The 144179-nt window shown below is 40.3% G+C and overlaps 3 protein-coding genes and 1 pseudogene across 6 annotated transcripts; 2 read left to right on the top strand and 2 right to left on the bottom strand.

Moving 5' to 3' along the window:
• Positions 1–50220: 50220 nt before the first annotated feature.
• LOC137956290 (pentatricopeptide repeat-containing protein At1g33350-like) lies at positions 50221–114245 on the top strand. Of its 3 annotated transcripts, none has more exons than XR_011113236.1 (4): positions 50221–50837; positions 112530–112587; positions 113009–113096; positions 113459–114245. XR_011113236.1 is itself a non-coding variant. In XM_068803722.1 (4 exons), exons 1-2 carry the CDS (start codon positions 104729–104731, stop codon positions 112538–112540), a joined length of 603 nt encoding a protein of 200 aa, XP_068659823.1. In that variant the 5' UTR covers positions 104428–104728; the 3' UTR covers positions 112541–112587; positions 113009–113096; positions 113459–114245. The 3 variants fall into 3 exon arrangements, 1 of the variants encoding a protein (XP_068659823.1); XR_011113235.1 differs by lacking the exon at positions 50221–50837 and adding an exon at positions 102700–102810; XM_068803722.1 differs by lacking the exon at positions 50221–50837 and adding an exon at positions 104428–105320.
• A 232-nt stretch (positions 114246–114477) lies between these two features.
• LOC137956939 (uncharacterized) lies at positions 114478–116292 on the bottom strand. Of its 2 annotated transcripts, XM_068804611.1 has the most exons (2): positions 115957–116030; positions 114478–115886 (listed from the first exon to the last, which is right to left on the bottom strand). In XM_068804611.1, exon 2 carries the CDS (start codon positions 115811–115813, stop codon positions 114800–114802), a length of 1014 nt encoding a protein of 337 aa, XP_068660712.1. In that variant the 5' UTR covers positions 115814–115886; positions 115957–116030; the 3' UTR covers positions 114478–114799. The 2 variants fall into 2 exon arrangements, with proteins under 2 accessions (XP_068660712.1, XP_068660711.1); XM_068804610.1 differs by having other exon boundaries at positions 114478–116292.
• An 11566-nt stretch (positions 116293–127858) lies between these two features.
• On the bottom strand, positions 127859–128711 carry LOC137954908 (high mobility group B protein 9-like; annotated as a pseudogene).
• Positions 128712–140857: 12146 nt separating this feature from the next.
• LOC137954906 (uncharacterized) lies at positions 140858–141307 on the top strand. The gene has a single exon (XM_068801797.1). The coding sequence runs from the start codon at positions 140858–140860 to the stop codon at positions 141305–141307; it is 450 nt and encodes a 149-aa protein (XP_068657898.1).
• Positions 141308–144179: the final 2872 nt, after the last annotated feature.

Raw genomic sequence — 144179 nt, 5'->3', positions numbered from 1 at the left:
GAACAAGAACCAATTTCTTTCACAAGGGCAAGCACCAAATTATCAACAAATTTGTGCCTTTAAAAAGTGATAATAACATCCAGCCATAACTCAACTTCTCTTGTATTCATAAGAACAAAGAAAAGAAAGTAGATGCAACCGATTAGGCCTTAATCCAAACTCCAACACAAACAAGCAATAGACAAAAATTTAGAGAAGATTTAACAACAAACCAAGACAGTTGGAAGGGATTTATCTTTAGCTCATGGGAGACTTCAATGTAAGAAAAAATTCAATTGTTGAAGTTAAAAAAAATGGAACTACAAAGGGTAAAATGGCTGTTGGCATTTCATCAAACATGTTATAGGCATCCAACAACACAATACAAACCCATGAGCAACCTAAAGTAGGAGAAGATACAACAACATGTGTTGGAATTCTACCTCAAATGAGATGGATCCAATTTACATAAAGGTAATTGAATTTCATGCATCAATGTTAATAAGATGCAAATAACAAATGATCTTGATCACTCTTGTAATTGATTTACAAGGAGTCAAGATTAAAACATCAATTTAGTCATAGAAATAAATCATTACAACATATAAAGATTTATCTTGACTTGATGTGACTCAAAATTCAAAAAGTAAAGAAAAACAGTAAAAAGGAGTATGTAAATAAGAAAAGGAAACAAAAAAAATGTAAATAAGTAGATGTTGAACTTATCTCTTTATGACTGAACTCCTTTTACAACTTCTTGAATAGATTTCATAATAACTCCATGAAGAGATCCTAAACTCCTTGCTCTGATACCATGAAGTATTTAGGATCTCATAAAAGGAACTTTAGATCAACAAGAAAGAAGAAGAAGAAGAAGAGAGAAGGAGAAGAGAAGAAGAAGAACGTGGAAGAAGAGAATTTGGATTAAGGGAGAAGAGGGTTGTGTCAAAAAGAAAAATGAGGGCTGGACGAATTTGTGGAAAGTGAGGAGAGTGCTTCAATGCCCTACCTCTTAGCCAATGCCTTTTTTTATAGTTTTACAATACCCTGAGGGCTACAACTTGATAAAACAAAAGACATAAAAGGAACACATATTTACACTTCTATGCCATCTTTATGGAAAGTGCCATATTTTACACATATGCCACTCCTTTGACGTGTGGGCTTCTTGTCTTGAACTCGTGGGCTTGAGCCCATCTTCCAACAAAAACAACAACAAGATTTACAAAGGTTTGCTTCTAGGTGAGACTATGTCCTACCTTCCGCCGATGCAGTAATCCACTATGAAGATTAAATAGTTTACAAGAGAGATCGTACACACTTACAAGTGTTGTTTTTCTATAATCTCTATCGACCGCAACAGATGCTCCTCGGATGATGATAAAACCCTAATAGTGGAGACCCAACTATAAAGAGGAAATTAGGGCAACCACGATACAAGAATAAAATTTCCTAATTGCCCTTAATGAAACAGTAGTTAATATATCGTGGACCTGGTGGGGGGCTTCCCGCACCCCTTCCAATCCCCACATAAATCTTACTCCAAAGGTCGATCTGCATGCCGACTCAGCATAGGGCATTGATTATGATCCACAACTTAACATATAGATGCTATGATGTTACTTTTCATCATATTTATGTTTTGAGACGCATTATTTTGAACGAGTCCAGAATTTTTCATCTATCAACCACCAACACTCCTATTGATTTGTTGTCCTCTTTTTTTTTAAAATTTTTTTTATTTCCATCTTTGGTTGTCAAAACAAAATATTTCTTTAGATCCAATTTTATTGAGTCCATCTATTTCTTGTGTTTGTTTCTCCACCAGCATGTCGACTCTCTCCATCCACTTCACCTATTCACCCATGAATTCAACTCAACTGAATATCCATTAGGAAAGTTCGAGATTCATTCTTTTCTTCGACTTGACTCTAATTTCATGTCTATCAACCATTTCTTCAGTATCTTGTTAGGTCTAGTAAGGAAGAAACCTGGGGTGTGGGGGTGTGAATAGGTTTGTTCATTTTACTTACAATTTAAACTCCCTTATATCTAATCTTATGTATGTATTTATACTTTCAATTAGGTCATGAAATACAGTTTTGAAAATAAATTTCATGCGAAGAACATGTTGAAGCAATTAAATATACAATGAAAACACAAAGTTTCTATAGTAGTGGTTCATAATCATATTTCAGATTGCTAATCCACTCCCAAAGGCCTTTCTCTTTGGAATTAATATATTTACTAAGCTTGGGTTGCTAAAGTCTATTCCAATGCTTCCATCCCACTCAACTAACCAAATCAGCCAATCTCACCCTCACTTAGGAATACAATAGCAAAATAGGTTATCCAATCTAGACCCACAATGGGATTTTCTAATATAAAACTAGGAAATCTGACCTAGATCCCAATAAAGATTTATTGTAGCAACCCATTACGCATACCGGGCCTAGACCCAATATTGGGATTTCCAGCACTACCCACGTAAGGACTTATGACTTAACCAGTAATTGTAGCATGACTTAACCAAATTTCCCTTAGGAAGCAACAACTTCCATCCACTTAAGGGCTTTACAATAACCTCTTAATAGCCACACATGCTACTGTCTATCACATAGAGATGAAGTTATTCTTGCCTTGAGAAGGCTTGATCCAACTTGCAAGTGTTCCTCACATGTAAATGACTCTCTAATAGGTAGATTTCACAATTTAAACACAACAAAAACACAAATCCAAAATACCTTTGCAATGAAATAGCAGCATAATGGTAATTAAAAGGACCAAAATTTTAACATATAAGCTCATATAAGCTCAATGTAAATCAGATTGTTTTTTGAAATAGACTTATAAAAAAAAACTCCACTTAAAATTGATTTCACAATACAAGTATACACTATCAAGGATTTGAATCTTTGAGTTGAGATTTTCTAGACTAAGATCCCCACAATCCAAAGTACGAACACAGCCCCCCCCCCCCCCCCCCCCCCCCAAAAAAAAAAAAAACGAAAGAAGGTAATTGCCCCTTCAAATGCCACAAATAATTTATAAGTAAACTAAAAACAACTTGAAATTAATTTTTTTAAGACAAATAATGTGATTTTAAAGTAATGGTGCACAAAATCATGCATTAATCAAGCTAAACATGTAGGATTTCAAATTAAAAACCCAAGAAGTACCAAACTCTTTACTAAATGATATTTCAAGTCACAAATCAAATCTCCAAATTCAGTTTCAAACTATGAGAGTGCATTGTGATCCTTTTCTCTAAACCCTAAACCCTAGGTGTAGGTTCGTAGTTATTGTTTTTTTCAGTCCCTTCACGGGTAGTTTTCATTGCAATTTTCACCTCTATACGTAGTTTTTCATATTTCAAGTTATATATTGATGGAAATATATTTGAGTCTAATTTCCAAAGAAGAATTATTTGTTCCAATCAAAGTTATCGACAGAGAGATATCAATATTTCAATGATCAAAGGTTAGTTTGCAAAAAGGTTCGAGCAGCAGCAGCAATCTTTAGATTCTGAGGTATTTTATGCTCTCAAGAACTAGATTTTATATGAAGAAATATTTATAAAAATAAATATCTTTAAGTCTATTCTTTTACCTATTCAAATAATTTTTTATCTGAGTTATCTACATAGGGAAATCAATATTTGAAGCAAGAAAGGTCAGATTGAAAAAGAGGTTCGAGCGGCAGGAGAAAGCATCAATTTCCGAAGTATTTTATGCTATCAATAAAGAGACTTTATATGGAGAATTATATATCAAACGAAATATAAGTAAGTCTATTTTCTTACCTATTTAACCAATTCTTGGTATGATTTTTTTATAGGGAGATATTGATCTTGGAAGAGTCAATGGTCGTTATGGAAAAGCAAAAGAAACAGAACTTAGTTCAGTCAAATGGCAGAGACCGAAAACTATTAGATTATTTATCTTATTATAATTATATTTAATGAATTTAATTCATACTTGGATGAAAGTTATTTAAGTCTAGTTTCATAAGGAAAACATTTCATGTGAATCTGATCTATATTAAAAGATATATTCGAATTGGAAGAATCAAAGGTCAAGCTAGTATTTTGTTGTATTGAAAAATCTGAATTTATGCCGATTGTTTTGCATCACTGTTTGAGTTGATATATCATGAAAATATCTCACTTCTCCTTGGTTTGAGGGCTTATTTACAAATCTCTTTTATTTTGGATTATTGCTACTTCTATGATATTTGGTTAAAGCTGGGATCACTGCCATTACCTCCCAGCTTGAGGGGGAGAAGTAGAAGAAGAACAAGAAAGAGGTATTTTATTCCTTATGTTGTGGATAAGTTTATGTAACCAAAATATTCAAGAAAATGGGAGCACAAAAGATGAAGCTTGTGCATCAAAGAAGAAATTTTTATATCGGATTATTTCATGGGTTCTTTGACAAAATTTACTATATGGTTCGTGTTATATGTGTTGGAAGATGGTCGTGTTATATTCAGTTGCAACTATTATGTCTCTTTGGGGAAATTATTATTGAATAAGAGGTGGCCTCATGTCATCAATTATTTTACCCCGTCAAAAAGATCAAAATTTATTTGTGGTTGGGATTCCACGACGGAGGAACTTCATCCCTGTCAAAAAAATGAAAATTATTCATGGTTGGGAGTCAACGACGGAGGGACTTCATCCCCATCAAAAAGATGAAAATTATTTGTGGTTGGGAGTCCACGACAGAGGAACTTCATCCCCGTAAAAAAGATGAAAATTATTTGTGGTTGGAAATCCATGACGGAGGAACTTATGATTACATCTATGTTATTTTCTTTTCTTTCAATTTACTTTTACTTTATTTTTATTTCAATTGAAGAGCTAATATGCCGCAAAAGCATTACTGTAATATTTTATCTTGAACCTTGTTAGCGTGAACCCTACTTAAGGGGTGAAAGAAATGAGAAAGGGTCAGTCTTGATTTAGACTAAATATGGGTTTTGAGTTCTCCTCAACGAGCTCAGGGGTGTGCGTTCTCCTTAATGAACCTAGGGTTTTCAAGCTCCCCTTTTAGCTTGATTCTTCTTTTCTCTTCTTCTTCCCTACGAATCACCGTGTGAGATCCGGGACCGTAATAACTGGTATTAGAGCAGGGTAACATGGGGGATTCCAGAAATGGTGAGTTAAGAGAGTTGGTGATCAGAGGGCATAGTGCACACGCAGTGGCATAACCAGAAAATTAGAGAAGGATTGCTCAAATCATGCAACAGTTGGAATATGATGGAAGATAAGATCAAACCCAAATGACCAAGGAAGGCCCACATATGTAAGATTATTATCAGATGGGCCACATGACCAAGGAAGCCCCACAATATGGATCCTAGCCCATAAGAAGTAGGACCCACAATGATTACCAAGAGCTGGCATCCTTATCACATCAGTTGGAAGATCAAGAAGGATTCACAAAAGTATCTTTATCTTAGGGTCACGACCAAGAAGAGTTTTAGTTTAAGTTATATTTGTCTTTTATCAATATTGAGTTACCTAATTATGTTAGGACTGACCTTAACTGTTAGAGTTTGGGTGTAATTGCGACAAGGATAGTTTTACTGTAATTGGACTCTACTACCCTCTATTATAAATAGAGGTTCATGTACTCTGATTACAACAAGTTATTGATGTCAATGAAGTATTTAACTTTTCCATAAATTCAACATGGTATCAGAGCAGGTTTTGTGAGTTGACTTGGTCAACTCACGGAAGGAATGTGATCCTTTTCTCTAAACCCTAAACCCTAGGTCTAGGTTCGTAGTTATTATTTTTTTCAGTCCCTACACCGGTAGTTTTCATTGCAATTTTCACCTCTATACGTAGTTTTTCATATTTCAAGTTATATATTGATGGAAATATATTTGAGTCTAATTTCCAAAGAAGAATGATTTGTTCCAATCAGAGTCATCGATAGAGAGATATCAATATTTCAATTATTGAAGGTTAATTTGCAAAAAGGTTCGAGGAGCAGCAGCAATCTTCAGATTCCGAGGTATTTTTTGCTATCAAGAACTAGACTTTATATGAAGAAATATATATAAAAAGAAATATCTGTAAGTCTATTCTTTTAAATTTTCAACCAATTTTTTATTTGAGTTATCTACACAAAGAAATATCTGTAAGTCTATTCTTTTATAGTTTCAACCAATTTTTTATCTGAGTTATCTACACAGGGAAATTGATATTTGAAACAAGAAAGGTCAGATTGAAAATGAGGTTCGAGCAATAGCAGAAAGCATCAATTTTCGAGGTATTTTATGCTATCAAGAAAGAGAGTTTATATGGAGAATTATATATCAAACGAAAGATAAGTCTATTTTCTTACCTATTCAACCAATTCTCATTATGATTTTTTTATAAGGAGATATTGATCTTGGAATAGTCAATGGTTGTTATGGAAAAGCAAGAGAAACAGAACTTAGTTCAGTCAGATGGCAGAGACCGAAAACTATCAGATTATTTATCTTATGATAATTATATTTAATGAAGTTAATTCATACTTGGATGAAAGGTATTTAAGTCTAGTTTCAAAAGGAAAACATTTGATCTATATTGAAAGATATATTCGAATTGGAAGAATCAAAGGTCATGCTGGTATCCTGTTGTATTGAAAAATCCGAATTTATGCCGATTGTTTTGCGTCACTGTTTGAGTTGATATATCAGGAAAATATCTCACTTCTCCCTATTTGAGGGCTTATTTATAAATTTCTTTTATTTGGGATTATTGCTACTTCTATGATATTTGGTTGAAGCTGGGATCACTGCCATTACCTCCCAGCTTGAGGGGGAGAAGTAGAAGAAGAACAAGAAAGAGGTATTTTATTCCTTATGTTGTGGATAAGTTTATGTGACCAAAATATTCAAGAAAATGGGAGCACAAAAGATGAAGCTTGTACATCAAAGAAGAAATTTTTTTATTGGATTATTTCATGGGTTCTTTGACAAAGTTTACTATTTGGTTCATGTTATATGTGTTGGAAGATGGTCGTGTTATATTCAGTTGTAGCTATTATGTCTCTTTGGGGAAATTATTATTGAATAAGAGGTGGCCTCATGTCATCATTTATTTTACCCCGTCAAAAAGATCAAAATTTATTTGTGGTTTGGATTCCACGATGGAGGACTTCATCCCCGTAAAAAAAATGAAAATAATTTGTGGTTGGGAGTCCACGATGGAGGAATTTCATCCCCATCAAAAAGATGAAAATTATTTGTTGTTGGATGTCCATGACGGAGGAACTTCATCCCCATCAAAAAGATGAAAATTATTTGTGGTTTGGCGTCCACGACGGAGGAACTTCATCCCCGAAGTTAGAGTATGTAATGTCAAACCGAGTGGAACCAAGAGGACTATTCGTCGTTCAACCTCAAGGTTCTTCGGCACAGCCCCATTCTAGTTTGCAGGCTGTCGATGAGCGCCAGTCCCATTCTAAATTTCAGGCACGACTTGATGCTGTTCACCATTGGAAAAATGTGAGGCTACAACTTGTTGCTCTTCGTCGTTGGAAAAAGGTCAGGTTGGCTTTGGCGGAAGAAAACACTTTAGGAACAGTGAGTTCTGATTTGAAATTGTGAAACCTCTCACTCTCACTCTCGCTCTCGGCATCCTAGCGGGAAACCGACTTGAACGATTTTTGGGGTAAGTTTTTGAGACGATTTTCTCCAAATTTTGTATGGTCCTTTCTCAATTCCCTTGATGTTTTATGAAAACCCTCTATAATGGCATTGGGGGTGTTCAGTTGGACAGAGAAACAGAAAGATTACTTGAATTTTGACGGAGTTCAGGTTTTCGTGTCAGAAATTCGAGATGGGGATTTTGTTATGACAATTCCTATTTGTAATTCTATGCTTAGGAGTTTGGGTATTCTGGGAATGGTAGAGCAATTGTCGTGGGTGATGAATTATATTGTTGTTGATGAGAACAGAATCAGTGTGTCTGTTCATTGTCATATATCCAGCAGTAGCATTCAATCTGAAAAGTTTGTGATGAATTTTTTGGGTCATTCATCCTCTCGGACACTGTTTGTTGAAATTCTTGAACAATGTGTGAGTTCTGGAAATTATATTGTGGATGATTATGAAATGGGTGGTGATGTTGCTGTGGGCAAGGAATATAGTCCTGTATAGGACGTTGCTGATTCTTGCAGCATAGGGACAACAACATATGTCATCTGTGTTCTTGCTGTATGTGCTATTCTTGAAGCTCTTGAGACTGACAAATGGGTTCATTTCTACATAACGAGGAATAGGTTGGAACTGACTTTTAATCTAGGAACTACCTTAATGAATTTATATGCAAAATGTAAATTGTTAGATAACTCCTTGGTGGTATTTGAGCAGATGCCCTAGAAATATGTATTGTCTTTGACAGTCTTAATTCTGGGTTTGGATAGTAATGGATGAGCAAGAGTTAGAAATGTTTCACCAAATGCAAGAATTTTGACAGAAACCAAAAGAGGTAACATTCATAGGTGCCCTCTCTACTGGTAGTCCCATGGGTTTGGATGAAGTTACAATTATTGGTCCGTTATGTGCTTGTGTTCATGCAGGATTACTGTCAGAAGGCCAATATTATTTTAATGAAATGTTGACTATGAATGATAGCAACCCCAAGTTTATACATTTCGGAACAGGCGCCAGAAGATTTTTCATCTCCAGTTCGGGACGAAGTGTGGCGTGCCATGAGTAGGGGTGGTTTGGTTTCGGAAGTTCTGGGTCCCCTTGCCCAACTCGGGATTTTGGCGCAGGACGTCCCTGCTCAGAGATTTCCAGTGCCGAAAAATTCGGAAGTGCTCCAGTTCAGATTCCAGTGTCGTCTGATTTTAGTAATTTGGAGTCTGATTTCAGATTGGTGTCCCCAATTGTGGAGGACACCGCCATTGGAGAGACAGAGGGTTCTCTAATGTCGTGCTCCATGGATGTCTCTGATTTGATTGTTGTGACACTACATGAACTAGAAGAAATCCGAGCAATAGATTGTTAGGTGCTTCTCGAGCAATGGATCGAGTCACCCATCTTTCCTCTCTTCCCTCCATATTGAATCTTGACATTGGAAGAGGATTCTTGTTTCTGGAATGTGGAATGGTAGAATTCGGAATGGAATGATTGAGCTTGAAGGAAGTTCGACCAGGACCTCAGAGGGAGATTCCGACCTAGACCTCTGAGGGAGAATCTGACATGTTTAATTCTAATTTTTTCAATACTTACTTTCCTTCACCTTGACGTCCCCATAAATAGGGTTGAGGACGGAAATACAAAATAGACCCATGGGTCAATTGGTTCATGCCATATTACATCTAAACCAAACCAAACCAAACCAAATGTAATTACATTAAAAGGAAATTGACATAATTTAATTCCTATGCCTGTTGATAACTCGTGATGCTATGGAGTCCATAACATCACCCCCCTCTTGGAGAAAGAGTTTGTCCTCAAGGTCGAAATAGGGGTAGAGGGCTCTGAAAATAGGTAAGGGCTCCCACGTAGTGTCACTGGGGTTAGCATCAGCCCATTGCACTAGTATCTCCCAATCACCCTGAATGTGACGACCCTGTAACACCTGTGATGGAGTTGAAAGGACACGTCCCTCATGTAGTGGGGGCAGAGGGGTGTGCAGTAAGGGAGAGTCGCCCTGGAAGGTCTTCAGTTTGGAGACGTGAAACACATTGTGAATCCTTGACTCTGGCGGAAGCTATAAGCGGTAGGCAACTGTGCCAATGCGGTCCATCACCTGAAAGGCACCATAATACTTTGGAGAGAGCTTGTGGCATTTGGAGGCTGTCAGTGACAGCTACCTATAGTGTTGGAGACGCAGCCATACATAATCACCTAAATAAAAGAAGACTTCTCAGTGCTTCTTGTCATAATAAAATTTCATAGTATTCTGGGCCTCCTAGAGATGAGTGCACACCTCAGTGAGCATGGTGTCTCTTTCTGCTAATGCTTGGTCCAAAGTGGCTACCTTGGAGGCACCAGGTTCATACCATAAAAGTTGAGGTAGGTCTCTGCCATATACTACCTTGAATGGGGTAGTTCCGAGTGCGTTGTGGTAGGAGGTATTGTAACAGAATTCAGCCCAGGTGAGCCATTTAACCCACCGTTTAGGTGAGTCTCCCACGAAACAACGAAGATACATCTCAATAGTCCGGTTGACGACCTTGGTTTGACCATCAGTCTGCGGATGGTAGGTGAAAGAGAATGCTACGTTGTGCCTTGCATCTTGAATAGTTCTTTCTAGAATGTACTAGTAAAGATGGCATCTCTGTCACTGGTAAAGGAGGTAGGCATCCCATGTAACTGGACAATATTATCCATAAATAGCTGAGCTACGTGAGCGGTAGTATAAGGATGCGCCAGAGGGAGGAAATGGCCATACTTTGAGAAATGATCAACCACTACAAATATAACGGATTTGTCAGACGACGAGGGAAGGCCATATAAGAAGTCCATGGAAATATCTGACCAAACTTGTGATGGCAGTTGAAGTGGTTGGAGCAAACCGGTTGGACTTAATGATTCAGCTTTATTCCGTTGACAAATCTAACAAGCAGCCACATAATCGGCTATACTGCGCTTCATACCCCTCCAATAAAAATCCCAACTGATCTGGAAATATGCTTTTGGTCGGCCCTCATGTGTACTGTCATGGACCAAGGCTAGAATGTTGTGAATAAGTGGTGATGTGTGGTGTAGAAAACTTCAGTTTTTGAAGAGGACAAGACAATCCTGAACCATCCAATGTTTCTCCGATTTCCCCTGCTGAATGTCATGATATAAGGCAATAATTTCCGGATACTGTTGTGTTTCCTCCCGAATAGAATCCAACAAGAGAGCTCTGGGCTAATTGATGGCATGTAATTGCGGCTCTGGAATGTCCCGACGAGATAAAGCATCAACCCCCACATTCAAACTCCCAAGTTTATACTCCATGGTAAAGTCTAACCCCATAAGTTGACTTAACCAGTGCTGCTGAGGTGAGGTAGTGAGGCACTGCTCAAGAAGATACTTGAGGCTGCAATGATCGGTGCGAATTAGAAATGGGCACCCCCAAAGATAAAGCTACTAATTTTGTATTGATTTAGCTAAACCGATCAGTTCCCTCTCATAAGCTGCTAACTTGTGGTGGTGTTGGCCAAGTTGGCGGCTAAAATAAGCAATTGGGTGTCCTTGTTGGTGTAACATTGCACCAATACCCCCCCCCCCCGAAGCATCACATTCCACCACAAAGGACACATCAAAGTCCGGTAGCTTCAAAACCGGTGTGGATGATAATGCCTCTTTCAACTACTGAAAGGAATGAGTCGCTGTCTCGGACCAGGTAAAGGCATTTTTCTTGAGTAGGTTGTTGAGCGGTGCTGCAATCTGGCCATAGCTGCGGATAAATTTCCTGTAATACCCAGTGAAGCCCAAAAATCCCCTTAGACCTGTAATGGAGGTGGGAGGAGGCCAACTTGTGACAACCTGAGTCTTACTCTGGTCAACCTTCACCCCTACTGTTGAAATAACGTGGCCCAAGTATGCCACTTTTGAGGTACCCATAGAACATTTGGACTGATTTAAAACCAAATGATGTGAGCGGAGAAGGGTAAATACCTAGTGAAGGTGTTGAAGATGCTCTTCCCAATTGTTGCTATACTCCAAAATGTTATAAAAAATACCAAAACATATTTCCTCAAGAGAGAGGAAAATACCTCATTCATGAGGGCTTGGAATGTGGAAGGCGCATTTGATAGACCAAATGGCATCACGAGGAACTCGAAATGACCATGGTGCGTATGGAACACTGTTTTCTCCACATATGATGGATGATGATAGCCATCATATGGAACGCGGATTTGATGATAGCCAGACTTCAAATCCAGCTTGGTAAATATAGTAGCACCGTGTAACTCATCTAGCAACTCGTCCACCATTGGGATGGAAAATTTGTCTTTAATGGTGTGAGCGTTGAGTTGTCGGTAATCCACACAAAACCTCCACGACTTATCATGCTTGTGGACCAGTAATACCAGTGAGGAGAAAGGAGACCTGCTGGGCTGAATAATTCCCTACGCGAGCATATTTTGGCATTGCCTTTCAATTTCATCCTTCTGTAAGTGGGGGTAACGATAAGGCCGCACCACTACAGGTTCAATGCCCGTTTTCAATCGGATGTGGTGATCACAGTGCCAAATAGGCGGAAGAGCAGTAGGTTCATGAAATATATCCTCAAAGTCTGTAAGTAGTTGAGGTAACTTACAATTGTTAGTGCTATGGACCTGAACAGTCTGAAGTTCATAGGGCATTGGTGCCTGGGTGCCATGCAATGTGATCTGACGGTGGTCCTCTGTGAAGGTCATGGTTAGAGCCTAAAAATCCCATAAAATAGGCCCCAACAATTGCAGCAATTTAATGCCAAGGACCAAATCAAATCCTAACAGTGGAATCACCAGAAAATCTGCAATAAAGGAGTGTCCCGCAATATCAAAGTGGGTGGCTGGAGATATGCCCATGATGCAAAATTTAATTACATCAGCTTTAATACCTCGCAAGCGAACGAATCATTCATGTAATCTAGCGGGATGCGGGGGTCATATCCACAGGGAGGACTGAATTTTTGTGTATTCTTCAGTCAACTAGCCTAACCAAATATGATGAATTAATCTAAACTAAACACTAATTATATCCTAAATTATCAAGCCATCATCTGGTTAACTACTTCCACAACAGGAAACGTCAACTCTAGATTTTACCGTGATACGTGCCTCTCTCGAGCGCCACATAACCACGAATCCGGATTCTCAATCCTTGCATCTAGCCCCTCTCGGGCGCCTAGAGTTAATGACAGAGATCGAATTACAATAGAATGCAGATAATCAATTTCCTATTGTGATGATACTAAAATTATCAACTCTGGATTTTACTGTGATTTGTGCCTTTCTCGAGCACCACATAACCACGGATCCGATTTCTCAATCCTTGCGTCTAGCCCCTCTCGGGCGCATAGAGTGAAAGACAGAAATTGGATTAAAATACCAAAATCCAACCTAAATTATAATCCTACCCTAACTATTTAATTTAATCAATATCGGGAAAACAAATATTCAATTTAAACATTAATTATCAAATCACATTTAATAAACATTCAAAACCTAAGTTCAAACTATAGAAAAATTAAATTCAAAATAACGGATTACTCCCCTTCCCCTTGCTCTCGCTCGGGCAGCAACTCGTTCTCACAGGTGCTGCAATTTCCCGAAATCAATGGCTTCGGCTTGGCAAGAGTGAGTGGCCGGAGGTAGAAATGACGCCGGCGACGAAGGTTGCAAGCCGACGGACGGAGGTAATGTCTAGCGAAGAACGAAACAGAGCTGACATTCTCTATCCGGCTCTCTCGAATCTCGGGCGGAGTTGGAATAGCTCCGAGAATGGTCGGAAATATGTGATAGACGCCGGAGGATGGTCGGAAAGCGGAATTGGCACCAGAGAAGCCCTCTCGGATTCCCTCTCGGCCTGGAGAGCGACGACTATCGAACTCACCTTGACGGAGACTCTCTCGAGCTCTCCTCGGGTTTGTTCTCGGTTTCTGGACAGCGGTGGACAGCGGTGGACGACGGTGGCGCGGTGAAAGGCAGTGGCCCAGCGAACGACGGTGGGGAACTCCTCTCAGATCCTCCCCTGTTTCCGGTCCAAGGTCCTCTGTTTTGGTCTCTGTTTTCTCTTGACGCTCCTCTCTCGGGTCTCCCCTCTCGGGTCTCCCCCATTTTTCGTTCCACGCTCTCCTCTCTCCTTTAATACCATCTTATTTATTTTAAAACGATTTGACCTAAAAATCACCTCCATTTCACTAAGGGCATTTTGGTAAATATCTCCTTCTCCACCAAAATTCTCCTGAAATTCCATAATTAAATCTATAAAAAGCATTTCAGGAAGAAATAAACCTTAAAAACAATGAAATAAAATTCAGGAGAGAAAAATATGCAATATCGACAGTGATTAATGCCAAATTCAATAAATGCTCATTTCATTTGAAAACCGATAAATAACCACCTATAACACAATTATAAAGGTTATTCTATTATAATTAACTTAGTTCTCATGTCATAATATGGCATCTATCACACCCCCGAACCTAAATCTTTGCTAGTCCCTAGCAAAACAACAATCGAACCAAAATTAAGCCTAGGAAAACAAAATGCCACTTTCGTAGGGAGCACGATTGCATTTAGCGCATGCAACAAGCCGTTAAACCCCTACTCTGCAGTAGTGGACGAGTTATGTCTCGTGAGGGTTTGCATGAAATTTACCCACAAAATTCATCTAAATCAATAATATAAAAAGAAAAACTGAAGAAAATTTACTCCTCATTAGCATATGACTAACACTTAGTATCATAAAATATCTGAAAATCATATGAGATCTTGCGAAATTTAAAAACCTGTGTAAAATATAGCCTATTATCAATCCAAATACATTCATTGTTACTCCACCTGAACCAATGTGACCCATAAGCAATTACTTCAACATAACAAAGAGGCAACAAATAACAATAAAATCCTGGTCACATCACAATTAAGAGAAAATAGTAGAGTAAGCCTGTTGTCTGACAATCTCACAAAAGAAATATACCAATTTCAATCTTGACTTGCAACTTCTTTCAAATTACAATTCATCATCAAAGTTAAGAAACTCATTGCTTCCAGATTTAAAACCATTTTACGCTATTACCAACGCACTTTTGCTATTACCAACGTAATTTTTGTTTCACTGAATACTTTTGGTATTACCACCATTTTGTATTCTTCTTCACTGCACATGCACTTATTTTTATGTAACCGACTATTCCGGTGCATGTCCCTGGTTTTGCCCAGGTTGTTTCTGAAGTTATCTGTCTTTTGCAAGTAAGAGCATTTCCATTTGCATTCATACGTTACAATAAGGAATTTCACTGAGGTATAAAAAAGATTGAGTTCAAACAGGCATACAAGACTATTCAGACTAACATAGATCAACACTAGATTTACATGTTCTCTTTTGTAACTAAGTTCCAAGTCTAATGCAATAGTAAGCTATCCCATTGAATTCTCATGAATCACAACAAATGATATCAGATTTCAAATAGGCATATTCTACACAGTTTTACGAAAAGTTTTGAAACACATTTGAGCAACTTATTTTAACTCTACTAACATTAACCACATACTAAGAGGAGTAATTTGAAAACCACGAAAAAAAATCAAAAGAAAATCATTGTTAAGTTATTAAAGAGTTGTTCCCGCTGCGCACCCCCCCCCCCCCCCTCCAAACCTAAACCTGACATTGTCCTCAATGGGGAAAAGTTAAAATACTAGAACGACTACAAAAAGAAAGGGTTAAGCTCCCTCAGGGCTCCTAAATCCATAGGTGGGACCATATGTGTTTGGTCATCAACAATAATACCGAAGAGTCAATAAAGACCCCCAGGAATGATCCATAGTCTCCCTCGAAGAAGGTTTACTCAAATCAGTCGTACCTGTAGGTAATCATCCGTAGATGAAACCGCTATCCCACATCACACTTTGAAGAAATCTCTGTGTGACTGGCCACTGAAGGCAGCAGGAATCACACGCTGAACATAAGTCCTTGAGTTACTCACCATAAGGTTTTCATTCAATACTTCAAGATCGAACTGGTCAATCCCAGAACGGTTGTTTGAGTACAGACCTCTCAAACTAGGGACCAAAAGTCTGGTCATCGACTATCGGAGCCATTTATGCTCTCAGCCAGCAAGAGAGTACCCTGAGTCCATGACGGGGTCGGCTTCACCGGGGGACCTCCAATCAATCAAGACCAGAGTACACCAAAGGTTATCCCAATAAGAATGAATAAACAAAAAATAAAAACTGTAATGTACAAAAGGATAGAAACGTGGGGATTGCCCACAATGTGCTAAGTTTATAGTCATAAGCAAGACTCTGACGCAGTCAAGATGAATGGACAGGTTCCTCCAGGAAAATCGCCATCACCTCCTCCGGTGTGGGAACATTCTCAAGATATGATTTGAGCCTCTGACCGTTAACTTTGAAGGCCGACCCGTCTCCGTGATTGCGGATCTCAACAGCGCCATGAGGAAACACTTGTGTAACCTCAAATGGACCGGACCACCTAGATCTCAGCTTCCCTGGAAACAAATGCAATCGTGAGTTATAAAGTATAACATTCTGCCCAATAGTAAAAGACTTGCGAAAAATAGATTTATCATGTAAAAGCTTTGTTCGCTCCTTGTACAATTTGGCATTCTCATAAGCATCATGACGTATCTCGTCCAACTCATTCAATTGCAATTTCCTCTCCTCACCCGTTTGAGCCAAATCAATATTCAAAGCCTTAATGGCCCAATAAGCTCTATGCTCAAGCTCAACAGGTAGATGACATGCTTTGCCGAACACTAGGCGAAATGGAGACATCCCAATAGGAGTCTTAAGCACGTTTTTTTTTTTTTTTTTTTTTATTTATTTTTTTTTTTTTTATTTTTTTTTATCCTAACCTAAGACCATGGAGAACAAAGAAATACACTTAATACGTGCCTCCCCGGCAACGGTGCCAAAAACTTGATGTAGAATTTAATTACATCGGCTTTAATAACTCGCAAGCATACGAATCGTTCATGTAATCTAGTGGGAAGCGAGGGTCATATCCACAGGGAGGACTGAATTTTTGTGTATTCTTCAGTCAACTAGCCTAACCAAATATGATGAATTAATCTAAACTAAACACTAATTATATCCTAAATTATCAAGTCATCATCTGGTTAACTACTTCCACAACAGGAAACGTCAACTCTGGATTTTATCGTGATACATGCCTCTCTCGAGTGCCACGTAAACACGAATCCGGATTCTCAATCCTTGCATCTAGCCCCTCTCGGGCGCCTAGAGTTAATGACAAAGATCGGATTACAATAGAATGCAGATAATCAATTTCCTATTGTGATACTAAAATTATCAACTCTGGATTTTACTGTGATTCGTGCCTCTCGCGAGCGCCACGTAACCACGGATCTGATTTCTCAATCCTTGCGTCTAGCCCCTCTCGAGTGCATAGAGTGAAAGACAGAAATCGGATTAAAATACCAAAATCCAACCTAAATTATAATCCTACCCTAACTATTTAATTTAATCAATATCGGGAAAAAAAATATTCAATAAACATTAATTATCAAATCACATTTAATAAACATTCAAAACCTAAGTTCAAACTATAGAAAAATTAAATTTGAAAATGACGGATTACTCCCCTTCTCCTTCCTCTCGCTCGGGCAGCAACTCGTTCTCACGGGTGCTGCAATTTCCCGAAATCAATGGCTTCGGGTTGGCAAGAGTGAGTGGCCGGAGGTAGAAACGACGCTGGCGACAAAGGTTGGAAGCCGACGGACAGAGGTAACGTCCGGCGAAGAACGAAACAGAGCTGACGTTCTCTAACCGGCTCTCTCGAGTCTCGGTCGGAGTCGGAATAGCTCCGGGAATGGTCGAAAATATGTGATAGACGCCAGAGGATGGTTGAAAAGCTGAATTGGCACCAGAGAAGCCCTCTCGGATCCCCTCTCGGCCTGGCGAGCTACGACTGTCGAACTCACCTCGATGGAGACTCTCTCGAGCTCTCCTCGGGTTTGTTCTCGGTTTCTGGACGGCGGTGGACGGCGGTGGTGCAGCGAAAGGCAATAGCCCAGTGAACGACGGTGGGGAACTCCTCTCGGATCCTCCCTTGTTTCCGATCCAAGGTCCTCTGTTTTTGGTCTTTGTTTTCTCTTGACGCTCCTCTCTCGGGTCTCCCCCTGTTTTTCGTTCCACGCTCTCCTCTCTCCTTTAATACCATCTTATTTATTTTAAAACGATTAGACCTAAAAATCACCTCCATTTCAGTAAGGGCATTTTGGTAAATATCTCTTTCTCCACCAAAATTCTCCTATAATTCCATAATTAAATCTATAAAAAGCATTTCAAGAAGAAATAAACCTTAAAAACAATGAAATATAATTCAGGAGAGAAAAATATGCAATATCGACAGTGATTAATGCCAAATTCAATAAATGATGATTTCATTTGAAAACCGATAACCTATAACACAATTATAAAGGTTATTCTATTATAATTAACTTAGTTCGCATGTCAGAATATGGCATCTATCATTTTAGCCCCATTGGCTACTAAGACAAAAAGGCATGTTTGCTGCTGGATGACTAACCCAAGTTGTTTAGCCGCTAGCTGACTGATGAAATTATGCGTGCTACCAATGTCAACTAAAGCAAGTAATTGTAGATGATGTAACTGGGCTTTAACTCTCATGGTGTTAGAACTGCGCAGGCCAGTCATGGCATGAAGTGAAATCTCTGGACCCTCTTGGTCTGTCTCCACAATCTCTTCCTCTGGAGTATGTCCTTACAATCCTCCCACAGACACACACTGAATAATCGTTTGCATATATGACCCTGGACATACTGGTCATCATAGTTAAAACAAAAGCCCTTGGCCTTTCTCTGTTCCATCTCTTGTCTATTCAGTTTTTTGAAGTAAGGAGCTGGTGGCATAGAGTTAGAACTTTCTAGTCACGATGCTGCACTGGCTCCAGAATGTGGAGGCCCAGAATATGGTGTTGGCATAGTGGCAGTGTGCCTTCCTGACCAAGCTGGTTTTTTTACCAGTGAATCCTTCAAAACTTGTTGCTTATGCTCAATTGACCTGGCTAAATTCATAGCGTGGTCCAAATCTGTACGACTATGTAATTCAACTTCCAACCGTAGAGCTTCTGTAAAACCAACAGTAAAGATGTGAACATAATGGGAGTGATTGACAAACTCACTAGCACGGGGCAAACGTTCCTGGAAGGTCTTTTGGTACACCTCTAGTGATCCATTCTGTTTAAAATTGATTAATTCTCCCAATGGATTGCTAGTAGCTGGAGGACCAAATCTCATCATGCATGATGGTCTAAAGGTTGCCCAATCCTGAACCAATTGGTCATTTCGGAATTGGTGGTACCATAGGAGCGCTTCATCGAGCATGTGGTATGCGGCCAAATAAACCTTCTCATCTGTCGGTGTTTTTTTATGATAAAAGAATTGGTCACACTTGGTTAACCAAATCAAGGGGTCCTTAGACCCATCATATGTAGGAAAATTGAGTTTGAAATACCTAGGAACCGTATTTGGTCCCTGTGCGACAGGCCCTAGATGGGGATTGTTATGGCGCATTGGTGGTGGAGGAGGTAGTGGTGGCTGGTAGTGATGGTGGTCGGCCGATGGAGAGTAGGCTGACAGCGGTGGCGCTCGAAGACCACTGTCGTCTTGTCACTGGAGGAGGGCTTGGATTGCTGCGTCCATGGATTTGATTGCCTCACGTAGGTCAGATGTGGTATGCCGGACTTCTTCCAGGGATTGAGCCTGACGATTGTCCTCAATTAATTGCCACAAATCCCTAGGGGAAGAGGAATTCCCAAGGGTGGACCTATCTAATACCAAGATGTTAGGTTCTTCCCGAACCATGGATTGAGTCACCCTTCTTTCCTCTCTTCCCTCCATATTGAATCTTGACGCTGGAAGAGGATTCTTGTTTCTGAAACGTAGAATGGTGGAATTCAGAATGGAATGATTGAGCTTGAAGGAAGCTCGACCTGGACTTCAGAGGGAGAATCCGACCTAGACCTCTGAGGAAGAATCTGACCTGTTTAATTCTAATTTTCTCAATACTTACTTTCCTTCACCTTGACGTCCCCATAAATAGGGTTGAGGACGGAAATACAAAATAGACCCATGGGTCAATTGGTTTATGCCATATTACATCTAAACCAAACCAAACAAAATGGAATTACATTAAAAGGAAATTGATATAATTTAATTCCTATGCCTGTTGATAACTCGTGATGCTATGGAGTCCATAAAATAGATGCTCCAACCTGAAGACGGATTTGAGGAGTTGTGCACAGAGGAATATCGCGGGGCCCGTGAAGTGGAATAAACTGGAGTTGAGGTACATTTGTGTTGCTATTGATATGAAAGCTCCCCGGAGGGGTCTGAGCAGGGCGCATAGGAGGCATAGGCGAGAGTGGAGGGTTGGGGTATTCCGTAGGGCGTGAGCCACTGCCCGAATGGGGAACCTCTCGTGAACCCAGAGAGTGGAAAAGCTGGGGCATGGTCTCCCGAAACTTCTGGAGCTACATCTGAATCTCTGTTCGCAGGTTTTCAATGGTTGTTATGCCCCATTTCTATGGATCATCCACCAGACGTTCTCCTCCTTGTTTCCGATCGGAAGACGTGAAGATAACTAAGTTTGTGAAGGGAAGTTCACTCTGGACCTCAAAGGGAGAATCCGACCTTACTAACAAACAGCTAATTTGATTAATGCTCCCTTCCTACAGACTGGCATCCTCCTTATAACAAGAAGGCCATGATGCTTACACTTCTCAAGACATACCCTTCCCAAGCCTTGATGCTAACATTTTCCAAGACAAACATTTCCCAAGCCATGACCCTAACACTTCCTTTCCCAAGCCATGACGTGGCCCACACTCCTAACTTAAAATTACATTAGACCCGACCCTTAACCTTATTTGAAAGTGACCCCACCTAAGTCCTACTTCTACCAACTCTAGCCATAACATTCTGGTATATGGCTAATCGTTGTGCTCACTTGGTTGCACTGGAATAAGGGAGAAAGACGCATCAGTCTGCTGTCCACAAGGTCTTGGAGTTATGTTTGGCCTTGAGAAACTCCATGATTGACATGTCTCCTAAGTGTGGATCCATAGAGGAACCTGCTGGTTTTGCAGCACATGGGTTATGTTGAGATCCACTTATTGTTGGTTTTGATGTAGCCTGCAAGATATATGTTTAAATGCTCAAAAGGATTCAGACAGGTGTTGGGTGCAGGTTTGAAATCGTCCAAATTGATATGGGAGGTGAATCTGAAATTTTGAACTCTATATCAGGGGGAAGACTTCCACTTGCTGCGGCAAGGCATGCAAAATTATTTGCTGCAAGGGACATGCAACTGGAATTATATCCTGTACCATTTGCTGTCAAAATAAATAATCTGGGTACTGCTAGTGGAACATTAGAGGCCACAGTCAAAATGTTTTTCAGCACTGCACACTCTTCCAGCAGTATTAAACGTCAATCTGTTCCAGCAATATTGAAGGTCAATCTGGTCACAGTTTAGTTAACCCATCACTTGCAGTGGGCTAATCTTATACTTAATGAAATGCCTAAAAAAAGGTGGAGTCCTGGAATTCTATAATAAGAGGCTATGTTGAAAAGGGGAATGGGAGGATTGCTGGATATTTACAGGGCAGACACCCAGGCCATGGGCTGACGCTTTTTAGGGAAATGGAGAAGTTGGGTTGGGCAGGAGAGAGCAACCAAGTAAATTGTTGGCATGACATGCAGAGATCTGGTAACATGGAACTCTATGCACACTGCATATGAACAACATGCTGACCCAATAACTGCACAGATTTCTTATGGTGCTGTTGTCCTAGAGAGAGTGTTTGGGTTGAGTGCTAGATTTACTTGTGTTTCATAGTGATCCAATTTCTGGATTTGAGGAATACTTGCAAATTTTGAAGTTGTGGGATATTGTCCTTTCGACTGCTGTCTACAAACCAGTGCTGCCCATACATTCAATTCTGGCAGAGTATGAAATTGTGAACCTATGTGGTGCACATATTTCTCTAAGTACCTTGACAGCACGGGGGTGCAACAACCAACACAGTTTTCCCACCCAACAAATTTATACGGACCCGTTACTGCAAATACTCAGAACAGAGATTCTCTATTTATGTTTGAAGGACAATTAACAGTTGGAAGTGAGCCAAAGAATTTTTGTCCTAATGCTGCTGCTGCAATGCTGGCAGAGTTGGTAAATACTATGCAAGAAATGCCAGGACCTTGATTCTGTCATTGAAACTTCACTACAGGAAAATGGTGCTGGACCACAGAAGCCACCTCCAGCCTCAAAAGTGGTGGATGCCAGGCTTCCCGTCATCACAGTCACACATGAAATCTTAGTGAAGCTAGGGAGAGAGACAGAATGTGCAGTTAGCAGGGAGCATTTGGTTATAGATGACAAGATGCAGGAGTTGCAATGGAAGCATTTATTTCACCCAAATTGCCTCAAGCCATGGCTGGATGAGCATACTTCAACCCTGATTTGCGGGCATGAGCTACAAACAGATGACCGTGCAAATGAGACCTGGAAATCGCGTGAAAAGGAAATTGAAGACGAAAAAGGATAGAAGCAACACATAGACTCCGAGGTAGAGAAGAATAAAAAATAAAAAAGAAATTTTCAGAGGAAACTTTCTGCCAATAGGGGGACCCAGTGTAGGGTTTCAATACGGCTATATCTCTGTCCGCGGTGTTACATTGCAGCACTTACACCATGTGTGTCATCCAGTGGGTTGACGCGGAAGCCACATATGCTACTTGGGGATATATGGAGATGTTTCGGCATGCCTCCCTACCTTCGAGCATGAGGACAAGCTCTTTCTCCAGGAGGCGTGTAATGTTATGACCTCAATAGCAACCGAGTCATGCAGAGGTGTAGTGGCTGAGTCCTTTAGTATTAAGTTAATTTATTTTCTTTCAATTTACTTTTACTTTATTTTTATTTTTATTTTAGTTGAAGAGTTAATATGCCGTAGGGGCATTATTGTAATATTTTATCTTGAACCTTGTTAGCGTGAACCTTACTTCAAAGGTGAAAGAAATGAGAAAAAGATAAGTCTTGATTTAGAGTAAACAAGGGTTTTGAGTTCTCCTCATTGAGAATAAACCTAGGGTTTTCAAGCTCCCCTTCGGCTTGATTCTTCTCTTCTCTTCTTCTTCCCTACAAATCACCGTGTGAGATCCAGGACCGTAACAACGACTTTTTACAAATGGACAAAAAATTGCTAGTTTGGCTTGGGGAACTTATACATACCCCACCAAACTTCAAATTGATAAGTTAACAAGCTTTTATTGGCATATCTACAAGCATTTATTCTCAATCTCTTGAAATTCTTCCTTGAGTGCATTTTAGTCACAAAGAGTGGATTGGGACATTTGGTCTATAACTAAGAATGGCCCCTTTGAGGCTCAAAAGTTAGAAAATGGCATTCTTGTACAAATGACTTCATTGAGTTAACTAAGGAAGACAAAGAACAGCTCAAAACAAACTCCAAGGACATTATCTTATTGTTGTGTATCTTAGGATCAAATGAGTTCAATTGGGTCTCCACATGTAAGACCGCATAAGATAAATGGGACAAATTAGAGGTCACACATGAAGGGAATCAGTAGTTGAGATGAATTCTGGGTTAACTCATATTAAAAATGAATTGAACATCTTAGGAATGGAGATTTCCCTCTATAGAAAAAATGACAAGCTTTTTTAGTCACTTTCAAAGTTAAGGGGCATGAGGAAGACCACCATTTGTGAGAATGCCAACTTTAGGACAATGAGCTCAAAAGAGCTTCTTGGAATTCTCCTTATGAGATGGAACCTCAAGAAGTAGATGAAGACCAACCTAAGAAAAAAAAACCCTTGTTCTTCAGGCCAAAACTAATGCTGAAAATGACTCTAGTGATAAGGTGAGTTTTATCATTGAACATCTATAAAGAAAGTATAGAAAGAAGAAAAAAATCCAGAAAAATTTAAATAGAACTCAAATTGAAAAATCTTTTAAGAAAACTGGTATTTGTTTTGAGAGTGGTAAACCTAGGCATAGAAGGAACAAATGCCCAGACTTAGAAAGAAGAACCCTATCCTTAAGTAAAGATCCATAGAACAAGAAGAAGAAAGTCTTCATCTCAGCTTGGGATGCTATGGAATATGAGTCCAGCCATTCCAAATAAGAAAAAAGTGATGTAGGACTCATGGCTATTGAAGATGATAAAGAGTCTACCACTTTGGAAGAGGTAAGAGACTCAGACTATGAACATAAACTAGAATTCCTTTTAAAGAAATATATTCATACACTAAATAAGTATAACGAAAAATACAAAGCTCAAAGACAAGAGATTTCAAAGCTCAAAGAAGAGCTTATTGCCTTGAAGGAAGCGAATGAAAGCCATATGGCCAATGCTTTAAGGCAAAGTGGGTTGATAGACAAGCTATCATGTGATAGATTTGCTTTTGAAAGGAAAAGCATTGAATTAGAAAAATAAGTCAAAGCTCTATCACAAAACCCCACACCTAGGAGGAAATTAAGGAAGAACACGAAAAGATAAATCAGAAAGTTCATTCTCATTCCTCACATTCGATGCCACTATTGCAATGAAGTGGGTCATTATGCCCATATTTTCCAAATAAAAAATACAAATAGCATCAAAATAGGTTGGGTACCCAAAACAACAGAAAGGGTTCTAGTTATCTCCCAAAACTTGGGCAAACAAGTTTGGATGCCAAAATGACGTTGTATTTCAAATGTTATCCCAAAATGACCCAACTTAAAATGGATCTCTATGGGTTAAATCTCTTGTGATGTAGGTTTGTGTCTGAGCAAAGGCACCAAAAAATGTTTTGGATTTTGGATAATGGGTGCTTAAGGCACATGATCGGTGATAAGTAGAAGTACGTAGAACTTAAACCAAAAGATGGTGGTCATGTAAAATTTGGAAAGAATAGCAAAAGGTACCATCAAAGGAATTTGTAAAATAGATACCTCAAATTCTTTCATATCCAATGTCTATTATGTTGAAGGGTTGATACATGATTTACTTAACATTAGTCAATTTTGTGTCAAAGGTAACAAAGTTTCATATGAAAAGGACAAATTATTGGTAAAGAATGAAAATGATGAATTACTTCAAAAGGGACAGAAAATTAGAAACCTAAGTCATGAACATAGTTGATTTATCCTAAACTAGTGCCATCTGTTTGGGTGCAAAAATTGATGAATTTTGGTTATGATAAAGAGGCTAGGATACATAGGAACAAAATATTTTAACAAATTAGCAAAGAAAAACCTAATGAGAGGACTACTAGATAAAAAATTTGTAACACAGAGACCTTGTAATGCTAGCCATTTTGGAAAACAACACAACAAATTATTTCGAATCAAAGAATGTAGTTTTAACCTCTCGACCTCTTCAACTAATCCATATGGATTTGGATCTACTTGAAACTTAAGCCTAAACGAAAAGCATCACACCGAAGTGGTTGTAGATGACTATTCTAGGTTCACATAGGTAGATTTCCTAACACACAAGGATGATGCTTTTTCGGCCTTTGCAAAACTCTGTGAAAAAATATTCTAGAATCATATATTTTTAGCTCCTCGAACTGCTCAACAAAGTGGTTTTATTGAGAAAAGAAATAGATACCTAATTTAGATGGCAAGAGCTATGCTACATGCATACAACATGTCACATAGATTTTGGGCTGAAGCTATAAGAACTACTTGCTAAATCATAAACCAAGCATAAAGCCCCTTCTCAACAAAACTCCTTATGCGTTGCATACGGGTACCCTTCCCAACACTATGTGAAGTGTTCATATTGAAAGAACCAAAGAAAAACTTAGGGAAGTCTGACTCTAGGGCTGATATAGGAATTTTCTCGAGTTATTCATCTTATAGCAAGCCATATAGAGTTTATAACCAAACATTTATGAAAGTTGAGGAGTTAGTACATGTTGAGTTTAATGAATCCGATTCAACAAATCCAACCACAACTCCAATTTCTAATGACAAAGAGCTTCGATTCATCCCTGGGATCTCAACCTCAAAGAACCCGAATAACCAAGAAGAGCCACCTAAGGAGCCAAAAAACTATATGTTCATGGTTGATCACCCCCTAGAATTGACCCTCAAAGAAAAATTGCAACTAGAAGAGGAACTCATGAAACTATGGCAAATAGTGCATTTGTTTCTTAAATAGAACCCAAAAGCTTTATAGAAGGTGAAAAGATGACTTGTGTATTATGGCAATGCAAAAAGGTTTAAATCAATTTGAAATAAACGAAGTTTGGACACTAGTACTTAGACCCTAAAATCAACAACTCATAGGAACTAAATGGGTTTTTAGGAACATAGGAAATGACAAAAATCAATTAGTGAGAAACATAACTCGGGTAGATGCTAAAGAATATAACTAAGAAGAAGGAATTGATGTTGAATAGACTTATACACCCATGGCAAGACTAGAGGCAATTAGAACCTTATTAGCCTATGCTTGTCACATGAAGTTTAAACTTTACCAAATGGATGTCAAGAGTGCATTCCTAAGTGGGTATATTCAAGAGGAAGTCTATGTTGAACAATCTGAAGGATTTGAAGACATGAACAGGCTAGACCAGGGATGTTAAGTTGTGGAGGCCTAATTAACGCCCTATGCTAAGTTGGTCGTAGTCCATGGCATATTAACAATTATTTCATTAAGGACAATTTGGAATTTCATTGTTGTAATACGGTTGCCCTACCTTTCTCTTTAAATTGGGGGGCACCGCTATTAGGGTTTTATCAACTTAATCAGCGGAGCATCTCGAGTTAGAGCTGAAGAGGTTAGAGAGAAACACCAGTAAATGTGCGATTTCTTTTGTAAAGTATTTCATCTTAATAGTGGTTACTACAGCGACGGAAGACAGGACATTGTCTCACCTTGAGGCGAACCTGTATAAATCTTGTTGTGCTTTTTTGTGCTTGTTTTTCACTTCTTTCGTGTTTATTATTATTGCTCTCGTTAGTTTGGAATTAGGGCATTTAATTCCTAACAAGTGGTATCAGAGCTTTGGTTCGTGATTGAGAGCAATGGCTAGTGGAGAAGGATCAATACTAGGGATCAATAAGTTTGATGGTATGGATTTTGCGTTCTGGTCAATGCAAATTGAAGATTATCTGTATTAGTAAAAAGTTGCACGCACCACTTCTGGATATGAAACCAGAAGGTATGAATGATGATGGGTAGAATTTCCTCAAAAGACAAGTGTTGGGAGTAGTCCAGTCAACACTATCATAGAATGTTGCTCACAACGTTGTTGAATTTGGGACCCCTTTACTAAAATCTCGAGCAAGGTGAGAGAGGGAGAAAGAAAAAGTAAGAGAGAGAGAGAGCTCTCGGGTAGAGAGGAGCGAAGAGAGCAAATAGAGAAGAAGTCTCACAAGAGAGAAGCGGAGAACTACTTCATTTTTTTATTATTAATTCGAGTACAGGCACCTCTATTTATAGTAGAGAAAAATAGTAGAGTCCAAGTACAATTAAACTACCATTCCCCCAATTACATCCAAAGTAAACTCTTAAAGATAAGTCTATCATAATGAAATAACTCAACATAATTAGAAGACTAACATAACTTGAACTAAAACTCTTCTATGAGAACATTATCATATGATAAAAATGCCAGCTCGTGATTATCATTGTAGGTCCCACTTGATCTTCCAGCTCATGTGATAAGGATACCAGCTCATGGTTATCTTTGTGGGTCCCACTTGATCTTCAAATCTTCCAACTCATTCTTGCTCATGCTTCACATCTTCCAACTCATGCCAACTCGTGTGATGACTTATCATGTCATCTCACATTGTCATGGTAGATCCCACCAGCTCATGCAACCATGGTGGGTCCCACATTGTAACACTCCCCTCAAGCTGTGGGTGAGAAAACATCGTAAACACCCAACTTGCTACAAATGGTGGACAAGATCTTATGAGTGACTAGTTTGGTGAGAATGTCTGCAACTTGGCTTTGGGAAGAAATATGTTTGAGAGATAATAAGACGACTTGAAATTTTTCGCATATGAAATGGCAGTCTACTTCAATGTGCTTTGTTCTCTCATGGAAGACCGGATTTGATGTGATATGTATTGCTGCCTGATTATCACGATATAGATCCATAGGAGCATCATTATAGAATCCCATTTCAGTGAGAGGGGATCTGGTCCATAGAAGCTCACTAATTGTGTGTGCCATGACTTTGTATTCTACTTCTGCACTAGACCATGCAACCAGATTATGCTTCTTGCTTCTCCATGTAATCAAGTTCCCTCCAACCATTGTTCAATATCCCAAGTAGATTTTCAGCCATATGGGGATCCAGCCCAGTTTGCATATGAGAATCCTTCTATTTTGAAGTGACCATGGTTCTTATAGAGAAACCCTCTTCCTGGAGCTCCTTTCAAATATCATAATATCCTTTCTAGTGCTTGCCAATGACTGAGTTGTGGCTTGTGCATGTATTGATTAACCGCACTTACTGCATATGATATATCCGGCCTTGTTACACAAAGATAAATGAGTTTCTTATTATGGACTCCATAACATCTAGAGTAACTAGTAGACGTAGAGGGTAGCTTATGTAATTTCCTTCAAACTTATGGCTGTGGTGTGCATTCCTTAATCTTTATAGGGACGTCGGCGGATGAATGAAACCAAGTATTGATCAAATTAGAGTAGACAAGGTCAGATTCTCTCTCTAACGAGGTCCAAGGTGGAGCTTCCTTTGAAAGCTCATTAGTTTATAGCAATTGGTCATTCGAAGAACCCTAAATCCTCCTCAACGAAGTAGTCCAATCTGGAATCAAGGGAAGATCGTCGGGTGACACGATCCATGGCGAGGGAGCTCAGCAACCTGGTATGAGATAGGACCACCATCGGCAATTCCTCCTCTCTAGCTGATTTGCGCAACTCCATTGAAGAGATTCGGCTTGAATCCCTAGCACTTCAGAATGACAATGCAGCCATCCGAACCAAAATGCAAGAAATCAAGGAGGCTATTCTCCAAATAAATATGTGCCATGGTGAATGGGTTCCACAGGATGCTCCTCTGCCAGGAAGTTCCAACAGACATTCCGATCAGCCACCTATTCCTCCACCCCAATGCCTCCTCTACGCCTAGCTCATCCAATTCCGGGGGGGGACTCACGGCAACAGCCATTCCACCGTGCCCAGTTATACCAAACTCGATTTCCCAACGTATGATGGGTCCTCGGACCCGCTGATATGGTTGCAACGGTTCCTTTAGCTGCCTTCCACATGCTCGATGAAGAGCAGCTATGGTATCACCAATTTAATTATGAGCATCATGCGTTTGATTGGAAAATTTGTAAAAATTATTGTGTGTTGAGGTTTGGTTCACCAGCACACAGTAATCCTCTTGGGGATTTGGTCAATCTCAAGCAAACAGGTTCCATCGAGAATTATCAAAAATAGTTTAAGGAAAGGCTTGCATGAGCCAGTCAGTTTGTGCATCCCAGTCAATATGTTCATTTGTTTACTACAGGCTTGGTTGAGGCACTTCGTCTAGAAGTGGAATTACATGACCACCCATCTTTAGCACATGCTATGAATTTGGCACGTACACTGGATGCCAAGCAAAGAATTATGAAAGAATCTCTGGGGTGTAGACTACCCTGGCCAGGCCAAGTGGCACCAGGTGCCCCACTACCCCACAATGCCCCTCTGCGCCATGGGCCACCTCCTTCCCATACATCAAAGACTACCAAGTCCACACCCCCCGCACAATATATTTGATGCCTTTCCAAATCAGAAATGGACAAGAGAAGGGCTCAAGGGCTGTGTTTGAATTGTGATGAAAAATACCTACTGGGGCACTTATGCAAAAGGCTGTTTTGGTTAGAGGTGGAGGATCCAGAGGATATCACACAACCAGTGGAGGAGGAGGAGGACACTGAAGTGGAAGAACCAGCAATTTCCATTCAGTCCATGACGGGGTTACACAACACCAACACTATGTAGGTCCACGATGGCATCCAAAACCTCATGTTACTTGCACTGGTAGACTCGGGCAGCACCCACAATTTCCTTAGCCAACCAACAACCCAACTGTTGGGCTTGCCACTTCAGAACAATTCTGGCATTTCAGTCTCTGTCACTAATGGGGACAAGGTTACCAACGTGGGGTTATGTCCAGCTGTTACATTTGTTATTGAAGGACACACCTTTGAGGCAGATTTTTTGGTCATTCCACTTGCTGGGTTTGATTTGGTATTGGGTATTAAAGGGCTGCAATAGTTGGGTCATATTTTATGGGATTTCAAGTCCCTTACTATGAGTTTCTGCAATCTCACCAACAACTCACACTACATAGAATGCATGGCCAGTTACCATGCACTCTCCATAATATCAAAGTTATGGACTTCGATTGCTGTCAATTAAACTCACTCCTGATAGAATTTGCTGACTTATTTTAGGAGCCCGCTGCACTTCCACACATACGAGCTTGTGATCATCTTATGTGTTTAAAGATGGGCATAGAGCCAGTAGTGGTGAGTCCACCACATTTTCAAAAAGATGAGATAGAGCGCCAATGTCAGCATATGTTAGCTCAAGGAATTATTCAGCCCAGCCATTCACCATTTTCGTCGCCAGTGTTGTTGGTAAAAAAACATGACAACTTTTGGCGCTTTTGTGTGGACTACAGAGAGCTCAACGCTCATATGGTAAAGGATAAATTTCCAATACCGGTGGTGGAAGAACTATTGGACGAGTTACATGGGGCAGAATTATTTACTAAGCTGGACTTGAAACCTGGCTACCATCAGATTCGGGTACACCCTGACGATGTGGAGAAAATTGCATTCCGTACGCATCATGGTCATTTTGAGTTCTTGGTTATGCCATTTGGGCTTTCCAACGCCCCTTCCACCTTTCAGGCACTTATGAACGAGGTATTTTGCCCATTCTTACACAAATATGTTATGGTATTCTTTGATGATATATTAATAAATAGTAAGAATTGGGAAGAGCACATTCAGCATTTGCGTCAGGGATTCAACCTCCTGCGTTCCCATCATTTATTCCTCAATAAATCCCAATGCGCTATGGGTACCTCAGAGGTCGCTTATTTGGGTCATGTCATCTCAGCCTCTGGGGTTAAAGTGGACACTAGCAAAATACAAACAGTGATTGACTGACCTACTCCACATTCCGTCATGGCTTTAAGGGTTTTTTTAGGTCTGGCTGGGTATTACAGGAAGTTCATTCGTGACTATGGCCAGATCGCGGTGCCGCTTATGAACTTACTTAAGCGTAATGCCTTCACATGGTCGGAGATAGCAGATTCCTCTTTTCAATAGTTAAAACAAGCTTTAGCCTCTTCACCGGTTCTCCAACTACCAAATTTTGAAGAATCGTTTGTTATTGAATGTGATGCTTCTGGAGGGGGCATTGACGCAGTCTTACAACAGCACAACTATCCCATAGCATACTTCAGTCGCCACCTTCTCCACACCACCACAAATTAGCTGCGTATGAAAGGGAACTTATTGTCTTAGCCAAAGCCATTCAGCATTAGAGGCCCTATCTTTGAGGTCGACACTTTGTGATTTGGACAGACCATTGCAGTTTGAAATACTTGTTGGAGCAACGTATTTGTTGTGGACTCGATAGCACAACGAGTTATCCAGAGGCGACGCGGATGAGTTGCTAATTCAATGGAGCAGTGAAGGACATTAGGCATTATATGTTTCATTTATTTCTTTATTTAATCAATTGTAAGTAGGCGGGCCAAGGGCATTACTGTACTGACTTTGGTTTCAAGCCTTGGCTTTATGTGGCTATCGAACGTATTGAAAGGGAAACAGAAAATTAATCAAAGGGTCTGAGTTCTCCTTCAACGAACTAGGGTCGGCGTTCCCTTGGAACCCAAGGTATAGCCTCTCTTCGACGAGTCAGATTTCCCTCTCCTCCCTCACGTTTGCCCTTCTCTCTCTATTCCGTTGTTCCTCACAAAATCGTCACCATAGGTAGGCCAGAAAGATCCTGACTTCCTGCTTTTGTCCTCAATTCACAAGAAAACATCCCCCATCGTCGAATCACTCGGTCCATGGTCAGAGACCATAACATGTTGGTATCAGAGCAGGTCAGTATGGGAGAATCATCCAACAATGCCGAGTTGCTAGCTAGTATCAAAGAAATGCTACACGCTGAGAGAGAACAGAGTGATGCTAGAGCAGTAGCAAGGCAGAAGAATCTAAAGAGCGTTTGGTTACATTGCTGGACAGTAGGGTCACCCAACAGGTACATGTACAAATCAAAAATTTATCTCATAGGCTATATGATATGATTGGGGGGAAAAGATCCAACCCACGGGATGGGGAAAGGAGCCCTGCGCCTAGACAAGGGCGCCAGTATGCTGGACGCACAGAGCCTCCAGCACCGGGGGGAATTTTAGTCCTAGAGGAGGGACGATTCCGAGATACACCAAATTCGATTTCCCAATTTTTAATGGATCGAAAGACCCGATGATATGGCTCTACAGGTGTGAGAAATTTTTTTCTCACCAACGTACTGCTGACAGTGACAAAGTGGGATTGGCCGCCTTCCACATGCTCGATGAAGCGCAGCTATGGGGCCATCAATTAGAATTGGAGTATCCAGTTTTAAATTGGCAGGAATTCAAGGATTTGTGCTCCATACGGTTTGGACCCCCGGCCCAAAACAATCCCTTGGGGGACTTGGTGTTGCTCTGCCAAACCGGCACGGTAGAACAGTACCAAAAAACCTTCCAAGAGAAATTGTTCAGGGCCAACCAAGTAGTAAGGGTGGACCAACAAGTCAGCTTGTTTACAGCCGGCTTGACAGAGGTCCTCCGCCTAGAAGTGGAGCTCCTTGCTCCTACGGATTTGGCTAGAGCAATGAATTTAGCCAGAGCCCTAGAGGCCCAGCAATACATGGCAGGGAGGGAGGAAAGAAGGTCTAGCCAAATCCATGGTAGGGAGGTAGACCGACAGCAGCCACCCATAAGACATCACCACCATGGCGCAACACTGTTAGTTCGAGTAATCCTCGAGCCCTAAACCGAATCCTTCTCAGTCGACATTCATCAAGAAACTCAACAGAGCAGAGATGGAGGAAAGAAGGTTCACGGGATTATGCAATAATTGTGATGAACAGTATACATTTGGGCATATTTGCAAGAAATTATTCTGGTTGGAAGTTACTGATGAAGGGGAAGACATTCTAGAGGAAGAAGAGACACCAGTGGAGGAACCAAAAATTTCCCTCCACGCCATTACTGGCCTCCAATCCACCAATACCATGCAACTTTGTGCTCTCGTCAACGAGCAACTTCTCTTAAGTCTGGTTGACTCAGGGAGTACCTATAATTTTACAAGCTTCAATGTTGCCTAGCAGTTACAACTTCAGGTACAACCTTGCTCAGTAGCTTCAGTGTCAGTGGCTAATGGAGAAAAACTTTCAAGTTATTGGGTCAGCACGGCCGTTATGTTTTCCATTGTGGGTCATCTCTTTAATGCAGAATTTCTTATTATTCCTCTAGCCGGATTCGATATGGCAGAAGTTGGCAGGCCAACAGTTCACTTTACAGGGGCGCATGGCGGAAGTTCAGCCATAATTGCATATACTTCCACAACAGCATCATCCGCCTGCTACTTTAGACAATTTATTGGAGGATGATACCGATATTTTTCAGACACATCACGTTGATGCCCCAAAAGGGTTGGGAAGGCTCTCAGGGTGGCTGATGATCTTCCTCAGTCTATTGTACTTCTTGCTGACATAAATGCACTGTGCACAACGAGGTATGACGCCCATTCAGAAGCTAAAGTTACGCCTTCAACAATTGATTATCTTGAATTCATAACAGCACAGAGGCCTCTGAATAGAGTGGAAAATGAACACCACTTGTATACGTCTTTTGACAATTTGGACCAAGATAAGTGTGACTCCAAGGGACCTGCTGGATGTCCACTCAAAGTTGGGTTTGCTGTAACCTACAAGATAGATGTGGAAATGCTCAGCAGGATTCAGACCAGTGTGGGGTACTGGGTGGACGTCGTGCCAATTGAAATGGCAGGTACCACTAAAGTGTTGCACTCACAAAAATGGGGAAGACTTCCACTTGCTGCAGCAATGCCATTTGATGGTCTCAAACAGATTGGCCTTACTGCCAGGAGTCCAAAGGCAGCAGCAATAGTTGCTGCAAAGCAACGCAATGAGACACTGGAACAACGAGGGCGGACAGACCACATGCTTGATGTTGGGTTCGAAGAGGAGGTGGAAGCTCATTTTAAAAAAATTCCATCTGACTGACAGAGCCTAATTTTAGCAGCCTGAATGCCTGCGCATCTCTTAAAGGTGGATGCATTTGTCTCTCTTGTTCAAGGACTACGGAGTAGTGTGGGCTTGTTAAACATTATGCAAAAAGAAGCCCTTCAGATTTCCTCATTGTCTGAAGTACTAAACCATCCTTTTCTACCTGGTAGCACTGGCCTCGGTGAAGTTCTTACTCAACTGCAAGTAGCAGGGGATCATGATTTTGCTCCACACAAGGACTATATTGTGAAAGAATCCGATGCTGTGACATTAGCCATTCTGGTTGAGTGGTTTGCTGGCAAAGTTCCTCAATGGTCTAAAATCATCTATGCGATTAGCTGTGTTGATGAGCTAAGGTCATTCACTGTTACTGACAATTCTTCGATGGGGTCACTGGGTAGACCTGTTCTTTTGTCACATGATTCAAATTCTGCGGCTTCTTGCCATGAGCATGGAGGATCTTTCCGTAAAATCAGAGGGCTTTGGCACCCATATGCTGTTGCTGATAGTGGGGGTGGCCTTGTTTCAAATGATCTGTATCTTGGTAAAAATGCAAAAGAGCACAGCCCACATGCTTTCTTGTTGACAGGTCCCAATATGGGTGGAGATATCAAACTGGGTCAGGTTAGAGTATTTCTGAAGAGAGCACATGCAATATAAAAAAATTGGGGCAGCATCACTGTTGTAGTTGCTGGTGCTCTAAATAGCATGCCACAAAGTGCACTTTCTCATTTTTTTGGCTTCATCTAAGCTGGACATTCTACTGCATGACCACAGAAAGATTTCTGGTCAAAGTGGACTCCCTCTGCCATGGGAACCTTTTCACTCTCACGGGCAAGCAATGGACAAGTCAGTGCCATTAAGACATACGTGCAGTGAAGAAGAAATAAGAATGGCAGTTGGAAGCAAAAGACGCACTTATTTAAGGTCCCACCTAAATCTTCACAATGCATATCCAGGGGTCCCAGAACAATGTGACAATAGTGTTGGGTCTGGACAACCGTTGGTGCCATCATACCACTCCAAGTTTATGGGGACGGTTGATGATATCTGGCATTCTGAGGAGCTTGTTCCAGTTGGAATTGTTGAAACATTACCACTACACATTCTGAAGAAAACAGGTCTTCCAAGTGGGAAGTGGGGCAGCGATCATATCGCTCTAGTATGCCAACTGGCCAGCTCACCCACAGGACAATTTCTGGGACCTACGTCTGAGATGGCAGGCAAGCGTCACAAAATTAGGGACAGACCATATGCTCTTGATGCAGCCGGACAATGGTTCTCTGCCGTTGTTGGACTAATTGTTGGCGCTATGCTACCCTACTGGTTCTCTGCCCTGACCAAGAGAAGTGTGGGAAGTGTCCAGATTCTCCAGATGCTTCACTGACAGATAGGATTTCCCCTGAAGCAGAGGATCTCACTGCAATTTTTGGCATGGCCGTTCATGGCTTACTTGAATGAAGATGCTTATGAGGCTCATGTTGCTGGTCTATAGGATTGGATAAACAATACAGAAAGGGACACCAGGTAAGAGGATTTCAGGCCAACTCTGAGGTAAACATTTCTCTGCTCAGCAGCAATCAAAAATAAATAAAAGTTACTCCTTGCAGGTGGAACTTACGGCTCACTGGGACAACAGGCTACGTAGGATAATGTATATCAGTTTCGGCACGCAGACCGCTTGAGGACAAGCTCATTCTCAAGAAGGGGAGTGATGTTGTGGATTCGATAACACAACGAGTCATCCAGAGGCAACGCGGACGAGTTGCTGACTCAGTGGAGCAGTGAAGGACATCAAGATTTATATGTTTTATGTATTTCTTTATTTCATGAATTGTAAGTAGGCGGGCCCTAAGGGCATTACGGTAATAACTTTTGGGTTCGGGCCTTGGCTTTATGAGGCTATCGAACGTATTGGAAGGGAAGCAAAAAATTAATCAAAGGGTCTGAGTTCTCCTTCAACGAACCAGGGTCGGCATTCCCCTGGAACCTAAGGTACAACCTCCCTTCGACGAGTCTGATTTCCCTCTCCTCCCTCACGTTCACCCTTCTCTCTCTATTCCGTTGTTCCTCACAAAATTGTCACCATAGGTAGGCCAGAAAGATCCCGGCTTCCTGCTTCTGCCCTCGATTCACAAGAAAACATCTCCCATCGTTGAATCACTTGGTCCATGGTCAGAGACCATAACAATATCACTACTTCCCAACAACAACATTGGCTGAGTAAACTGATGGGTTTTGATTTCCAGGTTGAGTACAAACCAGGCCACCTTAATAGGGGGCCAGATGCCCTATCTCGCCAGGATATGTTGGAACCACAACTACATGCTATCAGTCAACCCCAGGTTCTTTTGCTCGATTCAATTAGAGTTGAAATTCAGCAACATCCTGAGCTTATGGAATTGTATAAAAAAATTGAGCAACGCACTAAGGACAGCAATTGGGAAATTCAGGACCGCCTCATATTGTATAAGAATCGCATTTATCTCCATCACACTTCCTCTCTACTCTGCAACATTATATCTTCCTTTCACGACAACACTCATGAGACATATTTTCGTATTAGTCATGACTTGTATTGGAGGGGCATGAAACATATGATAGCTGACTATGTATCTGCGTGCCAAGTTTGACAACGGAACAAAGTGGAATCCTTACACCCAACAGGCTTGTTGTAACCTCTTCAGCTACCTTCATAGGTATGGGCAGATATCTCCATGGATTTTATAGAAGGTCTTCCAAACTCTTCTGGCAAATCTATTATTTTGGTAGTGGTGGATAGGTTCTCCAAATATGGGCACTTCCTGGCCCTAGCGCATCCTTATACGGTGACACATGTCGCTCAAATTTTCATGGACCAGATTGTCCGCCTGCATGGCTTACCACAGTCCATCACATGTGACAGAGATGCAGTATTAACAAGTACCTTCTAGAAAGAACTATTCAAATTACAGGGCACCAAATTTGTTTTCTCCTCCGCATACCACCCTCAAACAGATGGCCAAAATGAAGTGGTCAACCGCACTATTGAGCTCTATTTGCGATATTTTGTGGGTGACACTCCAAAATGTTGGGTACGTTGGCTAGCTTGGGCGGAGTATTTTTATAACACCTCTTACCACACAGAACTGGGCACCACACCCTTCAGGGTGGTATATGGGCGCGACCCCCCTCGTCTCTTATCTTATGAACCTGGTTCGTCTCAAGTATCGATGCTAGACCAGGTTTTGGGGGAAAGGGATACTCTGCTTGCACAGGTCAAAGCTCACTTGTAGAAAGCTCAAGACACTATGAAGCACTATTATGACAAGGGTCACCCTGACCTTTCGTTTGCTCTGGGAGATTATGTATGGCTTAAACTTCAACCTTACTGCCAGTTTTCCATTACAGCAGCCAAACACCACAAACTTTCTCCCAAATATTATGGCCCCTTTCATGTGTTGGCTTGTATTGGCAGTGTTGCTTATTGTCTACAACTCCCACCAGACGCCAAGATCCATGACGTTTTCCATGTCTCTCTCTTAAAGCCATTTCGTGGAGACTCACCGATGCTTCAACAACCTTGCCACTAGTTCACAAGGGTCGTGCTCTTCCAACCCCACAAAAAGTATTGCATGCTCGCAGAGTCCAAGGGTCATGGGAGATTTTAGTCCAGTGGGCTGACACAGATCTTCTTGAAGCCTAATGGGAACCAATTGAGGAATTCCGGTCCCTCTACCCCACCTTTGAACTTGAGGACAATCTCTTTCTCCAGGAGGGGGGTGATGTTATGGACTCCATAGCATCTAGAGTACCTAGTAGACGTAGAGGGTAGCTTATGTAATTTCTAGCTTTTTCAATTAGTAGGTATTGATGTAATTTCCTTCAAACTTATGGTCCTTTTGTTGGCCTTTGTTGATGTGCGTTCCCCAATCTTTATAGGGACGTCGGCTGATGAATGATACCAAGTATTGATCAAATTAGAGTAGACGAGGTCCAAGGTGGAGCTTCCTTCGAAAGCACATTAGTTTATCGCAATTGGTCATTTGAAGAGCTCTAAAGCCTCCTCAACGAAGCAGTCCAATCTGGAATCAAGGGGAGGTCGTTGGGTGACACGAACCATGGCAAGGGAACTCAACATTTCCCCACAAGTCTTTGATATTTTCCAATACTCACATCTTCTCCAGTACCTTTAGATAATTTTTTATTTGAGTTCATAGGGGTTTATGTTGGTCTACACTCCATCTTTCCTATCTCCTCTAGTAGATCAAGAACATACTTCCTTTGAGATAGTACAATCCCATGTTTGTACTGTAGTACTTCAATACCATAAAAATATTTAAGTAGTCCAAGATCTTTTGTCTTGAATTTTGCACTTGTCTTTTTCTTGGTTTCTTGAATGCCTTCGGGATCACTACCGGTTAAGTAAATATATCAACATATACTGCCAAAATCACCTTAACTTTAGGTGTGTCTTTAATAAAGACGGAGTGATCTAAAAAACATCTATGAAATCCTACCCGTATGAGTGCTTGGCTAAATTTATCAAACCATGCACGAGGAGACTATTTCAAATAATAAAAGAGATATTTCTTCAATCAACATATCGTATTAAGCACCTAGCCAATACTACCCAAAAGACCGGCCTGTCATGAGCGGAAGACATAGGTACTTAACCTAGGACCATAACATCACACCCCACCTTCGCGAGTAGACGACCATGACGGTCGACTCTAGCGATGGCCCACTCTAGCGATGGCCTACTCTAGCAATGACTTACTCAGGTCGCCTCCTCCGCTATAGCGCCAACCCACTTTGGTCGCCCCCTCGGCTAGGGCGCCCCTTCCATGAGGTCGTCCCCTCCTGGATTCGAACTCGTGACGTCGGAGCCCGCTCTGATACCAAATGTTAAGCACTTAGCCAATACTACCCAAAAGACCTGCCTGTCAGGAGCGGAAGATATATATACTTAACCCAGGACCATAACATATCGACTCCCCCTAAACCACAATTTAGAGTGATTGTTGCATATAAATTTTTTCCTTGATATCCCCATTAAGAAAATCATTTTTCACATCAAGTTGATATGCTTGCCAGGAAGAATTAGCAGCCAGAGATAATAAAATACGTACTGAGTTTATTTTGTCCACTGGAGAGAATGTTTTCTCATAATCAGTTCCATAACACTGTGTATGGTCTTTAGCAGCAAGACGAGCCTTAAGGTGAGCAACAGACCCATCCAGATTGTGTTTCACAATAAAAACCCACTTATCTTTTGGAAGAGGAACAAGAGCCCATGTCTGATTTTCATAAAGTGTCTGCATTTCTTCGTCCATTGCTGCCTTCCACACTGGATGTTTGAGAGCTTCTTGATAGGAGTGTGGGACTGATATGGAGGAAATATATGAAAGAAATTGACAATATAAAGGAGGTAAATGATGGTGAGACACAAAATTGGATATGGGGTGAGAAGTAGAGGGCCTACTGCAAGTTCTGGGTTCTTTTCGCAAGGCAATGGGACAAGTATCATATTGTGGGCCAAAAACAATAGGAAAAGATGGACTTACCTCGGTGGGATCCATAAACTTAGTAGGTGTGGTGCCAGCCAGTGTGTCTGGGGGTTGTTCAAATTCTGTAGCACTAGGCACAACTAGTTGAGGAGAAGTTGGTACTGAAGCTAGACCTGGAGGAGCATTGTTAGAGTAATATGAAGAGTCTTCAAAAAAGGTTACATCCCTAGACACAAGTAACCTTTGGAGAGTGGGATTATAGAAAATATAAACCTTTTGTATGTGAGAGTATCCTAAGAAGATATACTTGACAAATTTGGGATCAAGTTTACTGTGTTGTGGGGAGGTAATATGAACAAAACATTGACAACTGAAGACTTTCAAGGGAAGTGAAAAAGGATCATCATCTGACAACATTAAGGAGCATGGGGATTTATGACAAAGAATGGAAGAGGGTAGCCTATTTAAAAGTGTTGGAAGAAAAGATCAAGCTCACACGACCAAGGAAGGCCCACATATCTAAGATTATTATAAGATGGGCCACACGACCAAGGAAGGCCCACAAGATGGGCCCAAGCCCATAAGAAGTAGGACCCACAATGATTACCATGAGCTGGTATCCTTATCACATCAGTTGGAAGATAAAAAATGACTCACAAAAGTATCTTATCTGATGGTCACGTCAAAGAAGAGTTTTAGTTTGAGTTATGTTTGTCTTTTATCTATATTGAGTTATTTAATTATGTTAGGACTTATCTTTAAGTGTTAGAGTTTGGGTGTGATTGGGACAAGGGTAGTTTTATTGTAATTGGACTCTACTACCTTCCTCTATTATAAATAGAGGTTCATGTACTCTGATTACAACAAGTTATTAATGTCAATGAATTATTTCACTTTTCCATAAATTCAACAAAAATAAAGCATGTAGTAAGGATGGCATGCGGCCAATAAAATTATGGGACTTTCATGGTATACAGTAAATTGCAATCTACCTCAAGAAGATGATGGTTCTTCCGTTCTGCTAAACCATTTTGTTGAGGGGTGTAGGCACACGATGTTTGATGGATAATGCCATTCTCTTGACAAAAGGAGTCAAGGTCTCTGGAAGTATATTCTTTGGCATTATCAGACTGAAGTACTTTTATTTTCTCACCAAACTAAGTGAGTACCATAACATCCAAAGGAATTAAATATGGATGGTATTTTAGAACATTCTTTAAAGAGAAATAACCATGTGGTACGAATAAAATCATTAATAAATGTAATAAATTACATGACTCAAAAAATATTTGAGATGCTCAAGGGTCCCCAGACATCTGTATGAATTAATAAAAAAGTAGCAACACTTTTATGTTCTGGACGAGGTGAGTATGTAGTCCTCTAGTATTTGCTCAATTGACAGACTTCACAATTTAACTCCCACCTTTCTTTAAGAGTAGGAAAAAGACGATGAAGAGATTGTGCAGATGGATGTCCCAACCGATTGTGCCATAGTTGTGTCTCAGTTCACTGGTTGAAATGGTATTTATTTTAGGCACGTCTAGGTAGTAGAGCCCCCCTTGTTCGCGGCCTCCATCAATCACCTGTTTCGTTATAAGATTCTGAAACACACAAGAAGTAGGTGAGAAGGTGATGGAGCAATTAAAATATTTTGTGAGCTGACTAACAGATAAAAGATTCAAGGGAAAAGTAGGAACAAAAAGAATATCTGTGAGCGGAAGTGATGGTGTACTAAAAGTGGATCATTTCCCGAGAATTTTAGTTTGAGAGCCGTCAACTATGATAACAAATTTATTTGAGAGACAAGGAGAAAATGACTGTAGTAGATTTTTATTATCTGTGAGATGCTCAGAGGTCCTTGAGTCAATTATCTAGGATGAAGAGAAGGCAGATAGCATACCGGAAGCGATGGTGGCAGCAACAGTTGAGAAGGAACTTGGAGAAGGAACCATCAGTGTTTTCATTTTCTAGAATAAGTCATACTCATCCTCGATGTTGAATTTAGGATCCCTTTTCCAATATTCTAAGCAAGGGAAGAGAGAAAGAGAAGGGAGAAAAGGGGAAGAAAGCTCTCAGTTAGAGAGAAGAAGAACAAGGTGTGCACCAAGCAAAGAGAGAGAGATTTACTCAAGAGAGAATTGTAGAAGTTGATTAATTCCGAATTACAACATCTCTATTTATAGTAGAGGAAGTGATAGAGTCCTTGTACAATTAACCTTTAAATCTCCTAATTACATTCCAACTCTAACTCTCTAAAATACGTCTATCATGAAAGGATAACACAATCTAATAGAGTTCTAATATAAGTTGAACTATAACTCCTTTTCAATAACATGGACATAAGGGAGGAGCCCAGCTCGTGGCCTTATCCTTGTGGGTCCCACATGATCTTCCAGCTCATATTGATAAGATTCCAGCTTGTAAGTTCTTTGTGGGTCCCACTTGATCTTTAAGTCTTCTAACTCTTTTCAGCTTGTGCTTCTTAACTTCTTAACTCGTGCTAGCTTGGATGAGGACTCTTCTTGGCTTCCCACGTCCTCATGATGGGTCCCACCAGCTCGTGCACCATGGTGGGTCCCACATTGTAACACTCTCCAGCAAGTTGGGGGTGAGAAAACATAGTAGATGCCTAACTTGCTGTAGATGGTAGACATAATCTTGTGAGTGACCGGCTTAGTGAGAATATCTACAATTTGACTTTGTGATGATATATGCTTTAGAGATAAAATAACAGTCCACTTCAATATGCTTTGTTCTTTCATGGAAGACTAGATTCGATGTAATGTGTATTGCTGCTTGATTATCACAATATATATCCATCAAATCTTCTTTGTAGAATCCCAATTCAGTGAGAAGAGATCTTATCCATAGGAGTTCATTAACAGTGTGCCATGGCTCTGTATTTTCTTCTGCACTAGACCGTGCTACTACATTTTGCTTCTTACACCATCTTACAAAATCCCGAAGTAGATTTTCTGTCATTCGGGGATTTGGCCTAGTCTGCATCTAAGAATCCTTTGATGTTGAAATGACCATGATTTTTATAGAGAAGTCCTCTTCCTGGAGCTCCTTTCACATATCATTATATCCTTTCAAGTGCTTGCCAATGACTAAGTTATGGTTTGTGCATGTATTGACTCACCACACTTACTGCATAGATATATCTGGCCTTGTTACGCACAGGTAAATAAGTCTTCCCACTAGTCTCTGCTATTTCTTGATATCTACATCTTCTCCAGTACCTGCACATAATTTTGTATTTGAGTCCATAGGAGTGTTTGTTGGTTTGCATCCCAACATTCCTATCTCCTCCAGTAGATTAAGGGCATACTTCCTTTGGGATAGCACAATCCCATGTCTGGATTGTAATACTTCAATACCCAGAAAATATTTGAGTAGTCCAAGATCCTTTGTCTTGAATTCAACACATATTTTTTCTTTAGTTTCCCGCAAGCCTTTAGAATCGCTACCAGATAAAATGATACCATCAACATATACTGCCAGAATTACCTTGCCCCTAGGCGTGTTTTTAATAAAAATTGAGTGATCTCCAGAGCATCTGTAAAATCCTGCATATAGAGATTTTTTTAGTCGACATATTGACTCCCCCACAACCACATACCCACATACCCAGGTGGTTGTTGCATATAAATTTCTTCTTTGATGTCCCCATTCAAAAAGGCATTTTCACATCAAGTTGATATACCTGCCAGGAAGAGTTAGCTGCCAGAGATAATAACACACATACCAAGTTCATTTTTTCCATTGGAGAGAAGGTTTCTTCATAATCAATTCCATAACTTTGGGTATAACCCTTAGACACAAGGCGAGCCTTCAGCCAAGCCATAGACCTATCCGGATTGTGTTTCACAGTAAACACCCATTTGCAACCGACGGGTTTCTTATCTGATGGAAGTAGGACTAGAGCCCATGTTTGATTTTCAAAAAGTGCCTACATTTATTCATCCATTACTGCCTTCCACCCGGGATGTTTGAGATCCTCCAGATAGGACTGTGATATAGATATGGAAGAAATAGCAGAGAGAAATTGACAACATGTTGGGGACAAATGATGATGAGACACAAAATTTGATATGGGATGAGACGTAGAGGGTATGGTGCATGATCTGGATTCTTTTCTTTGTGCAATAGGATGGGTATCATATTGTGGGGAAAAAACAACTTGAGAAGATGGGCTTATGTTAGGATCCTCACAAGCCATGGATCTTGTCACCCTCTTCTCTTCTCTTCCTTCCATTGCCTTGCTTAATGTAGAGATAGATTGATGGAGTGATGAAGAAAGAAATTTGGAAAGGGGAATTGGGGAAAACGGGGGAGAGCTTGAAGGAGCTCTTGACCAGTTATCTAAATTACTCTAGGAAAATTTACTAACTCAATCACTACCTTCATTAACCTAGCCGTCCCCTTAAATAGGGTTGAGGACGCCAAATACAATTCAGACCCTTGGGTCACTGGTTCAAGCCAAATAAATTCTAAACCAAACCAAACTAAAATCAATTACATGAAAATTGAAAACCACATTAATTAATTCCTATGCCTGCTGGTAACTCATGATGCTATTGAGTCCATAACATCACCCCCCTCCTGGAGAAAGAGCTTGTCCTCAAGCTCAAAGGAAGGGTAGAGAAGTCGAAATGCTGATAAGGGATCCCATGTAGTGTCACTGGGGTCAACATCTGTCCACTGTAGGAGAATTTCCCAATCGCCTTGAATGTGACGTGCTTTCAATACCTGAGTTGGAGTAGAAAGGATGCGGCCTTAATGGAGTGGTGGCAGAGGGGTGAGCAACAATGGCGAGTCATCGTGGAACTGCTTCAGTTGGGATACGTAAAATACATTATGTATTTTTGCCTCGGTTGGTAGCTGCAAGCGGTAGGCCACGGGGCCAATTCAGTCCAACACCTGAAAGGGACCATAATATTTCGGAGACAGCTTGTGGCGCTTGGAAGCAGTTAGTGATAGTTGGGGGTAGTGTTGGAGCTTTAACCACACATAATCTTTTGGGGAATAATATACCTCACGGTGCTTCTTATCATAATAGAACTTCATAGAGTGCTGGGCCCCTTGGAGATGAGTACGGACCTCAATGAGCATAGCGTCTCTTTCAGCTAACGCTTGGTCCAAAGTGACCACTTTGGATGCCCTTGGTTCATAGGATAACAAATGACGTGGATCTCTGCCATAAACTACCCTGAAAGGAGTAGTTCCCAGTGTGCTGTGGTAAGACGTGTTATAGCAAAATTCTGCCCAGGAAAGCCACTTAACCCACCATTTAGGTGAGTCCCCCACAAAACAACGAAGATATATTTCAATCGTACGATTGACGACCTCGGTTTGTCCATCAGTCTATGGATGATATGCATAAGAGAATGCCAATTGGGTGCACTGTAACTTGAATAATTCTTTCCAAAAGGTACTGGTAAAAATGGCATCCCTGTCACTGATAATGGATGCTGGAATCCCGTGTAATCGGACAATGTGGTCCATAAATAACTGAGCTACATGAGCAACAATATATGGATGCGCCAAAGCAATGAAGTGACCATATTTTGAAAAACGGTCAACCACAACTAATATCACTGATTTACCTGATGAAGTGGGAAAGCCATCAATGAAGTCCATTGAATTGTCAAACCAGATTTGAGACAGTAGCTGCAGAGGTTGTAGTAGGCCGGCAGGACTTAAAGATTCAGCCTTGTTTCATTGACAATTCTGACAAGCAGCTACATAATCAGCAATCGTGCTCTTCATACCCCTCCAATAAAATTCCCGACTGATTCGGAAATACGTTTTCTATCAACCCTCATGTGTGCTATCATGGATAGAAGACAGAATGGTGTGAAGAAGTGGGGATGTGTGATGCATAAAAATCTTGTTTTTGTATAGGATAAAACGATCCTGAATCGTCCAATGATTAGCTGTTGTCCCTTGCTGAATATCCTCATATAATGAAATAAGTTTTGGATATTGATGTGTCTCCTCTCGAATAGAATCCAACAAAAGTGAACGTGGGTTGCTAATAGCATAAATGTGTGGTGTTGGAATGTCCTGACGAGATAAAGCATCAGCCCCCAAATTCAAACTTCCTGGCCTATATTGGACTGTAAAATCGAAGCCCATGAGTTTAGTCAACCAATGCTGCTGCGGTGATGTGGTGAGGCGTTGTTCAAGAAGATACTTGAGGCTACAATGATCTGTACGAATGAGAAATGGTCATCCCCAGAGATACGACCGCCAATGTTGGACAACCTTTGCTAACCCAATCAGTTCCCTCTCATATGCGGCTAACTTATGGTGGTGCTGTCCCAAATGGAGGCTAAAATAAGTGATGGGGTGTCCCAGTTGTTGTAACACTGCACCAATACCTCCCACGGACGCATCACAATCCACCACAAAGTCTTCATCAAAATCTAGTAGTTGTAGTACAGGCGTTGAGGCTAAGACCTCCTTTAAAAGCTGAAAGGCCTAATCCACTGAGGAAGACCAGTTGTATGCATGTTTCTTCAGAAGGTTGTTGAGTGGTGCTGCTATCTGGCCATAAGAACAAATAAATTTTCTGTAATATCCTGCTATGCCCAAAAATCCCCTTAATGCGGTAAGGGAGGTGGGAGGAGGCCAATCTGTGACTGCTTGGATCTTACTCTGGTCAACCTTCACGCCCACAACTGATATCACGTGGCCCAAATATGACACTTCTGAGGTGCCCATAGAACATTTGGATTTATTCAAAATCAAATGATGGGAGCGTAGAATGGTAAATACCTGGTGGAGGTGTTGGAGATGTTCGACCCAATTTTTGCTATAGACCAAGATGTCATAAAAAAATACTAACACATAATTCTGCAGAAGTGAGGAAATACCTCATTCATGAGGGCCTGGGAGGTGGAGGGCGCCTCGAAATGACCATGGTGGGTGCGGAACATAGTCTTCTCCACATCTGCAGGGTGAACTCTAATTTGATTATAACCCGATTTCAAATCTAACTTGGTAAAAATCGTAGTACCATGTAACTCATCCAGCAACTCCTCCACCACTGGAATGGGGAACTTGTCTTTAATTGTCTACAAATTGAGTTGCCTATAGTCGACATAAAACTTCCATGATTTATCCTTTTTTCATACCAGTAAAACAGGTGATGAGAAGGGACACCTACTGGGCTCGATAACTCCCTGAGCGAGCATATTCAGACACTGTCTTTCGATTTCATCTTTCTATATATGTGGGTAACGATAAGGACGCACCACCACTGGATCGGTTCCCAACTTCAAACGAATGCGATGATCACAGTGACGCACTAGTGGTAGACTAGTAGGGTCATTAAATAAATCCGCAAATGCTGTAAGTTATGGAGCTAACTTACAATCACGAGTGCTTTGAATAGGCACATGTGCCATAATACCCTGCAGTGTAATCTGGCCCTGTTGTTCTGTAAATGTCATAGTTCGAGCCTGAAAGTCCCACAATATAGGGCCTAATAGCTGAAGCCATTTTACCCCTAGCACCAAATCAAATCCTACCAAAGGAATGACCAGTAAGTCTGCCTTAAATGAATGTCCCTCAATGGTAAAAGGTGTGTTTGCACATAACCCAACACTGGAAATTTTAGCCCCATTGGCCACTGAAATCGAGAGACCCTTTTGCTATTGAATTTCTAATCCCAATTGTTTCATTGCGGGCTCACTGTTAAAATTATGTGTGCTGCCAGAATCAACTAAAGCAAGTAACAGGAGATGGTGTAACTTGGCCTTTACCTGCATGGTATTAGAACTACACAGACCATGCATGGCATGGAGGGAGAGCTCTGGGTCTTGCTGTTCCTCTTCAACAATATCAGTTTCAGGAAGCTCTTCTGGACCTTCTTCCCAAAGTTCAATACTGAATAATCGTTTGCAGGTATGTCCTGGAAGAAATTGTTCATCACAATTAAAATAGAGGCCCTTGGCCTTTCTTGCCTCCATTTCCTGTTTAGTCAAGAATTTACGTGGAAGATCGTGGGGGGGGGGGGGGGGGGGGGACACGCTTGTAGACTTGTCTGCACGGTTAGGGGTAGAGGTGCCAAAACGTGGTCCAGGTGAATTACCCGGTAGTCTGTTGGTCCAAAATGGTTTTCAGCCTAAAGATTCCCTCAGAACTCTTTGTTTCTATTCCACAGCCCTGGCATAATTCATGGCTGAGTCCAAGTCTGTCGGACCAAGTAATTCTACTTCCAATCGAACCGACTCAGTCAAGCCCGCACTAAAGATCTAAACATGCAGGTGAGGAGTAACAAACTCACTTGCTCGGGCCGACCTTTTCTGAAATTTTTTCTGGTACAATTCTAAGGTGCTAGTCTGTTTATAGTTGATCAATTCCCCCACTGGGTTGCTACTAGCTAGAGGTCCAAACCTCATCTAGCCAGCGTGTTTAAAATGTAGCCAATCCTTAGTCGAATGGACATTTCGGTAGTGATGGAACCACATGAGCGCTTCATCGATCAGGTGGTAGGCAGCCAGTGTGACCTTGTCCACATCCACCGTTTGTTGATGATAGAAAAATTGTTTACATTTCATGAACCAAAGTAAAGGATCTTTAGATCCATCAGATGTAGGAAAATTGAGTTTAAAGTACCTGGGAACCTTACTTGGTCCCTATGTGTGAGCAGCCATGGGAACAGGTTGTTGGCGCAGTGGTGGGGGTGGTGGTGGTGGTGGTGTGAAGTGTGGGTGGTGTGCTGCCGGTGGTTGAAAGTTGGTAGCTGGTGGTGGCGATGGCGATTGAAGTGCAGCAAGCTGGAGGATGACGGTTTGGAGAGAAGATTTCAGCGTGTGCAATGTATTATGGATGTTAGTAATTTCAGCACCTTGATGCTTTGAAGATCTGAAAGCACTTGACGTATGTCCTCTGGAGAAGAGGAGTCACTGAGGGTGGACCTATCTGATACCACGTTATTAGGATCCTCACGAGCCATGGATCTTGTCACCCTCCTCTCTTCTCGTCCTTCCATTGCCTTGCTTGACGTAGAGATAGATTGATGGAGTGATGAAGAAAGAAATTCAGAAAGGGGAATTGGGGAAAACGGGGGAAAGCTTGAAGGAGCTCTTGACCTGTTATCTAAATTACTCTAGGCTAATTTACTAACTCAATCGCTACCTTCATTAACCTAGTCGTCCCCTTAAATAGGGTTGAGAACGCCAAATACAATTCAGACCCTTGGGTCACTGGTTCAAGCAAAATAAATTCTAAACCAAACCAAACCAAAATCAATTACATGAAAATTGAAAACCACATTAATTAATTCCTATGCATGTTGGTAACTCGTGATGCTATTGAGTCCATAACAACGTACCTCGGTGGGATCCATAAACTCAGCAGGTGTGGTGTCAGCCAGTGTTTTTGGGGGCTGAGAAGTTTCTACAACATGGGGCACAACCGGTGGAGGAGAATCCGGTACTGAAGATAAACCTGGAGGTGCATTGTCAGAATAATATGGAGAGTTTTCAAAAAATGTGACATCCCTAGACACAAGTAAACACTGAAGAGTGGGATTATAACAAACATAACCCTTTTGTGTACGAGAGTATCCTAGAAAGATACACTTGATAGATTTAGGATCAAGTTTGCTGTGTTTTGCGGGGGAAATATGGATAAAACATTGACACCCAAAGATTTTCAAGGGCAGTAAAAATGGATCAGCATTTGGTTACAATATAGAGTAAGGAGATTTATTACCAAGAAGGGAAGATGGTAGATGATTTATAAGAAAACATGCAATAAGGATTGCATGAGTGTTTTGGTCCTGGGGTTAAGTACCTATGTCTTCTGCTCCTAACAGGACAATCTTTTGGATAGTATTGGCTAGGTGCTTAACATTTGGTATCAGAGCGGGTACCACATTGCGAGTTCGATTCCTGGGGCGCGTAGAGGCTGGATTAAAATTACTGGTAGGGCATAGAGGCTGGATTAAAATTACTGGTAGGGCGCAGAGGCTTGATTAAAATTACTGGTAGGCTGCGGTTGGGCCAGTGTCGCTGCGGTTGGACCAGTGTTGCTAAGCCGTAGTGGTCGTCTGTTATGAGCACAATAACATTATTATTTTTTTTATATTTATTTAATTTACTTTATTTATTTCAGTTTAGGCCATAGGGGTATTTTTGGAATATTTTATTTATAGGGGTATTTTTGGAATATTTTATTTATAGGGGTATTTTTGTAATATTTTATATTAAACCCTAACATGGTGAACCCTATTTAAGGGATAAGAGTAATGAGAAAGACAAGTATTGAAGTATTGAGAATTAGGTTAATTCTAGAGTAAACAGGCTTGGAGTTCTCCTCAACGAGCTCTAGGGTTTTCAAACTTCCCTTTGGTTTGATCTTCGTCGTCCTCCTCTTCCTTCCTACGAATCCTTGTGTCAGATCTGGGACCGTAACAACTGGTATCAGAGCGGGAACACAATGAGCCATTCCCTAGAAGAATGGATTGCTGTGATCAAAGAATTATTCCTAGAAGAATGGATGGCCATGTGCAGAGAAATGGAAGAAGAACGTGCAGTATTCACAATGAAGTGGAGATAATGCGTGAATGGCGTGCAACTTCCATTAAAAAATTATGCAACGAAGCAACTAGCTAGAGCAGAAAAGCTCATACGACCTCAATTCTCCAAGCATGACATATGCACAATAGAGGCAGCAGAAGCTGTCTCGGACGGGCAAAAAGTCAAGCCAAGAAATTTCAATATGTCTGAGCAGGGGAACTCCAGTGACGTGCCAGACAAAATGGATTTCTGAATCAGGGAAATCAAACGAGAGGGACCCTGCACATCAGAAATCGAAGTCGACTTCAAATCTGAAATCGGCCTCAAAACTTCCAAAATCAGATGGAGGAGACACTGCAAATCCAAAATCGGAGGATTTTGGGGCAAACCGCCCTTCGGAACGATACGACAAGCGCCAACCCCTTGTTGCTGCTCTCGGTCTCCAATCGGGAAATCCATCCTCTCAAGCAAGTGTAGAAAAGAGGATTTCGTCGGAAGATTTCATCGATTTTGGTTCAACCTCAAATTGATTCTGTGCAAGACACCATAAAGGTCTGTTCTTAACCATCGACAGCGAAAATCCCCAAGCGGTGAAGCCCCGAAGGGCTGCCTTTTGCCACCGGACATGGAGGAGGCTCCGTCGGCGCCGTCGGAAACAAGTCCTGTGGGATGTGACTTCCGGCCACCACCTCTCACACTCCCTCTCAACCTCACTCTTGGTCTCGGTAGTGCAGCGGAAAACGAAATTCCGAAAGGTCTCGCCAGCACAGCGGAAGACGAAATTCCAGAAAAATTGGGGTAAACTCTTGCGACGAATTTCTCCAAATTTTGTCTTCTCTTTTATCAAATCCCTCTATGTTTTAGATAATTCCTCTCCGATGGCATTGAAATTGTTCTGTGAAAATTTTGGGGCTGAGAAATAGAGGGGTTACTTGCCTGAGCGGGAAGGGATTGTCTTTCTTCTTGTTGCATTTTATTTTGAAAATTATTTGGGCAAAGTTGATTCATTTGGCAATAGAAGTAGCCAATGAACGATAAATTTCTGGCAGAATTTTGGGTATATAGGGAAAAGGGATGAAGACAGGCAGTTGTATGATGGAATGCCTAGCAGAAAAGGGGATTACTACAATTCTACAGTAAGGAGTTTGGGGATTTCTGGATTGATAGAAAAAATTGTTTGGGTGCTGTTTTTTTTTCTACTGTTGAGAACAACAGCAGTGAGACTCTTCCTTATCAATTTGGCAACGTTGGGCTTATTATTTTGGGTTCCATATTTGTTGCTCGGGCACTGTTAGGGGATAAGTTTCATTTCCGTGGGAGTGCAGCATATGGGAAGGGAGCCATTGTGGTTCGAAATGGAGATAACAAATTTTTGGGTGTAGTGAAGATGTTTGGTTGGTTGTATAATGATGCTATTAGTTTTGTTTGCACGAAAGGTTGTCATTATGCACTGCAAGTGAGAAAACAGAAATTGGAATCATCTTTTACCTCTCCTTTTCCATTGCTGTCCATGACTCAATTGCATGCAAGAAATTCTATTGGAATTTCTGGAGTGAGTTGGAGGGAACTGAATGCCATTGATAATGGGATCAATGAAGTTGGTCCTCTTCTGTTTGAGAAAGGGCTTACTTATCATAGAGGGTGTGTGTTAATAGAAATTCTGTTGAGTTTTCTGGAATTGGTTATAGAGGCTATAGATGATGAGAAGCTGATTGTAGTGTTTTCTGAGTTGGGTATAATTACTTCATGCAAGATTATGCGGGCGCCAAGAAGCATAATGGTGGAGAAAATATCATCGGCTCAGAGAAGGGAACCTATATCTAATGATAAGGATGCATTAGTGTTGAATGATTCGGCTATTAGTGCTGGAACTACGGATGGGTTTGCTAAGAAAGGTGTCTTAGTGCTAAATGATTTTGTTATTAGAAGTGCCTCAGTTGATACTGCAGAAATAAAGTCTAGTTCTGTTGATGGTGTCAAAACTGTAGTAGAACCTGAAATTGAATTTGGCAATCTTTTTGTTGAGTTAGAATGCAAAGAGGATGTTGCGTATGGTGAAGGTTTGCCGGGTTGTTCTGTTATTCAGGTGAAATCAAGGGTTGAAGTTTTGACAACAGATCAGGCTCGACAATTTTCTACAACACCAAAAGGAGAACTGCTTGAAGCTACCCTACGATAGGTTGAAGGATACGCTGATATAATTGTCATGATGCACTTTGACAGTAGTGCTGTTAGAAGAGCTGCCTCAACAACTAGTTTTCCTGTTATTATTTCTGGGGTTAGCTTGCGTGCTAGATTTATTTCTATCTATCATATTGATGCAATTTCTGGATTTCAGAACCACTTGCAAATTTTGAAGTTGGGTGATATTGTCCTTTTGACTGCTGTTTACAAAACAGTGCTGCCCATACCAGCAATTCTGGCAGAGTATACTGACCCGTTCACTCCAACTTCTTAGCACAGTGATTTCCTATTTCTGTTTGATGACCATTCAACAGTTGGCAGATTCCTAAGCCTGAGTACTTCGAGCTTGATAAACCTGACTTTGAGCCCATTGCAGCTATTGGATTTGAGATAGGGACGATGCAGGATGGGGTATTTTTTGACACAATTTTGCTTGTTGGGGATGAGGAGACTGCAAAATCTGTCAAGATGAGTACATGGAAGCCTAAGCTTGAATTGGAGAAGGAAAAGCAGCAGAAAGCAGACTTTGCAGCATCTGGTGGACTTTCTGGTGTTCATCAGAAGGTCTTTGCTGTGCTCTACCGGATTGCAGATATTTCTTTCTTGGCAACATATAAGTTCATGATCATTGATGTCATTGAGATGGGAGGGCGTCCACCTAACATTCCTATTGGCATTCTGGTCTTCGTGGTTGTTGTCCTTATAACAGTCACTTTTAGGGTTATCTTTGGGGGCCAGAAATGATCTCCAGTCCAGTACCACATAAGGAAAAGAAAAGCTCCGAAGCTGCATGGGACAAACAAGGAACTAGTGGTGACAAAGAAGATAAAAATGAGAAGGAAGATGTTGTTGCCCCATGACCAAGGAGGTCTGGATGGGAAACATGAACTACAACTGGGAGATCCAAAATTTTGACGAGAGTTGGTTATGTCGTCAAAAAAAAAAATGCTTCTTTGGTTGGATGCTCTAGTTTTGTAGCCCAGAGGGCTCACACAGATACCACGGTTGTCGCTTGAGAATGGATGAAGACATCGGCACGGACAAGCAGCCTACCTTTGAGCTTGAGGACAAGTTCATTCTTCTAGGGGGGTGTAATGTTATGAACACAATAACATTATTATTTTATTATTTTTATTTAATTTGCTTTATTTATTTCAGTTTATTCTATAGGGGTATTTTTGGAATATTTTATTTATAGGGGTATTTTTGTAATATTTTATATTAAACTCTAACAGGGTGAACCCTATTTAAGGGGTAAGAGTAATGAGAAAGACAAACATTGAAGTATTGAGAATTAGGTTAATTCTAGAGTAAACAAGCTTGAAGTTCTCCTAAACGAGCTCTAGGGTTTTCAAGCTTCCCTTTGGCTTGATCTTCGTCGTCCTCCTCTTCCTTCCTACAAATCCTTGTGTCAGATCTGGGACCGTAACATTGTCGGCTCGTCATGAGTTCGAATCCCCGAGGGGAGTCCTGGCGTGGGTGTCGCGAGCCCCAAACGTGGTCGTCGTAAGGGATTATGGGATCTTGATCTGGCACCCGTCGTGGTCCTGGGGTTAAGTACTTATGTATTCCACTCCTAATAGGCCGGTATTTTGGGTAGTATTGGCTAGGTGCTTAACAATGAGGCCAATAAAAGTATAAAACTTTCATGACATATAATAAACCTCGAGCTACCTCAAGAATATGATGATTTTTTTGTTTGGCTACACTATTTTGTTGAGGGGTGTAGGAACATGATGTTTGATGGATAATGTCATTTTCTTTACAAAAAGAGTCAAGATTTTTTGAAATGTATTCTTTGGCATTATCAAACTGAAGTATTTTTAAGTTCTGACCAAACTGAGTGAGTTCCATAGGATGAAAAGACTTAAAAAATCAATGGTATCTCAAAATGCTCCTTAAATAGAAACAACCAAGTGGTACAAGTGAAGTCATTAATAAATGTAATAGAATACCTGACTTGAGAAATATTTGAAATGCTCAAGGGTCTCCATACATCGGTATGAATTAATTAAAATGGAGTAATACTTTTAACTTTTGGACGAGGTGAGTATGTACTCGTTTGATGTTTACTCAGTTTACAAACTTCACAATTAAACTCATACCTGACTGTAAGAGTAGGAAACATAAAATGAAGATATTTTTGTTGGAAGATGGGCTCAAGCCCATGAGCTCAAGACAAGAAGCCCACACGTCAAAGAGTGGCATATGTGTAAAATATGGTACTTTTCATAAAGATGGCATAGAAGTGTAAATATGTGTTCCTTTTATGTCTTTTGTTTTATCAAGTTGTAGCCCTAAGGGTATTGTAAAACTATAAATAAAGGTATTGGCTAAGAGGTAGGGCATTGAAGCACTCTCCTCTCTTTCCACAAATCCGTCCAGCCCTCATTTTTCTTTTTGACGCAACCCTCTTCTCCCTTAATCCAAACTCTTTTCTTCCACGTTCTTCTTCTTCTCTTCTCCTTCTCTCTTCTTCTTCTTCTTCTTCTTTCTTATTGATCTAAAGTTCCTTTCATGAGATCCTAAATTGTACATGGTATCAGAGCAAGGAGTCTAGGATCTCTTCATGGAGTTATTATGAAATTTGTTCAAGAAGTTGTAAAAGGAGTTTAGTCATAAAGAGATAAGTTCATCATATTCTTATTTACGTTTTTTTTTGTTTCCTTTTCTTATTTACATACTCTTTTTTACTGTTTTTCTTTACTTCTTGAATTTTGAGTCACATCAAGTCAAGATAAATCTTTATATGTTGTAAAGATTTATTTATATGACTAAATTGATATTATAATCTTGACTCCTTGTAAATCAATTACAAGAGTGATCAAAATCATTTGTTGAATCATCATCCGGAAATGTGACTCTTACGGCTGAGGACTATGCTGCATTTTAGAAAATTAAGTCCTTCATGGAACCATCTATTTCCTCATCATCTACTGCTGCCACTACTATTGCCTCAGGTATGCTTTCTTCCTCTTCTTCCTCTTCCTCTTAGATCATCGAATCCGGGGCCTCCAAACATCTATCAGGTAACAAACACTTGTTGCAGTCCTTATCTCATTGTTATCCTCATAAATTCGTTACTATTGCTGATGGTACCCAAACCAAGGTCCTTGGCAAAGGTTCCTCCTCTCTTACTTCATCTATTCCCCTTCAAGATGTTTGTTTGTTCCACAATTTCCTTTAAATTTGCTCTCAGTTAGCCAATTGACCAAACAATTAAATTGCTCTATCACCTTCTCACCGTCTTCTTGTGTCTTTCAGGATCTCACTACGAAGCAGGTGATTGGTGCTGGCCATGAAAAGGGGGGTTTGTACTACTTCACCCTTCCACCATTAGCTGCATTATCGTCCACTACATCTAAGGCCCAACTTTGGCACAACTGACTTGGTCATCCGTCTACCCCTTCACTTCGTTCTTTGGTTCCATCTTTAAAAGGACTTTATAATATCAGTTGTGAGGTTTGTCAATTAAGTAAACATGTCAGGAGTACATATTCTCCTCATCTTACAACTACAAGTACTGCTCTGTTTGAGCTAATACATTCTGATGTATGGGGCCCTTTATGTGTCTCAAATATTTCCCCAAGTTCAAGATTTTGTCATTTTTGTTGATGATTTTACTCGAGTGACTTGGTATATCTATTTAAAGAGCATTCCAAAATTCTTCCTTTGTTTAAAAATTTTCATGCTATGGACTTGACACAATTTGGGAAGAAAATTCAAACCCTTAGATCTGATAATGCTAAGGAATACATGTCTCATGACTTCAAATCATTTTGTGAGAGTAATGAGCTTATTCATCAAACATCATGTGCCTATACTCCTCAACAAAATGGTGTTGCTGAAAGGAAGAATCGTCATCTTCTTGAAGTTGCTCGGTGCCTCCTCTACTCCATCAAGGTACCCTATTTCTATTGACCTCATGCTATACTTACAACATGCTTTCTCATTAATAGGTTACCTTCATCAGTCCTTCATCATAAAAATCCTTACTCTGTGTTATTTAATGGTGAAGATCCTTTTTCTCTTCCTTTGAAAGTGTTTGGATGTACATGTTTTGTTCATGTTACATCTCCACATAAAAACAAACTTGATCCTCGGTCTATGAAGTGCCTTTTTTTGGGATACTCTCGCACCTAAAAAGGTTATGTCTGTTACAATCCTACCCTTCGGAGGATGTTTATCTCTAGGGATGTGACTTTATTTGAGGACACTCCCTTCTACTCCTCCCATGATGCTCCTCCAGGATGGACTTGTCCTTCTACTACTCCTTGTCTGCTTGTGCCGTTCAATCTTGAAGTGGATCCATCCTCTGATGCACCAGCCGTACCTTCACCTGTGGAGTTTTTGGATCCACCCGAGGTAAGTCCTTCTCCTCCTATGTAAGGGCCTGAATTTGATACTCAGCCTATTGCTTTAAGAAAAGAACGTCGCTCCTGTACTACTCTGCATCCTATCTCAAATTTTATGTCTCACCATCGCTTGTCTTCTGAGTGTTTTCAGTTTCTTCCATCCCTTTCTTCTACTTCCGTTCCGCAGTCGTATCAGGAGGCCTTGAGACATCCAGGATGGAAGGCGGCTATGGATGAAGAAATGCACGCCTTATACGAAAACCAAACCTAGTACTTAACATCACTCTCGAAAGGTAAAAGACCGGTTGGTTGTTGATGGGTTTTTTCGGTGAAACATAATCCGGATGGATCGGTTGCTCGTCTTAAAGTTTGACTGGTTGGTAAGGGATATACGCAATGCTATGGGATAGATTATGAGGAGACCTTCTCTCTTGTTGCAAAATTGAATTCGGTATGCATCATCTTATCTATTGCTACTAACTCCTCATGGCTTGTCTCTCAGTTGGATGTTAAAAATGCTTTTTGAAATGGTGATATTAGTGAGGAAATTTATATGGTTCAACCACCTGGTTATGTGGTTGAGGGGGAGTTAGTATGCTGGTTAAAAAAGTCTTTATATGGGCTTAAGCAGTCCCCTCGGGTTTGGTTTGATAAATTTAGTCAAACACTCCTACGGTTTGGTTTTCATCGGTGCTCAGTTGATCATTCCGTATATTATAAAGATATGGTCAAAGGGAAAATATTATTGGCTGTATACGTGGATGATATTATCTTAACCGGTGATGATGCTTTGAGCATACAAGAGGTGAAATAGATGACATGTTTGGAATTCAAGACTAAAGACCTTGGTATGCTTAAATATTTTTTGGGTATAGAAGTTCTTCAATCCAAACATGGGATAATATTGTCTCAAAGGAAATATGTCTTGGATCTCCTTGAAGAAACAAGAATGAAGGGTTGTAGACCAGTTGATACACCTATGGATACAAATGTAAAATTATGTGCCACAAATGAAGAAGATATTGATATTGGAAAATATCAAAGACTTGTGGGAAAACTGATTTATCTCACGGTAACTAGGCCAGACATATCATATGCTATAAGTGTGGTGAGTCAATTCATGCACAAACCACAAATTACCCACTGGCAGGCTTTAGAGAGAATATTACGTTATCTAAAAGGAGATCCAGGAAGAGGATTGTTGTATAAAAAACATGGGCACTTCAACATAGAAGGCTTCTCAAATGCAGATTGGGCTAGATCTCCTGATGATAGAAAATCTACATCAAGATATTGTACTCTTGTTGGGGGAAACTTGGTTACATGGAAAAGTAAGAAGCAAAATGTGGTTGCAAGATCTAGTGCCGAAGCAGAATACTGTGCTATGGCCCATACCGTTAGTGAACTTTTATGGATTAGGACCCTTCTTACCGAACTAGGTTTTTATAAAAAGGGGTCCATGAATCTGCATTGTGATAATCAAGCAGCCATTCATATCACTTCAAATCCAGTTTTTCATGAAAGAACTAAACATATTGAGGTGAGTCGTCATTTTATACGGGTGAAGTTTCAAGCAGGAACAATCTCTCTCAAACATGTGTCATCTCAAGAGCAAGTAGCTGATATTCTCACTAAACCCGTTACATCTAAAATCTTATCGTTTATATGTGGCAAGCTGGGTATTTATGATGTCTTTTCTTCTCAAGCTTGAGGGGGATTGTTGGAAGATGGGCACAAGCCCACGAGCTCAAGACAAGAAGCCTACACGTCAAAGGAGTGGCATATGTGTAAAATATGGTACTTTCCATAAAGATGGCATAGAAGTGTAAATATGTGTTCCTTTTATGTCTTTTGTTTTATCAAGTTGTAGCCGTAAGGGTATTATAAACTATAAATAAAGGCATTGGCTAAGAGGTAGGGCATTGAAGCACTCTCCTCTCTTTCCACAAATCCGTCCAGCCCTCATTTTTCTTTTTGACGCAACCCTCTTCTCCCTTAATCCAAACTCTCTTCTGCCACGTTCTTCTTCTTCTCTTCTCCTTCTCTCTTTTTCTTCTTCTTCTTTCTTGTTGATCTAAAGTTCCTTTCATGAGATCCTAAATTCTACAATTTTGAAGATGGATGTCCCAACCAGTTGTGCCATAGCCTTGTCTCATTTTCATTGGTGGAAATAGTATTTATTTTTGGCACATCCAGGTAGTATAACCCCCCTTGTTCACAGCCTCCACCAATCACCTACTTTGTTATAAGATCCTGAAATACACATGAAGTGGGTGAGAAGGTGATAGAGAAATTAAAATACTTTGTCAGCTGACTAATAGATAACAGATTCTAAGGGAAGGTAGGAATAAGTAGAATATTAGTGAGCGGAAACGATGGTGTAACGGACGTGGATCTTTTCCCTTGAACCTTGGTTTGAGAACCGTATGCTTTGGTAACAAACTTATGTGAAAGACATAGAGATACATAATGTAATAAATGTCTGTTACCTGTAAGATGCGTGGAGGCTCCTGAGTGAATTATCCAGGATAAAGATGAGGCTGATAGCATACCTAAAGCAGTGGTGGTAGTGGTATTTAACGAGGAACTTGGAGAAAAACCCATCATTTTTTGAAACAACTCATATTCTTCATCGGTAATTTTTTTATTTTAAGTTGATTTTGTGGGCTGATCCTCCTTTGTATCACCTACCAAGGCTTGATTAGCCTTTGTCAAGTCTGAGTTATCGTTGACATTATAACATATTTCTCCATAGTGACCATTTTTTCCACAATAACTCATTTCCTTGAAATAACATGTATTGATAGTGTGGCCATATCTCCCACAATGAGTGCATTCTTTCCACAATTTTTTCATACTTTTGATTTGCCAACTAATCACAATGGTATCATTTTTGAACCATTTTTTTTATAAAAAATGTCTTCTTGATCAATAGGTGGTCCATGGTTGGTGAGATGACCAAGTAGGTCCTTGGTTATAAGAAACCTCCAAACCGATGTGGACTAACTCATAAAATTTGATACCCTTCGTAAGGATATTGTGGTAATTATGAGTATACCACCTTTGCTACTCACATTTTCTTTAGCCATAATAGGCACTTCAACTAAAATAATTCTCCAAAACATTCTAATCAAAATATCCAAGTAGTATTCTTCAAACAACTTGGTGCATGGAGAAATTTAGCATTGACGCTAAACAATCATTATTCTGATTTTTTTTCTGAGTAAATAAACACTCATAATAGACTCAATATCAATCTTCTATATCAGGGGAATCTTGTTCCGATGAATTTTTTTTTCAACAATCTGATCATGGACTGGTTTCGGTTAACATAAATTCCAAGCCGACAAAACTGCTTTGATAACTTCTTCTAGATTGAGAGGCATTCATACCCACAATCTCATAAGATGAAAAACATTCACATAATCATCTTTAAATATGGAAACTATTAACATGAAGTAATAAAAAAATAATGAAAGAACTTATCTCACGATTTTTTATCTTCCTTCACAAGGAGCCTTCTATGAGTGGTGTTGACCATATCTTCTTAGAACATTCCTTTTGATGTAGATATCCTAAATTTAATGCTTTGATACCATGTTGAATATAGGATCCCTTTTCCTATATTCCGAGCAAGGAAAGAGAGAAAGAAGAAAGAGAAAAGGAGAACAAGGCTCTCGGGTAGAGAGAAGAAGAGAAGAGGAACAAGTGTGCCAAGCAAAGAGAGAGATTTACTCAAAAGAGAATTTTAGAACTTGATTAATTCCAAATTACAACACCTCTATTTATAGTAGAGGAAGGGATAGAGTCCTTATAAAATTAACCTTTAAATATCCTAATTACATTCCAACTCTAATTCTCTAACATAAGTCTATCATGAAAGGATAACACAATCTAATAGAGTCCTAATATAAGTTGAACTATAACTCTTCTTCAAGAACGTGGGCATAAGGGAGGAGGCCAGCTCGTGGCCTTATCCTTGTGTGTCCCACGTGATCTTCCAACACATATTGATAAGATTCTAGCTCGTTGTATCTTTGTGGGTCCCACTTGATCTTCAAGTCTTCTAACTCATTTCAGCTTGTGCTTCTTATCTTCTTAACTCGTGCTAGTTTGGGTGAGGACTCTTCTTGGCATCCCACGTCCTCATGGTAGGTCCCACAAGCTCAAGCACCATGGTGGATCCCACATTGTAATAGTTTGCAAGACAAATGGTAGTGACAAAGGCTTCTTTCTGCTAGTCTTGGACAAACACGTCTATGGAGGTAGGCTGGGCTGTTTTCCATTCTTGAAGAAGGCCTCTAAAACAAGCCAAATATTTATGGATATTTTCTCCTTGTTTAGTGTTGAACATTCTTTGGACAATATCATATGGCCTATGTAAGTTGTCGAAGCTAGAGTACTACTTAGCACATGTTTCCCAAATTTGTTTAGTGATATAAAGATGAATAGCTTTGTTGGAGACCTGTTTTTCCATGCTGTTAATGAGCCAACTAATAACAAAAGTATCATTTTTAACCATTTATTATAAGAAATATTTTCTTCATCAATAGGTGGTCCAAGTTTGGTGAGGTGACCAAGTAGGTCCTTTGTTATAAGAAATCAGCGAACCAATGTGGACCAGCTCATGAAATTTGATACGCCTCGCAAGGGTATAGTTGTAATTTTGAGTATATCACTCTTGTTACCCATGTTATCTTCAGCCATAATAGGAAATTCAATGTAAAAAAAAATTCTCCAACAAATAATAATAGAAAAACCAAGTAGAGTTCTTCAACCAACTTGGTTAATGGAGAAAGCTAAGTAATCATATTTCTGAAATCTAATGAGTAAATAAGCACTCATAATAGGCTCAATACCAATCTTCTTTATCAAGAAATCTTGTTCCCACAGAATTATAAATTTTTATGCATAAAATCTCAACTTAAATTGGGTTTCAATAAAAAAATTTCCAAACCAACAAAATTGACTAGGTAACTTCTTCTAATTGAGATGCATAAATCTCAATAATCTCATAAGGGGAAGACAACCATAAAATCATCTATAAACCATCTTATAAATCCAAAAACAATAACAATAACAATAACTTATCTCATGAGCTTCAATCTTGCTTCACAAAGAGCCTTCTATGAGTAGATTTGAACATAACTTCTTAGAACATTCCTTTTGACGTGGGGATCCTAAATTTGATGCTCTGATACCATTTTGAATTTAGGACCCCTTTAATGAAATCTCAAGAATGGTGAGAGAGGGAGAAAGAAAAAGAAAGAGAGGGAGAGAGAGAGAGAGAGAGAGAGAGCTCTCGAGTAGAGAGGAGAGAAGAGAGAAAACAAAGGAAAAGAATTTAGGCTTGAGAGGAAGTCGTCACGAGAGAGAAGTATAGAGCTACTTCACTTTCTTATTATTAATTTGAGTACAAGCACCTCTATTTATAGTAAAGTAGTAGAGTCACAATACATTTAAACTACCATTCTCTTAATTACATCGAAACTATAACTCTTAAAGATAAGTCGATCATAATAAAATAACTCAACATAATTAGAAGACTAACACAACTCAAACTAAAACTCTTCTATGAGGATGTGATCATATGATAAAGATGCCAGCTCATAGTTATCATTGTGGTTCCCATTTGATCTTCCAACTCATGTGATAAAGATACCAGCTCGAGGTTATCTTTGTGGGTCCCACTTGATCTTCAAATTTTCCAACTCATTCCAGCTCGTGCTTCACATCTTCCAACTCATGGTAGATCATGTGATGACTCATCATGTCATCTCATGTTCTCATGGTGGGTCCCACCAGCTCGTGTAACCATGGTGGGTCCCACGTTGTAATAGTGGTGTCAGAGAAAATCATAGTGGTAATGATGAAGATTCTGCCTGACATGTATGAGAAGTCTTCCGCAAATAATAAAGTACATCTCTTGAAAAAACTCTTCAATTTAAAGATGAAAGAAAATACATAAATTGCATTTCATTTGAATGAGTTTAACACGATTGTCCATCAATTGACATTTTTTCAAATTAAATTTAATGATGAAGTTCATGCTTTAGTTATTTTGGTGTCTTTGCCTAATTGTTGGGAGCCTATGAGGGCTGCGGTCAACAACTTTGTAGACAATGGGAAGTTGACCTTTAGTGTTGTTCAAAATACCATTCTCTCAGAGGAAGTTCTTAGAAAGGACTCCGGAGAATCGTAGACATCTAGTTCTACCCTAAGTGTCGAAACTAGAGGCAGAAACATCCAGAGGAATTCCAACAAGGGCAATGGTAGAGGGAAGTCAATGAATGGTAGAAGCCAGTCCAAATTCAGAAGGAATGTGGAATGCTGGAACTGTGGCAAGCCTGGTTACATAATGAAGAACTGCAAAGCATCGAAGAAGGATGAAAAGAAAAACGATGCTGCAAATGCAGTGACTGAAGAGGTACAAGATGCTTTACTCTTATCAGTTGAAAGCCCTATTTACTCTTGGGTGTTAGATTCAGGAGCTTTTTTTCACACCACTGCACTATGTGAGATCATGGAGAATTATGTTGCTGGAGATCATGAGAAGGTGTATCTTACTGATGGAGAACCTTTAGATATTGTCGGTATTGGTAATGTCAGTTTGAGGATGTCAAATGGGATAGAGTGGAAAATTCACAAGGTGAGACATGAACCAAAACTAATGTGACATTTGATCTTAGTAGGGCAACTTGATGATGAAGGTCATGATGTAACTTTTAATGGTGCTGCATGGAAAGTCACAAAGGGATCCATGGTTGTTGCATGAGGAGTTAAAACTAGAACTCTTTACATTACTTCTAGTTGCAGAGACATGGCTCCACTTGCTGATGCTGTTACTGATTCAGACTTGTGGCATTATAGGTTCGGTCACATGAGTGAGAAGGGAATGAAGGTGCTTCAGTCCAAAGGGAAGCTACTAGGGTTCAAAACTATAAATAACAGTTTGTGTGAAGGCTGTATTTTCGGCAAGCAGAAAAGGGTTAGCTTTTCTAAGATTGGAAAGGAACAAAAGACAACAAAATTGGAGTTGGTTCATATTGAAATGTGGGGGACCTTCAACTGTTACTTCCCTTGGTGGTTCTAACTACTATGTGACATTTATTAATGATGCATGAAAAAAAGTATGGGTTTATTTCCTGAAAAAGAAATCCGATGTCTTTGATTCCTTCAAGAAATGGAGAGCAATGGTTGAGAATGAGACAAATTTGAAGGTGAAGTGTCTACAGTATGATAATGACAGAGAATAAACAGATGATGATTTCAAGTAGTACTGTGTTGATAATGGAGTCAAGATGAAGAAGACCGTTCTTTGAAAACCTCAACAGTAGGTGTGGCTAAGAGGATGAACAAAATTTTGAACGTGCGTACTAGGAGCATGAGATTACATGTGGGATTGCCAAAGATGTTTTGGTCTGTTATGCATGAAATAACATTGCTAAGTTATTTAGATTCTAATTAATTTTTTTATTTACTCTACTTTATTTTATTTCAGTTAAAGAATTAATAGGCCATAGGGGCATTTTTGTAATATTTTATTTTGAACCTTGTAATGGTGAACCCTATTTAAGGGGTAAGAGTAATGAGAAAAAAGAAGGCATTGATTTAGGTTAAACAAGGGTTTTGAGTTCTCCTCAACGAGCTCAGGGGTGTGCGTTCTCCTCAAAGAACCTAGGATTTTTAAGCTTCTCTTCAGATTGATTTTTTTCTCTTTTCTTCTACTTCCCTACGAATCATTGTGTCAGATCCGAGATCATAACAACTGCTATCAGATCAGGAACACAATGAGAAAATCTCCGTCCCAAGAAAAATGGATTTCCATATGCAATCTATTGGAAGAAATAAGTGCAAGGTGTTTAGCATGGGAAGTAGCCTTGCGTGATGGAATGCATGAATCTTCCTTTAAAATTTCTGCAATTGAGAGGCATCTCACTGTTGTAGAAAAGAGGGTCATACGACCTAAACTCGCTCGAGCAGATGCAATCACGGATGGGAAGAAAGGCCACATGACCAAAAAAAAAAACCCAAAGGAATTCCAACGGCGCAGTCCAGTGCTTGGACATCCGAAATTGGGGATCCATCATTCTGGCATCTGGCAAGGTGAGGAGAAAATGGGAGAAAGGGCAATGAGAGAAAGGGGAACCCATGTGGAAAACTATGCGTTGACACTAGGAGGAGAAATCAAGACCTATGCGAGTCGACTAGACAAAATTTGGGGGTAAGTTTCTGAAACGCCCTCAATTTGTATGTCAAAATGATTCTTCCATAGGCTTGATGGGGCTCAAATGGTATGAGCAGTAACAACGCAGCTCAAATTTTTGGGCTGGGAGTTTTCTGTTCCATGAAGCAGAAAAACAGAGCAAATTTATGGAATTTCGATTTTGGGGTATGAAATGCAAGATGGGAATTTTTTGGGGATTTTGGGAATGTTAGAAAACATTCTAAGGGTGATGTTTTATTTTTTTGTTGATGAGAACAACAGCAGTGTGATTATTCATTGTCATAGATCCAGCAGAAAAATTTAATCTAAAAATGTTGTGCTTAATTTTTTGGGTCCAATGTATGTTCGGCCAACTGTTTGAAAAAATTCTTCAACCAGGTGAGAGTTCTGGAAATGAGATGGTAGCCAAGGTGGGTAAACATGGAGAGACTGCTAGGTTGAACAGTCTGATGAATTTTCGAAATGTTGTTGCTATTGCAGTGCAGAAAGGGGCACAACAACAACAAATAAAAACTGATAAAAAGGATTTACTACATCACAAGACAAAGGATGGAATCTATCGTGACCCTTCAGAAAGTGGGAGAATTGTCTCACCAACTTTAATGTGGGTTGAGGCTTTGGATCTCATACTTGAAGGATTTGTCAAATCGAAGCTGGACTTCGGAAAAATAGTAACTGTTTCTGGCAGCGGCCAGCTGCATGCAAGTGTTTATTGGAAGAAAGGAAGTTCCGCTACATTGAGTTCTTTAAACCTAGAAATGCCTCTTTTAACCCAGTTGAGTGTTGGTTTTTCCACCAAAGATTCACCTATATGGATGGACAAAAGTACCACTTCACAGTGCCAAGAGATAGAGAGAACTGTTGGGGGTGCATTAGCATTGTCTCAACTTACTGGGTCTCGTGCATATGAAAGATTCACAGGTCCACAAATTAGGAAGATATTTGAGAAGCAAACAGATGTATATAATGCATTAGAAAGAATTTTTCTTGTTAGTTCCTTCATGGCATCTCTTCTTATTGGAGGTTTTGCAAGTATTGATGAAATTGATGGAGCTGGACTGAACCTGATGGATCTCAAACAACGAATCTGGTCTAACAAGGTTTTGTAGGCTACTGCTCCAGGATTAAAAGAAAAACTAGGACGGCCTGCACCAGCACATGGATTATCCAGAGTTCCACCTATCGTTCCAGCACTTGACCTTCCAAGGGATTTCAAATTCTGTTCCCAACCTATTGGCAATGGGGCTTGTGTGCAGAAGCTAAACACGCAAAGTTCAGCAGCTCGTTATGTGGATATGGAATTGGATTTTTGTAACGAGGAGTACTCTGGATTTTGAAGCTTATTTAGTGACGACAATGGCTTACTAAAATCTATTGTTTATATATTATGTATGCAGCATGCTGGCCAATGTAATGAACTTGGATGGGCTCCAACGAATGAAACCTGTAACTGTAGGGTGTCTGTTCTCAATACAGCAGGGTATACACCTAACATGCCACATGAAGAGGCTAATGTGTTCTTCCACCAAATAATGTCTGCTGTGCCAGTGCAGAAAACAGTGCTGCCAGACAGCCAAGAAAACAGAGCTGTTGTGACAGTGCAGAAACCAGTGCTGAAAACAGTGGCATTGGAACATGAAACAGGTGTTGTTAATTCTGGAAATCTAAATAACTCTTTGGCTGTAATTGCGTAGATGCTCCAGAAATATTTTTGGACTTTGACAGCCTTAGTTTTCGGGTTGGATCGTCATGCAGCCTTAGACGACGCTGTTGGTTTTCCAGCCCATGTTGGCATGCGGGTTTGCAGGATGCAGGCATTCTATGCTGGTTTTCCAGAAACGATGCCAATCAGAATTGTGAAATAGCAAGGTTCTTCTAGCCTTCAGGCTGTTACTGCTGTTGTTGCAGCTATACAAGCAGGCTCCGATGACATATGACTTGGAGCTGGATTAGATTTGATGACTGCAAATTCTAGGGCATGGGAAGGCTCAATCCACTCTAAGATAAAGAATTTCCAGCAAGCTCCAGATTTTATTCATCTGAGTATTACTTCTGAATATGTTCCTCATCGAATTGGTGTCACCAGGCAGGAGCAAAACCACACTTCTGTTCTCTCCCATAAGCAAGCTGCTGCTGCAACTACATCAATGGCTACAAAGATCACTGACACTAAAAGTCAGGAGAAGAAAAAATATGCTTTGTTCTTTCATGGAAGACTGGATTCGATGTAATGTGTATTGCTGCTTGATTGTCATAGTATAGATCGATTGGAGCTTTTTTTATAGAATCCCAATTTAGTGAGAAGAGATCTTATCCATATGAGTTCATTGACAGTGTGTGCCATGGTCCTGTATTTTGCTTCTGCCCTAGACCGTGCTACTACGTTTTGCTTCTTGCTTTTCCATGTAACCAAATTCCCTCCAACCATTGTACAAAATTCCGAAGTAGATTTTCATTCATCTGGGGATCTAGCCCAGTCTGCATCTAAGAATCTTTCGATGTTGAAGTGACCGTGGTTTTTATAGAGAAGCCCCCTTCCTGGAGCTCCTTTCAGATATCATAGTATTCTTTCAAGTGTTTGCCAATGACTAAGTTTTGGCTTGTACATGTATTGACTTACCACACTTACTGCATATGAAATATCTAGCCTTGTTACACATAGGTAAATAAGCCGCCCCACTAGTCTTTGATATTTCCCAATTTCTACATCTTCTCCAATGCCTCCACATAGTTTTGTATTTGAGTCCATAGGAGTGTCTGCTGGTTTGCATCCCATTGTTCATGTTTTCTCTAGTAGATCAAGGGCATACTTCCTTTCGGATAGCACAATCCCATGTCTGGTTTGTAATACTTCAATACCCAAAAAAATTTGACTACTCCAAGATCCTTCGTCAAGAATTCAGCACATATTTTCTCCTTTTTTTTCTAGATGCCCTTGAATTCTCTCCCAATTAAAATAATATCATCAACATATACGACTAGAATCACCTTACCTTTCGGTGTATTTTCAATAAACACTGAGTGATCGCCAGAGCATCCGTGAAAGCCGGCCCTTATGATGGTGTTGGGTTATCTAGCCATGGATCGTGTCACCCGATGTTCCCCTCTTGATTCCAGTGTTGAAGATGATGAAGGAAGGGCTGTAGTTCTCTTTGAACGTCCAATAGCTGCTGGTGAGTTCAGAGGGAAGAGAGAACAGAGGTGGGTGTGATGCTAGTGAGTTCAGTGAGGGAGATGAGTAAATGTGTGAAGAGATTTGAGTTTCAAAGGAGCTCCACCTTAGGCCTCGTATAAGGAGAGAACCTGATCCCACTTAGTCTACTGAAATTTCTTGCTTTTTCATTACACTCACATGCCACTCAATATGAGATAAAAAAATTACACAAATTATCCTCTATGTCTATCAACTACTCTCGATGCTATGGAGTCCATAACACCACCCCCCCTCCTGGAGAAAGAGCTTGTCCGCAAGCTCAAAGGTGCAAAAAGGGTCTAGAACTCCTCGAGGGGTTCCCATGAGGCTGGAAGCAGTTCGGCGTCAAACCATTGGGTGAGTAGCTCCCATAAGTCTTGGGCACGACAAGCCTGCAAGACCTGTGCCAGGCAAGGAAGAGTACACCTTCATGGAGTGGAGGCAAGGGCGTATGCAGCAGGGGAGAGTCACCATGAAAGGGCCACAAGAGAGAAAATGGAAGACGTCATGGAGATTGGCGTCTGGTGGGAGCTAGAGGCGATACACAACAATGCCAATGTGATCCAAGACCTAGAAAGGCCCATAATACTTGGGAGAAAGTTTGTGCCGGCAAGCTGTTGTAAGTGACCACTGTTGGTAAGGCTGGAGGCGCAACCAAACGTAATCTCCTGGAGCAAAAGAAAGGTCCCTATGAGGTTTGTCATAGTGGAGCTTCATAGTGGTATGAGCTTTTTGCAAGTTCGCCTTGACCTGGGCCAGCATAGTATCCCGTTCACCCGAGGCCTGGTCAATCAGTGGGAGGGGAGACAGCCCAGATTCATAAGAGATGAGGCGAGGAGGGTCATGGCCATATACTATTCGGAAGGGGGAACTACCCCAACATTGTATGGTACGAAGTGTTGTAACAATACTCTGCCCATGCTAACCAGTGTACCCAACGTTTGGGCTGATCCCAAACAAAGCACCGCATATAGATCTCAAGATTGCGGTTCATGACTTCAGTCTGCCCATCGGACTGAGGGTGGTAGACAGAGGAGAAGGCCAATTTGGTACCCTGTAAGGTGAAGAGAGTTTTCCATAAGGTACTCGTGAAGATAGCATCGCGGTCGCTGGTGATGGACACGGGCAAGCCATGGAGGCGGACAATGTGATCCATGAAAAGTTGGGCGACCTGGGCTGCTATATACGGATGCACCAAGGGCAGGAAGTGGCTATGTTTAGAGAGGCGGTCCACCACAACCAGAATAACCGCTTTGTCGGAAGACGTGGGAAGGCCTTCTATAAAATCCATGGAGAGATCTGCCCAGACCTGGGACGGCGGGTGGAGAGGTTACAGTAGGCCAGCCGGGTGTAGTGACTCAGCTTTGTTTCATTGGCAAACTTGGCAGGCAACAACATACTCAGCAACCATTCTTTTCATGCCCCGCCAATAGAAGTCCCGGCTGAGACGAAAGTAAGGTTTCTGCTGGCCTTCGTGAGTATTATCATGGAGGGAAGAGACAATGCTTGTGATGAGAGGGGACGTGTGCTGCAGAAAAAGATGGTTCTTGTAGAAGATGAGGCGGTCCTTAACTATCCACTGGCTGTCCACAGTGCCCTGCTCAATTTTCTGTAACAACTCGATAAACTTAGGATGTTGTTGTGTCTCACCTTGGATAGAGTCGAGCAAGAGAACCTGCGGCCGGCTGATAGCATGCAGCTGAGGTTCCAACAAGTCATGGCGGGACAGCGCATCTGCTCCTCTGTTGAGGTGACCGGGAGTGTACTCCACCTTGAAATCAAACCCCATGAGCTTACTAAGCCAATGTTGTTGGGGATATGTCATGAAGCATTGCTCCAGCTGCAATGGTCTGTCCGGATCACACAGTTCCGACCCCACAGGTAGGGCTTCCAATGTTGGACGGCCTTGGCCAAGCCGATGAGTTCCCGTTCATAGGCAGCTAACTTGTGGTGGTGCGGGGCCAAGTGGTGGCTGAAGTACGCGATGGGATGACCGTGCTGCTGTAGGATGGCGCTGATGCCCCCACCGGAAGTATCACATTCAATAATGAAGGGTTCCACAAAATTTGGAAGTTGGAGAACTGGGGCAGAAGCTAAGGACTGTTTGAGCTTGTGGAAAGATGAACCGGCAACCTCTGTCCAGGTGAAGGCATTCCGCTTGAGCAATCTGGTCAGCAGAGTAGCAATCTGGCCATAATCACGAATAAATTTTCTGTAATACCCCGACAAGCCGAGAAACCCTCGCAAGGCTGTTACCGACTGGGGAATAGGCCATTCCAGCACTGATTGGATTTTGGTGCTGTCCACTTTCACCCCGGAGGCTGAGATCACATGCCCCAAGTGGGCGACCTCGGATGTGCCCATCGCGCATTTGGATTTGTTGAGGAACAAATGGTGTGAGTGTAGGAGATGGAACACCTGACGCAAGTGCTGAAGGTGGTCGCCCCAATGCTGACTATAGATCAAGATATCGTAAAAAAACACAAGAACAAACTTGCGAAGGAAGGGATGAAATACCTCATTCATCAACGCCTAGAAGGTGGATGGTGCTTTGGAAAGACCAAAGGGCATTACCAAGAACTCAAAGTGACCGTAGTGTGTCTGGAAAGCCATTTTCTCCACATCATCCGGGTGGACCCGGATTTGATGGTGGCCGGATTTCAAGTCCAACTTCGTAAAAATTACGGCGCCATGAAGTTCATCCAGAAGTTCATCCACCATGGGGATGGGAAATTTATCCTTGACCGTGTGAGCGTTGAGCTCCCTGTAGTCCTCACAGAATCTCCAAGACTTGTCAGATTTCTTTACCAACAACACGGGGGATGAGAAGCGCGATCGACTGGGCTGAATGAGTCCTTGAGTTAACATGAGCTGGCACTGCCGCTCGATCTCCACACGACCACTGGTTCAGTGCGCAACTTCAACCGGATACGATGATCACATGACCGTATCCACAGAAGAGCAGCAGGTTGCTGAAATAAATCAGTGAAGTCCTCAATTAGCTGGGTGAGCTGCTGGCCATTGGAATCCAGCACTTGGAGATTTTCCAGAGTCCACTGGAATGGGGCATGAGTCCCCTGGAGTGTGAGCTGCTGTGGACCCTGTGTGAAGGTCATAGTAAGGGAGTGAAAATTCCACAAGTTCAGGCCCAACTACTGCAGCCATTTAATGCCAAGCATTAGATCAAAACCAGCAAGCGGAATCACCAGAAAATCTGCCGTGAAGGTGTGGCCGTCAATCACAAATGGAACGGCGGAGCAGACCCCCACGTTGTTAAGTTTTGCTCCATTAGCCACTGCAACAGACAGACCTGCGTTATGCTGAAGTGGTAACCCCAAATGCTGTGCTGCTGGTTGGCTCTGGAAATTGTGGGTGCTGCCCGAGTCAACCAGTGCAAGCAATATACGAGCCTGGATGCCAGCATATAGCTGCATCGTATTAGTGCCGTGTAACCCCGACATGGCATGGAGGGAGATGGCGGGTTCTTCTTCTTTGGGGCCGTCCTCGTCCTCGAGGGAAGGGTTGTCTTCGGGATCCTCAACCTCTAACCAAAACAGTCTCTTGCATAAGTGGCCTAGGACGTACTTCTAATCGCAATTAAAATATAGGCCCTATGCCCGCCGCTGATCCATTTCAGATTTAGAGAGGCATTTAAAATATTGAGGCTGAGGAGTGGAGCTGGAAGTCGCCGCTGGATGGGTGGGGGGAGAGGCTAGGCATAGGGGAGGACTGTGAGTTGGGGCTGTACCAGTGGACATTCTGTTCGGCCAAGGTGGGTGGCGCAGCAAGGAGTCCCTGAGAATTATGTGTTTAGTATCGAGAGTCCAGGCAAAATTCATTGCATGGGCGAGGGAGGGTGGGCCAAGAAATTCCACTTCAAGGTGTAGAGCCTCCACCAACCCAGTAGTAAACAAAGGAACGTGCTGGCTGGGTCTCACAAGGGCATCGACACGGGCGAGTCGTTCCTGAAATTGTTTCTGATATGCCTCAATGGAGCCGGTTTGTTTAAGATTAACCAAATCCCCAAGAGGGTTGCTGCGGGCGAGGGGACCAAACCGCAACATGCATTCGGCCTTGAACATGTCCCAATCATACACTTGATGGTCCGAATCGAACTGGGTATACCACAACAGCACTTCGTCGAGCATGTGGAAGGCGGGTAAAGAGACCTGCTCATTTGGCTGAATTCGTTGGTGCCAAAAGAAGTGGTCAGAACGATGCAACCACATTAGGGGATCGGTGGAATCATCATAGTAGGGAACTTTAATTTTGTGTACCTTGGCACACTGGAAGTGCCGGTGCTATGAGAGGCCCTTGGGTTGAATTGATGATGACACAGGGGAGGCACAGGCGGGGGGGGGGGGGGGGGGGGGGGTGTGGGTAACCTAGCAAAGTGTTCTGCTGGGCGTGGGAAACTATTTGGATGGGGAGCTTCGCGGGGCCCCTGAGCTTGGAGAACCTGGATTGAAAGCAGCCTCGGTGGCTTGCTGAGCAGCCTGGGAAGCTTGCTGAGCATCCTGGGTAGCTTGCTGAGCAATCTGGGAAGCTTGTAATGCATCAAGGGCAGTACGTTGGATCGTGTCACCCGACGTTTCCCTCTTGATTCCAGTGTTGAAGACGATGAAGGAAGGATTGTAGTTTTCTTTGAACGTCCAATAGCTGTTGGTGAGTTCAGAGGAAAGAGAGAACAGAGGTGGGTGTGATGCTAGCAAGTTCAATGAGGGAGATGAGTAAATGCGTGAAGAGATTTGAGCTTCAAAGGAGCTCCACCTTAGGCCTCGTCTAAGGAGAGCACCTAATCCCACTTAGTCTACGGAAATTGCTTGCTTTTTCATTACACTCATGCCCCTTATAAAATCAAGGCGTGCCTTACATGGCCAAAGTAAAAAGACATAAGTTTCAGAAAAATTACATCCACATGCCCCTCAATATGAAATCCAAAAATTACACAAATCACCCTCTATGTCTTTCAATTACTCTCGATGCTATGGAGACCATAACATATGGCTTGACTAATTTCTCAAACCATGCCTGTGGGGACTGTTTTAGACCACATAGAGATTTTTTTAGGTGGCATACTGACTCCCCCTCAACCACATACCCAGGTGGTTGTTGCATGTAAATTTCTTCTTTAATATCATTATTAAGAAATGCATTTTTCACATCAAGTTGATATATTGGCCATAATGAATTGGCCACTAGAGATAATAATATACGTACCGAGTTCATTTTTGCCACTGGAGAGAAGGTTTCTTCATAATCAATTCCATAGCACTGTGTATAACCTTTGGCAACCAGTCGAGCCTTCCGTCGTGTAATTGACCCATCCAGATTATGTTTGATAGTATAAATCCACTTGCAACCAACATATTTTTTTCCTGTGGGTAGAGGAACCAATGACCATGTATGATTGTCATTAAGGGCCTTCATTTCTTCATCCATTGCTGCCTTCCACCTTGGATGTTGTAGAGCCTCCTAATAGGACTGTGGAACAAATATGGAGGAAATATAAGAAAGAAACTGATAACATAAAGGTGAGAGGCGATGATGAGACACAAAATTTGAAATGGGATGAGAAGTAGGTCTAGTGCATGATCGAGGTTCTTTCCTTATATCAATAGGATGAGTATCATATTGAGGGCCAAAAATAACAGATGATGAAGGACTTACCTCTGTTGGATCTATTAACTCGGTAGGTGTGGTGTCAGCCACTTGCTCTGGGGGTTGAATAATCTCTGTATCACGAGGCACAACAGGTCAAGGAGAACCTGGTACTGAGGACAGACCAGGAGGAGCACTATCAGAATAAAATGAGGAGTCGAACACAAATAAACGCTGAAGAGTAGAACTATAACAAACATAATCCTTTTGTGTGCGAGAGTATCCCAAAAAGATACACTTGATAGATTTAGGATCAAGTTTGTTGTGTCTAGGTAATGAATTGTGAACAAAACATTGACATCCAAAGACTTTCAAAGGTAATGAAAACAGATCATCATTTGGTAATAATCTTGAGTAAGGAGATTTATTACCAAGAATGGCAGATGGTAGACGATTTATAAGAAAGCAAGTCGTAAGGACCACATGAGGACAATAAAAGTATGGAACTTTCATGGCATATAATAGACCTCGAGCTACCTCAAGCATATGACAATTTCTCCATTCGGCTACACCATTTTGTTCTTGTAGAATTTAGGATCTCATGAAAGGAATTTAGGTCAATGAGGAAGAAGAAGAAGAAGAGAGAAGGAGAGGAGAAGAAGAAGGACGTGGAAGGAGAGAGTTTGGATTAAGGGAGCAGAGGTTTGCGTCAAACTGAAAATGAGGGCTGGACGAATTTGTGGAAAGAGAGGAGAGTGCTTCAATGCTCTAACTCTTTGCCAATGCTTTTATTTATAGTCTTTACAATGCCCTTAGGGCTACAACTTGATGAAATAAAAGACATAAAAAGAACACATATTTACACCTCTATGCCATCTTTAAGTGAAGTATCATATTTCACACATGTGCAACTCCTTTCACGTGTGATTTTCTTGCCTTGAGCTTGTGGGCTTCAGCCAATCTTCCAACACTCCCCTCAAGCTGGAGGAGAAAAGACATCATAAATACCTAGGTTGCCACATATAAACAATAGGATTTTAGATGTAACGGGTTTAGTGAGAATATCAACTACTTGCTCTTGAGATGACACATGTTTGAGAGAGATTATTCTTACTTGAAACTTCTCCCGTATAAAATGACAATCCACCTCAATATGTTTAGTTCTTTTATGAAAAACTGGATTTGAAGTAATATGAACGACTGCTTGATCATCTCAATGCAGACCAATGGACCCTTTTTTATAAAAACCTAATTCATTAAGAAGGGTCCTAACACATAAAAGTTCATTAACAGTATGGGCCATAGCTCTGTATTCTGCTTCGGCGCTAGATCTTGTAACCACATTTTGCTTCTTTGTTTTCCATGTAACCAAGTTTCCTCCAACCAGAGTACAAGATCCTGCTATAGATTTTCTATCATCAGGTGATCCAGCCCAATCTGCATCTGAGAAGACTTCTATGTTGAAGTGCCCATGTTTTTTATACATCAATCCTCTTCCTGGAGCTCCTTTTAGGTAAACATAATATTCTCTCTAAAGCCTGCCAGTGGGTAATTTGTGGTTTGTGGTAATTTGACTCACCATACTTATAACATATGATATGTCTGGCCTAGTTACAGTGAGATAAATCAGTTTCCCCACGAGTCTTTGATATTTGCCAATATCAATATCTTCTTCATTTGTGGCACATAATTTTACATTTGTATCCATAGGTGTGTCGACTAGTCTACAACCCTTCATTCTTATTTCTATAAGGAGATCCAAGACATATTTTCTTTGGACAATATTATCCCATGTTTGGATTGAAGAACTTCTATACCCTAAAAATATTTAAACATACCAAGATCTTTAGTCTTGAATTCCTGACATATCATCTTTTTCACCTCTTGTATGCTAAGATCATCATCACCGGTTAAGATAATATCATCCACATATACGGCTAATAATATTTTTCCTTTGACAATATCTTTATAATATACGGTATGATCAACCGAGCACCGATGAAAACTAAATCGTAGAAGTGTTTGGCTTAATTTATCAAACCAAGCCCGAGGGGACTGCTTAAGCCCATATAAAGATTTTTTTAACCGGCATACTGACTCCCCCTCAACCATATAACCAGGTGGTTGAACCATATAAATTTCCTCATTTATATCACCATTTAAAAAAATATTTTTAACATCCAATTGATAGACGAGCCATGATGAGTTAGCAACAATAGATAAGATGATGCGTACCGAATTCAATTTTTCAACAGTAGAGAAGGTCACCTCATAATCTATCCCATAACACTATGTATAGCCCTTAGCAATGAGTCGAGCTTTAAGACGAGCAATCAATCCATCCAGATTATGTTTTACCAAAAAAACCCATCTACAACAAACCGATCTTTTACCTTTTGGGAGTGATGTTAAGGACCAAGTTTGATTTTTGTATAGGGCGTGTATTTCTTCATCCATAGCCGCCTTCCATCCTGGATGCCTTAGAGCCTCTTGATACGACTATGGAATGGAAGTAGAAGAAAGAGACGCAAGGAACTGAAAACACTCGGAAGAAAAGCGATGGTGAGACATAAAATTTGAGATAGGATGCGAAGTAGTACAAGATCGACGTTCCTTTCTTAAAGCAATAGGCCGAGTATCAAATTTAGGCCTATACATAGGAGGAGAAGGACTTACCTCTGGTGGATCTGAAAAATCCACAGGTGAAGGTGTTAGGATCCTCACGAGCCACGGATCTTGTCACCCTCCTCTCTTCTCTTCCTTCCATTACCTTGCTTGACATTGAGATGGAATGAGGGGTTGAAGGGAATTGAATTTTGAAAAGGAGAATTGGGGGAAAAACGAAAGAGAGCTTGAAGGAGCTCTTGACCTGTTTATCTAAATTACGTTAACTAAAGTGAACTCAATTGATAATCTTCATTACCCTAGCCGTCCCCTTAAATAGGGTGGAGGACGTCCAAAACCCTAAAGACCTCTTGGTCAATGGTTCAAACCAATAAATGCTAAACCAACCCAAACCAAAGACAAAACCAAACCAAGAAACAATTACATGGAAATTGAAAAACACATTCATTAATTCCTACGCCTGTTGGTAACTCGTGATGCTATAGAGTCCATAACATTACCCCCCTCCTGGAGAAAGAGCTTGTCCTCAAGCTCGAAGGAAGGATATAAAAGTTGAAATGCTGATAACGGCTCCCATGTGGTGTCACTGGGATCGGCATCTGCCCACTGGACTAGAATTTTCCAATCCCCTTGAATGTGGCATGCTAGTATTACCTGAGCCGGAAGAGAAAGGACTCTGCCCTCATGTAGTGGCGGCAGTGGAGTGTGCAGTAGGGGCGAGTCACCCTGGAAGGACTTCAATTGGGAGACGTGAAATACATTGTGGATCTTTGCTTCCGGTGGTAGCTGCAAGCGGTATGCCACGGGCCCAATTTGGTCCAATATTGGAAATGGACCATAATATTTTGGAGACAGCTTATGGCGCTTGGCTGCAGTCAGGGACAGCTGGCGGTAGTGTTGAAGCTTTAACCACACATAGTCTCCAGGGCAATAAGTTGCCTCCCGGTGCTTCTTATCATAAAAGCGTTTCATAGAGTGTTGGGCCGCCTGCAGATGTGTACGTACCTCAGTGAGCATAGCGTCTCGTTCAGCTAATGCTTGGTCCAAAGTGACGACTTTGTATGCCCCCGGTTCATATGGTAACAAACGAGGTGGATCTCTGCCATAAACTACCCTGAAAGGAGTAGTACCCAGTGCTGTGTGGTAAGATGTGTTATATCAAAATTCTGCCCATGAAAGCCATTTCACCCATCTTCTAGGTGTGTCCCCCACAAAACAACAAAGATACATTTCAATCATGTGATTGACGACCTCTGTTTGGTCGTCCGTTTGTGGATGATAGGCAGACAAAAATGCCAATTGGTTGCCCTGTAATTTGAATAATTCCTTCCAAAAGAGACTGGTAAAAATGGCATCCCTGTCACTGATAATGGATGAGGGAATTCCATGTAATTGGACAATGTTGTCCATAAATAATTGAGCGACCTGAGCAGCAGTATATGGATGCGCCAAAGCAAGGAAGTGCCCATATTTTGAAAACCGATCAACGACGACGAATATCACCGATTTACCTGATGAAATGGGAAGTCCAGCAATGAAGTCCATGGAAATATCAGACCAGATTTGAGATGGTAGTTGCAGAGGTTGCAGTAGGCCATCTGGACTTAAAGATTCGGCCTTGTTTATTTGACAAATCTGACAAGCAGCTACATAATCAGCAATTGTGCTCTTCATGCCTTCCAGTAAAAGTCCCGACTGATTCGGAAATATGTTTTCTGTTGACCCTCATGTGTGCTATCATGGATAGAGGACAGGATGGTGTGAAGAAGTGGGGATGTATTATGCAAAAAGATCCTATTTTTGTAGAGAATGAGACGATCCTGAATCGTCCAATGAGGAGCAGATGTCCCCTGTTGAATATCCTGATATAATGACATGAAATCCAGATATTGATTTACTTCCTCACGAATAGAATCTAATAGCAGTGCACGTGGGTGACTGATAGCATAAATTTGAGTGGCGGAAATATCTCGACGTGATAAGGCATCAACCCCCAAATTCGAACTACCTGGCTTATAATGAACCGTAAAATCGAAGCCCATGAGTTTAGTTAACCAATTCTGTTGTGGGGATGTGGTGAGGCATTGTTCAAAAAGATACTTGAGGCTGCAATGATCTGTACGAATGAGAAACGGTCGTCCCCAAAGATAAGGTCGCCAATGTTGGACAGCCTTGGCTAACCCAATCAATTCCCTCTCATATGCAGCTAACTTATGGTGGTGTTGTCCCAACTGACGGTTGAAATAAGCAATAGGGTGTCCCAATTGTTGTAACACTGCCCCTATACCTCCCTCGGAGGCATCACATTCCACCAAAATTCTGCCTCAAAATCTGGTAAATGTAGGACTAGTGTTGAGGCTAAGGCCTCCTTTAACAGGTTAAAGGCCTGTTCTGCTGAAGAAGACCAGTGGAAGGCATTTTTTTTGAGTAGGTTGTTGAGTGGTGCTGCTATCTGGCCATAAGATTGGATAAATTTGCTATAATATCCCGCTAAGCCCAATAATCCCTTTAATGTTGTGGTGGAGGTGGGAACCGGCCAATCTGTAACTGCCTGTATCTTGCTCTGGTCAACTTTCACGCCCACAGCTGATATGACGTGGCCCAAATATGCCACCTCAGATGTACCCATAGAACATTTTGATTTATTCAAAACCAAATGATGAGAGTGTAGAATGGTAAATACCTGATGGAGGTGGTGGAGATGTTCTTCCCAATTTTTACTATAGACCAGAATGTCATAAAAAAAGACTAACGCATAGTGGCGCTGAAGTGATGAAAAGACCTCATTCATGAGGGCCTGAAAGGTGGATGGTGCATTGGAGTGACCGAAGGGCATGACGAGGAACTCGAAATGACCGTGATGTGTGAGGAAGGCAATCTTCTCCACATCCGCCTGGTGAACTCGTATTTGATGATAGCCCGATTTCAAATCTAATTTGGTAAAAATTGTAGCACCATGTAACTCATCAAGCAACTCGTCCACGACTGGAATGGGGAACTTGTCCTTAACTGTGTGCAAGTTGAGTTGCCTATAGTCAACACAAAATCTCCAAGATTTATCTTGTTTACGTACAAGTAACACTGGTGAGGAGAAAGGAGATCGACTGGGCTGGATCACACCCTGAGCGAGCATATGCATGCACTGTCGTTCTATTTCATCTTTCTGGATATGCGGGTAACGATAAGGCCACACCACTACTGGATCAGTTCCCAACTTTAAACGAATGCGGTGATCGCAATGACGCACTGGTGGTAGACCTGTAGGGTCATTAAATAAATCCGCAAATGCTGTAAGTAAAGGAGCTAACTGACCATCACCCGTGTGTTGAATATGCAAAGTGTGAAGTGCGTTAGGGACCTGTGCCACAATGCCTTGTAATGTAATCTGGCCCTGTGGTGCTGAAAATGTCATAGTCCGAGCCTGAAAGTCCCATAATATCGGTCCTAATAACTGGAGCCATTTGAACCCGAGCACCAAATCAAATCCAGCCAATGGAATGACTAGTAAATCTGCCTGAAAGGAATGCCCCTCAATGGTGAAAGGGGTGTTAGCACATAACCCCACACTAGCAATTTTGGCCCCATTGGCCACTGAAACTGAGAGTCCCCTTTGTTGTTGAATTTCCAATCCCAATTGTTGCGCGGCTGGTTCATTGATAAAATTATGTGTGCTGCCCGAATCAACTAAAGCAAGTAGCATGAGATGATGTAACATGGCCTTTACCTGCATGGTATTAGAACTACGTAGGCCATGCATGGCATGGAGGGAGAGCTCTGCTTCCTGTTGTACCTCTTCAACAATTTCATTTTCAAGAAGCTCTTCTAAATCTTCTTCCAACAATTCAATACTGAATAAACGTTTACAGGTATGTCTGGGCAGGAATTGTTCGTCACAATTAAAACATAGGCCCTTTGCCTTTCGAGCATCCATTTCCTGTTTAGTCAAAAATTTATGTGGCATAGAGTGTGGAGGCACACTAGTAGCCTGATCTGCTCGGTTAGGGGCAGAGGACCCAAAACATGGACCAGATGCAGTACCCTGTATTCTGTTTTGCCAAAATGGTTTTCTTTGTAAAGACTCTTTTAGAACTCTCTGTTTGTGTTCCACAGCCCTGGCATTATTCATTGTTGAGTCCAAATTTGTCGGACCAAGTAATTCCACTTCCAATTTGACTGCCTCTGTCAATCCAGCATTAAAAATCTGAACATGTAGGTGAGGAGGAACAAATTCACTAGCTCTGGCCAACCTTTCTTGGAACGTTTTTGGTAAACTTCTAAGGTGCTGGTCTGTTTGTAGTTGATCAATTCCCCCACTGGGTTGCTGCTAGCTGGAGGTCCGAACCTCAACTGGCAAGCATGTTTAAAGTGCAGCCAATCCTGAATGGAATGGACATTTCTGTAGTGATGGAACCACATGAGCGCTTCATCGAGCATGTGGTAGGCGGCCAAAGTAACCTTGTCCATTTCCACCATTTGTTGATGATAGAAGAATTGTTCACATTTCGTGAACCACAGTAAAGGATCTTTAGAGCCATCATATGTAGGAAAGTTAAGTTTAAAGTACCTGGGAACCGTTGATGGTCCTTGTGCATGAGTGGTTATTGAACCCATTGGTTGGCGCAGGGGTGGATTTGGTGGTGCATGAATTGTTGGTGGGGAACTAGTTGTGGTTGAAAATTGGTTGCTAGTGCTTGAAGTGCAGCAAGTTGTTGGAGGATGGTTTGTAGAGATGATTCCAAAGTTTGTAAGGTAGTATTGATGTGAGAAATTTCAGTACCTTGAAGAGTGGATCGTTGTTGAAGTTCTGAAAGGACTTGACGTATGTCCTCTGGAGAAGAGGAATCACCGAGGGTGGACCTGTCTGATACCACGTTGTTAGGATCCTCACGAGCCATGGATCTTGTCACCCTCCTCTCTTCTCTTCCTTCCATTACCTTGCTTGATGTTGAGATGGAATAAGGGGTTGAAGGGAATTGAATTTCGGAAAGGAGAATTGGGGGAAAATTGGAAGAGAGCTTGAAGGAGCTCTTGACCTGTTTATGTTATGCACGCAATAACATTATTATTTTAATATTTTATTTAATTTACTTTATTTTATTTCAGTTTTAGGTCACAGGGGTATTTTTGGAATTATTTATTAATAGGGATATTTTTGGAATATTTTATTCATAGGGTTATTTTTGTAATATTTTATTAAACCCTAACAGGGTGAACCCTATTTAAGGGGTAAGAGTAATGAGAAAAGGAAGCATTAAAGTATTAAGAATTAGGTTAAATCTAGCGTAAAGAGGTTTAGAGTTCTCCTCAACGAGTTCTAGGGTTTTCAAGCTTCCCTTAGGCTTGATCTTCGTTTTTGTCTTCCCCATGTCTTCCTACTACCCCTACGGTAATGCTTGGAAGACCCGTAACCTGTGGCAGATTGCAGATCCTCTCAAAGAATCCACGTGTCAGATCCGGGACCGTAACAATTGGTATCAGAGCGGGAACACAATGGGTTATTCTATATCCCATGAAAGATGGATGGCTATGGTTAAGGAATTGGAAGAAATACGAGTACGGTTAGATGCTTCCATTGAAATTTATGCAAGTGAAGAACTCGTTGCTTCAGCAGAAATGGTCACACGACCTCAAATATCCAACCATGAAATATGTGCAAAAGAGGTAGTTGAAAATATCTCGGACGGGCACAACGGCCACCCAGAAAATCGAAGATTTTATCTTCTTTTCCAGCCGAGGTCCCAGAAGAGCCAGACGTCCCTGTAGAAGAGGCAAACACCAAGAAGGACCTTGGAAATCAAAAATCGGAGGGGTATATGACGACAAACCCGTTGGTAAGGGTTGATTTGGGTTCATCCTCAACAAACCCCTCCTCACGGCCAGCAGAAGCAATTCGTCCGACAAGGAGGCGTTTTCGAGAGCCCTTGGTTGCGGAAAATAACCAAGAGGTGAAGCTCCAAAGGGGTGCCCTTTGCCATCGGACACGGAGGAGGATCCGTCGGCGCCGTCGGACACAACTCCGGTGGGATTGGATTTCCGGCCAACACATTCCACTCGCAATCTACTTCTCGGTAGACCAGCGCAAACCCAAATTCCAATTTGGGGGGGGGGGGGGGGGGGGGGGGTAAGCGTCTTGGAAATTTTTTTTTGAAGGAACTTTGTTTTTATGTTGATGCACACAATACTTGTGTGTATGGTCATTGCCCAATTGAAATTGTGGGGCTGTTTATTCTTTCTGTTGATGAGACCACCAGCAGGGTGGATTTCCCATATCGGTTTGTGCTTACTGGGATGCTCTTGTATGATAAGCAAGGTGAATTAGAGACTATAGATGTTGCTATTCTAGACGTTGAGGGTGTGGTTGGGTATGTGTCTCAGAAATTGGAATCGAGTTTTCCCTCTTCTTTTCAATTGTGGTCCCTGACTAATTTGCCTGCTGGAATTCGTTGGAGAGATTTGAATGAGGTTGATCTTAGGATCAAAGCAGTTTTCACAATTTTATTTGTGGATTGCATAGTCTTGCTTCCCTTTGCTTATTATCTGGACCAGGTTGCTTCATTAGGCAGTGGTATTAGAACACATTCTCTATTTGTTTTGCAATCTGTGGGGAAGAGAGGGAAGATGTATGAGGCATTGCAGCTGTTTGATGAATTGCCCAAGAAAAATGTCGTGTACTGGTATGCAATGAATCGGGGACACTGTATTCATGGGGGTCCTGCAGATGGTCTTATTTTAGTTTCAGAAATGGTGGGACTAGGTTCCAGCACCAAGCCCGGTGCCAAGCCAGCTTCAAAAAATAAAAGGTTGACGGCTGAAGTTACACTACTACTCCAAAAAAAATTACAAGTTTCAGACAAAGTCAAACAAGATCCGCCTTTTAGATTATCTCGAATCACGAACCAACGGCAAGGCGCTAAATTTATTTCTTTTGATCCTCCAAAGGGTGAATGGAGATTTTTTGTTTGCCATTTCTGTAGATTTGGACTGCATGATGAGCAGGTTGAGGTTGATATTATCATGGATGATACTCTGGTTCAAGAGCCACAGGGAACCACTGGGGTGGAAGAATTGGACGTTGATGATGAAACTCATGGGTCTTTTGCTTCTTCTTCTATGTATTTGTTGCACAAGGTCATGGGGTGGGATTTGATCCAGGTTCTGTTTTCAGCATGGGAAATCAGTAGCCAATCTCAACCACAACATGTAGATGCCGATGTGGATGAGGGGAGGGATATGATTGATGATGTCAAGGATGGTCCAAGGGACTTGCATCCTGAGGCCTACCCTCTTGTTCGCAGAGCTGAGTTCATTTATTGGGTGCAGGAGAGTGTTTGCCACCGTGTGCAAGAGGAGTATCGAGGGAGGTTCGAGAAAGGTGCTGTACTGGAGGTTATTTGTGCTAGTTTTGCCGCTGCGTGGTTCTTCTAGAAATTGTTTTGTGCTGCTGCTGCGGTTCTGCAGCCACCAGTGCTGCCATCAGTGGCACTGCTGCAACCAGTGTTGTTTATTCATAAAGTAGTTGCAGCAGTGACATATGGCGCTCGCGCTGATGAGGCCAAGATGTTTCTGCTCTCTCCCTTTCCTGCTGCAATTGCAGTGATGATATGGGCACCCCAGCAGCAACCACACACTGCAACATATTATGCAGCTCTATATGGTCCATGGTTTGGACATGGGATTGGATAAGAAATTGAGTGCTTCAGGCACACCTGCCCTGCAAAGTGGCCAGCAAGTATACATGGCTATGCCATTTAGCATTGTGAATTGTGCTGTTGGCACAATGCGAAGTCATGATGTGCCGGAAAGTTACCACAGGTATCCGCTACCTAAAGATACCATCCAGGTGCAGCTGACAGGACGTGCTGGAAATTCTGTTGGAATTTCCATGACTCAGTTGCTTGTTGGAATTTCTATTGGAATTTCTGGAGTGTCATGGAGGGAGCTGCATGCCATTGATAATGGGATCAATGCAGTTGTTCCTTTTCTGTTTGGGAAAGAGCTTATCACCGAGGGATTATGTGGGCTCCAAGTGGCATGTTGGTGGAGATTATGAAGCATGTACCTCAACATCCATACATAGTGTGTTTGAGGGATACTTACGAGGATGATATTGCAGTGCATCTTGTGCTGGAATTGTGTGCAGGAGGTAACTTGTTTGATCGTATGGTTGCTCGGGGACATTTTACAGAAAGGACTGCTGCTAGGCTTACCAGAACCGTTGTGGCAGTAGTGCAGATGTGTCCTACGCATGAGCTCATGCACGGAGATCTCAAGCCTGAGAACTCCTACTACTGGGCACCTGTATCTACTGCTAAGGATGCATTTGTGTTGTATGGTTCTGCTATTAGTGCAGTAACTACTGCTGGGTCTGCTGCTATTCCAATCAGCATTGGAATCGTGTTAGATTTCTTGTGGTATGAACCTTCTAGTGAGAGAATCAACGATATGGCAGTAGTGCAAAGGGCAAGAGATTTTCATCTCGGCGGGTTTCTGGAACCAAACAGATTTGGTCACTACCCCAGCTCAATGGAACTATTGGTAGGAGAGCGGCTCCAACAACTCTTCTGGGTGAAATCAGATTGGAATAAAGATAAGAATGGCAGGTGCTTGGGTGCACACTTCTGGAAAATGGAGTGGTAATCCCACTGACAAAGGCATCCAAACCTCTCCAGCCTACGGAATTTTTGCTCTCTCTTCACAGTTTCCTCAGCTCTCTACCAAAGACAAGACCTTGGACTTTCAATTTTCTGTTAAACATGAGCAGCAGCTTGATTCTGTCCCCATGAAGAGGAGCACCCTCCAGCAACTCAGGCAGGATATGACATTGGCTTCACTACTTATTGATCAAATTACCTACCTTGATGATTGGGCTGTACGGGATAGAGAGCATTCACTGTCTTTGGCTGGGGCTACTACAGCATTGGTAGCATGTCCTCTCCACCTTCCTGTCACGGATAGGGCGAGGGCAGATGTACAGCTGGTGAAGGATTCAATTAGTTCAGTTGTTCATGTTGTGCTAGCCATGGGTTTCTCAATGTATCATTTATTGTCAATGGCAGAGGAGCTGAATTTTCTGGTGTCAGCACTTGCTACCGTAGCAGCACTGGAGAGTGACCTGCTTGACGCATGTGGAGACGTCGGCATACAGATAGTACTTCCGAGCTTGAGGACAAGCACGTCTTCCAAGGGGGTGTAATGTTATGCACGCAATAACATTATTATTTTAATATTTTCTTTAATTTACTTTATTTTATTTCAGTTTTAGGTCACAGGGGATTTTTGGAATTATTTATTAATAGGGATATTTTTGGAATATTTTATTCATAGGGTTATTTTTGTAATATTTATATTAAACCCTAACGGGGGTGAACCCTATTTAAGGGGTAAGAGTAATGAGAAAAGGAAGCATTAAAGTATTAAGATTAGGTTAAATCTAGCGTACAGAGGCTTAGAGTTCTCCTCAACGAGCTCTAGGGTTTTCAAGCTTCCCTTAGGCTTGATCTTCGTTTTTGTCTTCCCCATGTCTTCCTACTACCCCTACGGTAATGCTTGGAAGACCCGTAACCCATGGCAGATTGCAGATCCTCTCAAAGAATCCACGTGTCAGATCCGAGACCGTAACAATTTATCTAAATTACGTTAACTAAAGTGAACTCAATTGATAATCTTCATTACCCTAGCCGTCCCCTTAAATAGGGTGGAGGACGTCAAAACCCTAAAGACCTCTTGGGTCAATGGTTCAAACCAATAAATGCTAACCCAACCCAAACCAAAGACAAAACAAACCAAGAAACATTTACATGAAATTGAAAAACACATTCATTAATTCCTACGCCTATTGGTAACTCGTGATGCTATAGAGTCCATAACAGAAGGTACGGCGGGTGCATCAGGGGTTGGGTTAACTTCAAGATTGGAAAGGCACAAGTGGACAAGGAGTGGTAGAAGGACAAGTCCATCCTGGAGGAGCATCATGGGCGGATTGTAGGAGGTGGTCCTCAAGACAGTCACATCCCTAGAGATAAGCATCCTCCGAAGGGTAGGATTGTAATAGACATAACCTTTCTAGGTGCGAGAGTACCCCAAAATAATGCACCTCATAGATCGAGGATCAAGTTTATTTTTATGTGGGGATGTAACATGACTAAACATGTACATCCAAACACTTTCAAAGGAAGAGAAAAATGATCTTCACCATTAAATAACACAGAGTAAGGAGTTTTTATGATGAAGAACTGATGAAGGTAACCTATTAATAAGAAAGCATGTTGTAAGTATAGCATGTGGCCAATAGAAATAGGGATACCTTCATGGAGTAGAGGAGGCCCCTGAGTAACTTCATGAAGATGTCGATTCTTCCTTTTAGCAACACCATTTTGTTGAGGAGTATAGGCACATGATTGTTTTATGAATAAGCCCATTACTCTCACAAAATGATTTGAATTCATTAGACATGTATTCCTTAGCATTATCAGATCTAAGGATTTGAATTTTCTCCCAAATTGTGTCAAGACCATAGCATGGAAAATTTTTAAACAAAGGAAGAATTTCTGAATGCTCTTTAAATAAATATAACCAAGTCACTTGGGGTAAAATCATCAACAAAAATGACAAAATATTTAACTTGGGAAATATTTGAGACACATGTAGGTCCCCATACATCAAGAATGTATTAGCTCAAAAGGAGCAGTACTTGTAGTTGTAAGACGAGGATAATATGTACTCCTAATATGTTTACTTAATTGACAAACCTCACAACGTAAAATTAGAAAGTTCTTTTAAGGACGGAAGCAAAGAACGAAGTGAAGGGATAGACGAATGACCAAGTCGGTTGTGCCAAAGTTGGGCCTCAGATGTAGTGGATGATAATGCAGCTAATGGTGGAAGAGTGAAGCAGTACAACTCCTCCCCCCCCCCCCCCCCCCCCCCCCCCCCCCCCCCCCCCCCCCCCCCCCCCCCCCCCCCCCCCCCCTTTCATGGCCGCCACCAATCACCTGCTTCGTAGGGAGATCCTGAAATACACAAGAAGACGGTGAGAAGGTGATAGAGCAATTTAATTGTTTGGTTAAATGACTAACCGAGAGCAAATTTAAAGGAAATTGAGGGACAAATAAAACATCTTGAAGGGGAATAGATGAGGTAAGAGAGGAGGAACCTTTGCTAAGGACCTTGGTTTGGGTACCATTAGCAACAGTAACGAATTTCTGAGGATAACGAGGAGATAAGGACTGCAACAAGTGTTTGTTACCTGATAGATGTTCGGAGGCCCCGAAGTCAATGATCCAAGAAAAAGAGGAAGAAGAGGAAGAAAGCATACTTGAGGCAGTAGTAGTAGCAGCAATAGATGATGAGGGAATAGAGGATTCCATGAAGGACTTCATTTTCTAAAATGCAACGTATTCTTCAACAGAAAGAGTCACATTTTCGGAGGATGATTCAGCCTTATCTTCATGTTTCTCAACAATAACAGTGACTAGGTTAGCCATGGTCCAATCAGGCTTGCCACAAGGTAGTTCTGACCACCACAGTAAGTGCAAAGTCGAGGCTCAATACGGGTATTATTTGGACCCGTTCAACCACCTCTATTTTCAGCCCGTCTCATAATTTGACCCCTCTCATATTTCTGCCCCGTCCTTGGTATGATGAAGATGTACCCTGATTGCCAGAGAACATCGATGATGGGGCATCCATAGGAGAAGGAGGGGATGGATCAAGTATCCGAAGTAATGTTGAACTAATTTCATCAAAGGATGGAAGAACGGAAGAACTTATAAACTGAGTTTTTGCAACCTCAAGGTAAGGTTTAATATTCGATAAGTAAATGGCTACTGCCAAAGCTTCTCGTTGTTGTTCTTGAACGGTAATATCAGTGGAGTATGGCTGAGCTATTTTCCATTCTTGGAGAAGGCCTCAAAACCGGGCCAAAAATTCATGAATATTATCTCCATGTTTCATATGTAGCACATTTTTTAAGACATCATATACTTTTTGTAATGAAGCAGTAATTGGGTAAATCTTAGCACAAGTGTCCCATATGTCCTTAGCGGTTTCCAAGTGGACCACATTGTTGGCCACATGCTTTTCCATGCTATTGATGAGCCAACTTATCACCATGTTATCTTCTTTAACCCACTTGTGGTAGGTTTCATCTTCTTCATCAATCGGAGGAGGAAATTTAATAACGTGGCTTAAGAGGTCACGAGTAATTAGAAGCCTTCAGACCGATTGTGACTAGCTCATGTAATTGGAGAGACCTCTTAGTGGAATCGTAGTAATATAGAGTATATCACTGTTATTACTGTTGTGTCCACTCTCCATGATGAGGCAAGTCAAATGTGGAGGTCAAGGGAAGGGGCCTTCTTCAAATAACAATTACTCAATGTAATTTGAAGAACCTGTGGACCAAATCAGTCACCAAAAAAGGGAACAAGAACCAATTTCTTTCACGAAATCAAGCACCAAATTATCAAAAAATTTGTGCCTTTAGAAAGTGAGAATAAAATCCAGCCATCACTCAACTCCTCTTGTATTCTTAAAAAAAAGAAGAAGAAGGTAGATGCAACTGATTAAGCCTTAATCCAAACTCCAACACAAACCGAGAGATAGAAACAAATATTTAGAGAAGATTTAAAGGCAAATCAAGATACTTGGAAGAAATTTATCTTCAGCTCATGGGATACTTCAATGTAAAAAACAATTCAATTGTTGAAGTTCAAAAGGAACTACAACGGTAAACGACTGCTAGAATTTCACCAAACATATAACGGGCATCCAACAATATAACACAAACCCATGAGCAACCTTAAGTAGGAGAAGTTATAACAACATGTGCTGGAATTATACCTCAAATAAGATTGATCCAAGTTACATAAAGGTAATTGAATCTCACTCATCAATCTTAATAAGATGCAAACAACAAATGATCTTGATCACGCTTGTAATTGATTTACAAGAAGATCACGATTATAACATCAATTTAGTCATAAAAATAAATCTTCACAACATATAAAGATTTATCTTGACTTGATGTGATTCAAAGATCAAGAAGTAGAAAAACAGTAAAGAGGAGTATGTATATAAGGAAAGGAAAAAACTGTAAATAAGAAGAGAATGAACTTATCTCTTCATGATTGAACACCTTCTTTTACAACTTCTTGAACTGATTCATGATAACTTCATCAAGAGGGATCCTAAACTCCTTGCTCTGATACCATGTAGAATTTAGGATCTCATGAAAGGCACTTTAGATCAACGAGGAAGAAGAAGAAGAAGAGAGAAGGAGAGGAGAAGAAGAAGGACGTGGAAGGAGAATTTTTGGATTAAGGCATAAGAGGTTTGCGTCAAAGTGAAAATGAGGGTTGGACGAATTTTTAGAAAGAGAGGAGAGTGCTTCAATGTTGTACCTCTTAGCCAATGCCTTTATTTATAGTCTTTACAATGCCCTTAGGGCTACAATTTGATGAAATAAAAGACATAAAAAGACACCTCTATGCCATCTTTAACTGAAGTATCATATTTCACACATGTGCAACTCCTTTGACGTATGAGTTTCTTGCCTTGAGCTTGTGGGCTTGAGACCATCTTCTAACTGTTGAGGAGTGTAGGCACATGATGTTTGATGGATAATGCCATTTTCTTGACAAAAAAAGTCAAGGTCTTTGGAAACATATTCTTTGGCATTATCAGACTAGAGAACTTTTATTTTTTAACCAAATTATGTTAGTATCATAGCATGAAATGACTTAAAAATGAATGGTATCTCATAACGCTCCTTAAATATAAACAACCAAGTTGTGCGAGTGAAATCATCAATAAAGGTAATAAAATATTTCGCTTAAGAAATATTGGATACACTCAAGGGCCCCCAAACATCAGTATGAATTAAAAAAAATGGAGTAACACTTTTGACTTCTAGACGAGGAGAGTATGAACTCCTTTGATATTACTTAATTGACAAACCTCACAATGATATTCTAACCTTACTATAAGAGAAGAAAATATATAATGAATAGACTGTGTAGATGGATGTCCCAACTAATTGTACCCTAACCGTGTCTCATTTTCAGTAGCAGAAACTATATTTATTTTTGGCACATCCAAGTAGTACAACTTCCCTTATTCATGGCCTCCACCAATCACAGGCTTCGTTATATGATCCTGAAAGACACATGAAGTGGGTGAGAAGATAACAGAGCAATTAAAATATTTTTTTAGCTGATTAACAGATAATAGATTCAAAGGGAAAGTAGGAACGAAAAGAATATCAGTGAGCAGAAGTGATGGGGTGATAGAAGTGGATCCTTTCCCTTGGACTTTGGTTTGAGAACAGTTAGCTATGGTAACATATTTGTGTGAAAGATTCAGATATAGAGCATGTAATAAATTCTCGTTACCTGTAATATGCTCGAAGGCTCCTGAGTCAATTATCCTAGATGAAGATGAGGTAGATAGCATACCTGAAGCGGTAGGCAGCACTAGTTGTAGAGGGACTGGGAGAAGAACCTAACATTGTCTTCATTTTTTGAAATAGCTCATACTCTTCATCAGTAAAAAATTTTTGTGGTACTGATTTTGTGGGCTGTTCTTAGTTTGTATCACTTATAAAAGGCTTGATTAGCCCTTGCCAATTCTGACTGTCCATTGGCTTTATAGCATATTTCTTTATAATGGCCATATTGTCCACAGTAAGTGCATGGCATGTAATAGCAATTATCTGTTGTGTGGCCAAATCTTTTACAATGAGTACATTCTTTCCCATTTGTTCTGCCAGCACCAGTCCTTCCACCTCTTCCTCTGTCTCCTCTATAACCTCTACCTCGGTCTCAGCCTCGGCCATGGTCAGATGATGATCCTCTATGATCGGAATACATAGCTGATGATACGTCATTAGTGGAGGAAGAAGTTTCTGGAATATGAAGTATTGTTGCGCATACATCATCAAACTTGGGGACAACAGAAACACTCAAAAGTTGACTCTTGGCAATCTCAATATGGGGTTTAACATTTGCAAGACAAATAGTAGTAATTAAGGCTTTCTTTTGTTTGTCTTGGATAGAAATATCTGTGGTTGAAGGCTGAACTAACTTCTACTCTTGAAGAAAGCCACTAAGTGACCCATGTAGTCATGAATATTCTCTCCTTGTTTAGTATTCAACATTATTTGGAGAATATCATATAGTCTATGTAGAGTATCCGGGCAAGAGTAAAGTTTAGCACATGTCTCCAAAATTTTTTTAGCAGTGCCAAGATGAATAACATTGTTGGAGACATGTTCTTCCTTACAATTGATTAACCAACTAATCACAAAAATATCATTTTTCAACCATTTGTTATAAAAAATATCATCTTCATCAATTGGTGGTCCTAGTGTGGTGAGGTGACCAAGTAGGTCTTTTGTTATAAAGAATCTCCGAACCAATGTGGACCAACTCATAATATTTGATACCCCAAGTAAGGGTATGGTGGTGATTCTTATTATATCACCTTTGATAGTCATATTCTCTTCAGCCATGATAGACCCTTCTTAACAAAAAAAATTCTAATAATAACACCTAGTAGTACTTCTTCAATCAACTCGATGTAAGGGGAATTTTAGCATTGATGCTAAATTATTATTCTTTTTTTTTCCTCTAATACCACTCATAAGAGACTCAATAACAATCTTATATATCAGGGACATCTTATCCCACGAAAAAAAATTCCAACAATCTTTTCATGGACTGGTCTCGATAAACAAAATTTCCAAATCGACAAAACTGTTTTGATAGCTCCTTCTAGATAGAGAGGCATGCATATCCATGATATAATAAGATGAAAGCATTAAAATAATCATCCTTAAATCATCTTCTAAATTCTGAAACAAGTAACATGAAAAAAAATAAAAATTGAACACTTATCTCTTAGCTTGGTCTTCCTTCATAAAAGAGCCTTCTTTGAGTGGTGTTGATCATCACTTCTTTAGAGCATTCCTTTGATGAGAGATCCTAAATATAATGCTCTGATACCATGTTGAATTTAGAATACCTTTTCCATAATTCCGAGCAAGAGAAAGAAGAAAGAAAAATGAAGAAAAGGGAAGAAGAACTCTCGGGTAGAGAGAAGAAAAAACTAAAAGAGAAAGGAGAGGTTGCGCCAAGCAAAGAGAGAGAGAGAGAGAGAGAGAGAGAGAGAGAGAGAGAGTAACTCGAGATTGAGATGTGTAACTTGATGAATTCAGGATTAAAACACCTCTATTTATAGTAGAGGAGGAGTTAGAGTCCTTATAAAATTTTCCTTTCAATTCTAATTGCATTCCAACTCTAACTCTCTAAGATAAGTCTATTCAAACCAATCCACTAGAAGACTAATATGAGTTGAACTAGAACTCTTTCTCCATTCACATGAATGAACGAAGGAGGCCAGCTCATGGCCTTATCCTTGTGGGTCCCTCATGATCTTCCAGCTCATCTTGATAAGGTTGCTAGCTCATGAGATATTTGTGGGTCCCACTTGATCTTCAAGTCTTCTAACTCAATTCAGCTTGTGCTTCTTAATTCCTTACCTTGTGCTTGCTTGGGTGAGGACTCTTCTTGGTGTACCACGTCCTCATGGTGGGTCCCACAATCTCGAGCACCATGGTGGGTCCCACATTATAACACCAATTCTTGGTGTATTCAAGAATTTTACTATTGTTGGTGTGGACCCTTCTGTAATGGGCATAGGACCACCCATTTCAATTTCTGCTACGGTGAAGGCATTGTATGAGGAAGTAGTTCATGCATTCGATGTCATGGGGAAAACTCTTTCTATTTGGGGCAGGTTGCTAATGGATCTAAAATGAAGCTTGTGGTCAACATGATAATGGGCAGTATGATGAATGCTTTGTCTGAAAATGGAACACAGATTTCTCTACCTCACTGGGTGGTCTGTGCACCAACTTCTCAGCCCAATTCTAGCAACATTGTTGTTGCCAAGTCAGACCTCCAATATAGTTTAGTTGATATGCTACACGATCATCCACAATGTCAATTGGCCAACAAGACTATTGTGCCCTCTGCCTTTGTTTTAATTTTTTGTAGCGCAATAGCAGCAATGAATGCACTGACAAGTAAAGGACCATTGGATGAACTTGGGCAGCCAACAATAATTAGGAATTAGCTCAATCAGGTGTCTGAGGTTACCGGGGACATGCTGCATTTTGGCAATGAGGCAACCGTTGGGCCAGATCACACAAGGGTTGTTAATGTCGAAGCAGAAGTTACCAGTTTGTTTGGAGCAGGTGATAGTTGAACTTGTTGTTTGGTTTCTTAACCGTATTGGGGTGTGCTACGACAAGTGATGCTAGCAGTGTCAGAAAAAAAAAATCTTCTCGGGTGAAATGCTACAGTTTTGTCATCCAGAGGGTTGACCCAAATACCGCAGATGCTACTTGGGAACAGGTGGAGATGTCGGCAAGCAGACCCTACCTTCGAGCTTGTGGACAAACTCTTTCTTCAAGGGGGGTGTAATGTTATGCATGTGATAATATTGCTAAGTTATTTAGAGTCTAATTAATTTTTTTTCTTTACTTTATTTTATTTTATTTCAGTTAAAGAACTAATAGGCCATAGGGGCATTTTTGTAACATTTTATTTTGAATCTTGTAAGGGTGAACCTTATTTAAGTGGTAAGAGTAATGAGAAAAAGTAAGGCATTGATTTAGGTTAAACAAGGGCTTTGACTTCTCCTTAATGAGCTCAGAAGTGTGCGTTCTCCTCAAAGAACCTAGGGTTTTCAAGCTTTCCTTCGGATTGATTTTCTTCTCTTTTCTTCTTCTTCCCTACGAATCGTTGTGTCAGATCCGGGATCATAACATGGTCTGAGGCTATGAGCACTGCTGCCTATTTGATCAACAAAGGTCCCTCAACACCATTGGATTGCAAAATACCAGAAGAGGTATGGAGTGGCCAAGAGGTAAACCTTTCTTTCTTGAAAGTGTTTGGTTGTGTTTCTTACATTCACCTTGATTGTACTGCTAGAAGAAAACTTGATGCAAAATCTAAATTATGTTTCTTTATTGCCTATGGTGGTACCATGTTTGGTTATCAAGCTTAACACCTTCCACTGGGTACAAGCCTCCTTGCCCGTTTTGAGCATACAATTTCATCATAAAAACAGAGAACCGAGAGTTCCTAGGGAGAATACTCCTATCCACTATTCTCTCAAACACCTCTACGGATTTGATAATCTGAGTTGGTGTGTCAATCCTGTTCCCTTCCAAACCCACCCTGATATCTATAAGGGTAGGTAAATTCGAATGAAAACTCGCTAGATTTGCACTTCATCACTTCGGCGGTACCTCCCTTGAATCCATAAGGGTTGCTACCCTTGGCATGATCCTGCAAATAATCATAAGTGCCAGTGTTGTGGACTCAATAGCACACCGAGTCACACAACGAAGAAGACAACAACAACTCACTCAATAGTATTTAATTCTTATATTTCTTTGAGTAGGATTTATTTCTTATATTGTTTTAAGTAGGATTTATTTCTTATATTGTTTTAAATAGGAGTTATTTCTAATTACTTTATATGTAAGGGCATTATGGGGAATTATTGTAACCCTAACCCTAAAACTCCCTATTTAAGGGATAGGTATGAATGAAATAGGAAGCTTTGACCATTAGCTGCATTATCGTCCACTACATCTGAGGCCCAACTTTGGCACAACCGACTTGGTCATCCATCTACCCCTTCACTTCGTGCTTTGGTTTCATCTTTAAAAGGAATTTCTAATATCAGTTGCGAGGTTTGTCAATTAAGTAAACGTGTCAGGAGTACATATTCTCCTCGTCTTACAACTACAAGTATTGCTTCGTTTGAGCTAATACATTCTGATGTATGGGGCCCTTTATGTGTCTCAAATATTTCCCAAGTTAAATATTTTGTCATTTTTGTTGATGATTTTACTCGAGTGACTTGGTTATTTCTATTTAAAGAGCGTTCCAAAATTCTTCCTTTGTTTAAAAATTTTCATGCTATGGTCTTGACACAATTTGGGAAGAAAATTCAAACCCTTAGATCTGATAATGCTAAGGAATACATGTCTCATGACTTCAAATCATTTTGTGAGAGTAATGGGCTTATTCATCAAACATCATGTGCTATACTCCTCAACAAAATGGTGTTGCTGAAAGGAAGAATCGTCATCTTCTTGAAGTTGCTCGGGGCCTCCTCTACTCCATGAAGGTACCCTATTTCTATTGGCCTCATGCTATACTTATAGCATGCTTTCTCATTAAAAGGTTACCTTCATCAGTCCTTCATCATAAAACTCCTTACTCTGTGTTATTTAATGGTGAAGATCCTTTTTCCCTTCCTTTGAAAGTGTTTGGATGTACGTGTTTTGTTCATGTTACATCTCCACATAAAAATAAACTTGATCCTCGGTCTATGAAGTGCATTTTTTTTGGGACACTCCCTTCTACTCCTCCCATGATGCTCCTCCAGGATGGACTTGTCCTTCTACTACTCCTTGTCCGCTTGTGTCGTTCAATCTTGAAGTGGATCCATCCCCTGATGCACTAGCCGTACCTTCACCTGTGGAGTTGTCAGATCCACCTGAGGTAAGTCCTTCTCCTCCTATGTATGGGCCTGAATTTGATACTCGGCCTATTGCTTTAAGAAAAGAACGTCGCTCCTGTACTACTTCGCATCCTATCTCAAATTTTATGTCTCACCATTGCTTGTCTTCCGAGTGTTTTCAGTTTCTTGTGTCCCTTTCTTCTACTTCCGTTCCACAGTCGTATCAGGAGGCCCTGAGACATCCAGGATGGAAGGCAGCTATGGATGAAGAAATGCACGCCTTATATGAAAACCAAACCTAGTACTTAACATCACTCCCGAAAGGTAAAAGACCGGTTGGTTGTCGATGGGTTTTTTCGGTGAAACAAAATCCGGATGGATCGGTTGCTCGTCTTAAAGCTCGACTGGTTGCTAAGGGCTATACACAATGCTATGGGATAGATTATAAGGAGACCTTCTCTCCTGTTGCAAAATTGAATTCGGTACGCATCATCTTATCTATTGCTGCTAACTCCTCATGGCCCGTCTATCAGTTGGATGTTAAAAATGCTTTTTTAAATGGTGATATCAATGAGGAAATTTATATGGTTCAACCACCTGGTTATGTGGTTGAGGGGGAGTCAGTATGCCGGTTAAAAAAGTCTTTATATGGGCTTAAGCAGTCCCCTCGGGCTTGGTTTGATAAATTTAGTCAAACACTCCTACGGTTTGGTTTTCATCGGTGCTCAGTTGATCATTCTGTATATTATAAAGATACGGTCAAAGGGAAAATATTATTGGCCGTATACGTGGATGATATTATCTTAACCGGTGATGATGCTTTGAGCATACAAGAGGTGAAACAGATGATATGTCAAGAATTCAAGACTAAAGACCTTGGTATGCTTAAATATTTTTTGGGTATAGAAGTTCTTCAATCCAAACATGGGATAATATTGTCTCAAAGGAAATATGTCTTGGATCTCCTCGAAGAAACAGGAATGAAGGGTTGTAGACCAGTTGACACACCTATGGATACAAATGTAAAATTATGTGCCACAAATGAAGAAGATATTGATATTGGAAAATATCAAAGACTAATGGGAAAACTGATTTATCTCATGGTAACTAGGCCAGGCATATCATATGCTGTAAGTGTGGTGAGTCAATTCATGCACAAACCACAAATTACCCATTGGCAGGCTTTAGAGAGAATATTACGTTATCTAAAAGGAGCTCCAGGAAGAGGATTGCTATATAAAAAACATGGGCACTTCAATATAGAAGGTTTCTCAGATGTAGATTGGGCTGGATCTCCTGATGATAGAAAATCTACATCAGGATAGTGTACTTTGGTTGGGGAAAACTTGGTTACATGGAAAGTAAGAAGCAAAATGTGGTTGCAAGATCTAGTGCCGAAGCAGAATATAGAGCTATGGCCCATACCGTTAGTGAACTTTTATGGATTAGGACCCTTCTTACCGAACTAGGTTTTTATAAAAAGGGGTCCATGAATCTGCATTGTGATAATCAAGCAGCTATTCATATCACTCCAAATCCAATTTTTCATAAAAGAACTAAACATATTGAGGTGGATTGTCATTTTATACGAGAGAAGTTTCAAGCAGGAATAATCTCTCTCAAACATGTGTCATCTCAAGAGCAAGTAGCTGATATTCTCACTAAACCCGTTACATCTAAAATCCTATCGTTTATATGTGGCAAGCTGGGTATTTATGATGTCTTTTCTCCTCCAGCTTGAGGGGGAGTGTTGGAAGATGGGCTCAAGCCCACGAGCTCAAGACAAGAAGCCCACATGTCAAAGGAGTGGCATATGTGTAAAATATGGTACTTTCCATAAAGATGGCATAGAAGTGTAAATATGTGTTCCTTTTATGTCTTTTGTTTTATCAAGTTGTAGCCCTAAAGGGTATTGTAAAACTATAAATAAAGGCATTGGCTAAGAGGTAGGATTGAAGCACTCTCCTCTCTTTCCACAAATTCGTCTAGCCCTCATTTTTCTTTTTGACACAACCCTCTTCTCCCTTAATCCAAACTCTCTTCTTCCATGTTCTTCTTCTCTTCTCCTTCTCTCTTCTTTTTCTTCTTCTTTCTTGTTGATCTAAAGTTCCTTTCATGAGATCCTAAATTCTACAGGTTTATTGAGGAGAACGCACATCCTTAGGTTCGTTGAGGAGAACGCACACCCTAGAGCTCATTGAGGAGAACTCAAAATCCCTAAATCTAGACTTATCTTTTCTCATTCCTTTCACCCCTTAAGTAGGGTTCACGCTAATAAAGGTTCAAGAGAAAGAATTAAAATAATACCCTTGCGGCATACTAACTCGTCAATTGAAATAAAAATGAAGTAAAAGCAAATTGGCAATTAATTGAATAACTCAATGACTCAGCCACAACGCCTCTGAATGACTCGATCTGCTATTTAGTCCATAACACTAAAGAAGGAGAACTTCCATAGATATGGCATAGGTTGTAATTATGCAAGTTGGTATGTCCTCTTATGTCTCTTTCTTTTTGAAGCATGTAGCCCAAAGGGTGTTATAGTCATTTTAAGCATCTTCCTAAAATTATAAATACAACCTCAAGGCATGGGGTAGAGCACTCAAGCCTCTTCCTCTTAGGTCAAATTCGTCCATACACCTCTCTCTCTTTTCCTTTTCCATCTCTTCTCTCCTGCCCTTGAGATATTTTGTGTTTGTGTTGGCCTTAGAAATCAACATTATACAAGTTGGTATATGTCCTCTTTTGTATTTTTCTTTTTGAAGCATGTATCCCTAAGGGCATTGTAGTTATTGTAAATACCTTCACACAACTTATAATATAACCTCAAAGCATGGGATACAGCATTCAAGCCTCTTCCTCTTGCTTCAAATACGTCCATACACCTCTCTATTTCCTCTTCCTTCTCTCCCTTGGTTTCTGTTGAATTTATGGAATAGTGAAATACTTCATTGACTTCATTAACTTATTGTAATCAGAGTACATGAATTTCTATTTATAATAGAGGAAGGTAGTAGAGTCCCATTATAATAAAACTATTCTTGTCCCAATTACACCCAAACACTAACACTTAAAAATAAGTCCTATCATAATTAAATAACCCACAATAAATAGAAGATTAGCCTGACTAAAACTCCTTTAAACTGAAACTCTTCTTTGGCACGTGATAATGATAAGGATGCCAGCTCATGGCTATCTTTGTGGGTCCCACTTGATCTTCTTATGGGCTTGGGCCCATCTTACACCACTCTTATGTATGTGGGTCTTCCTTGGTCGTGTGGGCTTGGGCCCTATCTTCCGACACTCCCCCTCAAGCTGGGGAGTGAGAGAACAGCATGAACTCCCAGTTTGCTACAAATGATGTATAAATTATTTTTTTTGTATAATGTGGCACATCTTCCAAAACTCCCCCTCACGCTGGTGCTCTCGTTCATGAGGCCTAGCTGGCATAAGAAAAGTGAGAGTAAAATTACTTCAAGTCGTATGACATTGCACTTTAATCCAGTCAAATAACTCATGCTGGATGTTCGGCACACTCCTATATTTTTTAGCTAGTGCCCACTCCTATTAATGTAGTTAGTGGGTCTATACGTTGTTCGAAAGTGTAATAAAAAACTCCTCCATCACCGTGTCCCTCCACAGGACAATGTGTTATGGACTCCATAGCATCATGCGTTATCCATAGGCATAGGAATTAAACTATGTCAATTTACTTTTCATGTAATTTCATTTGGTTTGGTTTACTTTGGGTTGGTTTAGATGTAATGTGGTGTGAACCACTTGACCTATGGGCAACCTTTGTAATTTCATCCTCAACCCTATTTAGGGGGACATCAAGGGAAGGAGAAATCAAGTATTGAGAAAATTAGATTAAACAGGTCAGATTCTCCCTCAGAGGTCTAGGTTGGATTCTCCCTCTGAGGTCCAGGTTGAGCTTCCTTCAAAGCTCCTTCGTTCTATTTGATTTCCATCATTCCATGTTCCAGAAACAAGAATTTTCTTCCAGCGTCAAGAGCATCCATGGAGTGAAGAGAGGAAAGAAGGGTGGCTCGATCCATGGCTCGGGAAGAACCTAACATTTGGTATCAAAGCCGACTCTCGATCGCGAGTTCAATTCCCGGCAAAGCTGCAGAGGCTGGATTTAAATACTGGTAGGCCGTAGGATATGTATACACTTTGGTCCAGACACGTATACCAACGTAGAAACATAAGTGGCCCGATTTAGATTGACCCAGACCGAGTTGAGCCTAGGTATACTCTTCTTCTTCTTCTTTTTTCACGTTGACCTGAGTTGATTCACTAAGTTGACCAGGTCCGAGTTGGCCTCGATTGACTTGGTAATTAACAGAAGCAAGCCCGAGCTTGGTTCAATCGGCCCTATCCGACACGAGACTCATCTCTTTGGGTTGAAGAGGCATGACCCAACGTTGATTAAATTTTTCCTAACTTAGGAAAAAATTTAATCGGGGTTGTCTTCAACCTTATGCTAATCCCAAAAGTGCAAAAAAAATATATGCTGCAATAAAATCCGATGTACTTTCTTAATTCAGATACTTATCTGGTGAAAGCATGATCCTTCAACAATCATTGTCTTCCTCACGACACCGAATAAGGTGGGAGACTGTCATCGTTTTTCTCACGACACCGAACAGAGCGAGAGACAATCTTCATCCTCCTCACGGCATTGAGACTAGAGACGGCAACCCATGGGTTTTTCGAGCATAACGGAATGTCAGAATGGCTCGGAAGAACCAGCCGAGAGCTCGGTGATAATCTGGCGGGCTGAGTGGTCATCATCTTCATTGGTGCAAATATTTTTTTTCTTGTTTTGCAACGGTGCTGAATAGTCCTCCTTCGACAATGGCACGGACAGAGAATCGAATAAACTCCTTCTTCTCCTTCTCTTTCGCGAGCCTCAACAACAACATTTTAACTCTTTCTCTTTTTTTTCTTCTTCGGCAATGGCACTGAACAAAGATTCTCCCCCTCACCGGAATGACTCTAAAACTCGGTATGCTGGTTCGCTAGTTCGAATCAACGCCTATCTTCTCAACGGAAATAGAGTTCTCGGTGGAGTACTCATATGTAACAGAAACCATACTCACATAGTCATCGTATCTGAGTCATTCAGAATAGAGAGGCAGTCAACGGAACAGTGAGCTCTCTGTATTCCTCATCGACAATGCCGAACAGCAGCTCCTATCGGTCTCGACAGCCGCAGACAAGTCTCACCAGATACACCCCTCTGCAGTCTCGAGGGAGAACCAGCAACAATGACAACGGTTGATAAAAAAAGTGTCAGCAACGAAAAAAAACTTATCCAAGCAGCAAAAATCGTCCCACTTGAAGAACAGTATAGAGGAGGAATAAAAAAATAAAACAACTAATGGGTGTAGGGGCTGAAAAAAAAAAAAACTACGAACCCTAAGTGATAAAGATGATAGATAAGAAAAGAGAATCTCATTACCTTTGTGGTTTGACAGAGTCAACTCACAAAACCTACTCTGATACCTTGTTGAATTTACGGAATAGTGAAATACTTCATTGACTTCATTAACTTATTGTAATCAAAGTACATGAACCTCTATTTATAATAGAGGAAGGTAGTAGAGTCCCATTACAATAAAACTACTCTTGTCCCAATGACACCCAAACTCTAACACTTAAAGATAAGTTCTATCATAATTAAATAACCCACAATAAATAAAAGATTAACCTAACTAAAACTCCTTTAAACTGAAAAGCTTTTGTGGCACGTGATAATGATAAGGATGCCAGCTCGTGGGTATCTTTGTGGGTCCCACTTGATCTTCCAACTTTGAGGGTCTCACTTGATCTTCTTATGGGCTTGGGCCCATCTTACACCACTCTTAGGTATATGGGTCTTCCTTGGTCGTGTGGGCTTGAACCCTATCTTCCAACAATTTCTTTGTGGGTCCCACTTAATCTTCCAACTTTGTGGGTCTCACTTGATCTTCTTATGGGCTTGGGCCCATCTTACACCACTTTTAGGTATGTGGGTCTTCTTTGGTCCTGTGGTCTTGTGCCCTATCTTCCAACAATTTCTTCTCTCCTCTCTCCCAAGAGCTAGAATTCCTTTATTCTCTCCTTTCCTTGAGATCTCTTGTGTTTATGTGTTGACCCTAGAAATCAACACATGGGATTGTATAATCTTAGAGAAAATATGTTTTAGATCTACTAGAGGACACATGGATGATGGAGTGTCGACCAACATACACTCCTATCGATGCCAATACAAAGCTATGTGCAAGCTCTGGAGAAGATGTTAACATAGGTAAATATTAGAGGTTTGTGGGAACACTTATTTACCTCACAATGACCAGACCAGATATATCATATGCAGTAAGTGTGGTGAGTCAGTATATGCACAAACCACAACTTACCTATTAGAAAGTCTTGGAGTGGATACTAAGATAATTAAAAGGAGCTCCGGGGAAAGGGTTTCTCTATAAGAATCATAGCTACTTCAATAGAGAAGGTTTTTTAAATGCAGATTGGGTTGGATCACCTGATGATAGGAAGTCCACTTCAAGGTACTGTACCTTAGTTGAAGGTAACCTGGTAACATGGAGAAGCAAAAAACAGAATGTTTATTGCAAGGTCTAGTACTAAAGCAAAGTACAGATCTATGGCCCACATAGTCAATGAGCTTCTATGGATCAAATCCTTTCTTAATGAATTGGGATTCTATAAAGGAACTTCTATGGGATTATATTGCCACAACCAGACTGTTATTCATATCACTTCAAATCATGTCTTCCACGAGAGAACAAAACACATTGAGGTATGATGCCACTTTATAAGGGAGAAATTTCATGTTGGTATCTTATCTCTCAAATATATTTCATCACAAGGACATGAAACATTCTTACGAAACCAGTGACATTGAAGATTTTAACTACTATATGCAGCTAGCTGGGTATCTACAATGTTTATTCTCCCCCAGCTTGAGGTGGAGTGTTGAAAGACAACTCCAAGTAGCATCAAAGTAATTACTTTCTCCACGTCAAGGAGGTGGCAAAGGAGGTAATATTTTAATTCAATAAACCTTTCAAGTTGTTATTTTGAAATCATCTACTATAAAGGACTGTTTGAATTTTGGGCATTATATTTGAAACCCTTTATTGAGTTTGCAAATTGGTCTTGAATTTAGAACCAATTGAATTTGCTTAACCTTTGATCTGCCATTACTTTGGAGAGTATGTAAAAGGGATGTATTCCTATTTGTGCTTATTATTATAAATCAATGTATGTAGAGGCATTTGCATGTGATGAAATTGTACACAAACAACCCTTTCATTATCATTGGGAAGCTTGTGCAGGCAAGTTAATGATCTCGATTTACATTGTCTAAAAGTCATATGATTAAGGTTGAGTCGTTGGAAAGTGATGGAGGGCAATTTGTAGTTTATTGTTGTTAAAAATCCCTTTGTGAGTATAAGTTTGTGTAGCCTAGTTAAGCTTTATATATATATATATATATATATATATATATATATATATATTTATATCTAGGCATAGATAACCTAGTTGAGCTGCCCCTATCTCAGCATATTGTTCTACTAGCCTTTGTTATCTCTTCATGTAAGGTGTCACTTGACTATTTGATTTAGTGGACTGAACTCCAAGATGTAGAAACACCTTGGTGTCACTATAAAACTCCAAGTTTTATATTGTGGTAATTTTTAATTTACCTAAAGTTTTAGTTTGACATTAATTTGCAAATAGATTGTCCCATATAGAAGGATTTCATAAGAAGTGACAAGGGAAATAAAAATAGTTCAACATTGTTTTTAGTACAAACCTATTCACTCTAAGCTTGTGCCTTTAGGGACCAAACATCTTCCATTAGTTCATGTTCACCAAAAAGAGGAGGAGAGGAGACGACCCCTTCAAGAAGGCGTTAGTTTGTTTTATTTATTCTTTCTTTTTAATTAAAATTTGATCATAAAAACTCTAATATCCATCATATAAAGATACTATATTACGAATTCAATCATATTGCAATGAGTGAAGTTATATTCTTACTCTTATTAAGATACACAAGTTAGAGTGTTGTGGGCAACAATTGGGTTAAATGGGAAAACTGATTTCTCCTGACCCAACACGACTTTTTAGTGGATGGATTTGCCACTTACCCGGTAAGACGAGGATAGATGGGGTAAGAGAAAAATCCTGATGCTGTTATAAGGTGGGGACAGGTTTTCTATCCCCACCCAGAATTAGACACATAGTTTTACTTACGTAGTGTATTTTAAAAATCATATTTAAGGTGAATAAGATAAATTTTTTTTTATTTTTATTGTTGAAAGTCAATTTAAATAATATGCTTGAGTTGTTACTGTCAATTATTATATATTTTTATATAATATCATAATTTAATTATTTTCATTCTGACCATTGAGTGTAATAAAAAAACCTATCCTTGAAAAAGTTAAAACTATTAGAGGCGGAAAAGGAGTTAAGATTTCCAAAACCGTGACCGAGGGCTCACGGATTTGATGGGTTTTAAAAAACCCCGCCCGAACTCGGCGGTGCCCACCCGGCCACCCCTACCAACGTTTTCTTATCCCTAGCAGGAGTTCTGTTCTGTCATTACCGTTTCTCTAGTTCTTTCTTTATCAAAAAGCGGAGACTATTGGGGTTACTGTCCAAAAACTTGTTTTGATTATGCAGTTTATGGACAAATTACACTAGATTTGGATAATTTTCGAGAGCAGTTCTTGTACGTTTAACAGAGAAACCAAGTTTCGCAGAGAACGGATGAGGTGCTATTGGCGGTTACGGTTTATAATCCTGCCCCTATCAGCTGTCACGTTGTGAAAAATTAATGGAAAAGTTCATCTGCTTCGAGCTGGATGGCTTGCATTCTACAGGTTGAGTTTAACGTTGACAGTAGACCATCTTCATAGTCTGGCGTGCAATCAGCTCTCTTTTGCTCTAGATGGCTTGGTTAACTTACAAACCAACAAGAATCCCTGTAGTATCGTACCAACCACATAAAACACGATGCTCTGCAAGCACGATTTGGTCGAACTCAATTAGTACCAGAGCTAACATTCTGTTGTCCTCTTATTCCAAATCCAAACCCTTGGACGTCACCCTCAAATTCTTTCGCTTACTCCCGCACCGTGACACTTTGTCATGGAATACCATTCTCGCTGCAAGTTCGCAACAAGGGTGGTATATTATGGTCCTCCATCTTTTCGTAGAAATGCTCGCCCTTGCTTCCCAGTTACCGGACTCTAAAACGCTCCGGTTAGTTCTGGAGGCATGTGCTGTAACGAGTAATCTCCTCTTTGCGTTACAGGTTCACGGTTATATACTCAAGCTTCAAGGTTTATATTCAGTAGACGTAATAACAAACACTCGTTTAATTTGTTTGTACCGGGAATTTGGATTGATCGAAAATGCGCACCAGGTGTTTGAGAGGATTTCCAACAGAGATGTTGTTGCTTCTGTTGCAATGATGGCAGCTTTTAATGAGGTTGGCCAGTACGAAGAAACTTTGAGAATTTTCTCGAACTTGTTAAGAGGTGATTACATGATGCCCAATGAATTTGTGTTCACTTGTGGTTTATGTGCTTGTGCTGGATTATATTCTTTGTCTGGCGGGGAACAAATCCATGCTTATGCTGTTAAGGCATCTGTTCAGTCAAATGTTTTTGTGGGAACCAGCTTGGTTGACATGTATGCTAAATGTGATATCATGGGTAGTGCAAAATTGGCATTTTCAGAAATATCTTCCCCTAATTCATTTTCATGGAATGCTTTAATGGGTGGGAACTTGTCGGGTGGGCAAATCCTAGATTTGTTTTCTCAAATGAGGCTGTCTGGGGTGACTCCTGATCATGTGACATATGCCACTATTCTTAGAGCTTGTGAAGATGTTCAATTAAGTTTGGTACAACAGCTACATGGTTTTGTTGCAAAGATGATGAATATTCAGTCAGATGTGTTTATTGGCACTGCACTTTTTGATTGTTATGTGGACCATGGTTGTGTTTGTGATGCGAAGCAAGTTTTTGAAGAGATTCGTAATAAAGATCTTGCTGCTTTTAATTCAGCCATTCAAGGTTACGTTCGAAACGGACATGCAGACAAAGCCATCAATTTGTTTTATGAAGCTCTCCAGATAGGGAAGGAAGTCAATGACTTGACCTTAAAATCACTTTTGATGAGAGTAACAGACATTCATCATGGGAAGCAATTGCATGCTCTAGTTGTTAAGTTTGGTTGGTCAGGAAATGAAGTTATTACTAGCTTACTTGTCACAATATACTCCAGTTTTGAATGTTTTGGAGATGCTATAACACTTTTTGATCAAGTAGATAACCCTGATATGATCTTATGTACTTCATTAATATCATCTCTTTGCCGCAAAGAAAAAGGCTGGATGGCATTGAAGCTGTACATGCAAATGGTGTCAGAAGGATTAGTGGTAGTACTTAACAATTACGCATTCTCGAGTCTGTTACACTCATGTGCTAGTCTCACAGCATTGGAGGAAGCAAAGCAAATACATGCTCAGATAGTCAAGTTAAATGCTGAGATTGGATCAGATCTGTTTATTGCCAGTGGTCTGATTGACACTTATGCGAAATGTGGTTGCATAACTGAAGCAAGAAAATTATTTGATAAGATGAGACACCGAGACTTAGCCTCATGGAATGCAATACTCACGGGCTTGGCTCAACATGGATATTTCAAAGATGTGATGGAAACTTTTCATAGAATGGTGAATGAGACAAACATAGAGCCAGACCACATCACGTTTTTGGGTGTTCTTTCTGCTTGTCGCCATAATGGTCTAGTAGAAGAGGGGTATCGATGCTTTGAGATGGTTAAAGAGCCAACAATTGCACATTATACCTGTCTTGTTAACCTGGTTGGACAAGCTGGAAGGCTGGATGAAGCATTAGATCTCATCCACAACATGCCCTTTGAGCCAACTGAGCCTTTATGGACTTCCATGCTTGTATCTAGTGGAACGCATGGTAATATTAAGATTGCTGAGCACTCAGCTGAACAACTTTTAAGTCTCAATCCAAAAGACCCCGGAACTTATATTACACTCTCTAATATCTACGCCAAAAATGGGAGATGGAAGGATGTAAGAAGGATTAGAAAATTGATGAAAGATCATGGTGTGAGCAAAACCCCGGGTACAAGTTGGTTAAGCATAAATGGTACAACCCATGTTTTCCATGCACAAACAGGTGTTGACGAGCAAGAGATGCTTACAGGTTAGATATAGACTAACAAAATAAGATACTTTAAGAAGATGCTGAATGACAATACCAATTGCTTGATGGCTAGTGTGAAGATTAGTGTTTAAGAACTATGCAGCATGTTAAGAAGTTTAAAAGCATAATTTGATACGAAAAGAACTTGTGAGTCTGAAATGACATCAGTGAAAGTTGTGATTAAAGAACTTGAAAATGACCTACTTGACAATAAGTTAATAAAAGCTGGAGTAAAACGAGTGAGTCTAACTTCAACATAATTTGCAATATGTTATGGTCAGCTGGGTATGGGTGTTAGGTTGCACCAATCTAGTATTGATAGGTGTATGGTTTGTGCTTTTTGTGTTCTATTAAATTTGGATTTTTTGGTGTATTGGCTAGATACCTAAAATTAGTATCAGGGTAAGCACCACATTCCATGTTCAAATTCCAGATTTAATGGAATGTTAAAAGCTTAGCTCTTAAACCTGTTCATAGTAGATTGGACCATCCTGACAGAGTGTGAAGGACTGCTTAATCTGGAGTGAAAGATTAATTTTGCAGCATGGTGGATTGTTATGTTTCTCTGAGACCCAAGCTTGCAAATGAGCGTCAGGTTGAGTCAACCTAGTATGAGATGAGTTTAGGGTCTTCCTTTTCACATTCATCAATTCTCGAGTTTTTTTCATATTGGATAAGTACCTAACATGATTTGGGTGATGATGATCATGATGGATAGACTGTTTATAAAAGAGATTTTTGGTGTATTTAGCAAGTTGGTGATGCTTGATGACATGTTATTTTACTTTCATAATGGAGTATATTGATGGACATTTGGCATGTAACTGGGCAAAGGGAGTTCATCAAAGCATCCACAGTAAATTGTGATTGACAATGACACTGCCATATATGCAGTATAATAGTATTTTTTAGAAAAATATTAAGATTATATATTAATTTGTAGCCAAACAATTCATTTTCTCCTAGACATGCCTGTTGGTTAATCCTGATATGCTATAAGTTTTCTCTTTATTTATGTTATTTTCTCTTATTGTCATTACCCTCTTAGTTTTTAGTCATAAGTGTATTGAGGGTATTTTTGGAAAGTGTAAGCATTGATAAACCTATATATACATGTAGTGTGGTGGAGGGATCGTTGATTTTGAGTCTCCTTTTTCACATCATAGATTCTCTCTCCTCCCACACAAACTCTTCTCTTCTCTCTTCTATTTCCCCCCACGACCTCTTCTTTCTTTCTCTTCTCTCTCTCACTCACACACACAGGCCTCGTTGCTATTTGAAGACATGTAACCTAGAGCTTATTATGGCATCAGAGAAGAGGCTCTAAGGTTTCTTGGTTACTGCACAGTGGTGTGTCTTGCCAAGAGCTGAAGGATCATTAGCTATGATAATGTCTTATTTTCTCTCGTCCATGACTGTTTCGTGTGGTCTGTCGCCCGTGCTTGAGTACCTGAGGAACTGACTTTTTTATTTGCTTTCTTAGTTTCAAAAGCTAATGTTTCTATCCTGCCATGGCATTTTATGCTTAACCAGTGGTGCTTTTCGTTGATTGCTGCTGTTACCTGTCAACAACTAACCAAGTTTTAGACCATAGATTCTGCTTTTGTTGCAGGTTTTTTGTTTTCTCATTATTCTGCTGCTGCTGCTGCTGCTTGTTTATCTGCTACTTTCTTCTTGTTGTCGCACATAGTTGACCTGTTGCTACTGCTGCATGTTTCAGACCGCTTTCAATCTGAGCAGGATTCCTTTGTAGGTTCTGAGTTCTTGTTGAACCAAGATTGCTTCCGCTAGTGTAGCTCCAGGCCTTGAAGGTCCTCTTCTAGTCAAACTAGGACTACTGCTGTTGCTTACTAGGATTGTTGAACCAGGGATCCAGGCACTGAAGGAGGCATGACCTCTGCCAGTTGAACTAAGATTATGAGTCTTCTTAAAACCTGTGTTCTTAGTGTTTAACAAACTGATGTTTCTGCCTGCTTCTTTGGCTGCATGTATCGTTAAACTACCATTGGTGCTTTAGATAAAATCCTATTCTCTTTTTCTTTGCTTACCACCATTGCTGCAGTGGATGCTAGTTTCCTAGTTTGATCCTCTGTTCGTTTGCTTTTGTTTGCTGGAATGAACTGTTATTCTTTAGCCTGTGTTAGTTAGTTGTTTGTTTCACGACATGGTTGATACTCCTGTGACCTGTGAATTTGGAAAGCCTATATAACTTAGTTCAAAACTGAGTTTTTTTGAAAATTACCACCTTACCACTTGATACGCTGTTTGACATCTTGGAGCTCACACCTGATACTAGTGCTTCATTGTCAGATCCATCACCTCTGCAATCTGTGGATCATCCTATGACATCTAAGGTTAGTCTCCTTCCTCTTTGGTTGTATTTGAACCGTCTTTTGATGATTGACCCATAGCTGTTTGGAAACCACCATGGACATGTGTCTAACTAAAGGCCAAAACCTCTCATCCTATTCCAAATTTTGTTTCCATTACCCACTTGTTTCCTAGTTGTTTTGTCTTCCTAGGAGCCTTTTTTTGTTTCCATTCCCCAATCTTATCAGGAGGCCCTGAATAACCCTGGGCAGTGTGGTGCTATGGAAGAAAAGATGGATGCCATGTATCACAATAAGACATGGGATCTGATTACTTTGCTACTTGACGATGAGTTTTTTCCGTCTTAAAGCTCGCTTGTTTGGCAAAGGTTACACCAAATTCTAACCATTAACTATGAGGAAACATTCTCTGCAGTGGCCAAACTCAATTCAGTAAGGGTCTTTATTTCTATTGTTGCAGATTTTAAATGGTATCTAAATCAACTTAAGAATGTGTTTCTTAATGGTGTTCTTCACAAGGAAGTTTGTATGAGTCAGCGAGGATGTTTATATTTGTAAGCCTAAGGAGGCTATATATGGGTTAAAGCAATTGCCTCGAACTTGGTTTAAAAAATTTAGTGCAATGGTGCTTCAATTTGGCGTGAAAGGGTGTGCTGTGTAGTATTCGGTTTTTGTGAAACATGTAAGTGCAAGTATAGTTTTTATAGTGGTTTACATATATGATATTATCCTTAGATACGGTGATACAATTTAAACATAAGAGGGTTAAACCGAGCTTGTGCACACATTTCCAAAACAAAAATCTTGGTACGTTGAAGTATTTCTTGGGGATTGAGATGTTGTAGTAGCTCCATGGGATTGTTTTGTCCAAGCGAAAGCATGTCTTAGAATTGCTATTGGAGATGGGAATGCTTGGATGTTGCCTAGTCAAGACTCCCATGGATTCTTGTGTGAAGGTTTTTGGAGATTCAGAGAGTGATGTTGGTCTGGAATGGTTTCGACAACTAGTTGGTTAGTTGATTTTATCTTCTTGTGACACAACTTAAAATTTTGTTTCTTGTAAGTGTGATCAGGCAATACATGTACAACCCCCAAGTCCCTCATTGGCAGGCATTAGAGAGGAATCTAAAGTACCTTAAAAATATTTTGGATAGAGGTTAGTTTATAAAACACATGACCTTGTGACATTGAAGGCTATGCAAATATAGATTGGGCAGGATCTCCAGATGACAAGAAGGTACCTTTGTTGTGGGCAATCTCGTCACTTGAAAAAGTAAGAAAAAAAATATTGTGGCGTGGTCCAGTGCATAAGCAAAAATATGGGACATGGCCCATGCAGTGTATGTAGTTGAAGTCTTTGTTACATGAGCTCACTTTTTCAGTGACAGGTCCTATGTCCTTTCAATGTGATATTCAGGTTGTATTCACATAGCCACAAATCCAGTTTTTCATGAGTGCAGTAAGTATATTGAGGTAGATTGTCATTTCATTAGAGGAGATGTGTAATCAGGGGTCATTAGCACTGTATTTGTTCCATTAAAAGTCAGTTGGCTGATATATTCACCAAGGTAGTTGATCTGGTCTACTTCAGGAATGCATGTTCCAAGTTGTGTATCGACCAGCCTGAGGGGGAGTACTAGAGAGTAAATTGTCTATTTATTTATGTTATTTGTACCTGTTGTTTTTACCCTTTTATGTTTAGTCTTAATGGTAGTGAGGGTATTTTTGTGAAGTGTAAGCATTGATAAACTTTTATATATATATATAAAGTGTGGAGGAGAGCTCTTTGATTTCAAGCTTCCTTCTATTTCTCTTCACAGGTTGTCCTGTTGAGGACTCAATAGCACACCGAGTCACCCAAAGGAGGCGGCAATGACTCACTGAGTTAATAACTTTTAAAGTTCATATTTTATATTACTTTAAGTATATTTTTTCATTAATTATGTAAGGATCCAGGTCGTAGGGGCAGAATTGTCAATTTAAGCCCTAAAACTCTAATGACGTCAAACCCTATTTAGAGGGTAGAGAAATAGAAGAAAGACAAACATTGAATTAGGTTAAACAGGGTTTGGAGTTCTCCTTGACGAGCTCTAGGGTTTGGGAGGTCTCCTTAACGAGCTCTAGGTATAGTTCTCTCTTGAATTTTGGTTTATTCTTTGTCTTTTGAATTCTGGTATGCATTGATCTTACCGAAGCCAAGGAAAAAGGATTGATTTACTGTTTCCGAGTTCAATTAGAGGCTGTAGCCTCTCCTACGTTCACAGCAGCAAGAGGGAGCTTCTCTCCTTCATTCCGAGCAAGAGATTGGGGTTCTCCAATCCCCAAACCGAGCAGCAAGCTCTAAAAGAGGTGCCTCTAGCCTCTAATCGAGCAAGGCAGGATTAGGAACTCCTAATCCCTCCTACGTGAACAGCAGTACCTTACCAAGAGGGTCATTACCCTCTTAGCCATGAGCAGCCAAGGGTTGAACCCCTTCCTGCTGAGAACAGCAAGGGTTCTCATCCCTGACCCGAGAAAGTCAAGAAAAGGAAACTCCTTTTCAATCTTACCGAGAACAGCTAAGAAAAGGACTATTACAGTTCTGGATTCACAAATCCCACGCCGAGTTACTCAATCCATGGCTAGGGACCATAACATGTCCCTCCTCCCATGCAAGCCTTCTCTTCTTCTCTCTTCTCACACTTGCCCTTTTCTTGCTCTTCTCACTTTCTCTCTCCTCTCGTTGTTACTTGAAGACAAAGCCCTAGAACTTAACAATGCCTATTTTAGTCATAGAGTTAAATTAGAAAGGCCTCTTCTTTTGGCCCGTCATTGCACAGAAATTGCTATTTGATTTCCAACTTTACAATTTTGTGTGCACTGAACATTGGCTGTTCATATGCTGGACCTTGTAGTTGTTGGCAGATCATTTTATATTCTCATTTTCTGAAAGTAAATAAAATTTGGAAATCCTCAATATGATCCACATGAATGATAGAATGAGCAAAAAGAGAAGGAAAAGAAGTAACAGTAATTTATCTGGAAATCCTCTCTTTTTTGTGTGATTTTTATTGTGCTCCTATCATAATCTTAAACTTATTTGTTCCACAACTTATTTTTCGTGAGGATGGAAGAGCTTATCAGATACTTGCTTAGATGAACTTACATGAGTTTTGGGGATGCATTGCAGATAAAAAATAGCAGTGTCGCCTGAAGTTTCTGATGGATCAACTACATTGTAGGAACAGGTGACCACATGGTTCATTTGCATTACTGTATTTTTTTTTTCTAGCTCCATTATGCAAAGGGGTGGATGACACAAATATTGGAGATTCATGTAATCTCAATCATTTTGGATTTCATTTGAACAAGATTATTTTACTGTCTTGACATCTCTGCTGGCAGTTTCCTGTGCATGATGATTTTCACGTTATCATATCATACTTTATTCCATTTTTGTAACTCATTTTTTCTTTTTGGACTAGGGTTTTAAGGTGGATAATGCTAATTTTAGTTTTCAAATTTCAGAGTGTTGGTGTGAAATCTATGTCAGTATAGCACGAACCTTGGAATACCTAATAGGAAAATTAAATATCCAAAGCTGATAAAGTCCAATACTGTTAGAATAGCTAAGAACAACAACTAATAATATACAATAATCTGTATCAGTGCTTCGAAAAGCATGGAAGCTTTTGGACGTAGTCAACTGCTGTCCTGTACATACTCATCACCTGAAGTATAGGGGTTACACAAAAAGGTACATGTACTCTTCTGCTCTTTCTTTTTTAAATATTTCGAATTAAGGCCTTTTTTTCTGCAAGTTGGGTTTCATTTTTATGTCCCTCTACCTTCTCTACCTTTTGTGAGTTGGAAAGATTCTTTAGTGTCATGCTATCGCGAGTATTTTTAAAGGGAGTAACTACCAGTTTATGGTAAAAATCATGCATAGTGTCCTTTTCTACCTCGTGTCTAATGCTGTTGTAAACTAGAGACCAGTGATTAATTTCAGCATCTCTAGAAATAAACTCTGGTTGTCTGGTCCCTACCCAGTGTTGACTAGCTTAAGCTTAATTTTAGTGGCAGTTCGATTGGTAATGCTCGGCAGAATGTTGGTGGCAGGGGTGTCTTTGAGATTCAGTGGTCAATATTAATATCAACTCTTTGCAGTCATTCTGATTCCACGAAAGCTAAGAAAAAGCAATCTCCTGAGACTTGTTATACTCGGTTCACTTTTCTCAGCCTGTTCTGAAGGTGATTATGCGGCAGTATCTGTTGGATCTCGGGGAGCAATTACTCTCTGGGTCATTTATTATGGTTCCTGCATTACATTGAGAATATTTGCAGATTATTTTGAATGTTTCTTGCATTCATCCTCTGAGAATGTTCATTGCTTAGCCGATTCACTGGCTATAAGCAGAGCTTCACCTTGTTGTGGTAAACTTTTCCCTTTTGACTAGTTATTTTTCACTTTTTGTTTGTTGTCTGTATTTCATTCAAATGTTGCTGTATCTCCTTTGTAATCGCTGCACTTTTTTTCCTCACGGAGCTCCACTCTTAATAATATTTCTCATTGATATTAAAAATAAAAATTCGCTTCTCTCATTTGACAGTTTTGTTTAAATCTACTAAATTGTCGTCCCTGTTATGTTTTTGCCATGTATCTGATTCCATCAGTTGAATATGCTACAAGGTTCATTGAATTGGAGGCAGCGCTTCAGGAGGGCCAAAAAATCTGATACTTGTTGGCCAATTCATTGTAGGTGTCTGTGCAGAATAAGTGCTCAACCCACATATATTCTTGAAATTGATACTTCTGTATGTATATTGTGCCCTTATCATGTTTCTGATACTGTAGAACCTTCGTGCTGCTTAGAAGTGTTTGCATTTGATGTTTTGTAGCACCAAAACCCACTGTAACTTGTGCAGAATGAAATAATGTTCTCTTTGTTTTTATTTAATTATGATTTGTTCAGTTTCCTTCTATTTTTCATTTGGGGAGATAAAATCTTAAATTGGGAGGCTTAGTTTCTTCATTTCTTCATGAAATCTGAAACTATGCGTGGCATTCAGTTTGCAAAAGTTAAAAGACAGAATTCTTGCTACCTCATTCAGGGGAGAAGTATGAGATATAGGCAGAATAACAAATATGAAAGATTAGACACTGTACTACCACCTTCTAAGACAATAGCTTGTTGGAGTGTTATTTTTAACCTCTCCACTGACATACTGAACTGAACACCTAGGAATTTGAGAATGTTCTCATGTTTTGTTCCACTGACATTCGGGTCTCTTGAACTTAAACAATCTCAAGAACGTAGGAGGAAATATGGCAGGCCAACACATCCAACTACTACAAGTTACCACTGGAAATCATCTCTATGAGGAGGTTTATATCACCATTATCTCAAATAACAAGTTATTACAAATTTCCAGCTACCCGAGTGCTGCATTCTTTCTTAGTCAGAAAAAGGCCCGACTGCCGTAAAATACTCTTGATCCGTCCTTTTTCTCCTTTGCCAACTTGTTTATATCACCATCATCGGTGGACTCTCGTTTATCAAGATCCATAGGGAGCTTCATCATGGCCAATGACTCAGTAAATTGCTGCATGCTTCTCATATACATATCCACTATCTGCTGCTGCATTACCTTCTCCTCTGCTTCGAGGTTGATGTGTGCAAGCGGGGCCGTGAAGACAGAACCCAGCTCGGCTTGTTTCGCTCCGTCCTCCCCCTCACAGGTGTAATCCGACTTGTTATTGTTGTCTCGCGGCAGATTCCCGTTCTTAGAGGTACGGATTTCTGGTGAAGTGTCGGTGCTTCGACGCGGATCAGATGAAGAACTGGAAGAATCGCGAGTCCTACGATTCTTCTTGTCCATAGAATCACCTGAGTTCCTATCATCACTCAGACTAGTCGTGGTTGAACTGAAGACGCCGGAATTCTGCACACTTTCGTTTGGAGAAACAGAACCACCACAATTGTATTCACCGGAGTTTGCAGCCATATCATAATCTTCTGAAGATTGTGAAGAAGCTCCGAGATGTAGAAACGAGGCAGCTCCCTCTAAGCAAGTCTTCGAGGTAGAGTTCCTCTCTGCCATGTTGAAGTACTGGGTGACCATTTTATTGTTCTCCGTTACTATATTAATATCAGGAAATTCGATTCTACCTGGGTCCGTGACCTCGGACCCTTCGCGGTCAAGCAGCACAACCTCTGAACTTATGGTCTGGGAAAATCTCCTTGAAGCAACGTCGTAAGTGGCCAAGAAGAGCGATAACTTAACTGTTCCTGCAGGAGAGTGGAAGAGATCGGTGGATGACAGGGTGAAATTTTGTGTCAAGTTGCCTTTACCTGCCAATGTTGATAAAGGGACCAGAGCGAAACCCAACAACTGATCTTCTAAGTAGTTTCTCGCCCTGCTAAGCATCCAAATTTCACATTTGAGGAGACCATCAATTTGGGTGACCTTCATCCTCAGGCCTTCGTTGAATTCCGGGTTTTTCCCACCACCTTTCACAATGCTCGTTGAGAGGGCTTCATCAGGGCTGTAAGTGAGGGAGAATTTGGCATAAACATCTTGATTGTCATAGATACATATGTTGTGAATGTTCCTACCATGGTGGACAAAGATATCCAGGAGACCTGAAATCCCATCGCCATCAACCTTAGAATGCGAGCCATGATCATAGCAGAACCCAGGTTTCTGATCGAAGGAATCCATCCAAGCAAAAAATCAGAAACACGCAAAACGCAAGAGCCAACCTGCAAGTGCAAAAGGAATTCAGAAAAGCATCAGACAAGCTATCTTTTGGGTAATTCCTTTTGATTTGCCGAGAAGCAGGCGTCTAAAATGTCTTCAGTGTGGGAAATGAGCTGCAGCTGGTCAGTGTTGAGAAATTGTATCGCTGTTTCTGTCGGGTTGGTGCGTGAGGAAGAACGATGGTATCGATGATGGTGATGATGATGTTATGGGTTTGTTTTTATTTTCACATATTCCGTATTTGTTGGGTGGGGTTGAAGGATTTCGGGATATCTTTTTTGGGTGGTTTGCTTGATATTACAGGATGGAATGAAGTCATGGCCTGATCCACCGAGGAAATGGTGAGAGCCCACTCAAACCCAGTTTTCTCTTTTTATCTCGTCACAATCAACAGTCCTATCTTTTCTCTATTTCTATTGCTCGCCAAAAGTTTTAAGAGAGAGATGGAGGAATTGTCGACCCATGTTCTAAAAGCATAAGAAGAATGATTGGTGCTCTTTCAGCTACTGATCGTCTTCGTATCTGCAACTATCTTGCTCCTGCATGACTACCGATAGGACTAGTGGATCGTCAAACCAATCGGCAAGCTTCTGCAATTCAGAATTGTTTCTAGCATCTCCTCACTTGGAATTTTTTACAATTGTTTGTGATAAAATATGCATTTTAGGGTGCAGTTGTAAGCCTCATAAAGAGGGTCGTGGGGCTCACATTTGTTAAAATAAACATGAATGTTTATGAAATGAACTTGGAAAGAAAGTGTATAGGAGGATGATCTCTTTAAAAAAGCAAGTGTTGTTTGGGTACAACCATAATTTTTTTACTCATTGAATTGACTTGCGACTTGAACTTTTTGTTCTGGTTGTTCCCTTTGGTTTGCCGGATTTGGCCACTAGACTGGCCAGTCCTGATCCAACTCTATTGATCCGGCTCCTATATTTATGTGTATTGAGTTGGATTCCAACTCTCAGTCCAAAAAAATTGTGTTGAAAAGTAATTATGGAATAGTCTTATATGACTCTTATATGAAGAAGTCTCAAAATAGGAGAATTAATATAGAGTATAACAAGAGTCTCATGGGAGGAAATCTCATAGGAATATCTCGGTGAAAAAGTATTTTATTTATTTTAATTTTTCTTAATTTTTTTTAGTTTGATTATAATTAGGAGTACTATTCTGGGTATAAATGAAACTCAGGTAGTGAAATTTTTAGTATGATTATATATATAAATAAAACATCAATATACTCAAATTGAACAAGTTAATGAATTATTTCTCTTTCTCCAAAATTTCAACATGGTATCAGAGTATGTTCTATGAATAGACTCGGTCAACCCACATAAACCCCGAGTCCACTGTGATCCTTAATTTGTAGTTTTTCATTGTTTAATCTTTGATTAGTTTAATCATTTTCTTTTCATCAATATTCTCTCTCTTTTCTTAATATACACGATTTTTCTTGAAAATTATATTGGATTTTCAAACCAGAGTTGCTTCTTCTCATAACCAGTCTCTAGTTTGACTTTCCTTCTCGCCACTTCCACTGTGTACATCTTCTTGTCTAACTTGATCTTGTTAATCTCTGAGTAAGCTACAAAAACTTCTCCCTTTGTGTCTGGTTATTTGTAGCCTAAATTTGGTTGGCTTTTCACAACTTGGATTTTCAAATTTTAGCTGAAATTGTTGCTTGTCTCGAGAAGAGTTCAATTAGCTCCAATGAAAAAAAAAATCCATTTACCTGTTCTTCAATCTAGCTCTCTTTATTGCAGTTAGGTCCCCATTGAACTCGAGGTATTGATCTACCTAGCAGCTTTATTCCTATTGATTTTTAGGACTTTATAGATCACATATGTTAATTTTCAAGACTCCATAGATTTAGCTCATGGAGAAAGAATAAGGGACACTCATTGGGAGAAAACTAGAGGAAGAAGAGGTTATAGATTTATTGTCCTAACCCTCCCCCTAAGCTCAATTTATAAATTAATCAAATTTCAATATTATAATTGTGCCCCTGGAACTTAATCTAATTACATCAATGCCATCTCTATGAGTTGACTTTTTATTTACCATCATGACATCACTGTATGTGGCCCTATGGGCCTTCTCCTTGGTTTATGTGAGTCCATCTTCCTTGCTCTTATGACTTTGAGCCCATCTTCTAAAACACTTGGATGTGTAGGTTTGGGCCCATTTTCTAACTCTCTTCCTCAAACTGGGGGTAAGAGAACATCATGAACGCCTAACTTGCTGCAAATGGTATATAAGATCTTTTTGTATAAAATGGCAGTCCTCCATATCTTCCAACACTCCCCCTTACACTGGTGGTCTCTTCCATGAGGTCCAACTGGTATAAGATAAGTGAGAGTAAAATCACTCCAAGCCGTATGACATCGCTCCATACTCTAGTCATAAGTCATGCTCGATGTAAGGCACACTTCTATATTTTATAGGTAGTGAGTCTATACGTATTGCTCAAAAGTGTACTAAAACTCCTTCATCACCATGTCCTTTCACAAGACACCGACTCTCAAATGGTAGGAGTAATAAATACCAATTAAGGGCGTAATGGGTAATTACCTAGAAAAATAATATTATGGGGCCACCTTGTTCTTTCTTCTTCATCAGAATAGCTAATGCTTACAACAATCAGCAATTGAGAAGTCCTTTAATAATAATATCTCAGCTAAAGAGACACAATAGCAGCTTAAATGGGTCTGGGCCCATTAACACATACCAAATAATAAAAATTCTAAAAAAAAACCATAAAATTATCCGATCCGAGTCTTTGCACCAAATAATATGCTAACCAAGTAATTAGCTGCCAATACTTCAAAATAATAATCCAGTCAATGACAAAGAAAACCGAGTCGAACCAAGTCAGACATCAGACCAATATAGTTGAGTCGTAAAAGAAATATGTATAAAACTTGGGACCCAGACACATATACCGAAGAAAAAAATAAGTGGGTCAAGTTAGGTTGACCAGACCAAGTTGATCCGGCCAAGTTGACTTGGTCTACTTGGCCGGAGTTAACTCGGCAAGGTTAATATACGCACCACGGTAGACATAAGGTAATTTGCTTGATTAAATTCAGTTTCCTAAATTAGGTCAACAGTATTATCTTCCTCACGGCATTGGCTTCTCAACGGTGCGAGAGATCACGAACAACAATCACGGCGGAGAAGCAACGAACGAAAGATCAGTCAACAAATAAACTTTCTGAAATCAACAGAGTCATCGTCCTCCCGAAGCGACAATCCAGCTTGACAGAACGGAAATAATCCAGCAAACAGAGACTTGAAAATAAGAGTAGTCAGCCAGTTGTGAGATAAGCTGAGAAATCAGCACCGTGTATAATGCTCGGCAATGATCCGACAGATACCAACCATCCAGCAAATGAAGAGATATCAGAAAGATATGAGCCAGAGTCAACTTGGAAAGTTACTGAAAAGATACCAACCAGCCAGCAAAAATCTTCCCGCGAGATCAAATTATTTTTTTCGGCTGGCATGCTCTATTCTGTGTTAGCGGGATAATCTTCCAGCAATGCAAAACCTTCTGAAGATAGCCAGCGTTAATTCAGGAAGTTTGGCAAAGTAATTACTTCTAGAGATTAATTCGGACAGAGCACTAAACAAAAATTGATAGGAAAATTGCTCAGATAGCAGCGTGATAAAACCAGACTTTTTCCAGCAATATTCTTCGAGAAAATCAACAATGTCCAGAGAGCAACTTATTGTACGAGATGGAAGTCAATTTACTGGACGAGATTGAAGGCAGCTGGAAATACAATCTTCCTTCAGGAAATAATGCTGAAGATAGAGATGCCAACCGAACAAATGGAGCCAACCTCTAGTGTTTAACGGAAAATTCCTCTATTAATGGAGCAGCATGAACGACAGCAGCATTTGTGGCAGTGACGGGGAGGCTTCGACTAAGGAATGTAAGCCGGACAGGTACTCTAGCAAAGAACAGAATCAACAACAGTAATGGTAGATAATTTTCCGAAATAAGGAACAACTCCAAAAATAGTGGTGGTGCCCGATCATTTGGTAGATTTTGGAGAATACGACAATACAGTCTAAGCAAGAACTTCTGTTAATGAGCAGAGAACGGATAGATTTTGTGGGAAAGAGAGAAGACCAGCCTTGCCTGCAGACCAAACAGATTCCGTGAAGCTTCCTCTGGCTCTTGAGCTTGCCGCATGCAGAGAAGAAGCCGTCTTCTGGAGACAACCCAACCTCCCATGTAGTTGCAGTTTTGGGTGTTGGTGTTACACTGGTAACACTGGCGCTATCGCTCGCTGGATCCTTTAGAAACTCATTCTGACTCAAGAGTCCATTTCTCCTAGATTTGTCCATATTTTATATTCTTCGATCCGATGGATTAACCTTCCTCAGCATCGACCGCCACGGGAATCGTATCTACTGCTTCACTCAGTGCATGTTGGCGTCCAATGACAGCATCTGCAGCGTGTGTCAAAAGCACACATGGTACAAGAATTCCATCTCTCTAATGGGAAGAAAAAAACTGCTCCGTATAATGTTGGGTAGTAGGAGAAAACGAGCAATAAAATAAAAAAAATGAAGTTGTAACTATGGGGAGTTAGTCAACAAAACGAAAATTTGATCTTCATCTTCATCTTCATCTCATGCATCTACATGATCTTCATCTTCGAAATGGGTGTTAATGTGGACAAGTTCATCTTCATCTTCATCTTTGAAATTTAAAACCATTGATTTTATTAATTATAAAAATAAGTTTTGAGTTAACAATATTTTAATTACCACTATTAAATCACTAATACAATAGAGTAAATAAAAAATAAATATGATTAATGAATAAAAAGTATTATATTAATAACATAAGATAGATTTTTTACACGGTATTAATGAATAATATATTTTGATAAAATTTAAAGTAATTAATTAATCAAATTCATACTTTAATTACATTTTATTTACCAGAGACTTAAATATGAAGTTTAATATAGTAATAAAATTGAAAAAAAATAATAAATAAATACATATACAACTTTATTAATAACCTAAAAGAAAGATTATTCTAATAACGAGTTTGTGCATTTAATATTAAAATCATCAAGTTACAAGTTTAGTACATATAAACGACACATGTTCAAAAGTAATAAGATACAACCATCATTTATCATTCCACATGGAAGTCGATATGGCATCTCAAAATTGTGCAGCTCTTGTAGATTCTAATGCACTCTGCCTCCAAAAGCATGTTACTTGGCTACCCACATCCTCAAGGTCATCGTAATCGTCGCTGTCTGTATCATCCATTGCACCTAATTGGACTGCATCACCTCCTCCACCAAGCTCGCCACCCGAATCATCATCTTCATCTTCAAATATATCATCATAATCTTCTCCACGTATATAATTGTGCAATATGCAATAAGCATCTACAATTTTCACCTAGATCTTAAAAGAAAATGGAGGAGTTCCTTTTAACATTTGAAATCGAGCTTTTAAAGCACCAAAAGTTCGATCAATAATATTCTGTAAAGATGAATGTCTTCGGTTGAATAATTCTTTTTCATTTCTAGGAATATTATCTCCAAATTCTTGTAGATGATACCGGGTTCCTCGATATGGAGCCAAAAATCCCAAAAAATTTGCATAACCAACATCGACTATATAATATTTTCCTATAATAGAAATTATATACCACATAAAATAATTGAAGATAAAATAGATAAAAAATGACTGCATAAAAATATATTACTTACCTTCAGGTACAAAGGTTTTATCTCGGCGAGTCAATGCGTCCTTCAGTACACGGGAATCAGCTGCTGATCCCTACCATCCAGCAAGTACATAAGTGAATTGCATGTCAAATGAACATGCTGCCATCACATTTTGTGAGAGATAGCCTTTTCTATTTTAGAACCTTGGTTGATCTTCGAGTGGAATGTTCGCTTTGATATGAGTTCCATCAATAGCTCCAATACAATCCTAATTATACATTTTCAATTAATATTGACTAACTTTGTATATTAATCTAAAATTATTTAGTTATAGGAAGTGATGTTACCTTGAAGTACGGATAAAACATTGAACTAGTTCAAATCTTCGAGTGTGTGCGTTCCGAAGGTTGTTTGTTGTAATCAGAGTGAAGTTTGAGGATTGTATCCATCACTTTGTTGAAATACTTACTTATGGTCCAGTTTGATCTATCAAACATCTCTGTTGTGACACTATAAGATTGTTGTTGACCAACAGTTATGAGAAAATATGCAAGTTATTCTTTAACTGAGATGGACTTTGCGGCTGATAAAAACCTTTTACTAGTAATTATATCTGCCAATTTGTGAAATATCAGTTGATTCATCTTGTAAACTTTTTGAAATTTAACTGGTGACTTGTCTAGTGCCTTTTGCGAATACAATGGACCATTCATCCCACAAGAATGTGGTACACGTCTGTTGCAATGGTACATATAGTATCTTCCCATGGCGATAAACAAAATTGTGAATGCAACCATAGTTGTAACCTTTTCTTCGTCTGTCATAGTATCCATGGAAATCTACAAATTCAATTGCCTAAATGTCATAAACACAAGTAAATATCAATCTTTAATCATAACCTATTTGCAATCACACCTATACACCACCATATTCATCCACATTCCCATGTCTTACATTCAATCACATCCGTACACAACCATATTCATTTAATTGTCCACATCCATACTCATCTACCATATTCATCCATGCAATATATAAACACAACAACATATCAAATTTAAATACTAACCACACTAATAAGTCTTACAACGTCATAATTCAAACATCATACCTAATACATAATAATATTTCAAAAGAATAGTGTATTTATAACGCATTACAATTAGTTTTCAAAACAAAATTTAAGTTACTCGACCCGCTCTTCCACTGTCATCTCCGTAAAAATGACCTTCTTACTTGGCATATCCAACCGTAAAGGAGCGCGAAACTTCAATTCTGCTGACAGGTCCGGGATTTCCCTGAGGGCTTTGACCCAATCTCTTTCCATATCGGGCTCTTTCTCTTTAGGCTTCATCATGAAATTCTCAAATGTCTGAGCTATTCGATCCATTGAATCAATGAATCTACTAGTGTCATCATCGGGCATTTCGGTTCTCTTTCTACAACGACTTGAAGATGACCGCTTACTTCTTTCAGATTGATTACCTGGAGACTCATCCATGCTTAATAATTGCGATGGTGTATTCCTAACTATATCAACATCCTCGGGCTCATCCATCGGGACATGTTCCGATTCACGGATGAGTTATCGCCCTGATCTACAAAGGTTGCACCTCCTGACCCTATGGCTATTGTGTTTCCCACCACCACAACTAATTTGTTGTATAGGGGGACAACCTTCACGTTTGTACTTCTCAACATCTTTATGCTCCTACAAGAATAAAACATCCTTTATACGTCTTAGAATAGAGTTATACTAATGCAGAATACATAAAAAATATTTTATAGTACATCATGATTTACTGACCTTTATGTAGTCAAGTCATACAGAATTACATGCAGTAATTCATTGTGTGGTTGCATCCCAACTGAACCCACTAGTGTTGATACAACTCGTTACCGTTTGGTATGTTTTCTTCCATGATTTTGTTCGATTCTTCACCTGCTCAATAGTTTTTTTATTGACTGCGTCTTCATTGAACTTATTAACATAGTCCATATATACCTCATGCTTCCATACCCCGTTAGGCAACTTGTTCCCTAGATTAACCTGCTCGACCAAGAGATCGAGCAATTTTCTATCGTCTTCAAAGGTCCAAATGTCATATGGTCGACCAATTGTTTGTCTTCTTGTAGCCATGTATAATCTAAATCCGAGACGATCCTCATGGAAAAAACTTTATCAGACAACCTTTACCCGTCACAGAAACACAAACCATAAAAAATAGAATACCACGTGGTGGATATGTATAATACCCGAATCTCCTCACCACATGGCAAAAACATTCCATAACACTTCAAAAATTCTCAACAACATTTTCAAACATTTCAAAATTAATTAAACTATTTTCACTACTACATATGCACTAAACAATGAGAAAACACACACATCAAGTCCAAATTCACCGAACACCCCTGGTAGAGCCCCATATAACTTCACAGTCACTATGAACTGTACCTCGTCAGTGATGGGGGTCGGGTTTCATGGGCCAATGGACGCCCGTGTAGGCGACTTAGCCTTGTTTGAATTGGACTAAAAAACCCCTAATAAAACCTAAACCATAAACCATAAACCATCAAACCCTAAAGTCAAACCCTATCACCTACTAAACTCTAAACCCTAAACACTAATTCCATAACATAATACCCTTAACCCTAGACCCCCCCCCCCCCTAAACCTTAGAAGCCCTAAACCCTAAACCCTACACCATAATTCCAGACCCTAAACCCAAAAAAAGCTAGAGCTAAAAAACACAAAACCCCCAAAACCTTAAAAACCCTAAACTATCAAACCCTAAACCCTATCACCTACTAAACTCTAAACCCTAAACACCTATTCTAGAAGTTAATACCTTAAAAGCCCTAAACCCTACACCATAATTCCAGACCCTAAACCCAAAAAACCCTAGAGCTTAAAAACACAAAACCCCCAAAACCTTAAAAACCCTAATCTCTAAAATACCCTAAATCCTTAACCATAAACCCTAAACCCTAATTATAGGACCCTTAAATACCGACCACCAAACCCTAAAAGTAATCCCTAACACGAATCAAGAATTTAGACCCTAAACCGTAACTCTAAATCCCACAATTATGCATAAATAACCCCCAATTAGGCACTGAAAATAAAATAAAATAAAATAAAATAAAATAAAATAAAATAAAATAAAACACTAATTTAATGAAAAAAAATTGGGTTTTGTCATACCTTCTGAAATTTTGGGAAAATTGAAGCCGAAGGGTGAAATCGATGTCGAATGGGGAAATTGATGCCTAATCGAAGTAGAAATTAAGCAATCGATGCCCAAATGTCAAAATCGAAGAAAATCGAAATTGAAATGGGGAAATCGAATGAAATCGAAAGGTATTTTGGGGGAAAGGAGAGTAGCCAGAGAGAGAAAGGAGTGGAGGCTGAAAGAGAGAAGAGAGGGAGAAGAGAGAGAAGAAAGGGAAGTCGAGAGGGATAAGAGAGAGAGAGAAGCTAGAGAGAAAAATAGAGAGCGAGTCCGAGATAAGAGAGGGAAGCACGGAGACGAGAGAGGGGGTGTGAGAGAGAGGGCGAGTCCAAGAGAAGACCGAGAGACGGAGGTCGGAGACGAGAGGGAGCAGAGATGGAGGCCGGAGACGAGAATCCGAGAGAAGAGAGGTAGCAACAACGTTGGGGGTGCAGGGAGACGAGAGTGGGAGTGCGGAAGAGAGGAAGAAAAAAAGGGAAATGAGGACGCGCGAGAGAGGAGAAAAGCAAGCGTCGCACGTCCTTCATCTCGAAGAAGATCAAATATGGTGTTCTTTGAGATGAAGGATTTTAAACCGTGAAGATGAAGGACCGCTTCATCCCCTGCATCCAGATGAAATGTCATCTACTCTCCACTAACAACTTCAAGTGTTGAAGGGTGTCATGCGGTTGAAAATCATCTCGGACTTCAAGTTGACTAACCCCCCCCCCCCCCCCCCCCTTGTAAAACTAACCATCAATATAAGAAACAGAAAAAAAAAAATGAGTTTCTGGAATCCTGAAAACCATAGTTATGAGTCCTGAACATCAATGCTCTGATACCATGTTGATTTTCAAGACTCCATGGATTTAGCTCATGGAAAAAGAAGAAGGGACACCCATTGGGAGAAAACAAGAGGAAGGAGAGGTTATGAACTTATTGTCCTAACCCTCTCACTAAGCTCAATTTATAGATTAATCAAACTTTAATATTATAATTATGCCCCTGAAACTTAACCTAATTACATCAATACCATCTCTATGAGATGGCTTTTTATTTACCATCCTGCCATCACTGTATGTGGGCCTATGGGCATTGAGCCCATCTTCCACATCTCTTGGATGTGTGGGCCTTCCTTGGCCTTATGGGCTTGAGCCCATCTTCTAACACAATTGGATGTGTGGGCATTCCTGGGTCTTGTGGGCTTGGGTCCATTTTCCAACAACATCTTCGGTAAAGAAGAGAAAGAAGAAAATAGGTTTATGGACTTCGATTCAAACCCTCCCCCTTAAGCTCTATTTATAAATGATAAAAGTATAATATTCCAATTATACCTAATTATATCAATGACACCCTAATTACATCATATCTTCCAAAACTGCCCCTCAAGCTGGGAGATAATAGCAATGACTTGAAACAAATAACATAGATGTGATAGTAATATCCTTCATCACGGTGACCCAAGTATAAGTACGAAACTGGGCACAAACTCTCAAAGGGTAGAAATGGGTGAAAGAACATAAGACGAAACCAACCTCAAATGATTTCGAACAAATATAATGATAATAATTATTAAACTGGGTAATGCTTGCCATTACAAGACGATTATAAAAAATCCAAGGATACCAATAAAAAGTCTAATAATGGCTTAATCAAAGAGACACAATAGTAACTGCGACACGTACCAAATATGAAGTTATATCGCAGTGGATAATTGGTAAATGTTATAATGTGGGACCCACCATGAGAACGTTAAATCACATGATGAGTCATCACATGAGCTGGCATGAGTTGGAAGATGTGAAACACGAGTTGGAATGAGTTGAAAGATTCGAATATCAAGTGGGACCCACAAAGATAACCATGAACTGGTATCCTTATCACATGAGTTGGAAGATCAAGTGGGACTCACAATGATAACCACAAGCTGGTACCTTTATCATATGATCACGTCCTCATTGAAGAGTTTTAGTTTGAGTTATGTTACTCTTCTAAATATGAGTTATTTTATTATGATATACTTATCTTTAAGAGTTATAATATAGATGTAATTAGGAGAATAGTAGTTTAATTGTACTTGGACGATACTACTTTTCTCTATGATAAATAGAGGTGTTTGTACTTGAATTAATAATAAAAAAGTGAAGTAGTTCTCCACTTCTATCTCGTGAAGACTTCCTCTCTAGCCTAAACTCTTTTTCTTTTTCTCTCTCTTATCTCCTCTTTACCCGAGAGCTCTCTCTCTCTCTTTCTTTTTATTTCTCCCTCTCTCACCTTGCTCACGATTTTGGTAAAGGAGTCCTAAATTCAACAATAAATAATGAAAGTCCTTAAGAATAATAAGTGTTGGAAGACAGGGCCCAAACCCACACAACCAAGGAAGGACCATATATCAAAGTATATAAGAAAACGGGCCCAAGCCCAAAAGACCAAGGAAGACCTATGGAACCAAGAGATATAGAAGATGGGCTCAAGGCCCACAAATCAAGGAGAAGGCTCATAGGCCACATACATTGATGGTAGGATGATAAATAAAGTATCATCTTATAGAGATGGTATTGATGTAATTATATTAAAGTTCTAAGGTTAAAATCCTAAACCAACCCTAAGTTCAAGGGTATTATTATAATATTGTAATTTTATAAATCTATAAATAGAACTTCACGGGGAGAGTTAGGGATAATCAATTTCTTAACATTTCTTCCTCCAATTTTTTCCCAATGGTTTCTTTCATTTTTTTTCCGTAAGCTAAATTCATGGAGTCCTGAAAATCAATATGGTATTGGAACTTTGATTTTCAGGACTCCTACTATGGGTTTTTTCAAAGTTCATTATTGTCCGTTGTTAGAATTTATTTTCTCTTCATCTCTTAGTACTCGTGCGTTGTTTTTTTTACTTCTATTTCTCTTCGTCTCTGCCTCCGTCAGCTTGTTTCATGACGCGCCGATCATTTTACTGAATTCACGTTCTCGCTGCGGGTATAGTACTTTGAGCGTGGAATGTTTCTCTGGGAAGAAGAAGTTGTAGCGCTCCGGTTGGGTTTCGGATGAGAGGGGTCCCAGCGCCTCCGCCCTCTCTTCTGTCGCCGGTGTAGACGAGTAGGAGAAGCGCCGGTTGGGAGCTGAGGGTTTTCCGAGGCGGATGGAGTTGATGGGTGGAACAGTACGCCGCGGAGGACCTCTGCACCGATCTTCACAGTTACCAAGTACCCGTTATCTAATTTCGCATCAATAATTCCTACAACCGGAAATTTAGTTGCCCTCCGATCTGTAGCCTTTTTCCGCCTCTTGGGCTGCGGTGCCTGCTCTTCCCCTCGCGTCTGCAATGCGTCAGGCGCAGACACTGACAAATGCACGCTTGCTGGTTTGCATGTAGGGCTTTTTGCAGGCGCAGTCACAGCGGGAGGAACTAAAGGGCCTTTTAATCGGAAATAGTGAACCTTCTCATAGAGGTGAAGTAAGGTAATGTAATATTTTCTGAGAACGAAGGAGGCGCTCGTCGTCGTTGGTGGGAAGTTGAATGCTGCTATTACCTCCTTCCTTGGAAGTCGATTACAGAGTCCCGTTTAACCAGTGTCTCTACGGCTTTAGTCGTCGTCGTCGTGGCCATGTTCGCGGCCGCTGTCTCCGCGCAATCGCCGGATGCTGGATCTGGGTTCGCATTACCCTTGCCCGGCGCACTCATCTGCTCGTCCCTTCTCTTCTCTTCGGCCACGGGGAAAGACGACCCACCGTCGCCGGAGAAGACAACTCTGCACCCGAAAAAATAAATCTGCTGCTGGCTATATTTGGAAAGTTTTCCTGTTCGGTGCCCAGGAGAAGACGAAGTTGTGTTGCCGTTTTTGGGAGGATGAATTAGGGAAACCAGCTGCTGTTTATTCTGAAAAATTCCTCCATTCGGTGTTCTCTGGTTTTCCGCTGTAGGGTCGGGGAAGAAGGCACTGTTGCCGAATTCAAGTTTCCTGAGGAAACTTGAATTAAATCAGCGCCTGGCCCGCTCCTGTTTTGCCAACCCGGACTCGCCCGAGTCAAGCCAGCGAGCCAACAAAACCAGCCAGACCGAGTTCCCAGCCGACCCGAGGTACTGTTTCTGCACTAGTCAGACCGAGTCAACTAGGACCAACTCAGTTCGGGTCAACAAGTCCGGGTCAACCTGACTAGGGCCACTTATTTTTGCCTCGGTATATGTGCCCAAGATTTTGGTGCGACTCGGTAATTTTTTTTTCTCACAGGCTGGATTATTATTTTTTGAAGAATTGATAGATTATTCCTTGGTCAACATATTATTTAGTCTAGATATGTGCATTGGATTATTTCATTGGTAATTTCACAAGGATTATTTTAGGTCGTGTTAAATATGCCCAAGCCAAGCCCATTTTAGCAGCGTGTCTTTTGATGAGACATTATTATTGAAGAAGAGGTAGCCTCGTACCATTATTTATTGTCAACCCCATAAAAAATATCAAATTTTTTTGGGAGTCTACGATAGAGGAACTTCATCCCGTCAAAAATATTAAATTTATTTGTAGTTGGGAGTCTATGATGGCGGAACTTTATTCCCTTAAAAAATATCAAATTTATTTGTGGTTGGGAGTCTATGATGGCGGAACTTTATTCCCTTAAAAAATATCAAATTTATTTGTGGTTGGGAGTCCATGACGAAGGAACTCCATCCCTGTAAAAAATATCAAATTTTTGTGGTTAGGAGTCCATAACGAAGGAACTTCATCCCCATAAAAAATATCAAAAATTTTGTGGTTGGAAGTCCATGACGGAGGAACTTCATCCCTATAAAAAATATCACATTTTTGTAGTTGGAAGTCTATGACAGAGGAACTTATTGTTGTATTTATGTTACTTCCCCCCATTAATATTATATATTACTCTACTACTTGAGAGTTGTTGTCCTGTGAAGGGACACGGTGGTGGTGGTGGAGGTGGACACTTTAGAGCAATCTCTTCACGGCTATGAGTGATTTACTCTCACTGATATTATACCAACTGGGCCTCATGAACAAGAGCACCAGCATGAGGGGGAGTGTTGGAAGATGAAAACATATTATATAAAAAAATTTTATATATCATTTGCACCAAGTTGGGAGTTCATACTGTTCTCTCACTCCTAGTTCGAGGGGAAGTGTTGGAAGACAGGGCCCAAGCCCACACAACTAAGGAAGACCTACATATCAAAGTGTATAAGAAGATGGGCCCAAACCCATAAGACCAAGGAAGACACCCATGAAACCAAGAGATATTGAAGATGGGCTCAAGGCCCACATATCAAGGAGAAGGCCCATAGGCTCACATACATTGATGGTAGGATGATAAATAAAGGGTAATCTAATAGAGATAACATTGATATAATTATGTTAAAGTTCCAGGGTTAAAACCCTAAACCCTAAACCCTAAGGTCAGGGGTACTATTATAATATTATAGTTTTATAAATCTATAAATAGAGCTTCAGGGGGAGAGTTAAGGATAATCAATTCCATGACCCTTATTCCTCCAGTTTTCTCTTAGTGGGTTTCTTTCCTTTTTTTTCTCCATGAGCTAAATTCATGGAGTCCTGAAATCAATAGTAAAGACGCATGAAATAATTTGCAGCGAGTCAATCAAAGAATAAGGAATTAGTGTGCCAAGTAATAAATTGGCAATAATTCAAGGTAATAATATGAGGTAAAAAATGAGTCACATTGAGTCAAGGGTTGAGTTGGTGTCTGACCGGTATGTATGACATGCCAACTCAGGATAAACCAACTCAGCGACGCGGGATCGGGATCGGTATACCAGAGGCAGAGAGCAAATCGGCCAAGTCAAGTACCGAGTCAGCTAGATCAGTATTAACTGGATAATGAGTCAATCCGAGTTAGGCTGAGCAGAATCAACAACAAAATACCATTACCAGACTAGTATGTGTGGCTTGGGATCAAGTAATAAATTCTGGGTCAGACCGAGTCGAGTCTGAGTTGACTGGATCCGAGTTGAATCGTTGGTATTGAGTCAATCTGAGTTAACCCAGTCTGGGTAGATAATTCGTTGGTTCGCAACTTCTTTGCCTGATATGTAGTTAATCTGATAGATTAAATTCAAACAAGGACCTCTCTCTCTCGGCTTCCCTCCCATTTCAGCAAAGAAAGTGAAAATTCAAGAGCAACAGTAATCGAGCAGTCAAAACAAGTTACAACTACGCGTCGTGAGATAAGTGGCAGTGATCAAGGAGATTAAGGGCAACTTACAGTAGAAAAAAATTCTCACGCTAGGGAGGGAGATGAGGCAGAAAAATTTCTGAAAAATAGCAACGAAAATCTTCCAATAATAGCCAGAAACAAACTGGACGATATTGACGAGCTGGATCGAGGATAATCCAAGCCTGCAATCAAAATGCTAAATGACGATGCCAGAGTAACTCTGCCGAGAATAATAACTTATGAGTGAAGATGCCAACAATAGAAGCCAGTTATGACGAGACCTACTATTAATGGTGTATTAACAGGGCATGTCAGCCTAGAAAATACTCGGATTGACAACAGAAATAAGCCGAGCCACTATCCAGTTACGGTAAGAAACATGATTACCAGTATCAATCAGCAATAATAAGAAGTATCAATCAGTAAGATTTCGTCCAATTACGGCAATAAGAAGACAAAAAATCCACTATAATCTCTCAAGTGACGCCATACAACAATGTACGCCAAACAACGGTAGAAGGATAGACAACAACCTTTTCCAAAAACAGAGCTGGTAATTGGCTCGGAAGACAACTACAAAAAATCATTGGAGGCATCCAAATAGTAGAGTCCGTGATTGAGGGCAGAGTGGAAAACTCTGACTAGAGACAAATGGCAGACGACAATTTGCAGGACAAGATTGATGGCAGTTTGAGATTAACGGCGACTCTCGAGGTAGCAACTTTAATCTAACATGGGGACGACCGAAACAGCAAAGCAAAAGGCTATGAAAAAAAAAAAAAAGTAACTGGCCAGCAGATGACAACAAGAGAGCGACGAACCAATGAATGAACTGAGATCACCAGAGCAAGATACTTCCACGGCTAGAGATTGTTCTTCTAAGCATTCATTCCCTCACTTCTCTATAGGCAAAATTTCTTTATCAACTTTCAATCCAGCTCGGGTCCCATTTATGGTGCAATCCAACTCGGACTATCCAACAATACACAACATTCTGGACCGGATAATTATGCCCAAGTCGATCTCAAAGCATGGGCAGCGCCAGTAGCAGTAGTAATCTAAAACAGTAACAAGATATCAGAACTCATAGATTCAGAAGAAAAAAAAATTCACTTATAGCTTCTCTTATAGTAGTGTCTAAACTGTTAAAAAAGATTAAAAAACCCACAATATGAGTAGAACGAATCGGAATGGGCAGCAGTAATAATTCGAGTAGATAACAAGATTGGAATTCTAAAACACCATAGCTATGAGTCCTAAAAATCAATGCTTTGATACCATGTTGATTTTCAAGATTACATGGATCACATCTTTCATAAAGAAGAAAAAAAAAAGGGGAGTAGGGTTATAGACTTCAACCCCCCTCCCCTTAAGCTCTATTTATAAATGATAAAAGTATAATATTATAATTATACCTTTCACCCTAGTAAGAGTGAAGATGAGATAGAAAACATAAACTAATTACATCAATGACACCTTAATTACATCATATCTTCTAACAATTCTTTGAGTTTTGGGATGCTCTCGTAGTCTTAAAACTTTCACATAAGAATGGAGATAATTCAGGCTTTGCTCCACATCTTATAAAAAATCAATTCACTAGTGGTGCACAAATGAGGCTAAAGGAAATATGGCAGCTTAAGTGAGCTTCAGTAAATCAGACTTGTTGAAAGGTATTTGTTTTAGTCCATTCCTAGATCTAATACTTCACCGACTTAATGTATTATGAATACAATGGGCCTCTATTTATAATAAAAGAAATGAGTAGAATCCAATTGCAGTTAAACTACCTTTGTCTCAATTATACCTAAAGTTAAACACTAAACTATAAGTCCTAGAATAATTGAACAATTAAATATAAATAAAATACTAACATAATTAAAACACCATTATTGAAGACTTTTCTGTGAGACATCCTTCCATGAGACTCTTCTTAGACTCCACTATATGAATTCTAGTTCTGTGAGACTTCTTACTATGATAGTCATGTAAGACTTCCAAATATGCTCTTCAACACTCTCTGTCAAGTTGGAGTTTATAACTTCAACTTGCAATGAAAAAGATTATTGGAATTCAATTTTTTTGTTTTTTTGAAATCATTCTTCATAGATGCAAAAACTTCATCTTTTGTGCTACCCTTTTTTCGAATATTTTGGTCACATAAAAATTACCACAATATGTAGAACAAAATACTTTTTTCTTGTACTTCTTTTATTTCTCTCCCTCAAGTTGGGGATAAAAAGAACATAGAGAACCAACTTGAAAAAAACACAATCTGGGAGAAGAAAATCACTTCTAGTTATATGACAAAGCTCCATACACTAGTGAAACACACTCCGCTCAATTTAAAAGGCGAAAAAATAGCCCAAGTTTAGGGCTTAACAAAAAGACTACTCACTTTTTAAGGGTAGCTTAAACACAAATCATCTCTTGGGAGAATGTTGGAAGATATGGTCAAACTTCAATGACATTATTATAATAACCCTTTTATTTTTGTCTCTTATTCACACTTATTGAGGTGAAGGGTATACTTATAATTGATGTATTCTTGACCACTATAAATAAAGCTTAAGGGGGACGACTAGATCAGTCAACACAACCCTAATCTCTCCTCATTGTCTCCTCTACGTACTCCCTTTCCCCTATTGTTGTCCTCTTGTCTTCCTTCTCACTTTCTCTTTTTTTTCTTCTTATTTCTTCTCTCCTTCTTCCTCCTCCCCTTCACCCCTCGTGACCTTAAAGTTCAGATATGATGGAGTCCTAAAAACAATATGGTATCTGAGTTGCTTATTTCAGGACTCCAAGGGGCAAGTTTCATTTTGAAGGGCTCAAGTCTTCTTTTTTGATTTATGCTGGAATTACTTGGGAAAACTTAAGTATTTATTCTAGGTTTGATCCTTGATGTTTCATCTATATTAATACCATATATATGGCAGATCTTCTTCATCCAGAATTTATGATTCTTTCATGAGATTTATGAGGAGAATTTGAAGGCTTTCCTACTCCATGAAAGCTATTTTTTTTTGTGAAAGAAAGTTATCGATTTGAGGTGTTTTGTAGCCTTGTTTCTATGCTTCATACAACCTTAATTTTTTTATAAAATTGTAGCTAGTTATGATATTATTCTCTGGAAATCAGTAGTTTAATCTATCGCTACTAGATACCTCTCTTTCATTACATACCTGAGTTGAATTGTCATAATACTGGTTGATTGATTGCTATAATTTGACATCTTGCATTGCTGTTTGATGTATGCAAAGAAGCTCTGTGTGAATTCCAGAATTTTGGATGAATTCTAGTATATTGGACAAAAAATTATCTTCTTTTTTGAAGCCTCTTTGATCTCAGAGATCTCTTATCTTTGGAAAGTTTAATTTAGGAAAGTGCTGCAAATCTAGGAAAGTCTATCTTTGGAAAATATTCTGTTTTGTTTCTGCAGAATCTAGAAAGTATACCAGCCAGGAATTCATTGGGTACTTGATTAGAAACTTTCCTCATATGGACTGATCAATTTAGAAACAGATCTTGTTGTTGAGTTTACAATTATCAAACTTTTGATACTTGTTTTGCTGTTGCTATACTTATTTGTTGGAGGACAAGAAATAATGGTTTACTACTAACGTGACCAACACTTTCTTAGTGCTGGAATTTCATCTCTCAGACATCTATTATAGCAGCAGCCATATGAGATATTTGTGGTTCTCTTATTTTCTAATCAGCAGCAAGTATTACCTCTCTTAGACATCTTACAACAACTCTTTTATTACAATAGTATATGATGGTAGCTGCAGACTTTTGTTTAGCAACTGTTTTTTATTTTTTTGAGACGTGCTTCTGGTCTCTATTACAATAGTAGTATATTACTCTCCTCTTGTTATTTTGATATTGCGCAAGGAGTCCAGAGCTAAATATTTCTCAAAGCTCATATATGGCTGATGAGCTAACTGCTACAATGGCTGGAAAAAGTGATTTGCTTAAAATCACTATGGTTCCTTGCAAAGGACTATCTAATTATTTAAGCTGGTCTCAATCGGGGAAAAGGTTCCTCATTACTTGTGATTTGCTGAGTCACTTAAGTAAACTCCCTCTTTTGGTGGATGAAGAAGATAGTATGTACATGAAGTGGTTTAAAGAAGATACACATGCCCTTAGCTGGATGATTAATAGTATGGAAGAAAATGTTGCCAACAATGTCGTCCATCTTGAGACCGCTAAACAAGTATGGGATACTTGTGCCAAGTTATACTCTAGTGCTAATTGTCTAAATATCTTTAATAATGTTTTCAAATATTATATAATAATAAATAGGGCGATAATCTACACGATTATCTTGCTCGATTAAGAATGGAAGATTGCACGACCTTATTCTATGGATATAGCGGTCCATGAGAAACAAAGAGAGGCATTAGCAGTTACTATTTGTGTTGCTAATATCAAGCCTTATCTGTGTTAGGAATTAGATGCCCTAATTCCAAACTAACGAGAGCAATAATAATAATCGAACAAGAAAGGAAAAGCAAGCACAGAATAACACACAAGATTTATACAGATTCACCTTAAGGTGAGACTACGTCTTGTCTTCCATCGTTGCAATAATCAGCTATGAAAATGAAATAGTTTACAAGAGAAATTGTATACCTGAAAGGTGTTTTTTCTCTAACCTCTCTCTCGGGCCGCAATAGATGATTCTCCACAATGATGATAAAACCCAAACAACAATGCCCCCAAATATAAAGAGAATATTAGGGTAATGAGATTAAAAGTATGAAATCTCCAAACAACCCTTAATGAAACAGTAGTCAATATATCGTGGATCTGGTGGGGGCTCACACCCCCGAGAGGGGGGCTCCCCACCCCCTTCCAACCCCTACAACGACCATACCACGAAGGTCGACCCACGTACCGACTCATCGTAAGGCATTAATTAGGCTAAAAAACTTAACAATATCCCAATTGGAGACTAATCCATCATCAATTTTTCCTCTACAACGACAATGACTTCTCAATCCTCAGAGAGAAGTTCAACTGAAGTTGCACACAACTTCAATTTCTCAATCATAATAGTATTTGTCAACATATTAGCCAGATTCTGACTTCCTTGAATCTTCTCAAGTGCCAATACTCCATCTTCAAGAGCGGATCTAATGAAGATATAACGCACTTGTATGTGCTTTGTTGTGGACTCGATAGCACAACGAGTCATCCAGAGGCAACACGGACGAGTTGGTGACTCAGTGGAGCAGTGAAGGACATTAACCATTACATGTTTCATGTATTCCTTTAATTCATGAATTGTAAGTAGGAGGGCCTCTAAGGGCATTGTTGTAATAACTTTGGTTTTGGGCCTTGGCTTTAAGAGATTGTCGAACGAAATGGAAATCAAGCAGAAAATTAATCAAGGATCTGAGTTCTCCTCTAACAAACCAGGGTCGGCGTTCCCCTAGAACCCAAGGGGCAAGTATCCCTTTGAAGAACCTGATTATTCCTCATCTCCACTCACGTTCTGGCATTCACCCTCCACTCCGTCTGATTTCCCCATTTCCCCCCTTGTTCCCTTTTGTTTTAGCCTTCACTCGTCAACATAGGTCGACCGAGCAGAGCTGGACAACCTGGTTTCAATTTGGAATTGCAAGATACTCTCTCCCACTGTCAAATAACTCATTCTATGGTCAGAGACCACAACATCTTGGTATCAGAGCAGGTCAATATGGGAGAGTCATTGAACAATGCAGAATGGATGGCCATCGTCAGGGAAATGATACAAACAGGGCAAGAAGAAATCAAGGGCCGTCTAGCTATGTTGGTGGACAGCAGAGCTTCTTAGATAAATATCCAAGTTCAAAATTTATCGGCTAAGATTGACGAATTGATGGGGTAAGAAACCTCTCCCCTCGTGAAGGAGGGAGGAGCCCTGCGATTATGTAGGGAGACCAATTCGTTGGACGAATAGAGCATCCAACAAATGGTATGAGCTCGGGTTCAAGTGGTGGGACCATCCCGAGATATACCAAATTGGACTTTACATTTTTTAATGGGTCTGAAGACCCTTTAATTTGGCTCCATCGATTTGAAAATTGTTTTTCTCACCAAAGGATAGCTGAACTTGACAAGGTGGGGTTGGCCGCCTTTCACATGCTCGATGAAGCGCAGCTTTGAGGGCATCAGTTAGAAATGGAGAATCCGAATATAGACTGGGAAGAATTTAAAGAGCTCTGTACAGTTAGGTTTGGACCACCAGCTCAAAGCAATCCGTTAGGGGATTTAGTCTTGTTGCGCCAAACCAGCACAATTGAGCAATATCAGAAGGCCTTTCAAGAAAAATTGGCCAGAGCCAGCAACATGGTTAGGGTGGATTAACAAGTAGGATTATTTACTGCAGGCTTAACAGAGTCTCTCAAGTTAGAGGTGGAACTCCTGGCTCCCTCTAATTTTGCCAGGGCAATGAACTTGGCAAGAACACTCGAGGCCAAACAGAAAATTCAGAACCGTCGGCCTAATTGGCAAGGTAGCAGGTCATCTGCTGGAACCACATACAACCCCCCCCCGTGACGCTCGAGTGCTTTTGCAAACCCAAGCCCACTCCGTCTCAACCAGCATTCATCAGAAAATTGAACAGGGCAGAGATGGAAGACAAAAGGTCCAAAGGTTTATGTTATAATTGTGATGAAAATTACACATTTGGACATCAATGTCAGAAGTTGTTTTGGTTAGAAGTTGATGATGAGGAGGAGGAAGCCCCATAGACTGCAGCGCCAATGGAGGAAGACCCTGAAATTTCTCTCCACGCCATTACTGGTCTCCAATCCACCAAAACCATGCAACTTTGTGCTCTAGTCAACGAGCAACCTCTCTTAAGTCTGGTTGAGTCAGGGAGTACACATAATTTTATAAGCTTCAATGCGGCTCAACAGTTACACCTTCAAGTACAACCTCGCCTAGTAGCTTCAGTGTCAGTGGCTAATGGAGAAAAACTTCCAAGTTATGGGTTCATCAAGGCCGCTATGTTTTCCATTGAGGGTCATTGGTTTGATGTAGAATTTCTTATTACTCTCTACCCGGATTTGATATGGTTCTCGGAATTAAATGGCTGAAAATGTTGGGCCCAAGTTTGTGGGATTTCGTCGCTTTGACCATGAGCTTTGAGTTGGCAGGCCAGCAGTTCACTTTACAGGGGCACAAGGCAGAAAAGTTCAGCCACAATTGCATATACTCTAGCACAAACATCAGCCGCCTGCTACTTTAGAAAATTTATTGGAGGACTATACCGATATTTTCCAGGCACCTACAGGCCTTCCGCCTTTGAGACAATGTGACCACATAATTTGTTTGAAGGCTGGCTCCAAGGTGGTGGTTGTGAGACCCTACCGCTACCCCCATTTTCAAAAGGATGAACAAACAAGGCCTCATCCAAAGGAGTACATCCCTTTTCTCTTCTCCTGTCTTACTGGTCAAGAAACCGGACCATACTTGGAGGTTTTGCGTAGATTATCAAGAATTAAATGCCAATACTATCAAGGGCAAGTTTCTTATTCTGGTAGTCGATGAGTTATTAGATGAACTACATGGGGCTCAGTTCTTCACCAAGTTGGACTTGCGTTCGGGGTATCATCAAGTCCGTATGCATCCTCCAGATATTCAGATAACAACATTTTGTACTCATCACAGACACTTTGAATTTATAGTCATGCCATTTGGACTATCCAACGCACCTTCCACGTTTCAAGTATTAATGAACGAGGTATTTGCTGACTATCTTAGAAAGTTTGTTCTTGTCTTCTTAGATGATATATTAATTTTCAGCAAATCATGGCCTCAACATTTAGAACATCTGCAAATGGTTTTCCACCTTGTTCGCGCCCATTGGCTTTACTTAAAAAGGACCAAGTGTACCTTTGAGCCCCAACAGGTAACTTATTTGGGACACATTATTACAGCATTAGGGGTTACAGTGGACCTGGGAAAAATTGAAGCTATTACACAGTGGCCTGCACCTAGCAACATTTAAGCTTTAAGGGGTTTTTTGGGCTTAGCCGGATATTACAGAAAGTTCATTCCAAATTATGCGGCACTCGTAGAACCTTTATCCAATCTACTACGTCGCAATGCCTTCCATTGGAGTGAAGAAACGAGCACAACCTTTCACACTCTTAAGACAACATTGGCCACTGCGCCTGTATTACAATTATTGGATTTTGTGGAGATCTTCGTGGTAGAATGTGATGCTTCCGGAGGAGGTATAGGGGCAGTGCTGCAACAAGCAAACCATCCTATTGCCTATTTCAGCCGACAACTTCCCCTCCACCAGCACAACTTACCAGCATATGAATGGGAACTTATTGGTCTAGCGAAGGCAGTACGCCACTGGTGACCTTATTTATGGGGTCGATATTTTCTCATCCGCACTGACCACTATAGTTTGAAATATTTACTGGATCAACGCATTTCCACTTCCCGTCAACAGCAGTGGATAAGTAAATGCTGGGGTTTGATTTCAAGGTGGAACATATGACCGGTAGATTGAATACAGTGGCTGATGCTCTCTCACACAGATCTGAAGCTATAACACAATTGAGTGCCATCAGTCATCCCACATCGACACTGTTGGACTCTATCAAGACTGCACATAGGACCATACCGGAATTGAAGGAATTATATCAGAACATTTCAGCAGGCAAAATGGGCTCCCATTGGACCATTCATGACAACATCATTCTCTATAAGCCCCACATTTATTTGCCTCAATCATCTCCTCTGATCGCCACCGTGTTGTCAACCTATCATAACAACTATCATGAAGGAATTCAGAAAACCTTAATGTGGATCAGAAGGGATTTTTATTGGGAAGGTATGAAATCCTCTATTACTTCCTATGTAGCTACTTGTACTGTGTGTCAGCGTAATAAGGCAAAGCATTTAATCCCCGCCGAGGTGCTGCAACCACTCCAACTTCCCACGTAGGTTTGGTTAGATATATCTATGGATTTTGTTGAAGGTCTTCTAAAGTCTTCTGGAAAATCTACTCTTCTTGTGGTCGTGGACAGATTATCAAAGTATGGCCATTTCATCCCTTTGGAACACCCATACACCGCGACATCGGTCGCCAAGATATTTTTTACCCACATTGTTCTTCTACACGGCATTCCAGAGTCAATTGTCAATGACAGGGATGTAGTCTTCACTAGTCAATTCTGGCATGACCTTTTCCACCTATACGACACCAAATTACATTACTCTTCAGCATATCATTCTCAATCTGATGGGCAGACAAAAGTGCTGAACCATACCAATGAAATGTATTTACGATGTTTGGTAGGAGACTGTCCAAAAAAATGGGTAGAATGTATTCCTTGGGCAGAATATTCCTACAATACCTCCTTCCACACGGCCTTACAGGAGACACCGTTCTATATTGTCTATGGCAGGGATCCACCCCATCTCCTTTCTTATGTTCATGGGTCCACCCAGGTGGATGCAGTTGACACAACTCTCATTGACCAGGATCAATTGTTAGCCCTTACGCGCATGTGCCTATGGCAAGCCCAAGCACTGATGAAAGAGTATTACGATCAAGGCCATCAAGACATTCAGTACAACAAAGGTAATCATGTTTTGCTAAGGCTCTAGCATTACCGCCAATCGTCTATGGCAAGCACTCAGCACAAACTCTCGCCCAAATATTTTGGGCCATTCCTCATTACTCAACGGGTGGGTGAAGTCGCCTATAAACTCCAGCTTCCTCCCGATGCCAAGATCCATGATGTTTTCCATGTCTATTGCCTCAAGAAATTCAAAGGCAGCGTCCCCCTTCACACTTCGTCTTTACCACCCATGGAAGACGAGCAGCTTTCTCTCATGCCCACCAAAATTCTCAACGCTCGGCAAAATCAGCAGCGCCGAGAAGTGTTAGTTCTATGGTTCCACTTTGATGCCACCAATGCGACTTGGGAGGACATCGATGTATTTCAACAGGTTTATCCCACATTAGAGATTGTGGACAACCTTGTTTTCAAGGAGGGGGGTGATGTTGTGGACTTGATAGCACAACAAGTCATCCAGAGGCAATGCAGACAAGTTGGTGACTCAGTGGAGTAGTGAAGGACATTAAACATTACATGTTTCATGTATTTCTTTAATTCATGAATTGTAAGTAGGAGGGCCTCTAAGGGCATTATTGTAATAATTGTGGTTTCGGGCCGCAGCTTTAAGAGGCTATCGAATGAAATGGAAATCAAGCAGAAAATTAATCAAGGATCTGAGTTCCCCTTTGATGAACCAGGGTCGGCGTTCCCCTAGAACCCAAGATGCAGGTATCCCTTTGAAGAGCCTGATTATTCCTCTTCTCCACTCACATTCCGGCATTCACCCTCCACTCCGTCCGATTTCCCCATTTTCCGTTTTGTCCCCTTTCATTTTAGCCTTCACTCGTCAACATAGATTGACCGAGCAGAGCTGGAGGACCTGGTTCTGATTCGAAATTGCAAGATACTCTCTCCCACTATCGAATAACTCGTTCTATGGTAAGAGACCACAACACCATACCATCTTTTTTTTGGCTTCGGTCACGGTGACATATTCTGCCTTAGTAGTGGAAAGAGCAAATATTTTCTACAACTTAGAGACCTAGCTAACTATTGTACCATCCAATGTGTATACATATCCAATTGTACTCTTCCTGCCATCAATGTCTCCATCTATGTCAGCATCTACATAACCCTGTAATCCCAAGTTTGACTTTCTGAAACATAAGGCTGAGTCTGCACGCCTCTCAAATACCTGAGAATCCACTTCACTGCTTCCCAATGTTGTTTACTAGCCAAAAGTAACTAGCCAAAGGAGTACTCACTGGTTTTGCATCATTCATGTTGAATCTGCTCAACACCTTCTTCACATTTTCTTCTTGTGACAGTTTCAAGACATCAATGTCCCTAGTAATCCTCATCCCAAGGATTTGTTTTGCAACACCCAAATCCTTCATTGCAAACTTCTTGGAAAACTCGCTTTTCAACTTATCTATTACCTGTTTGCAAGCACCTGCGATCAACATGTCATCAACATATAATAGTAGAATGATGTAGGAGTCATCAAACTTCTTCACATAACAACAATGATCCGTCTGGCACCTCAAAAAACCATTACTACTTATAAAGGTGTGAAACTACTTATACCATTGTCTTGGAGCCTGTTTAAGACCATACAAGCTCTTTGGAAGTTTGCACACCATTTTCTCCTTTCCTTGTGTTTTGAAACATGTAAATTTCTTCCTCCAAATCACCATGAAGAATTGTTATCTATACATTCAACTGATCTAAGTGCAAGTCTTCATTTGCCACTAGTCCAAGCACTGTTCTAATAGTAGTCAATTTCACTAGTGGAGAAAAAATCTTAGTGTTGTCAATGCCTTCTTTTTGTTGAAAGCCCTTGACTACCAGTCTTGCCTTGTACTGATTGCTGCCATCATGTTCATCTTTTATTCGGTACACCCATTTATTCTGCAAGACCTTCTTCCCCTTTGGTTACTCAGTCAACTGCCATGTCTGATTGGATAACAGAGAGTCCATCTCATCCCTCATAGCCAACTCCTACTTGGTTGATTCAATAACTTGCATGGTTTTCTCATAACTCTCAGGTTCACCTTGATTAGTCAATAAAATATAATTCAGTGTAGGGGAGTAGCTCTATGGTGCTTTGCTAGTTCTAGCAGATCTCCTAAGTTAAGTCGCAAGAATGTTCTGATTTACTTTTGAGGGTATGTTTTCTTGGTCTTTCTGAGCAATATTTTCCATCTCAATAACTGGAAGATCTTTCAACTGAATCACTTCAGACATCTTGACTTCATCACTTTTTTCTCTCAGACTCTGTTCTCAACCTGTCTTTATATAGGGTACCTTCATTGAAGATCATGTAGTTGCTCATGATAACCTTACGACTTTGGTCAACCTAGAAGCGATAACCAAACTTGGTAGTACCATAGCCAACAAAGAAACATATCTTATAATTAGCCTCAAGTTTACTCCTAACAGCAGAATCAATATGAATATAAGAAACACAACCAAAGTCTTTCAACAAAGAAAGGTTTACCACTTTGTCGCTCCAGACCTCTTCTGGTATTTTGCAATCCAATGGTGTTGAAGGACCTCTTTTGATCAAATAGGCAGCAGTGCTAATAACATCAGATGAGAATATCTTAGACAATCCCGCATGTAATCTCATGCTCCTAGCATGCTCGTTCAAGGTCCTATTCATCCTCTTAGCTACACCATTCTATTGAGGTTTTCCTGGAATGGTCTTCTTCATCTTGATTCCATTATCAGTACAATACCGCTTGAAATCATCTTCTATGTATTCATCCCCATTATCTGACTACAACCACTTTACCTTAAAATTTGTCTCATTCTCAACCATTGCTCTCCATTTGTTGAAAGACATCAATTTTTTTTTAGGAAATAAATGCATACCTTTCTGCTTGCAGCATCAATAAATGTCACGTAGTAGTTAGAACCCGCCAAGGGAGGTAACAGTTGAAGGCCCCACATATCTGTGTGAACCAACTCCAACTTTGCTGTCTTTTGCTCTTTTCTATCAGTATAAAAGCTAAACCTTTTTTTCTTGCCAAAAATACAGCCTTCACACAAACTATTGTTTACAGTTTTCAACCCTGGTAGCTTCCCTTTGGACTAAAACACTTTCATTCCCTTCTCACTCATGTGATCGTAATGCGACAAATCAGAATCAGTAATAACATCAAACATTACAATTGTGTCTCTGTATTTGGAAGTGATTTACAGACTTCCAATTTTAATTCCTTGTGCAACAACCATAGCTCCCTTTGTGACTTTCTAGGCTGCACCATTAAAAGTCACATCATTACCTTCATCATCAAGTTGCCCTATTGAGATCAAATTACACATCAGTTTTGGTACATGTCTCACTATGTGAATTTTTTAGATTGATCCGTTTGACTTCC

This window comes from Aristolochia californica, unplaced genomic scaffold (assembly GCF_029961685.1).
Source record: "Aristolochia californica isolate CCGP_79_NKW_82.1479 unplaced genomic scaffold, dmAriCali1.0.hap1 SCAF_2, whole genome shotgun sequence".
Taxonomy (NCBI): domain Eukaryota; kingdom Viridiplantae; phylum Streptophyta; class Magnoliopsida; order Piperales; family Aristolochiaceae; genus Aristolochia; species Aristolochia californica.
The sequence above is the reverse complement of the archived record's forward strand: the minus strand, read 5'-3'. Positions and strand labels throughout refer to the sequence as shown.

Coding starts and splice junctions, on each gene's coding strand:
- LOC137956939 (XM_068804610.1), bottom strand. CDS start 116,062: ATGGATTCCTTCGATCAGAAACCTGGGTTCTGCTATGATCATGGCTCG.
- LOC137956290 (XM_068803722.1), top strand. CDS start 104,729: ATGGCTTGGTTAACTTACAAACCAACAAGAATCCCTGTAGTATCGTAC.
- LOC137954906 (XM_068801797.1), top strand. CDS start 140,858: ATGGCAAGCACTCAGCACAAACTCTCGCCCAAATATTTTGGGCCATTC.